Source organism: Pseudophryne corroboree, chromosome 7, assembly GCF_028390025.1.
Source record: "Pseudophryne corroboree isolate aPseCor3 chromosome 7, aPseCor3.hap2, whole genome shotgun sequence".
NCBI lineage: Eukaryota > Metazoa > Chordata > Amphibia > Anura > Myobatrachidae > Pseudophryne > Pseudophryne corroboree.
Genome location: NC_086450.1, coordinates 323961148 through 324105326, shown reverse-complemented (window position 1 = coordinate 324105326; position 144179 = coordinate 323961148).

Here is a 144179-nt window from a genome sequence, read left to right as displayed (position 1 = left end):
CCACCTGGACATTAGTGGATTGGCCCATATGTCTATTTGTATAAATATATTGCCTGCCCCTAGGTGGTCTCAGCTCAACGTATGTGCAATCTATGGCACCCAGCACATTGGGCATGCCAGCAAGCTCATAGAAAGCTACCCTGACTGCATGCCACTGCGACTCCTGGGTAGGGAAGCAGATAGAGGCATCTATGTGGGGTTCCAAGACATCCAAAACCTGAGTGGACATCACAAAATATAAGGTGAGTGTCATGATCTGTAAGCAATACAATACTGTGTTATATTACATAACAGAAGCAACACTTAGACATAGACGTGTATGTATGTTTAAACTCACCTGATTTAAATATTTTGAAACGGTGGGCTGGGAGATACCAATTACATCGCCAGTCACAGCCTGGAAGCTCCCAGTGGCCATAAAGTGCAACACAGCCAGGAGTTTGTGCAGGCCTGAGACAGAGCGAGAGCGTGCTGTCTCAGGGTCTAGGTCCAGTTTGACAAGGTCATACAGACGGAAAATGTTGTTTCTATTTTGCCGAAACATCTGTATGACCCTATCATCGGACAATGCGTTCAAGTTTAAACGCCCCCTAAAAAAACGAGGCCTGCGCAGCCTCTGCGGCACCTGTACAACCTGCTGACCATGTTCACTTACCTGGCCCTGGTTTATTGTAGCCTCATGGAGCAGTCTCAGGTATCCCCCAGCAAACAAGAAATCTGTACTACACACGGCAGCAGCCATTTCAGAGTGAGAGTTGCTCAAAATGTGCTTGGGTCCCTTTTAAAGGGCCAAAAATTCAGGTGTGACTAATGTATAATTGAAAACACATGTAAACACGCTTATCAAAAGCAGGTCTACTTTTTTTTAGGACTTTTTTACGATTTGTATTTTTTCACGGCCGCAAATGCTTTTTCACGGTAGAGATTTCAAATACGAATGGTTAGTAAATGACCGTGATCCATACCTAAACAGCCGCGTTTGACCGATGGTGTAATCATTCGTATTTTTATTCGAGGACTTCCAAAAAAATACGAATGCCCTCATCACTGCCGTGATTAGAGTTTAGTAAATTCCCAAGATGACATTTTGAAGAAAAAACACCATCTCGTCAAAATCGGGAGCTTAGTAAATATACCCCCAGGTGTCAAGCCATGTGTTGCCTTTGTCAATCCAAAATATGTAGGGGTCAGGATGTTAATCACCTAGAAACATCCTCCCTTATACGTCACCTGCAGCGCATTCATCATAAGTCATTGTCAAGTTCAGAAACTTTGGGTAATAGCGTAAGCAGTCCACTGACACCTAAATCCCTTTCTCCTGTTGTATCCAAGCTCCTTCATTCCACACCACCAACTCCCTCAATGTAATTTTCCTCAGTCAGGAATGGAAGTAGTCCTGCAGGCCATGTCACAGGCATGACTGATGAGTCCTCTCCTATCCGGGATTCCTCCGGAGGATCCTTGAGTGCTACGCCTACTGCTGCCACTGCTGTTGTTGCTGCTGGGAGTTGATTGTCATCCCAGAGAGGAAGTCGGAAGACCACTTGTACTATTTCAACTATGCAATTGACTGTCCAACAGTCCTTTGCGAGGAGGATGAAATATGACAACAGTCACCCTGTTGCAAGGCGGATTACTAAGGCCATAAAAACTATGCTGGTGTCCAGTATCCGCCATTAGTGCAGTGGCATTTAGACAGTTGATGGACATAGTGTGACCCCGGTACCAAAACCCGTCTAGATTCCACTTCACCAGGCAAGTGATTCCTGGACTGTACAGGGACATTAAGAAAAGTCCTCAGTGTCCTCAAAAATGCAGTTGTACCCAGTGTCCACTTAACCACGGACATGTGTACAAGTGGAGTAGTGCAAACTAAGAACTACATGACTGTGACAGCCCACTGGGTAGATGTATTGCCTTTTGCAGCAACAACAGCAGCGGCACCAGCATCTCACAAATGCCAACTCGTTCCTAGGCAGGCTACGCTGTGTATCACCGGTTTCTGTAAGAGGCACATCACTGACAACCTCTGACAGAAACTGAGGGACATCATCGCACAATGGCTTACCCCACTCAGACTCTCCTGGGGATTTGTGATATCTGACAATGCCGCCAATATTGTGTGTGCATTACATCTGGGCAAATTCCAGCTTGTCCCCTGTTTTTCACACACAATTAATTTGGTGGTGCAGTGATGCAGGGCAGTCAGGAGCAAGTGTTGACATCTAGTGCGGACTGAAGGAGCTGCCATCAATTACTGACATGTCTACTGTCACTGTATATGATGCTGTCACCATTGAAAGAATGGTGGAGGATTATATGAGTGACAGCATCCAAGTAGGCATGTCAGACAGTCCGTATGTATACTGGCAGGAAAAAGCGGTAATTTGGATGCCCTTGCACAAACTGGCTTTACTTTACCTAAGTTTCCCCCCCTCCAGTGTGTACTCTGAAAGAGTGTTTAGTGCAGCCGGTAACCTTGTCAGCGATCTGTGTAGGAGGTTACTTCCACAAAATGTAGAGAAGATGATGTTCATCAAAATTAATTATTAATTCCTCCAGGAAGACTTTTACCAGCGATTGCCTCCAGAAAGTATACAGGTACCTGTGGTGGTGGATTCCAGTGGGGACGAATTAATATTCTGTGAGGATGTAAACATTGAAAGGGGTGTGGAATCGGAGGATGAGGACGACATCTTCCTTCTGTAGATCCACTTTGTGCAAGGAGTGATTAATTGCTTATTTTTTGGTGGGGTCTAAACAAAGCAATCATTTCAGCCACAGTCGTGTGGCAGACCCTGTCGCTGAAATGATTAGTTTGTTAAAGTGTGCATGCCCTTTTTATACAACATAAGAGTGGATGGGAGGGCCCGAGAACAATTCCATCTTGCACCTCTTTTTTTTCTTTGCATTATGTGCTCTTTGGGGCCTAGCTTTTAAAACTGCCATCCTGTCTGCCACTGCAGTGCCACTCCTAGATGGGCCACGTGTTTGTGCCGCCCACTTGTGTCGCTTAGCTTAGTCATCCAGTTACCTTGGTGCAACCATTTGGCCTAAAAACAATATTGTGAGGTGTGAGGTGTTCAGAATAGACTGGAAATGAGTGGAAATTAATGTTATTGAGGTTAATAATAGTGATGAGCACCGGAAATTTTTCGGGTTTTGTGTTTTGGTTTTGGGTTCGGTTCCGCGGCCGTGTTTTGGGTTCGAACGCGTTTTGGCAAAACCTCACCGAATTTTTTTTGTCGGATTCGGGTGTGTTTTGGATTCGGGTGTTTTTTTCAAAAAACCCTAAAAAACAGCTTAAATCATAGAATTTGGGGGTCATTTTGATCCCAAAGTATTATTAACCTCAATAACCATAATTTCCACTCATTTTCAGTCTATTCTGAACACCTCACACCTCACAATATTATTTTTAGTCCTAAAATTTGCACTGAGGTCGCTGGATGACTAAGCTCAGCGACCCAAGTGGCCGACACAAACACCTGGCCCATCTAGGAGTGGCACTGCAGTGTCACGCAGGATGGCCCTTCAAAAAACTACTCCCCAAACAGCACATGACGCAAAGAAGAAAAAAAAGAGGCGCAATGAGGTAGCTGTGTGAGTAAGCTAAGCGACCCTAGTGGCCGACACAAACACCTGGCCCATCTAGGAGTGGCACTGCAGTGTCACGCAGGATGGCCCTTCCAAAAAACACCCCCCAAACAGCACATGACGCAAAGAAAAAAAGAGGCGCAATGAGGTAGCTGTGTGACTAAGCTAAGCGACCCTAGTGGCCGACACAAACACCTGGCCCATCTAGGAGTGGCACTGCAGTGTCACGCAGGATGGCCCTTCAAAAAACTACTCCCCAAACAGCACATGACGCAAAGAAGAAAAAAAAGATGCGCAATGAGGTAGCTGTGTGACTAAGATAAGCGACCCTAGTGGCCGACACAAACACCTGGCCCATCTAGGAGTGGCACTGCAGTGTCACGCAGGATGGCCCTTCCAAAAAACACCCCCCAAACAGCACATGACGCAAAGAAAAAAAGAGGCGCAATGAGGTAGCTGTGTGACTAAGATAAGCGACCCAAGTGGCCGACACAAACACCTGGCCCATCTAAGAGTGGCACTGCAGTGTCACGCAGGATGGCCCTTCCAAAAAACACCCCCCAAACAGCACATGACGCAAAGAAAAAAAGAGGCGCAATGAGGTAGCTGTGTGACTAAGATAAGCGACCCAAGTGGCCGACACAAATACCTGGCCCATCTAGGAGTGGCACTGCAGTGTCACGCAGGATGGCCCTTCCAAAAAACACCCCCCAAACAGCACATGACGCAAAGAAAAAAAGAGGCGCAATGAGGTAGCTGTGTGACTAAGATAAGCGACCCAAGTGGCCGACACAAACACCTGGCCCATCTAGGAGTGGCACTGCAGTGTCACGCAGGATGGCCCTTCCAAAAACTACTCCCCAAACAGCACATGACGCAAAGAAAAATGAAAGAAAAAAGAGGTGCAAGATGGAATTGTCCTTGGGCCCTCCCACCCACCCTTATGTTGTATAAACAGGACATGCACACTTTAACCAACCCATCATTTCAGTGACAGGGTCTGCCACACGACTGTGACTGAAATGACGGGTTGGTTTGGACCCCCACCAAAAAAGAAGCAATTCATCTCTCCTTGCACAAACTGGCTCTACAGAGGCAAGATGTCCACCTCATCATCATCCTCCGATATATCACCGTGTACATCCCCCTCCTCACAGATTATCAATTCGTCCCCACTGGAATCGACCATCTCAGCTCCCTGTGTACTTTGTGGAGGCAATTGCTGCTGGTGAATGTCTCCACGGAGGAATTGATTATAATTCATTTTAATGAACATCATCTTCTCCACATTTTCTGGATGTAACCTCGTACGCCGATTGCTGACAAGGTGAGCGGCGGCACTAAACACTCTTTTGGAGTACACACTTGTGGGAGGGCAACTTAGGTAGAATAAAGCCAGTTTGTGCAAGGGCCTCCAAATTGCCTCTTTTTCCTGCCAGTATAAGTACGGACTGTCTGACGTGCCTACTTGGATGCGGTCACTCATATAATCCTCCACCATTCTTTCAATGGGGAGAGAATCATATGCAGTGACAGTAGACGACATGTCCGTAATCGTTGTCAGGTCCTTCAGTCCGGACCAGATGTCAGCATCAGCAGTCGCTCCAGACTGCCCTGCATCACCGCCAGCGGGTGGGCTCGGAATTCTGAGCCTTTTCCTCGCACCCCCAGTTGCGGGAGAATGTGAAGGAGGAGATGTTGACAGGTCGCGTTCCGCTTGACTTGACAATTTTCTCACCAGCAGTTCTTTGAACCCCTGCAGACTTGTGTCTGCCGGAAAGAGAGATCCAAGGTAGGTTTTAAATCTAGGATCGAGCACGGTGGCCAAAATGTAGTGCTCTGATTTCAACAGATTGACCACCCGTGAATCCTTGTTAAGCGAATTAAGGGCTCCATCCACAAGTCCCACATGCCTAGCGGAATCGCTCTGTGTTAGCTCCTCCTTCAATGTCTCCAGCTTCTTCTGCAAAAGCCTGATGAGGGGAATGACCTGACTCAGGCTGGTAGTGTCTGAACTGACTTCACGTGTGGCAAGTTCAAAAGGTTGCAGAACCTTGCACAACGTTGAAATCATTCTCCACTGCGCTTGAGACAGGTGCATTCCACCTCTTATATCGTGCTCAGTTGTATAGGCTTGAATGGCCTTTTGCTGCTCCTCCAACCTCTGAAGCATATAGAGGGTTGAATTCCACCTCGTTACCACTTCTTGCTTCAGATGATGGCAGGGCAGGTTCAGGCGTTTTTGGTGTTGCTCCAGTCTTCTGTACGTGGTGCCTGTACGCCGAAAGTGTCCCGCAATTCTTCTGGCCACCGACAGCATCTCTTGCACGCCCCTGTCGTTTTTTAAATAATTCTGCACCACCAAATTCAAGGTATGTGCAAAACATGGGACGTGCTGGAATTTGCCCAGATTTAATGCACACACACAATATTGCTGGCGTTGTCCGATGCCACAAATCCACAGGAGAGTCCAATTGGGGTAAGCCATTCCGCGATGATCTTCCTCAGTTGCCGTAAGAGGTTTTCAGCTGTGTGCGTATTCTGGAAAGCGGTGATACAAAGCGTAGCCTGCCTAGGAAAGAGTTGGCGTTTGCGAGATGCTGCTACTGGTGCCGCCGCTGCTGTTCTTGCGGCGGGAGTCCATACATCTACCCAGTGAGCTGTCACAGTCATATAGTCCTGAGCCTGCCCTGCTCCACTTGTCCACATGTCCGTGGTTAAGTGGACATTGGGTACAACTGCATTTTTTAGGACACTGGTGAGTCTTTTTCTGAGGTCTGTGTACATTTTCGGTATCGCCTGCCTAGAGAAATGGAACCTAGATGGTATTTGGTACCGGGGACACAGTACCTCCAACAAGTCTCTAGTTGGCTCTGCAGTAATGATGGATACCGGAACCACGTTTCTCACCGCACAGGATGCCAAGGCCTCAGTTATCCGCTTTGCAGCAGGATGACTGCTGTGATATTTTATCTTCCTCGCAAAGGACTGTTGGACAGTCAATTGCTTGGTGGAAGTAGTAAAAGTGGTCTTACGACTTCCCCTCTGGGATGACCATCGACTCCCAGCAGCAACAACAGCAGCGCCAGCAGCAGTAGGCGTTACACGCAAGGATGCATCGGAGGAATCCCAGGCAGGAGAGGACTCGTCAGAATTGCCAGTGACATGGCCTGCAGGACTATTGGCATTCCTGGGGAAGGAGGAAATTGACACTGAGGGAGTTGGTGGGGTGGTTTGCGTGAGCTTGGTTACAAGAGGAAGGGATTTACTGGTCAGTGGACTGCTTCCGCTGTCGCCCAAAGTTTTTGAACTTGTCACTGACTTATGATGAATGCGCTGCAGGTGACGTATAAGGGAGGATGTTCCGAGGTGGTTAACGTCCTTACCCCTACTTATTACAGCTTGACAAAGGCAACACACGGCTTGACAAATGTTGTCTGCATTTCTGTTGAAATACTTCCACACCGAAGAGCTGATTTTTTTGGTATTTTCACCAGGCATGTCAATGGCCATATTCCTCCCACGGACAACAGGTGTCTCCCCGGGTGCCTGACTTAAACAAACCACCTCACCATCAGAATCCTCCTGGTCAATTTCCTCCCCAGCGCCAGGAACACCCATATCCTCCTCATCCTGGTGTACTTCAACACTGACATCTTCAATCTGACTATCAGGAACTGGACTGCGGGTGCTCCTTCCAGCACTTGCAGGGGGCGTGCAAATGGTGGAAGGCGCATGCTCTTCACGTCCAGTGTTGGGAAGGTCAGGCATCGCAAACGACACAATTGGACTCTCCTTGTGGATTTGTGATTTCGAAGAACGCACAGTTCTTTGCTGTGCTTTTGCCAGCTTGAGTCTTTTCATTTTTCTAGCGAGAGGCTGAGTGCTTCCATCCTCATGTGAAGCTGAACCACTAGCCATGAACATAGGCCAGGGCCTCAGCCGTTCCTTGCCACTCCGTGTGGTAAATGGCATATTGGCAAGTTTACGCTTCTCCTCCGACAATTTTATTTTAGATTTTTGAGTCCTTTTTTTACTGATATTTGGTGTTTTGGATTTTACATGCTCTGTACTATGACATTGGGCATCGGCCTTGGCAGACGACGTTGATGGCATTTCATCGTCTCGGCCATGACTAGTGGCAGCAGCTTCAGCACGAGGTGGAAGTGGATCTTGATCTTTCCCTATTTTTGGAACCTCAACATTTTTGTTCTCCATATTTTAATAGGCACAACTAAAAGGCACCTCAGGTAAACAATGGAGATGGATGGATACTAGTATACTTATGGATGACGAGCGACTGCCGACACAGAGGTAGCTACAGCCGTGGACTACCGTACTGCGTCTGCTGCTAGTATAGACTGGATGATAATGATATAAAAAATATATATATATCACTACTGCAGGACAGGTATATATTATATAATGATGGACCTGCTGGACACTGTCAGCACTGCAGACTCCTAAAGTAAACTACTAGTATGAAGAAGATAGAAAAAAAAACAAAACACCACAGGTAGGTATACAATTATGGATGGACGAGCGACTGCCGACACAGAGGTAGCTACAGCCGTGGACTACCGTACTGCGTCTGCTGCTAGTATAGACTGGATGATAATGATATAAAAAATATATATATATCACTACTGCAGGACAGGTATATATTATATAATGACGGACCTGCTGGACACTGTCAGCACTGCAGACTCCTAAAGTAAACTACTAGTATGAAGAAGATAGAAAAAAAAAAAAAACACCACAGGTAGGTATACAATTATGGATGGACGAGCGACTGCCGACACAGAGGTAGCTACAGCCGTGGACTACCATACTGCGTCTGCTGCTAGTATAGACTGGATGATAATGATAAAAAATATATATATATATATCACCTCTGCAGGACAGGTATATATTATATAATGACGGACCTGCTGGACACTGTCAGCACTGCAGACTCCTAAAGTAAACTACTAGTATGAAGAAGATAGAAAAAAAACAAAACACCACAGGTAGGTATACAATTATGGATGGACGAGCGACTGCCGACACAGAGGTAGCTACAGCCGTGGACTACCGTACTGCATCTGCTGCTAGTATAGACTGGATGATAATGATATAAAAAATATATATATATCACTACTGCAGGACAGGTATATATAATATAATGACGGACCTGCTGGACACTGTCAGCACTGCAGACTCCTAAAGTAAACTACTAGTATGAAGAAGATAGAAAAAAAAAAAAAACACCACAGGTAGGTATACAATTATGGATGGACGAGCGACTGCCAACACAGAGGTAGCTACAGCCGTGGACTACCGTACTGCGTCTGCTGCTAGTATAGACTGGATGATAATGATATAAAAAATATATATATATATATCACTACTGCAGGACAGGTATATATTATATAATGACGGACCTGCTGGACACTGTCAGCACTGCAGACTCCTAAAGTAAACTACTAGTATGAAGAAGATAGGAAAAAAAAAAAAACACCACAGGTAGGTATACAATTATGGATGGACGAGCGACTGCCGACACAGAGGTAGCTACAGCCGTGGACTACCGTACTGCGTCTGCTGCTAGTATAGACTGGATGATAATGATATAAAAAATATATATATATCACTACTGCAGGACAGGTATATATTATATAATGACGGACCTGCTGGACACTGTCAGCAGAATGCGTTTATAGAATAAAAACACCACACGACGAGTGTTTAACTTTTTCAGGCAGACAATCACAATATACTAGTGGTTAGTGGTCACTGGTCAGTCACACTGGCAGTGGCACTCTGGCAGCAAAAGTGTGCACTGTTAAATATGTACTCCTGCTATAACTGCTCCCCAGTCTCCCCCACAATTAAGCTGTGTGAGCAGTGAGCACTCAGCACAGTCAGATATACATAGATGATGCAGCACACTGAGGCTGAGCACAGATATGGTATGTGACTGTGTATCGTTTTTTTTCAGGCAGAGAACGGATTATATTAAATAATAAAAATAAATAAAACTGCACTGGTGGTCAGTCACTAGTATAACTATCAGCAAAACTCTGCACTCTCTGAGTACTCCTCCGAATGCTCCAGTAAATCAAGTGTCTCACTCTCTATCTATTCTAAACGGAGAGGACGCCAGCCACGTCCTCTCCCTATCAATCTCAATGCACGTGTGAAAATGGCGGCGACGCGCGGCTCCTTATATAGAATCCGAGTCTCGCGATAGAATCCGAGCCTCGCGAGAATCCGACAGCGGGATGATGACGTTCGGGCGCGCTCGGGTTAACCGAGCAAGGCGGGAGGATCCGAGTCGCTCGGACCCGTGTAAAAAAAGGTGAAGTTCGGGCGGGTTCGGATTCCGAGGAACCGAACCCGCTCATCACTAGTTAATAATACTGTTTTTTTTAAGAAAAATCAATATCCAAAGCCAAAGCAAAAACCAAAACCCGAAAGCGTGGTTTTGGCAAACTCAATCCACATCCAAAACTCAAACGGAGCTCCATATCCAAACCCAAAACCCAAAAACTGTCCGGTGCACATCTCTAGTAAGTAATTAGTCACAAACTTTCAATTCCATAAAAAAATGTTTTTATACTTTACTATTTTAAGTTGTAATCTATCTTTCTCTAACGTCCTAAGTGGATGCTGGGGACTCCGTAAGGACCATGGGGATTAGCGGCTCCGCAGGAGACTGGGCACAACTATAAAGAAAGCTTTTAGACTACTGGTGTGCACTGGCTCCTCCCACTAAGACCCTCCTCCAGACCTCAGTTAGATTCTTCTGCCCGGCTGAGCTGGATGCACACTAGGGGCTCTCCTGAGCACCTAGAAAGAAAGTATATTTAGGTTTTTTATTTTCAGTGAGATCTGCTGGCAACAGACTCACTGCAGCGAGGGACTAAGGGGAGAAGAAGCGAACCTACCTAACAGGTGGTAGTTTGGGCTTCTTAGGCTACTGGACACCATTAGCTCCAGAGGGATCGACCGCAGGACCCGACCTTGGTGTTCGTTCCCGGAGCCGCGCCGCCGTCCCCCTTACAGAGCCAGAAGCACGAAGAAGGTCCGGAAAATCGGCGGCAGAAGACTTCGGTCTTCACCAAGGTAGCGCACAGCACTGCAGCTGTGCGCCATTGCTCCTCATGTACACCTCACACTTCGGTCACTGATGGGTGCAGGGCGCTGGGGGGGTGCGCCCTGAGGGCAATAACTAACACCTTGGCTGGCAAAATATACATCATATATAGTCCCAGAGGCTATATAAATGTAAAATTACCCCTGCCAGTATTACAGAAAAAGCGGGAGAAAGTCAGCCGAAAAGGGGGCGGTGCTTCTCCCTCAGCACACTGGCGCCATTTTTCCCTCACAGCTCCGCTGGAAGGAAGCTCCCTGGCTCTCCCCTGCAGTCTAAGAATACTACAGAAGGGTAAAAAAGAGAGGGGGGGCACTAAATTTAGGCGCAGTATAGATATTATATATATGTAATATATATAAAAAAGCAGCTATAGGGAAACACTCATTGATAGTGGATCCCAGTGTTATATAGCGCTCTGGTGTGTGCTGGCATACTCTTTCTCTGTCTCCCCAAAGGGCTTTGTGGGGTCCTGTCCTCTGTCAGAGCATTCCCTGTGTGTTTGCGGTGTGTCGGTACGGCTGTGTCGACATGTTTGATGAGGAGGCTTATTTGGAGGCGGAGCAGATGCCTGTAAATGTGATGTCACCCCCTGCGGGGTCGACACCTGAGTGGATGGTGCTGTGGAAGGAATTACGTGATAGTGTCGACTCCTTACATAAAAGGTTTGAAGACATACCTAATGTGGGACAGCCGGCTTCTCAGCCTGTGCCTGCCCAGGCGTCTCAAAAACCATCAGGGGCTCTAAAACGCCCGCTACCTCAGATGGTTGACACAGATGTCGACACGGATACTGACTCCAGTGTCGACGACGAAGAGACTAATGTAACTTCCAGTAGGGCCACACGTTACATGATTGAGGCAATGAAAAATGTGTTGCACATTTCTGATGTTACCCCCGGTACCACAAAAAAGGGTATAATGTTTGGAGAGAAAAAACTACCAGTAGCTTTTTCTCCATCTGAAGAATTAAATGAAGTGTGTGAAGAAGCGTTGGCTTCCCCTGATAAAAAGATGGTAATTTCTAAGAGGTTACTAATGGCGTACCCTTTCCCGCCAGAGGATAGGTCACGCTGGGAAACATCCCCTAGGGTGGATAAAGCGCTAACACGCTTGTCTAAGAAGGTGGCACTACCGTCTCCGGATACGGCCGCCCTGAAGGAATCTGCTGATAGAAAGCAGGAGGCTATCCTGAAATCTATATATACACACACAGGTGTGATACTGAGACCGGCTATAGCTTCAGCCTGGATGTGCAGCACTGCTGCTGCGTGGTCAGATTCCCTGTCAGAAAATATAGATACCCTAGACAGGGACACTATTTTGCTAAACGTAGAGCATATAAAAGACGCACTTTTATACATGAGGGATGCACAGAGGGATATTTGCCGGCTGGCATCAAAAATTTGTGCAATGTCCATTTCTGCCAGGAGAGGGTTATGGACTCAGCAGTGGACAGGTGATGCAGATTCCAAACGACACATGGAAGTTCTGCCTTATAAGGGTGAGGAATTGTTCGGGGATGGTCTCTCGGACCTCGTTTCCACAGCAACAGCTGGGAAGTCTACATTTTTACCCCATGTTCCCTCACAACCAAAGAAAGCACCGTATTATCAGGTACAGTCCTTTCGGCCCAATAGGGGTAAGCGGATTAAAGGCGCGTCCTTTCTGCCCAGAGTCAGATGTAGAGGGAAAAGCTGCAGCATACAGCCAGTTCCCAGGAGCAAAAGTCCTCCCCCGCTTCCTCTAAGTCCACAGCATGACGCTGGGGCTCCACAGGCAGAGCCAGGTACGGTGGGGGCCCGTCTCAAAAATTTCAGCAATCAGTGGGCTCGCTCACGGGTGGATCCCTGGATCCTTCAAGTAGTATCTCAGGGGTACAAACTGGAATTCGAGACGTCTCCCCCCCGCCGTTTCCTCAAATCTGCCTTGCCAACCACTCCCTCAGGCAGGGAGGCAGTGTTACAGGCAATTCAAAAGCTGTATTCACAACAAGTGATAGTAAAGGTGCCCCTACTTCAACAAGGAAGGGGTTACTATTCCACAATGTTTGTGGTACCGAAACCGGACGGTTCGGTGAGACCCATTTTAAATTTGAAATCCTTGAACACATATATAAAAATATTCAAGTTCAAGATGGAATCGCTCAGGGCGGTTATTGCAAGCCTGGACGAGGGAGATTACATGGTATCGCTGGACATCAAGGATGCTTACCTACATGTCCCCATTTACCATCCTCACCAGGAGTACCTCTGGTTTGTGGTACAAGATTGTCATTACCAATTCCAGACGTTGCCGTTCGGTCTTTCCACGGCTCCAAGGGTCTTTACCAAGGTAATGGCGGAAATGATGATACTCCTTCGAAGGAAGGGAGTTTTAATTATCCCGTACTTGGACGATCTCCTGATAAAGGTGAGGTCCAGAGAGCAGTTGTTGGTAGGGGTAGCACTATCTCGGGAAGTGCTACAACAGCACGGCTGGATTCTAAACATTCCAAAGTCACAGCTGGTCCCTACGACACGCCTGCTGTTCCTAGGGATGGTTCTGGACACAGAACAGAGAAAAGTGTTTCTCCCGGAGGAGAAGGCCAAGGAGCTGTCATCTCTAGTCAGAGGCCTCCTAAAACCAAAACAGGTGTCGGTGCATCACTGCACGCGGATCCTGGGAAAAATGGTAGCTTCCTACGAAGCGATTCCATTCGGCAGGTTTCATGCAAGAACCTTTCAGTGGGACCTGTTGGACAAGTGGTCCGGGTCGCATCTTCAGATGCATCGTCTGATAACCCTGTCTCCAAGGACAAGGGTGTCTCTCCTGTGGTGGCTGCAGGGTGCTCATCTTCAAGAGGGCCGCAGATTCGGCATACAGGACTGGGTCCTGGTGACCACGGATGCCAGCCTTCGAGGCTGGGGAGCAGTCACACAGGGAAGAAACTTCCAAGGACTATGGTCAAGTCAGGAGACTTCCCTGCACATAAATATTCTGGAACTAAGGGCCATTTACAATGCCCTAAGTCAGGCAAAACTCCTGCTTCAAAACCAGCCGGTACTGATCCAGTCACAACATCACGGCGGTCGCCCATGTAAATCGACAGGGCGGCACGAGAAGCAGGACGGCGATGGCAGAAGCCACAAGGATTCTCCGATGGGCGGAAAATCACGTGTTAGCACTGTCAGCAGTGTTCATTCCGGGAGTGGACAACTGGGAAGCAGACTTCCTCAGCAGGCACGACCTCCACCCGGGAGAGTGGGGACTTCATCCAGAAGTCTTTCAAATGATTGTAAACCAGTGGGAAAGGCCACAGGTGGACATGATGGCGTCCCGCCTAAACAAAAAGCTAGAAAAATATTGCGCCAGGTCGAGAGACCCGCAGGCGATAGCTGTGGACGCTCTGGTAACACCGTGGGTGTACCGATCGGTTTATGTGTTCCCTCCTCTTCCTCTCATACCAAAGGTACTGAGGATAATAAGGAGAAGAGGAGTAAGAACTATACTCATTGTTCCGGATTGGCCAAGAAGAGCGTGGTATCCGGAACTTCAAGAAATTATGTCAGAGGACCCATGGCCTCTACCGCTCAGACAAGACCTGCTGCAGCAGGGGCCCTGTCTGTTCCAAGACTTACCGCGGCTGCGTTTGACGGCATGGCAGTTGAACACCGGATCCTGAAGGAAAAGGGCATTCCGGAGGAAGTCATTCCTACGCTGTTTAAAGCTAGGAAAGAAGTAACCGCAAACCATTATCACCGCATATGGCGAAAATATATTGCGTGGTGTGAGGCCAGGAAGGCCCCAATGGAAGAATTTCAGCTGGGCCGGTTCCTGCACTTCCTACAGTCAGGGGTGACTATGGGCCTAAAATTGGGTTCCATTAAGGTCCAGATTTCGGCTCTATCGATTTTCTTCCAGAGAGAATTGGCTTCACTACCTGAAGTTCAGACTTTTGTTAAGGGAGTGCTGCATATTCAGCCCCCTTTTGTGCCTCCAGTGGCACCTTGGGATCTCAACGTGGTGTTGGATTTCCTAAAGTCACATTGGTTTGAGCCACTGAAAACCGTGGATTTGAAATATCTCACGTGGAAAGTGGTCATGTTATTGGCTTTGGCTTCGGCCAGGCGTGTTTCAGAATTGGCGGCTTTGTCATGTAAAAGCCCTTATCTGATTTTCCATATGGATAGGGCAGAATTGAGGACTCGTCCCCAGTTTCTCCCCAAAGTGGTATCAGCTTTTCATCTGAACCAACCTATCGTGGTGCCTGCGGCTACAAATGACTTGGAGGCTTCCAAGTTGTTGGATGTAGTCAGGGCCCTGAAAATTTATGTTTCCAGGACAGCTGGAGTCAGAAAGACTGACTGGCTCTTTATCCTGTATGCGCCCAACAAGTTGGGTGCACCTGCTTCAAAGCAGACTATTGCTCGCTGGATCTGTAGTATGATTCAGCTTGCACATTCTGCGGCTGGACTGCCGCATCCTAAATCAGTAAAAGCCCATTCCACTAGGAAGGTGGGCTCTTCTTGGGCGGCTGCCCGAGGGATCTCGGCTCTTCAACTTTGCCGAGCTGCAGCTTGGTCAGGGGCAAACACGTTTGCAAAATTCTACAAATTTGATACCCTGGCTGAGGAGGACCTTGAGTTCTCTCATTCGGTGCTGCAGAGTCATCCGCACTCTCCCGCCCGTTTGGGAGCTTTGGTATAATCCCCATGGTCCTTACGGAGTCCCCAGCATCCACTTAGGACGTTAGAGAAAATAAGAATTTACTCACCGGTAATTCTATTTATCATAGTCCGTAGTGGATGCTGGGCGCCCATCCCAAGTGCGGATTGTCTGCAATACTTGTATATAGTTATTGCTTAACTAAAGGGTTATTGTTGAGCTATCTGTTGAGAGGCTCAGTTGTTATCATGCTGTTAACTGGGTATTGTATCACGAGTTATACGGTGTGATTGGTGTGGCTGGTATGAGTCTTACCCGGGATTCAAAATCCTTCCTAATTGTGTCGGCTCTTCCGGGCACAGTATCCTAACTGAGGTCTGGAGGAGGGTCTTAGTGGGAGGAGCCAGTGCACACCAGTAGTCTAAAAGCTTTCTTTATAGTTGTGCCCAGTCTCCTGCGGAGCCGCTAATCCCCATGGTCCTTACGGAGTCCCCAGCATCCACTACGGACTATGAGAAATAGAATTACCGGTGAGTAAATTCTTATTTTAAACAATCTTTAGTTTTCAAGCCTTTTGTATTTTATTTATATTATAGCTGTAAAGAGAATAAAATATGACTTGTAAAAAGCAGAGTGTATTTTATTGGGTGCAGTATGGTTTGCCGGTGGCCGGGTTCCAGGCGGACAGCACACCAGCGTCGGGATCCCGACCGCCGGCATGCCGACAGCGGGGCAAGTGCAAATGAGCCACTGGCAGGCACGGTGGAGCACTACGCGCGGCACGCTATTTATTCTCCCTCCAGGGGGGTCGTGGACCCCCAAGAGGGAGAATAGTTGTCGGTATGCCGGGTGTTGGGATTCCGGCACCGGTATACTGAGCGTCGGGAACCCAACAGGCAGCAAACTAAATACCACCCCTTTTATTGTATGTTTTCTAAAGAGTAGCTGACCTTCAGGCAAACTCAGATAATACTGAAATTTTACTAAGCGTGACTATGGTTACCATCCAAGCATAAGCCTTTCTTAACTACAGCAAGGCCAAATAGAAATATATTTTAGCGGCAACTACAAATGAAATCATTCACCCATGACACATCTTTCTTGCTTTTCTGCTTCCTTTCAATGTAGTTCAGTGTTAATGATGGAGAGTCTACATTATTATGCTAGACTGTCTGTTTTAAGCTGTTAATTGCATGTAATGAGGTTTTATTTCAGTGTAGTATGCAAATGGAAGAGACATGCCCTTTGCAGTGAGAGAATCCCCTATCCCAATACTAGCAGGGAGGCGTTTGATTGGCTCCAAATTTATTCTGCAGCAGGACAACAACCCCAAGCATACAGCCAATGTCATTAAGAACTATCTTCAGCATAAAGAAGAACAAGGAACCCTAGAAGTGATGACAAAGCCCCCACAAGTCCTGATTTAACAACATCGAGTCTGTCTAGGATTACATGAAGAGACAGAAGGATTTGATCAAGACTAGAGATGAGCGCCTGAAATTTTTCGGGTTTTGTGTTTTGGTTTTGGGTTCGGTTCCGCGGCCGTGTTTTGGGTTCGAACGCGTTTTGGCAAAACCTCACCGAATTATTTTTGTCGGATTCGGGTGTGTTTTGGATTCGGGTGTTTTTTTCCAAAAACACTAAAAAACAGCTTAAATCATAGAATTTGGGGGTCATTTTGATCCCAAAGTATTATTAACCTCAAAAACCATAATTTACACTCATTTTCAGTCTATTCTGAATACCTCACACCTCACAATATTATTTTTAGTCCTAAAATTTGCACCGAGGTCGCTGTGTGAGTAAGATAAGCGACCCTAGTGGCCGACACAAACACCGGGCCCATCTAGGAGTGGCACTGCAGTGTCACGCAGGATGTCCCTTCCAAAAAACCCTCCCCAAACAGCACATGACGCAAAGAAAAAAAGAGGCGCAATGAGGTAGCTGTGTGAGTAAGATTAGCGACCCTAGTGGCCGACACAAACACCGGGCCCATCTAGGAGTGGCACTGCAGTGTCACGCAGGATGGCCCTTCCAAAAAACCCTCCCCAAACAGCACATGACGCAAAGAAAAAAAGAGGCGCAATGAGGTAGCTGACTGTGTGAGTAAGATTAGCGACCCTAGTGGCCGACACAAACACCGGGCACATCTAGGAGTGGCACTGCAGTGTCACGCAGGATGTCCCTTCCAAAAAAACCTCCCCAAACAGCACATGACGCAAAGAAAAAAAGAGGCGCAATGAGGTAGCTGTGTGAGTAAGATTAGCGACCCTAGTGGCCGACACAAACACCGGGCACATCTAGGAGTGGCACTGCAGTGTCACGCAGGATGTCCCTTCCAAAAAACCCTCCCCAAACAGCACATGACGCAAAGAAAAAAAGAGGCGCAATGAGGTAGCTGTGTGAGTAAGATTAGCGACCCTAGTGGCCGACACAAACACCGGGCCCATCTAGGAGTGGCACTGCAGTGTCACGCAGGATGTCCCTTCCAAAAAACCCTCCCCAATCAGCACATGATGCAAAGAAAAAGAAAAGAAAAAAGAGGTGCAAGATGGAATTATCCTTGGGCCCTCCCACCCACCCTTATGTTGTATAAAAAGAAAAGAAAAAAGAGGTGCAAGATGGAATTATCCTTGGGCCCTCCCACCCACCCTTATGTTGTATAAACAAAACAGGACATGCACACTTTAACCAACCCATCATTTCAGTGACAGGGTCTGCCACACGACTGTGACTGATATGACGGGTTGGTTTGGACCCCCCCCAAAAAAGAAGCAATTAATCTCTCCTTGCACAAACTGGCTCTACAGAGGCAAGATGTCCACCTCATCTTCACCCTCCGATATATCACCGTGTACATCCCCCTCCTCACAGATTATCAATTCGTCCCCACTGGAATCCACCATCTCAGCTCCCTGTGTACTTTGTGGAGGCAATTGCTGCTGGTCAATGTCTCCGCGGAGGAATTGATTATAATTCATTTTAATGAACATCATCTTCTCCACATTTTCTGGATGTAACCTCGTACGCCGATTGCTGACAAGGTGAGCGGCGGCACTAAACACTCTTTCGGAGTACACACTTGTGGGAGGGCAACTTAGGTAGAATAAAGCCAGTTTGTGCAAGGGCCTCCAAATTGCCTCTTTTTCCTGCCAGTATAAGTACGGACTGTGTGACGTGCCTACTTGGATGCGATCACTCATATAATCCTCCACCATTCTATCAATGTTGAGAGAATCATATGCAGTGACAGTAGACGACATGTCCGTAATCGTTGTCAGGTCCTTCAGTCCGGACCAGATGTCAGCATCAGCAGTCGCTCCAGACTGCCCTGCATCACCGCCAGCGGGTGGGCTCGGAATTCTGAGCCTTTTCCTCGCACCCCCAGTTGCGGGAGAATGTGAAGGAGGAGATGTTGACAGGTCGCGTTCCGCTTGACTTGACAATTTTGTCACCAGCAGGTCTTTCAACCCCAGCAGACCTGTGTCTGCCGGAAAGAGAGATCCAAGGTAGGCTTTAAATCTAGGATCGAGCACGGTGGCCAAAATGTAGTGCTCTGATTTCAACAGATTGACCACCCGTGAATCCTTGTTAAGCGAATTAAGGGCTGCATCCACAAGTCCCACATGCCTAGCGGAATCGCTCCGTGTTAGCTCCTTCTTCAATGCCTCCAGCTTCTTCTGCAAAAGCCTGATGAGGGGAATGACCTGACTCAGGCTGGCAGTGTCTGAACTGACTTCACGTGTGGCAAGTTCAAAGGGCATCAGAACCTTGCACAACGTTGAAATCATTCTCCACTGCACTTGAGACAGGTGCATTCCATCTCCTATATCGTGCTCAATTGTATAGGCTTGAATGGCCTTTTGCTGCTCCTCCAACCTCTGAAGCATATAGAGGGTTGAATTCCACCTCGTTACCACTTCTTGCTTCAGATGATGGCAGGGCAGGTTCAGTAGTTTTTGGTGGTGCTCCAGTCTTCTGTACGTGGTGCCTGTACGCCGAAAGTGTCCCGCAATTTTTCTGGCCACCGACAGCATCTCTTGCACGCCCCTGTCGTTTTTTAAAAAATTCTGCACCACCAAATTCAAGGTATGTGCAAAACATGGGACGTGCTGGAATTTGCCCATATTTAATGCACACACAATATTGCTGGCGTTGTCCGATGCCACAAATCCACAGGAGAGTCCAATTGGGGTAAGCCATTCCGCGATGATCTTCCTCAGTTGCCGTAAGAGGTTTTCAGCTGTGTGCGTATTCTGGAAAGCGGTGATACAAAGCGTAGCCTGCCTAGGAAAGAGTTGGCGTTTGCGAGATGCTGCTACTGGTGCCGCCGCTGCTGTTCTTGCGGCGGGAGTCCATACATCTACCCAGTGGGCTGTCACAGTCATATAGTCCTGACCCTGCCCTGCTCCACTTGTCCACATGTCCGTGGTTAAGTGGACATTGGGTACAACTGCATTTTTTAGGACACTGGTGAGTCTTTTTCTGACGTCCGTGTACATTCTCGGTATCGCCTGCCTAGAGAAGTGGAACCTAGATGGTATTTGGTAACGGGGGCACACTGCCTCAATAAATTGTCTAGTTCCCTGTGAACTAACGGCGGATACCGGACGCACGTCTAACACCAACATAGTTGTCAAGGACTCAGTTATCCGCTTTGCAGTAGGATGACTGCTGTGATATTTCATCTTCCTCGCAAAGGACTGTTGAACAGTCAATTGCTTACTGGAAGTAGTACAAGTGGGCTTACGACTTCCCCTCTGGGATGACCATCGACTCCCAGCGGCAACAACAGCAGCGCCAGCAGCAGTAGGCGTTACACGCAAGGATGCATCGGAGGAATCCCAGGCAGGAGAGGACTCGTCAGACTTGCCAGTGACATGGCCTGCAGGACTATTGGCATTCCTGGGGAAGGAGGAAATTGACACTGAGGGAGTTGGTGGGGTGGTTTGCGTGAGCTTGGTTACAAGAGGAAGGGATTTACTGGTCAGTGGACTGCTTCCGCTGTCACCCAAAGTTTTTGAACTTGTCACTGACTTATTATGAATGCGCTGCAGGTGACGTATAAGGGAGGATGTTCCGAGGTGGTTAACGTCCTTACCCCTACTTATTACAGCTTGACAAAGGGAACACACGGCTTGACACCTGTTGTCCGCATTTCTGGTGAAATACCTCCACACCGAAGAGCTGATTTTTTTGGTATTTTCACCTGGCATGTCAACGGCCATATTCCTCCCACGGACAACAGGTGTCTCCCCGGGTGCCTGACTTAAACAAACCACCTCACCATCAGAATCCTCCTGGTCAATTTCCTCCCCAGCGCCAGCAACACCCATATCCTCCTCATCCTGGTGTACTTCAACACTGACATCTTCAATCTGACTATCAGGAACTGGACTGCGGGTGCTCCTTCCAGCACTTGCAGGGGGCGTGCAAATGGTGGAAGGCGCATGCTCTTCACGTCCAGTGTTGGGAAGGTCAGGCATCGCAACCGACACAATTGGACTCTCCTTGTGGATTTGGGATTTCAAAGAACGCACAGTTCTTTGCGGTGCTTTTGCCAGCTTGAGTCTTTTCAGTTTTCTAGCGAGAGGCTGAGTGCTTCCATCCTCATGTGAAGCTGAACCACTAGCCATGAACATAGGCCAGGGCCTCAGCCGTTCCTTGCCACTCCGTGTGGTAAATGGCATATTGGCAAGTTTACGCTTCTCCTCCGACAATTTTATTTTAGGTTTTGGAGTCCTTTTTTTTCTGATATTTGGTGTTTTGGATTTGACATGCTCTGTACTATGACATTGGGCATCGGCCTTGGCAGACGACGTTGCTGGCATTTCATCGTCTCGGCCATGACTAGTGGCAGCAGCTTCAGCACGAGGTGGAAGTGGATCTTGATCTTTCCCTAATTTTGGAACCTCAACTTTTTTGTTCTCCATATTTTATAGGCAGAACTAAAAGGCACCTCAGGTAAACAATGGAGATGGATGGATTGGATACTAGTATACAATTATGGACGGACTGCCACGGTTAGGTGGTATAAAAAAACCACGGTTAGGTGGTATATAATACAATTATGGATGGACGGACTGCCTGCCGAGTGCCGACACAGAGGTAGCCACAGCCGTGAACTACCGCACTGTACACTGGTTGATAAAGAGATAGTAGTATACTCGTAACAACTAGTATGACGACGGTATAAAGAATGAAAAAAAAACCACGGTTAGGTGGTATATATTATAATACAATTATGGTTGGACGGACTGCCTGCCGAGTGCCGACACAGAGGTAGCCACAGCCGTGAACTACCGCACTGTACACTGGTTGATAAAGAGATAGTAGTATACTCGTAACAACTAGTATGACGACGGTATAAAGAATGAAAAAAAAACCACGGTTAGGTGGTATATATTATAATACAATTATGGTTGGACGGACTGCCTGCCGAGTGCCGACACAGAGGTAGCCACAGCCGTGAACTACCGCACTGTACACTGGTTGATAAAGAGATAGTAGTATACTCGTAACAACTAGTATGACGACGGTATAAAGAATGAAAAAAAAACCACGGTTAGGTGGTATATATTATAATACAATTATGGATGGACGGACTGCCTGCCGAGTGCCGACACAGAGGTAGCCACAGCCGTGAACTACCGCACTGTACACTGGTTGATAAAGAGATAGTAGTATACTCGTAACAACTAGTATGACGACGGTATAAAGAATGAAAAAAAAACCACGGTTAGGTGGTATATATTATAATACAATTATGGTTGGACGGACTGCCTGCCGAGTGCCGACACAGAGGTAGCCACAGCCGTGAACTACCGCACTGTACACTGGTTGATAAAGAGATAGTAGTATACTCGTAACAACTAGTATGACGACGGTATAAAGAATGAAAAAAAAACCACGGTTAGGTGGTATATAATACAATTATGGTTGGACGGACTGCCTGCCGAGTGCCGACACAGAGGTAGCCACAGCCGTGAACTACCGCACTGTACACTGGTTGATAAAGAGATAGTAGTATACTCGTAACAACTAGTATGACGACGGTATAAAGAATGAAAAAAAAACCACGGTTAGGTGGTATATATTATAATACAATTATGGTTGGACGGACTGCCTGCCGAGTGCCGACACAGAGGTAGCCACAGCCGTGAACTACCGCACTGTACACTGGTTGATAAAGAGATAGTAGTATACTCGTAACAACTAGTATGACGACGGTATAAAGAATGAAAAAAAAACCACGGTTAGGTGGTATATATTATAATACAATTATGGATTGACGGACTGCCTGCCGAGTGCCGACACAGAGGTAGCCACAGCCGTGAACTACCGCACTGTACACTGGTTGATAAAGAGATAGTAGTATACTCGTAACAACTAGTATGACGACGGTATAAAGAATGAAAAAAAAACCACGGTTAGGTGGTATATAATACAATTATGGTTGGACGGACTGCCTGCCGAGTGCCGACACAGAGGTAGCCACAGCCGTGAACTACCGCACTGTACACTGGTTGATAAAGAGATAGTAGTATACTCGTAACAACTAGTATGACGACGGTATAAAGAATGAAAAAAAAACCACGGTTAGGTGGTATATATTATAATACAATTATGGATGGACGGACTGCCTACCGAGTGCCGACACAGAGGTAGCCACAGCCGTGAACTACCGCACTGTACTGTGTCTGCTGCTAATATAGACTGGTTGATAAAGAGATAGTATACAATACTACTAATATACTGGTGGTCAGGCACTGGTCACCACTAGTCACACTGGCAGTGGCACTCCTGCAGCAAAAGTGTGCACTGTTTAATTTTAATATAATATTATTTATCATGTACTCCTGGCTCCTGCTATAACAACCTGCAGTGCTCCCCAGTCTCCCCCACAATTATAAGCTTTATATACAATACATTGATGTGCAGCACACTGGGCTGAGCAGTGCACACAGACTGAGTCACTGTGTGACTGTGTATCGTTTTTTTCAGGCAGAGAACGGATATATTAAATAAAACAAACAACTGCACTGTCTCTGGTGGTCACTGGTCACTGTGGTCGTCAGTCACTAAACTCTGTCTGCACTCTCTTCTAATCTACACTACAGTATCACAGCAATCTCTCTCTCTCTCTCTCTTCTAAATCTAATCTAAATGGAGAGGACGCCAGCCACGTCCTCTCCCTATCAATCTCAATGCACGTGTGAAAATGGCGGCGACGCGCGGCTCCTTATATAGAATCCGAGTCTCGCGAGAATCCGACAGCGTCATGATGACGTTCGGGCGCGCTCGGGTTAACCGAGCAAGGCGGGAAGATCCGAGTCGCTCGGACCCGTGAAAAAAAAAGTGAAGTTCGTGCGGGTTCGGATTCAAAGAAACCGAACCCGCTCATCTCTAATCAAGACTACATCAACAGAAGATCTGTCTTTAGATCTCCAAGATGTTTGGAACAACCTCCCTGCCAAGTTCTCTCAAAAAACTGTGTGCAAGCTCACCTATAAAAATTGATGCTGAAGGCAAAGGGTGGCCACACCAAATATTGATTTGATTTAGACTTATCTTCTGTTCATTCACTTTGCATTTTGTTAATTGGCAAAAATAAACTATCAACACCTCTATATTTTTAAAGCATTCTTACCTTACAGCATTTTTTCCAAGCCTGCCTAAAACTTTTGCACAGTACTGTGTGTGTGTGTGTGTGTGTGTGTGTGTGTGTGTGTGTGTGTGTGTGTGTATACATATATTGTAGTTTTGCAGGCACTCCTGCAAACATAAATTACAGCCTCAGTGCCTTCCTATCCACTTAGTACACTTATATATATACATGTCCGTGCGTTCACAGATGTGGCGGCTCTCCATCGGTTTTCATATTGAAGAAAAGTTTAATGCTCGATGGCCAGTGTTTCAAGGACCTCGAAACATTGGCTACTGAGCATTAAACTTTTCTTCAAAATTAAGACCGATGGAGTGCTGCCTCGTCTGTATGCACGGACATTATGCCCCACACATTAATGCCCTTGACACAGTAATATGCCTTACCTGCTCGTTGTCAGGGGTTTTGCTCTTTGTCATGGGTTCTGCTAGTTGTCAAGGGTTCATCTCATTGTCAGGTGTTCTGCTCATTGTCAGGGGATTCCCACCACCCAGCCACAGCACCCACGGCAGCAGACTGTTCCGCTGCTTCAAGTAAAAAAACTATTGAAAATGTCCCTCCCAAAATGGCCACCACCTTTGAGGAAACAGTTATTAAAGATAGTATCTTTAATAACTGTCTCCTCTGAGGTGGCAGCCATCTTGAAAGGTATAGTTTCAATAGAGACTGCTGACGGACGGGGATGGACAGCAGCAGCATAAGCAGCCCAGGCCCTCCCCCTGTTAGAGAGGCCGATCCAGTACAGCTGTGCCCGCCTGCAGCACCCCCCTTATGGCGGGCCTGCGTGTGTGTATATATATATATATATATATAAAAAGTAGCTATACAAGTATTGCTTGCACTTATCTCCATACCCACCTGTTAGAATTCTTAAACATAAAGCATATGTTTTACCACAAATGACTAAGTGTCCAATATTTTAGTGAAACCACTCAAGGACAACACCTGATGTGGATGCTCCAGAGTCCAATTATATATATCAGGACTGCTGCTCCCCTCTCAAGAATGAAGCTTGGAATTACTCAGGTGGCTAGTTCTGTGAACAAAGGAAAGAGAAGGGGCACTCCATAGTGCATAAACGTTTTATTTTTAAAAACATTCAAGGTACTGCTATTAAAATGATAATGAGAAAGTCCGTACCAAATTGTAACAAGTGTGGGCTGGCTACCACATGATATATTACAAATTCCCACTGGCAAACCGGGATCTTCGCTCTACGAGAAAACGGAACCCAAACCTCCTGATCACACAAAGGAATCGCTGCAAGCCGGGTCATGAACACCGCTGAAGCAGGGACACTCGGAAGCCAGGGATAGGAGCATCCCAGAACTCTGCCCTGACCGGTTTCATCAATGGACTTCGTCAGAGGGCTGAGTTCTGTGACGTTTGAGATGGTATAAATCAGTCAGTCCAGCCAATCAGCGCACGCCGCATGGACTTCAACAAATAGTATCACATTGTCTTAATTTATTTTTGTTGCAGCAATTAATTTTTCATATGCTGCTCACAATCTATAAATATACAATGATACATACTGCAAAATACTGTATAACACCAATAAAACAGTAACAATGATAAAATGTGCAGACACCACCTCTAAACATTGTATACCTCTCATATATCATACACAGGTTATAGAGAGAGATAAAGTTAATATGTGAAGTCAGTGTATTTGTTACTCAGACATACAAACAATGGCCCTCATTCCGAGTTGTTCGCTCGCAAGGCGATTTTAGCAGTATTGCACATGCTAAGCCGCCACCTACTGGGAGTGAATCTTAGCTTCTTAAAATTGCGAACGAAAGATTCGCAATTTTGCGATTACACATCTCGTAGCAGTTTCAGAGTAGCTTCAGACTTACTCGGCATCTGCGATCAGTTCAGTGCTTATCGTTCCTGGTTTGACGTCACAAACACACCCAGCGTTCGCCCAGACACTCCTCCGTTTCTCCAGCCACTCCCGCGTTTTTTCCGGAAACGGTAGCGTTTTTTCCCACACGCCCATAAAACGGCCTGTTTCCGCCCAGTAACACCCATTTCCTGTCAATCACACTACGATCGCCTGAGCGAAGAAAAAGCCGTGAGTAAAAATCCAAACTTCATAGCAAATTTACTTGGCGCAGTCGCAGTGCGGACATTGCGCATGCGCACTAAGCGGAAAAACGCTGCGATGCGAAGAAATTTTCAGAGCGAACGACTCGGAATGACCTCCAATATACAGTACAAGACCTTCAATAAGCAGGGACTTCATAGAAAAGGAGCGATCTCTACACCTTCATTAAACCCTTTTGGTGTCAGAGTATTTAATGTTAGAATCCAATGTGTTTCCCTTTTAATTAATGCTTTTTCACGATCACCCTTTTTCCCCCACTCCAACATGCTCAATACCTTTACATTTTAAAAGGTTAGGATCTCTATCACAATATTCCTGACAGTGGCGTGGTATACTATGATTTTGAACGTGGTTATTGATATTACGTAAATGTTCTAAAATACAAATTTTTAATGATCTCTTTGTCTTACCTATATATAAATAACCGCAGGGACAAGTAAGTTGATAAACAATAAACATGGAATTACAATTAATAGAGCTATTGATGTTGAAAAACTTTTTACCATCACTACCAGAAAACGTCTTATTATTATCTACCTGTTTACAGATTTTACAGCTACACACATGCAAAACTACCTTTAATCTCACTTAATACATTTCTAGTAGTATATTCTTTCCCTACAATTGTTTCTAATTTACTTCTTGCAACATATGATTTGATGTTCCTAGCCTTCCTAAATATATTATCATGATGTTCTGGTTATTGGTCCACTAAAATGAGATCCATTCGCAAAAGATGACAGTTTTTATGCAAGATCTTGCGAATAACTGAAGCATCACTGTTATAATTAGATCTTGCATAAAAACTGGCATCTTTTGCAAATGGATCCCATTATAGTGGACCAATTACCAGAACATCCTGATACTATATTTAGGAAGGCTACGAACATCAAATCATATATTGTAAGAAGTAAATTAGATTTACACGGCAGTACTACTGGACATATACAGCAGTATCACTGGAATGGACTTATACGCCAGTACCACTGGATTTATACGGCAGTACCACTGGACATATACGGCAGGACCACTGGATTTATACGGCAGTATCAATGGACATATACGGCAGTATCACTGGAATTATATGGCAGTACTGTACAACTGGACATATATATGGCAGAATCACTGGACTGGATTTATACGCCAGTACCACTGGATTTATACGGCAGTACCACTGGACATATACGGCAGTATCACTGGACTGGATTTATACACCAGTACCTCTGGATTTATACAGCAGTACCACTGGATATATGGCAGTATCACTGGACTTATACGGCAGTATCACTGGACTGGATTTATACGCCAGTACCACTGGATTTATACGGCAGTACCACTGGACATATTTGGCATTATCACTGGAATTACATGGCAGTACCACTGGACATATATGGCAGAATCACTGGACCAGACTTACACGCCAGTACCACTGGATTTATATGGCAGTGCCACTAGACATATACGGCAGTATCACTGGATTTATGCGGCAGTACCACTGGGCATATACGGCAGTACCACTGGATTTATACGACTGTACCACTGGACATATACGCCAGTATCACTGTAATTATACGGCAGTACCACTGGACATATACAGCAGTATCACTGGACTGAATTTATACGCCAGTACCACTGGAATTATACGGCAGTATCAGTGGAATTATACGGCAGTACCACTGGAAATATACGGCAGTACCACAGGACATATATACGGTAGTATCACTGGACATATACAGCAGTATCACTGGACTGGATTTACACGCCAGTACCACTGGAATTATATGGCAGTACCACTGGACATATACGGCAGTATCACTGGAATTATTCAGCAGTACCACTGGACATATACGGCAATATCACTGGACATATACGGCAGTATCACTGGACATATATGACAGTACCACTGGACATATACAGCAGCACAGGGACACCACTACTGGACTGATGTAGGACAATACAGCACCACTGCAATGGACTGGATTTATATAGCAGCACTGGACATATGGCACCAGAGGACACCACCACTGTGACTGGACTGATGCAGCACAAGACACTACCACTTTACTGATGCAGGACAACACAGCACCACTGGACTGGACTTATACAGCAGCAGTGGACATATGGCAGCAGAGGACACCACCACTGTGACTGGACTAATGCAGCACAAGACACTACCACTGAACTGATTGATGCAGGACACTGAGGATGGAGACATGTCCTCTCTCTACACTCTCCAATGCTGGAGTGAAAATGGCAGTGCCACGCCGCTCCTTATATGGAATCCAAACCCCGCGAGACTCCGACAGCTGGATGATGATGTTTTGCCTCATTTTGGTTTCCGCATCAGGCGGTAAAACCTGAGCCTGACTCCGATCCGGGCTCGGGAAGTGAACTTCGGGGGGGGGGGGGGGGGGGGGGTTTGGTCCTCAGGGAACCGAACCCGCTCATCTCTAATTTTAATTCTTGAAGTCCATGCGCTGATTGGCTGGACTGACTGATTTATACCATCTCAAACGTCACAGAGCTCAATCCATTGACGAAACTGGTCAGGGCAGAGTTCTGGGAGGCTACTATCCCTGGCTTTCGAGTGTCCCGGCTTCAGCGGTGTTCATGACCCGGCTTGCAGGGATTCCTTTGTGTGATCAGCGGCAGGAGGTTTGGAGTCCGTTTTCTCGTAGAGTGAAGGTCCCGGTTTGCCAGTGGGAATTTGTAATATATCATGTGGTAGCCAGCCCACATTGGTTACAATTTGGTACGGGCATTCTCATTATCATTTTAATAGCAGTACCTTGAATGTTTTTAAAAATAAAACGTTTACGCACTATGGAGTGCCCCTTCTCTTTCCTTTGTTCGCAGATAGATATTTAAAACATGAATTCACTGCACTCACCATTCAAAGGATTGGGGTGCGCAGTGGCATGTGACCATATTATATAAATAAAATCACAGGGCTCAGACCAGGATGCATTTTTCACCTACAACCCATTGCAATAAGGTGGATATGATAGTGGCACGAGGGCTTATGTAAAATAGGCCAAAGAACAGAATGAAATATTCGCAAAATACAAACTGATAATGATGGCATTCGGCGGATGAACAAATTTGAACCCCTCCCAATAATAATATAGTGATGTTGGTGCTGCAAACTATTTTTTTTATTAAATTGATATTAGCAACTGGTCTGAGGAAATATAGCTTATTTCCATTTTATAATTTAAAGGGAAAGGCGGGTCTGTGTATTTAATAGAACTTAATAAAAACTTAATTTTTTCTTTACGTCTTTGTCATCTTTAAAATTTGAATTGAATAATTGTATACTATATACCACATATTGTATATACAGCTGGCTCTGCATACTAAACAAAATGTGTCTTTTTCCAGGGCTCATTTGGTGCTTGCAAGGAACTTTCAAATTATGACCAACTCAGGATGATCAACAAAAAAGCCCAACGAAAAATAAAAATTTTTAGTTGTCAAGGATATTTCAACAAATTTAGGGTATTTTGGGATTGCTGAATTAAGCAATGTAAGTTCTTTATATGAATTAGCTCTAGTTCTTGAGATAATGTATACCTCCAATTAATAAGGAACTTCGCCATTAGGCGTGCTTATGGGAATCTATTGGAACATTCCAGAAGGTGAGACTTGTGAATATTCTAGGTGTTCACTCTGCGATCATTCTAGAATGTTCCCCATCCATATATACAGTAAGAGATCTGCCACTGTCAGTTAACAGTTGGCTGCTGGGCATTTAAAGGTTATCTATTGTGTTATTTTTAATTTTTGTTCACGTATCTCGAAAATTAGAGCCAAATGTAGCAAAACTGATACCATATTCAGAATCAGAACCACAAAGTTACCCCCAAATCACTCTAATAGGATTAATATAATAAAATTAGTTTGATCAGTGCTATGTCTTACTGCAAGGGGTCGATTTGATAAAGAATCCCAGACCATAAGTTCGGCTCTATTTAACATCACTACTATTTATCAAAAATGCACCAGAGATATTTTCAATGTTCATTACAGAATCTATGGCAACAGCTATCCCTATCGTTTTTCATGGAGAAATTCAGCTGCTTTGCGCATCTACCGTAGCATGCTTACCAACGGTCCTGGGATGTCTAGGCAAGTCACACATTTTTGTTAGCAGTCTAAAAGCCATTTATCGGCCAATGCTCTTGCAATGAGACAGCACACACCTATACAATTGTCGGCCCGTTCACTCGATATCGGGTGATCGAGCTATGGATTGTATAGGTGTGTACCCAGCTTAAGACTGATTAACTTTAGAGAGCACAATACTGTATGTATACATTGTATTATTGTTTTGTATCGTTTAAAGAGACATGATGCTAATACTATTTTATTTTGTACTTCCTTCCTTGGAATAAAGGTATGATACATCCACGTTAGTGTTTTAATAAAACCTAAGAAGTTCTGCTGCCGTGGGTGTTTCTTCACAATTCATGTGTATGATAAACAATGTATACACCCTCTATAAGCTTATATATTATCATTCTCAGAATAATAATTTTACTTTCTAAAACTGGGTACAGACCTATACAATACATGGCTCGATCACCCAATATTAGATGAACTGGCCAACGATTATATGCAGTAGGTGTGTATGATGCAGGAGCTTCAGCCTATAATTGAATTTTAACGCTCCTGCTATGGCCAGGATTGGGAGGTTACATTTTATGTACTGTTTAATATTTGTGGGGCTGACCTACCGATCTCATACGAAGCCCAAACACACTGAGCTATTTCAGTACAGTGAGTACACGGCTTGCAGGGGACTGGCAACAGGTCAAGCTGTGGACACACTGCTTGGCTGATCGAGAACATTAAACCCGATCAGCCGGGGCTCGAGTAGGTGTGTACCCAGCTTAAGTTTGCCTTCTTTTAAAGATCATAAAAAATAAGTTTTATTGAAGCTCTTTTAAATGTTTATTCTAAATTGAAACAATATCATGTATACTAAATGCTAATTACTACAGCTGACTGCACTCATTTAATTTGAAAAATACTTTTCAGCAACCTCCATCACTTTGCCATTACACCTTTGACAAAGTCATTGACACACTGAAGTGTGTCAGGAATACAGTGATCTTATAGACAACGCCCCACCCCTCCCCCAAATGGAGAATTTATAGCTGTTTCTAGGCGTGATTCTGAGGTGGGAGTAAAGTAATATGTAGAGAGATTTATATTTGAGGGGTTGGGGGAGGCATGTCCAAACTCTAAATCGCTGTGTACAAATAAAGCGGTCCACCTTTTGTGGGCTACATGCAGAAGCGCTATATGATGCAGCAGTTGATACTATAAATAGAACTTGATTGAATAGTCAATGATTTTATTATCCATATACCATGTTATATCTAAGGTACCTATTATCTGGGGGGTATACATTATCTCATGAACTAGAGCCATTTTTTTATTCAGCACCCCCAAAATACCCTAAATTCATTCAAATATCCTTGGCAACTAAACACTTTTTTTTGTGAAAACCTCGCTTGTCCAGTGAATGAGCCAGGACAGAACCCGCCAGTATAGTGAAAGTGATAGTTATACTATACCATACTTGCATAAACTCCTGGAATAGCTGGGAGGCTCCAAAAAAATTACGTGGCACTCCCGGCCACCTGGAAAAGTAGTCAGGTCTCCCGGAGCTGGCTTACACTTGCCACCTTCCCCCGAAGGTGCCCACACCGTCCCCCTTGATTACCCACTCACCAGCACAGCCGCTGCATGTGGAGGAGAAGTGAGTGGGGGGATGACGTGATTTGCGCTGAATTGCACCATCATAGCCCCACCCACCATTTTTCAATGTCGGTAATGTGGGCATTGTATATCAGATGGTGGGCCGTGATCGCGTCTCCATGCCCCTGGACCGTCCTCCTGTTGTGCCGACCTGCTGCTGTGTTATACTCTTAGCGGAGGCACTGTCCCGATATGAGTTTATTGCTAAATTGTATAGTTTCTTATTGCTGATATATTGCTGATAGTGATAATAATAATAATAATAATAATAATAATAATAATTTTAATTATATAGCGTTCTTTCTCCAACAGGGCTCAAGGTGCTTATGATACTTAACACGCCAATGTGTGAATGTATATAAATATGGGCCAATATATATTTATTTTATATGCAGTGATCGCTTGTGTAAGGCCAAAAAAGTATAGAACCATTGACTTAGCATAGCAGCATAGGGTGTTATTATTCAAATATGGGTAGCCAGCATGCCCTAAAACCATCCCTGCCCTTTAAAGCTTTCAAGTGACTCAACACTATGGGGATAATTCTGAGTTGATCGCAGCAGCAACTTTGTTAGCAATTGGGCAAAACCATGTGTACTGCAGGGGGGGGGGGGGGCAGATATAATATTTGCAGAGAGAGCTAGATTTGGGTGGGTTATTTTGTTTCTGTGCAGGGTAAATACTGGCTGCTTTACTTTTACAGTGCAATTTAGATTTCAGTTTGAATACACCCCACCCAAATCTAACTCTCTCTGCACATGTTATATCTGCCCCCCCCCCCCCCCTGCAGTGCACATGGTTTTGCCCAACTGCTAATTTGCTGATTTGCTACTGCGATCAACTCAGAATTAGGCCCTATATTTGTACAGATTTAAAGGTAAGAAATGCAGCTTAAAGATATAAAACCATTTCCCCCACAAAACACAGTTACTGTACCTTGAAGATAGTTATCTTTGATAGCTTCCTGAAATGTTTATACAGGGCTTTATACGTTATTTGCACCGTAACTCTTTTATAAAGAGTAATTTGCTTTTTATTTATTTTGTCCCTTTCATTCCCATCTCCCTGCACTAATCATTGGAGAGCAGCCCAGAAGTTGTGTGAGAGGACGGTCCACACTATAGACCTACTGGACAATGCCTCAGCTACAGAGCTAAGTACTGATTACTGGCTTACTATGCAACTGTATAAACACAACTGCTGACCTTCCATGATGTTGCCACAGAGAAGACCTTTGTGTTCATCTGCATTGGACACGCTTCAATTCACGCCTTGTGCGAACTATTGTTGAATCCTGTTGTGTTCTAGTAAGAAAACACTATCCACTTTTTGTCTGCTCGCTGGATTATGCTAGCAGGAAATATGTGGTCGATCCAAAGCAGACAATTGTCTGAGAGGAATGTTCAAAGCTTGATGGAAACATAATGTGTGTTCTATGTTTACAAAGAGGTTTTTTTTTCTCAAGATAATCCAATGTCTAGATACTGTAGAAGCACTAGAAAGTAGGAGCAAGTCCAATGTACATTATGGCATGACTCAGTCAGAGACTTCTGGAGCTTGCATCACCATGTTGTGAAATGGAAAATGAATTTAACAAATGCAAAACATTTGTGTGCATTTACTCATCTCACACATAAATGGGCCATGTGTCAATTTATAAGTCAAAATCACATCATGCTAATGAGAAAGACCTTTGGTACTGCTCTCTGCTAGATGTTTTCCAAACTTTTCTCCATGTAAAGTGATCCTTCAAACACTGGCAGAAGCTTAATACACTCTGACCCTACAGTAGTGAGACATGACTAGTTCTCTTACCTCTGCCATGAATCTCCTTCAAGTTGACTGGAGACCAGGTATCAACTATCAACACAGAGCAAGTATAAATAAGTATTTATTCTTCAGATGGCTTCAGATGGGGGCCAGAAGATTGTTTGAACATAGAAAGTGAATAAATATAAATTGTGTATGAAGTTTGCATGTTGGTGAGAATTGGATAAAAGAGTTGAAGGTGGTTTGAACATTTGATAAGTTTGTTTAAAGAGGTGCATTTCAGGCAATGAAGGTTTTCAGGCAAGGGAAAGCCTTGTTTTATAAGGAAGGTAATTCCACAGAGTGGGAGCAATCCATTCAATAAGAGCAGGTAATGAGTGTAGATGAGAAACACAGGTCTTTGAAGAATGGAAATGTCGAGTTGGGCGATATCTCTGGACAAGGAAACAGACATATTTTGATGTTGTTTAATTAATGACTTTGTGTGATAATAGAAATTTAAAATTCTATTTTATAATGTACGATCAACCTATGTATGAACTGGCAGGACGTAACAGTAGAAGAACATTGCAATGAAAATTAGTCTAGCTTCGGAGTTCAGAAGAGATTGTAGGAGTGAGAGACTGGATAAGACTAGACCAGTAAGAATGCTGGAGATTATTATTGCAGGAATTAAGCTTTTACAGTGCCTTATGTGAGATACATGTGTACTGTATATTCCAGATGTTTCTTAGATGCATTTAACATGATTTTGATACAGATTGGTTGTGGAGAACAAATAACATGGTTTAATGGGGGTAATTCCAAGTTGATCGCAGCAGGAATTTTGTTAGCAGTTGGGCAAAACCATGTGCACTGCAGGGGAGGCAGATTTAACATGTGCAGAGAGAGTTAGATTTGGGTGTGGTGTGTTCAATCTGCAATCTAATTTGCAGTGTAAAAATAAAGCAGCCAGTATTTACCCTGCACAGAAACAAAATAACCCACCCAAATCTAACTCTTTCTGCACATGTTATATCTGCCTCCAGGGTCGGACTGGCCCACAGGGGTACCAGGGAAACCACCGGTAGGCCCCACTGCCTGAGGGCCCACTCCTTCCTCTAGAGATCAGGTTCCAGACTGTGCACTTGTATTATACATGGTAGATATGAACTATTGTGCATTTCAAGCCTCTGTGGAGTCTGGACACACACTTTTTAGGCTAGCCACATCCCTAAGTATGGGCCCCTATCTCTGCATCCCCCCGGTGGGCCCTTCATGCCTCAGTCCGACACTGTCTGCCTCCCCTGCAGTGCACATGGTTTTGCCCAACTGCTAACAAAATTCCTGCTGCGATCAACTTGGAATTACCCCCAATGTGTTGTAAACAGAAATATACTTTACAGGTAAGTAATATGTGTTGTGTGATTTTAATGATTGAGATTGTGGTGGGGTAAGGATGTCCAAGAGCAAATGGCAGAGACATTCAGTAGAGGACTGAGCATGAACTCTACATTATACACATAGAGGTAATGCTGAAATTTAAGGAAGCATATTAGTTTTCCAAGAGAAGAGGAAAAGAGAAGACCTACTACTGAGCCTATTGTGGTACTCCAACTGATAGACGAAGAGCAGAGTAGTTGGGTCAATCAGAGGCAGAACTCTGGGAGGCAACGGAGTCAGCTGCCGCCGGGCTCCTGCTTTGAAGGGCGGCACCTCTCCTCCTGTTCCGTGTGTTCAGCGACATTAATCAATTAAGTTAAGTGACAGCAGCCGGTATCTCTTCCGTAGCCGACTTCCCCACTAGTCACTACACCTTACAAATCACACCCTCTTTATTATAGATACACTGCAGAAGATACCTTACTGATGAAGCTATTTGCCCCAATAAAGGAAGCATGAACATTCTAACTATATGAAGTTATTTCTCAGACAATTACAATTAACTTCATATACTGTAGTCAGAATTCTCATACTTCCTATGCAAGAGTAGATATCTCCATCAGTAAGGTGCATGTTTCCAGTGTAATAGGTTGTGTCACGATCCGGGTATCTGGACGCCATTATTTGCCATTTAGATGTCTCCTGAGGCTGGCTTAGCGTTCCAGGGCCGGATCTCACCTGTGTTACTGATGTCCATGCTCTACATCTCCCTCCTGTCACTCTGAGACGCTGTCACAGCGGCATCACGTATGGCATCTCCAGCCTCTGTGGCCTCCGCCGCCGCTCCTGTGTTTCCGGATTACTGATTGTCAGTGTGGCGTTTCATGTCTGCCGCGATCCCCGCTGTCATCCATGTGGTTCCAGTATGCAGGTTGCCAGTGTGACGTCTCCTGCCCTCTGCGGTCTGCGCCGCCATTACTGCCGAATCTCCACAAGGTTTCTCAAACTAACTTTCCCTCCAAGTGCTAGCATGGGCGCAGCCATGTTGGTTTCAATCACATGCCTCAATTTCCACCAATCCGCTGCTTCTGGAATCTGCATAATTGCCCAGCCAATGCCTGCCTTGCTGCAGGTATAAGTATCCTGTGCCTGGGCCAGGAAGTGGTCAGTGCTTTGGTTGTCAAACCTTGTTCCAGTCTCTCTCTCCTGTGATTGTTTCTCCAGGTTTTCAGCTCCTGTTACCAGCAGCCACTAAGAGACCCGCACCTGCTTTCCATCTTGCGGTGCAGCCTGACTCTGCAGTCCTCCGTGACTACTCCAGCTTCCAGCTACAAACCATCTGCTTCCAGCGATCAGCTTCCAGCAGTATCCAGCTTCCTTAAAGTGCCGGTGTTGTTCCAACGGATACCTCCATACCAGCAGTATCCACAAACCATCGGTTACCACTTCTCATCTTTCCAGTATCCACGCTCCCTAGCTTCATCATATCACCTGGCTGGTTCCATCCAGCATCCAGTCCGTGTTTCCATCATCTGGCTGGTTCCATCCAGCATTCACAGCAGTCCTTTCAGCTACAGTGATCCAGCTCCAAGAATTACATCTGCTGACGTGTTCCTCGGCTATCCTCACTACTACAGACAGGCCTGGTAAGGACAATCCATCTATGGGACTGTAACATCTGATCCATATCCTACCAGTGCTCTGTGGCTCCAGCCAAGATCTTAGTGATCCAGGAACTGTACCATTTTATCACTGCTTATTCTTTACTTACTGCTGTGCAAAATACGGAGTTTGTTAATAAAACTTTTATTGACTTTTAAACCCTGGTTGTCATGGTCACACCTTCGGGTGATCCTTCTCCACTACACTTACATGTCCAGAGGTCTGATTAAACCTTCTAAGTTTAAGTTCATCCCAGCCCCTACAACTGAGGCTTCCTACTGTCAGCCCAGACCCTCAGTTGTGACAGTAAGCACTGACCATATGAATCCAGCCGGAGACCAGGATCAAGCGGCCAGGCCGATGCAAGAACTGGCAGCCAGACTTGAACATCAGGAGGCTGCACAAGGCCACATTATCCGCTGTCTCCAGGATCTCTCTACTCGGCTGGATGGGATCCAAACGACCCTCCGTGGATCTGGCGCATCCGGTGCGTCCACCACAGTGACACCAGCTGTAACCCCACCCACCTTACCCATTTCTGCTCCACGTCTTCATCTTCCAACGCCAGCAAAATTTGATGGATCTCCAAGATTCTGCAGGGGATTTCTCAATCAATGTGAAATTCACTTTGAGCTACAACCCGGCAGTTTTCCCAGTGACCGTACTAAAATTGCCTATATTATTTCCCTTCTTAGTGGCTCAGCCCTTGACTGGGCATCACCTTTATGGGAGAAGTCCGATACCCTGCTGTCCTCCTATACTGACTTTGTAACAACATTCAGGCGCATCTTCGACGAGCCAGGCCGAATAACTTCAGCTTCTTCTGAGATTCTCCGTTTACGCCAAGGAACGCGTACTGTGGGACAGTATCTTATACAGTTCAAGATCCTGGCATCCGAACTGGCATGGAACGACGAAGCCCTGTATGCTGCATTCTGGCATGGCTTATCAGAACGCATCAAGGATGAGTTAGCTACCAGAGACTTGCCCTCTAAGTTGGATGAGCTAATCTCTTTATGTACAAAAGTTGATCTACGGTTCAGAGAAAGAGCAACTGAGCAGGGAAGGTCTTCTACTCCAAAATCTTCTGCTCCTCCTCCTCATCAACCGTCTCCATCCAAAGATGAACCCATGCAAATTGGTCGTTCCCGTCTATCTCCTGCTGAGCGCCGAAGACGTCTTTCCGAGTCCCTCTGTCTTTACTGTGCAGCTCCGTCTCACACAATCAATGCTTGTCCCAAACGTCCGGGAAACTTCAAGTCCTAGCTCGCCAAGGAGAGGGCCGGCTAGGAGTAATGCTCTCCTCTCCATCTCCTCATGATTGTAATCTCCCAGTCTCGCTTCAAATTGCTCAACGTTATAGGAACGTCATTGCCCTCCTAGATTCCGGAGCAGCTGGGAATTTCATAACTGAAGCATATGTTAAACGGTGGTCCCTACCCACCGAGAGACTTTCCTCATCCATTTCCTTGACTGCCGTGGATAGCAGTAAGATTTTTGATGCAGTTATTTCTCTAAGGACTCTACCAGTTCGTCTGAAAGTAGGAGTTCTTCTTTCAGAATTTATTTCTTTTTTAGTGATTCTAAGAGCCACACATCCAGTGGTTTTGGGCCTTCCATGGCTTCGTCTCCACAATCCATCGATTGACTGGAAGACTACGCAAATACTAGCATGGGGTCCCTCCTGTGCTGAGACCTGTTTGTCCAAAGTGCTTCCTGTTTGTTCTTCCTTCTCTAGGTCGTCTGATGTTCCACCTCCTCCATATCAAGACTACACGGACGTGTTCAGTAAAGCTTCTGCTGACATCCTTCCTCCTCATAGGGAATGGGACTGTCCAATTGATCTCATCCCAGGGAAGGTTCCACCTCGAGGCCGAACTTACCCGTTGTCCATACCAGAGACGTATTCTATGGAAGAATACATTAAGGAGAATCTGGCGAAGGGTTTCATCCGACCTTCTTCTTCCCCAGCAGGTGCAGGTTTCTTCTTCGCGAAGAAGAAAGACGGTGGCCTGCGGCCGTGCATCGACTACAGAGGCTTGAACGACATTACCGTTAAGAACCGATATCCTTTACCCTTGATTACAGAACTCTTCGATAGAGTTAGCGGAGCAACCATCTTTACAAAGTTGGATTTGAGGGGTGCCTACAATCTCATCCGGATCCGAGAGGGTGACGAGTGGAAGACCGCCTTTAACACCCGTGATGGACATTATGAGTACCTCGTCATGCCCTTCGGATTAAGTAATGCTCCAGCTGTCCTCCAGCATTTCGTGAATGAGATATTCAGAGACATCTTATATCGCCATGTCGTGGTTTATCTAGATGATATACTCATCTTTGCCAATAATCTAGAGGAACATCGTTTCTGGGTAAAGGAGGTTCTGTCCCGTCTCCGAGTCAATCATCTCTATTGCAAATTAGAGAAGTGTGTTTTTGAAGTCAAATCCATTCCGTTTCTAGGCTACATTGTGTCCGGTTCCGGACTAGAGATGGATCCTGAGAAACTACAAGCAATCCAGAATTGGCCGATCCCCTTAACCCTCAAAGGGGTCCAGAGGTTTTTAGGATTCGCCAATTACTACAGAAAGTTTATACGAGACTTTTCCACCATTGTGGCACCTATCACTGCGTTGACTAGGAAGGGTGCTAATCCGTCCAAGTGGTCTGAAGAAGCTACGCAAGCTTTTCATCTTTTAAAGCAACGATTCATCTCTGCTCCGGTTTTGAAACAGCCTGACATCGACTCTCCTTTCATCCTAGAGGTGGATGCCTCCTCCGTTGGAGTAGGAGCGGTGTTATCGCAGAGAGCTAAAGATGGTCATCTACATCCTTGCAGTTTCTTCTCCCGGAAGTTCTCCCCAGCTGAGCGCAACTATGCCATTGGCGATCAGGAGTTGCTGGCAATCAAACTCGCTCTAGAGGAGTGGAGATATCTGTTGGAGGGAGCTTCTCATTCAGTTACCATACTCACCGACCACAAGAATCTTTTATATCTGAAAGGCGCACAATGTCTTAACCCTCGTCAGGCCAGATGGGCACTTTTCTTTTCCAGGTTCGACTTTAAACTCCAGTTCTGTTTAGTGATGAGCGAGGTTCGGTTTTACTCGGTTTTACTCGGTTTTACTCGGTTCTCAAAACGGCATCTTATTGGCTCACGGATGTCACGTGTTTTGGATAGCCAATAAGATGCCGTTTTGAGAACCGAGTAAAACCGAGTAAAACCGAATCCGCTCATCACTAGTTCTGTTTGGGCTCTCAGAATCGCAAAGCCGATGCCCTTTCCCGCTCTTGGGAGCAAGAAAATGAGTCGGAGTCTTCTGACAAGCATCCTATTATTAATCCATTGGCATTCTCCACGGTAAGGATGGACTCTACGCCCCCACCAGGGAAAAGTTTTGTGAAACCGGTATTAAGGAAGAAGCTCATGCATTAGGCCCATGCTTCCCGTTTCGCCGGACATACAGGCAATCAGAAAACCCTTGAGTTTATCTCTAGGTCTTATTGGAGGCCAACTCTGAAGAAGGACGTCATGGAGTTTATTGCATCTTGCCCAAAATGTGCCCAACACAAAGTATCCCGCCAGTCACCTGCGGGGCAACTGGTTCCATTATCCGTTCCCCGTTGACCATGGACCCATTTGTCGATGGACTTTGTTACAGACCTGCCTGTGTGCAACAAGTTTAATACCATCTGGGTGGTAGTTGACCGATTCACCAAGATGGCACATTTCATTCCTCTCACCGGTCTTCCGTCAGCTTCCAAGTTGGCTCAAGTATTCATTCAAGAAATCTTCCGACTTCACGGTCTTCCTGAAGAGATCATCTCTGATAGAGGAATACAATTTGTAGCCAAGTTCTGGCGAAGTTTGTGTCAAGCCCTCCAAGTCAAATTAAAGTTTTCTACAGCTTACCATCCTCAGACCAATGGTCAAACTGAGAGGGTGAATCAGGACTTGGAGGCCTTCCTCCGCATCTAAGTATCTTCCTCTCAAGACGACTGGGTTCAACTCCTTCCCTGGGCCGAGTTCAGCCATAACAACCAATATCATTCCTCATCTTCTTCAACACCATTCTTCATTAACTTTGGATTCCACCCTAAAATTCCAGAATTCCAGCCGCTTCCAGCAACTTCGGTACCAGCAGTGGATATCACCTTACGTCAGTTTTCAAATAACTGGAAAAATGTGCGAGCGGCTCTGCTCAAAGCATCATTTAGATACAAGAAGTTTGCGGATAGGAAGCGTAGGGCAGTTCCTGCTCTCAAGGTGGGTGATCGTGTGTGGTTGTCTACGAAGAATCTGAGGTTAAGAGTTCCCAGCATGAAGTTTGCACCTCGTTACATCGGTCCTTTTCGAGTAGAACAAGTCATCAATCCTGTTGCTTACAGACTCCAGTTACCCCCATTCTTGAAAATACCTAGGACATTCCATGTTTCCCTTCTGAAACCACTGATTCTGAATCGCTTTCATTCTGCACTACCTCCGGCTCCTAAAGTCCAGACTCAACGGGGAGTTGAGTATGAAGTTGCCAAGATTCTGGATTCACGTTACGGTCAGTTGCAATATCTTATCGACTGGAAGGGCTATGGTCCTGAAGAACGCTCTTGGACCAATGCTTCGGATGTCCATGCTCCTGCCTTGATCTGGAATTTCCACTCTAAATTTCCTCAGAAGCCTAAAAAGTGTCCTGGGGCTACTTCTAAAGGGGGGAGTGCTGTCACGATCCGGGTATCTGGACGCCATTATTTGCCATTTAGATTTCTCCTGAGGCTGGCTTAGCGTTCCAGGGCCGGATCTCACCTGTGTTACTGATGTCCATGCTCTACATCTCCCTCCTGTCACTCTGAGACGCTGTCACAGCGGCATCACGTTTGGCATCTCCAGCCTCTGTGGCCTCCGCCGCCGCTCCTGTGTTTCCGGATTACTGATTGTCAGTGTGGCGTTTCATGTCTGCCGCGATCCCCGCTGTCATCCATGTGGTTCCAGTATGCAGGTTGCCAGTGTGACGTCTCCTGCCCTCTGCGGTCTGCGCCGCCATTACTGCCGAATCTCCACAAGGTTTCTCAAACTAACTTTCCCTCCAAGTGCTAGCATGGGCGCAGCCATGTTGGTTTCAATCACATGCCTCAATTTCCACCAATCCGCTGCTTCTGGAATCTGCATAATTGCCCAGCCAATGCCTGCCTTGCTGCAGGTATAAGTATCCTGTGCCTGGGCCAGGAAGTGGTCAGTGCTTTGGTTGTCAAACCTTGTTCCAGTCTCTCTCTCCTGTGATTGTTTCTCCAGGTTTTCAGCTCCTGTTACCAGCAGCCACTAAGAGACCCGCACCTGCTTTCCATCTTGCGGTGCAGCCTGACTCTGCAGTCCTCCGTGACTACTCCAGCTTCCAGCGATCAGCTTCCAGCAGTATCCAGCTTCCTTAAAGTGCCGGTGTTGTTCCAACGGATACCTCGATACTAGCAGTATCCACAAACCATCGGTAACCACCTCTCATCTTTCCAGTATCCACGCTCCCTAGCTTCATCATATCACCTGGCTGGTTCCATCCAGCATCCACTCCGTGTTTCCATCATCTGGCTGGTTCCATCCAGCATTCACAGCAGTCCTTTCAGCTACAGTGATCCAGCTCCAAGAATTACATCTGCTGACGTGTTCCTCGGCTATCCTCACTACTACAGACAGGCCTGGTAAGGACAATCCATCTATGGGACTTTAACATCTGATCCATATCCTACCAGTGCTCTGTGGCTCCAGCCAAGATCTTAGTGATCCAGGAACTGTACCATTTTATCACTGCTTATTCTTTATTTACTGCTGTGCAAAATACGAAGTTTGTTAATAAAACTTTTATTGACTTTTAAACCCTGGTTGTCATGGTCACACCTTCGGGTGATCCTTCTCCACTACACTTACATGTCCAGGGGTCTGATTTAACCTTCTAAGTTTAAGTTCATCCCAGCCCCTATAACTGAGGCTTCCTCCTGTCAGACCAGACCCTCAGTTGTGACAGGTTGTGGGTTCTAATCCTGGATATGACACTTGCAAACTAATTGTCAGAGAAATAATCAGCATTGTGAGTGACTGAGCAGATCTATATAGTGTGTGGCTGGACCCCTGCATAGATCCGTCTAGTTGCAATGGTTTTGTAGTAGCTTCATATAGTTAGAATCTGCAGGCTTGCTATGCAGGAGCAAATATATATATATATATATATATGTATATATATATATATATACACACACACACACACTATATATATATATATATATATATATATATATATATATACACACACAGTATATATATATATATATATATATATATATAGGGGGGCACCAATATTTTTCTTGCCTCCGGGCGACTGGGACAAACTTCCGCCACTGGGGTCAATATATAAAGGTTGAACTCATTGGACAACTTGTCTTTTTTTAACCTTATTTACTATGTTACTATGTTATTAATCCAGAGAAATGAACACTTAAATATAGTAGCAGCTTGAAAAACAAGATGAGAACCAGGATAGGACAGTGGACCTTATTCAGAGATGGACGCAGATCTCTGCATACGCAGCCAGATCTGGGTCCATCTCCTCCCATGCTGTGGGCCACCCAGCACAGGGCAAGGGGGCAAGGACGCCCAGCATGTGTGACGGGCTGCCTACCAATGTGTCCACAATTATACTGCGGGCGCATCGAATTGAGGATGACCCCTGGCAGCGCAGCCTGGCTGCGCTGTCAAGTGATCTACCACCATTTTTTTAATCGGAGCTGCTACATGTGACGTCACGCAGCTGCCCATTCATTTATTGTCCCCAATGTCCATGTTTGTTTTAGATATGAGCGACAACTTACTATCTTGAAATGTGTACAAAAATTGTGAATGTGTTTGCGATGGCTGCAGGGGTATCTCTTTTCATTTCTGGGCGGTAGTATCACTTGCTAACACAGTCTAGACAATAGCAATTGCATTTGCCAACAAACATGAATTAGGCCCCAAAAAATGTCTGAGAAATGCCTAGGTCAGTGGCTCTGAGTTCTGCGGTGCCTCAGGACACTTGCAGGGGTGCCTCGGGTTGGTGGTTAAACACCAAATCAAATTACCGGTATTTATGGTCAATGTAATAGGCATAACCAGTGCTGGAGGCTGTCAATCATAACCTATGTGGACAAACAGAAGCAAATCTTGTCTCCTACCACAAAAATTAACCTAAGGATGACATATAAACAAACTTTACTTAATTTAATATTTCTCTCTAAATATCTCAATAAGAAACTTTTGGCATAGGGGTGCTGTGAAAAAAATTCTGATACTCTAGGGTGCCGTGATTCAAGAAAGTTTGGGAACCACTGGTCTAGGTTGAAGTGAAGGTGAGGGGCTATTAGGGGTCTATTTACTAAGCCTTGGATGGACATAAAGTGGATGGAGATAAAGTCCCAGCCAATTAGCTCCTAACTGCCATGTCACAGGATGTGTTTGAAAAATGACTGATAGGAGCTGGATGGCTGGGACTTTATCTCCATCCCCTTTATCTCCATCCAAGGCTTAGTAAATAGACCCCCTAATGTAATAGCCTGCAAGCTGCCGGTTGTGTGGGATTTTGTGTTGCCTTTCATCAATAAGGACCAAATTTAAGAAATATTAGTATATTAGTATATAGATTAGTTATTGTTAGAGATGAGCGGGTTTGGTTCCCTGAGAAACAAACCTGCCCCCCGAACTTCACAACCCGAGACCGGATTCACACGGGGTTTGAATTCCATATAAGAAGCTGCGCGTTGTCGCCATTTTCACTTCAGCATTGGAGAGTGTAGCAAGAAGACATGTCTCCATAATCAGTGTCCTGCATCAGTCCAGTGGTAGTGTCTTGTGCTGCATCAGTCCATTCACAGTGGTGGTTTCCTCTGCTGCCATATGTCCAGTGCTGCTGTATAAGTCCAGTCCATTGCAGAACAAGGCAAAACATCATCATTCCGCTGTCGGAGTCTTGCGGGGTTTGGATTCCATATAAGGAGCCGTACATCGCCGCCATTTTCACTCCAGCATTGGAGAGTGTTCAGTGGTAGTGTCTTGTGCTGCATCAGTCCAGTCACAGTGGTGGTGTCCTCTGCTGCCATATGTCCAGTGCTGCTGTATAAATCCAGTCCATTGCAGTGGTGCTGTGTTGTCCTACATCAGTCCAGTGGTGGTGTTCCTGTGCTGCTGTATATGTCCAGTGGTACTGCCATATATGTCCAGTGATACTGCCGTATATGTCCAGTGATACTGCCGTATATGTCCAGCGGTACTGCTGTATAATTCCAGTGATACTGCCGTGTATGTCCAGTGGTACTGCCGTATAAATCCAGTGATACTGCCGTATATGTCCAGTGGTACAGCCGTATAAATCCAGTAGTACTGGCGTATAAATCCAGTGGTACTGCTGTATAATTCCAGTGATCCTGCGGTATAATTCCAGTGGTACTGGCGTAAAAGTCCAGTGATACTGCCAAATAAATCCAGTCCAGTGGTACTGCCGTATAATTCCAGTGGTACTGCCGTATAATTCCAGTGATACTGACATATAATTCCAGTGATACTGCTGTATAATTCCAGTGATACTGCCATATAATTCCAGTGTTACTGGCATATAATTCCAGTAATACTGACGTATAAATCCAGTCCAGCGGTACTGCCATATAAATCCAGTGGTACTGCTGTATAATTCCAGTGATACTGCCGTATAATTCCAGTGGTACTGCCATATAAATCCAGTGGTACTGCCGTATAATTCCAGTGATACTGCCGTATAAATCCAGTGATACTGGCATATAAATCAGTGATACTGCCATATAATCCAGTCCAGTGGTACTGCAACATAACTCCAGTGGTACATCTGTATAATTCCAGTGATACTGCCATATAATTCCAGTGATACTGCCATATAATCCAAATGGTACTGGCGTATAAACCCAGTGATACTGCCATATAAATCCAGTCCAGTGGTACGGCCATATAAATCCAGTGGTACTGCCGTATAATTCCAGTGATACTGCCGTATAATTCCAGTGGTACTGGCGTATAAATCCAGTGATACTGCCGTATAAATCCAGTCCAGTGGTACTGCCGTATAATTCCAGTGATACTGCCGTATAATTCCAGTGATACTGCCATATAATTCCAGTGGTACTGGCGTATAAATCCAGTGATACTGCCATATAATTCCAGTGATACTGCCGTATAATCCCAGTGGTACTGGCGTATAAATCCAGTGATACTGCCATATAAATCCAGTCCAGTGGTACTGCCATATTTATCCAGTGGTACTGCCGTATAATTCCAGTGATACTGCCGTATAATTCCAGTGACACTGCCATATAATTCCAGTGGTACTGGCGTATAAATCCAGTGATACTGCAGTATAATTCCACTGATACTACCATATAATTCCAGTGATACTGCCGTATAATTCCAGTAGTACTGGCATATAAATCCAGTGATACTGCCATATAAATCCAGTCCAGTGGTACTGCTGTGTAAGTCCTGTGGTACTGCCGTATAATTCCATTGATACTGCCATATAATTCCAGTGGTACTGCCGTATAAATCCAATCCAGCGGTGCTGCGTTATAAATTCAGTGGTGCTGTTCTGTGCTGTATATTATTTACTCCAAATAAAGTTTTTTTTAATACTTATGCCAAATAATTTTAACAGGGTTTGCCCTGTGTGGTGTAGAGGTACCGCATATTGGGGGCCATTCTGACCCGTTCGCACGCAGCGTTTCTTCGCTGAGGTGTGAACAGGTTGGAACTGCTCATGCACGGCATGCACATTGCGCACGCACATCGTTGCCCAGCAGCGAACGTCGTCAGGCAACGGAGCACCCAGCAAAAAAAAAAAAAAAAGACGCAGCACTGGACAGAAGAAGATCGACAGCGGAGAGGCGTTCTGGGGCAGATACTCACCATTGGAGGCCATTTTCAGGGAGTGGTAAGAAGAACACAGGCATGTCCAGGCGAATGGAGGGTGGATGTCTGACATCAGTACCGGGACCTTCATCGCTGGATCCGTCGCACAGGGTAAGTAGCTGCAGGGCTGGTCTTGTTTTGCAGGAAACTTTTTAAGCATAGCAGGGCTGCACAAGTGGTCGCAGCCCTGCTATGCTAAAATACACTCCCCCATAGGCGGGGATTAGTTGATCGTAGCAGCAGCAAAAAGTTGCTGGCTGTGATCAACTCGGAATGACCCCCATTGTTATATAACTCCAGAAAAATAATGGAGAACAAAAATTTGGAGGATAAAATAGGGAAAGATCAAGAACCACTTCCTCCTAGTGCTGAAGCTGCTGCCACTAGTCATGGCATAGATGATGAAATGCCATCAACGTCATCTGTTAAGGCTGATGCCCAATGTGATAGTAAAGGGCATGTAAAATCCAAAAATCCAAAATTCAGTAAAAAGACCCCAAAAAAATAATTTAAATGGTCTGAGGAGAAACATAAACTAGCCAATATGCCATTTACGACACGGAGTGGCAAGGAACGGCTAAGGCCCTGACCTATGTTCATGACTAGTGGTTCAGCTTCACATGATGATGGAAGCCCTCATCCTCCAGCTAGAAAAATGATGAGTTAAGCTGGCAAAAGCACAGCAAAGAACTGTGCGTTCTAAGACAGTATCACAAATCCCCAAGGAGAGTCCAAGTGTGTCGGCGGTTGCGATGCCTGACCTTCCAAACACTGGACGGAAAGAGGTGGCTCCTTCCACCATGTACATGCCCTCTGCAAGTGCTGGAAGTAGCACCCACAGTCCAATTTCTGATATTCAAATTGAAGATGTCACTTTTGAAGTACACCAGGATGAGGATATGCTTTTTGCTGATACTGAGGAGGAAGTTAACGATGAGGATTCTGATGGTGATGTGGTTTGTTTAAATCAGGCATCGGGGGAGACACCTGTTGTCTGTGGGATGAATAAGCCTATTGTGATGCCTGGGCAAAATACCAAAACAGCTACCTCTTCGGTGTGGAATTATTTCTCCACAAATCCGGACAACAGGTGTCAAGCCATGTGTTGCCTCTGTCAATCTGTAATAAGTAGGGGTAAGGATGTTTACCCCCTAGGAACATCCTCCCTTATACATCACCTGCTGCACATTCATCAGAAGTCAGTGTCAAGTTGTTGAACTTTGGGTAAGAGTGTAAGCAATCCACTGACACCTAAATCCCTTTTTCCTCTTGTACCCAAGCTCCTGCAAGCCACACCACCAACTCCCTCAACGTCAACTTCCTCCTCAGTCAGGAACGTCACTAGTCCTGCAGGCCATGTCACTGGCAAGACTGAGGAGTCCTCTCCTAACTGGGATTCCTCCGGAGGATCCTAGAGTGGTACACCTACTGCTGCTGTTGCTGCCGCTGCTGTTGTTGCTGCTGGGAGTCGATTGTCATCCTAGAGGGGAAGTCGGAAGACCACTTGTACTACTTCAACTAAGCAATTGACTGTCCAACAGTCCTTTGTGAGGAAGATGAAATATGACAGCAGTCATCCTGTTGCAAAGCGGATAACTGAGGCCTTGAGAACTATGTTGGTGTTAGATGTGCGTCCGGTATCTGCTATTAGTTCAGTGGGACTTAGAGAATTGATGGAGGTAGTGTGTCCCCAGGAACAAATCCCATCTAGGTTCCACTTCACTAGGCAGGCAATACCAAGAATGTACAGAGACGTCAGAAAAAGTGTCCTCAGTGTCCTAAAAAATGCAGTTGTACCCAATGTCCACTTAACCACGGACATGTGGACAAGTGGAACAGGACAGACTAAGGACTGTATGACTGTGACAGCCCACTGGGTAGATGTATTGCCTTCCACAGCAACAACAGCAGCGGCACCAGTAGCAGCATCTCGCAAACGCCAACTCATTCCTAGGCAGGCTACGTTGTGTATCACTGCTTTCCGTAAGAGGCACACCACTGACAACCTCTTACGGAAACTGAGGGACATCATCGCACAATGGCTTACCCCACTTAGACTCTCCTTGGGATTTGTGATATCGGACAACGGCACCAATATTGTGCGTGCATTACATCTGACCAAATTCCAGCATGTTCCATGTTTTGCACATACAATTAATTTGGTGGTGCAGAATTTTTTTTTTAAAATGCAAAGGGGCTTGCAGGAGATGCTGTTGTTGGCCCAAAAAATTGTGGGCCACTTTCAACATTCAGCGACTGCGTGCCAATGACTGGAGAACCAGCAAACACTCCTGAACCTGCCCTGCCATCACCTGAAACTAGAGGGGGTAATGAGGTGGAGTTCAACCCTCTATATGCTTCAGAGGATGGAGGAGCAGCAAAAGGTCTATCAAGCCTATACATCCACCTACGATATAGGCAAAGGAGGGGGAATGCACCTGACTCAAGCGCAGTGGAGAATGATTTCCGTGTTGTGCAAAGTTCTCCAACCCTTCGAACTTGCCACACGTGAAGTCAGTTCAGACACTGCCAGCTTGAGTCAGGTCATTCCCCTCATCAGGCTTTTGCAGAAGCAGCTGAAGAAATTGAAGGAGGAGCTAAGACAGAGCGATTCCGCAAAGTATGTGGGACTTGTGGATGGAGCTCTTCATTCGTTTAGTCAGGATTCAAGGGTGGTCAATCTGTTGAAATCAGATCACTACATTTTGGCCACCATCTATCCTAGGTTTAAAGCCTACATTGTATCTCTTTTTCCAGCAGACACAAGTCTGCAGAGGTTCAAAGACCTGTGGTGAGAAAATTGTCAACTCAAGCGGAACGTGACCCGTCAACAGCTCATCCTTAATTTTCTTCCGTAACTGGGGCTGTGAGGAAAAGGTTAAGATTTCCTAGCCCACCCGCTGGCGGTGATGCAGGGCAGTTAGGAGTGAGTGCTGACATCTGGCCCAGACTGAAGGACCTGCCAATGATTACTGACATGTCTGCTGTCACTGCATATGATTCTGTCACCATTGAAAGAATGGGGGAGGATTATATGAGTGACAGCATCCAAGTAGGCATGTCAGACAGTCCGTATGTATACTGGCAGGAAAAAGAGGCAATTTGGATGCCCTTGCACAAACTGGCTTTATTTTACCTAAGTTGCCCCTCCCTCCAGTGTGTACTCTGAAAGAGTGTTTAGTGCAGCCGGTAACCTTGTCAGCGATCGGTGTGGGAGGTTACTTCCACAAAATGTGAAGAAGATGATGTTCATCAAAATTAATTATAAATTCCTCCAGGATGAACTTTACCAGTAATTCCCTCCAGAAAGTACACAGGGACCTGTGATGGTGGATTCCAATGGGGACGAATTAAATGGGTGTGGAATCGGAGGATGAGGTCGACATCTTGCCTCTGTAGAGCCAGTTTGTGAGATATTGATTGCTTATTTTTTGGTGGTGGCCCAAACAAACCAGTCATTTCAGCCACAGTCGTGTGGCAGACCCTGACACTGAAATGATTGGTTTGTTAAAGTGTGCATGTCCTGTTTATACAACATAAGGGTGGGTGGGAGGGCCCAAGGACAATTTAATTTTGCACCTCTTTTTCTTCTTTGCATCATATGTTGTTTGGGGACTGGTTTTTTAAAGTGCCATCCTGTCTGACACTGCCGTACAAGTCCAGGGGCACTGCCGTATAAGTTTAGGTGTACTGCCATATAAGTCCAGTCCAGTGGTGCTGTCTTGTGCTGAATCAGTCCAGTGGTGGTGTCTTGTGCTGCCATAAGTCCAATGGTGGTGTCCTGTGCTGTATATCATTTACTCCAAATAAAAGGGTTATATACCCTACTTATATTATTATATAGCTCCAAATATAAGGGTTATTATTAACCAAATTAATTTTAACAGCCTTTGCTGTGTGTGTGTGTGGTTTAGGGGTACGCTCTTCTGTGCCACCAATATTGTGCATATATTACATCTGGACAAATTCCAGCACATCCCATGTTGTTTGTGCTGCACACTTGTGTCGCTTAGCTTAGTCATGCAGCTACCTCATTGCACCTCTTTTTTTTCTTTGCATGATGTGCTGTTTGGGGCCTAGTTTTTTTAGTGCCATCCTGTCTGCAACTGCAGTGCCACTCCTAGATGGGCCAGGTGTTTGTGCCGCACACTTGTGTCACTTAGCTTAGTCATACAGCTACCTCATTGCAACTCTTTTTCTTCTTTGCATGATGTGCTGTTTGTGTCTAGTTTTCTTAAGTGCCATCCTGTCTGCCATTGCAGTGCCACTCCGATATGGGCCAGGTGTTTGTGCTGCACACCTGTGTCTCTTAGCTTAGCCATCCAGCTACCTAATTGCACCTCTTTTTATTCTTTGTATTATGTGCTGTTTGGGGCCTATTATTTAAATCTACCATCCTGTCTGCCACTGCAGTGCCACTCCTAGATGGGCCAGGTGTTTGTGCCGCACACTTGTGTCGCTTAGCTTAGTCATGCAGCCACCTCGGTGCAACCTTTTAGCCTAAAAACAATATTGTGAGGTGTGAGGTGTTCAGAATAGACTGGAAATGAGTGGAAATGAATGTTATTGTGTTTAATAATACTGTAGGATCAAAATTACACCCAAAATTCTGTGATTTTAGCTGTTTTTATTAAAAATCATCCAGATCCAAAACCAAAACACGAAAGAGTGGTTTTGGCAAAACCAATCCAGATCCAAAACACAAGCATGGAACCAGAACCAAGACCAAAACACAAAATATGAAAAGTGCCGGCAGCACATCTCTAGTTATTGTAAGTATACTGGGGATGGTTACGGTTAGGCTGCATAAGGAGGGGGGTTAGGTTTAGGCACTGGGGGGGGGGGGGGTAGTTAGGGTGCAGGTAGGAAGGGTTAGGGAAGTAGGGGAGAGGGTTAGTATACTTATCCACTGGGTTGGGATCCTGAACATCAGTATGCTGCTGTCGTTCTTCTAACCGCCGGTATGGTAAGCACCAGGATCCCATACCCAACCTATTACGACGGAACATCATAATGATGATTCATTTGTCAATTATTTTTATGTTATTGTGCATAAGTACTTGTATACTTGTACTTATAATATACTTGTAATATGTCAGCCCTGTTTACACCCTACCATAAAAAAATCATCCTACACTGTATGTAAATAAGAAAAAGGGGTGGGGGTAGGCCTGTCTGCTGGTTTAAATGCCTATATGACTTTCTAATCCCTAGCATTCTTTCAGACCAGGCTTGTGTTTCATACATATGGATTAACGTGGAGAGGGGCCCCCTGCCTTTATTGTACAAAGAAGGAAAAACAGAAAAACAGGGTTAGGGTTATTTTAGGGGTTTGGGTTAAGGTATTATGTATAGGGTATTATGGTTGGTGTAGCGGTTAGGGTATTAGGTTTAGTTTAGCATTTTGGGTTAGCAATAGGGTATTGAGGTTGTGTAGGGTTTAGTGGATTGGGTTCAGGATTAGGGTTAGAAGTTATGGTTAGGGTGAGGTTTGGGATTAGGGATGAGTTAGGGTCAGGATTACTGTAGGGATGCTAGGTGTCCTGGATTTATAGATCTAAATATCTTTGTGTAGATTCTGGCCCAGGCCCAGAATATACAGCTTTCAACTGCTGTGTATGGTGGAATTGCAGTCTCCTTTACACAATCATCCATACACCTAGATCCTGTCCAGTGTAAGAAATACAAGGTCCTGATCCAATAATCCTGAGAATGCAGCCTATCTCCTTACTAGGGACTAGTGACAATGTTGTTAAATGATGTTCTTTGATAGGATGAGAAATGTTTGGACACACAAAATAGTTTCATCCATGGCCCGTTTTCATTAAATGTGACAGGTTTTAAGTCTACTTCCAAAAGACCTAGGGCCTGATTCAGATTTGTATGCAATTCTGATATTCACGCAACTGAACGATTATCGGTAGACTGCTCATGCGCAAGGTTCTCTGCTGTCCTGCTCTTAAAGAGAATTACTGTACAACGTAGAGTGGTTGATAAGAAGAGACCATTTGGGGGAGCTAACAGGGAGTGGCGAGCAATAATGCAGGCGAAGCGTGTCATCGACTTTTTTTGGCGTGTTTCTGTCTTCAGCTGCGATCAAGTACATAGAGAAACATGGCACCAGCGCCGCTACTGCCGCAGCTAAACTGCGTGACAGATAATGCAAGGGGCATGAATCAGGAACGAAAATATAGTGCTATAGATTGTTTGAGGGAGAGGGCCCCATACCAGTATCTTGCCTAAGGCCCCATGAGGTCTGAATCCGCCTCTGCAGGTAGGTCATTTTCCATGCTGTCAGCGCCTTTTGTCTAAACCAGCTGTAGAATGTTTTAGTGGTGTGGTCCATAATCTTTGTGCAGTCTGCACTTTTGTTCAGAAGATAGAACACACCGCTTTTCAAAACCACAAACATAAAATTGTTGCTAAGAGCTAACAGTTTTTCCATTGACAGTTACAAGTCACATAACACCTGCCTTTTAAAAAAGAAAATATTACTGCGATGCAGTAACTGGAAAGAAAACAATGTTTCCTTTTAAATAAACCTCTAATTTATTAACATGATTGTGATTGTTTAATAATACAAATATAAATCATTTAAGGGTAAAGCTGTGTACACAGCTATGCAATTATCTGGCCAAATACCCAAAATTGGCTGATCTGCCTGATAATTGCACAGCATTAGCCAATAAATGGTTTCAAATGTTCCTGCAATGGTCAAATTGGGAGGTCGCATCTTATGCCTGACCTCCCAATCCCATTGAACTACCTACAGTACATAAGGAGCGAAAAATAGCTCATAGGCCCTCATTCCGAGTTGATCGCTCGCAAGGCGAATTTAGCAGAGTTGCTCATGCTAAGCCTACGCCTCCTGGGAGTGTATCTTAGCTTCTTAAAATTGCGACCGATGTATTCGCAATATTGCGATTACAAACTACTTAGCAGTTTCAGAGTAGCTTCAGACTTACTCTGCATCTGCGATCAGTTCAGTGCTTGTCGTTCCTGGTTTGACGTCATAAACACACCCAGCGTTTGCCCAGACACTCCCCCGTTTCTCCGGCCACTCCTGCGTTTTTTCCGGAAACGGTAGCGTTTTTATCCACACGCCCCTAAAACGCCGTGTTTCCGCCCAGTAACACCCATTTCCTGTCAATCACACTACGATCGCCGGAGCGAAGAAATAGCCGTGAGTAAAAATACTATCTGCATTGTAAAATTACTTGGCGCAGTCGCAGTGCGAATATTGCGCATGCGTACTAAGCGGAATTTCACTGCGATGCGATGAAAATTACCGAGCGAACGACTCGGAATGAGGGCCATTGTGTACACACTGATCAGATAATCGCTCAGAGGCTTGGAGGGTTTATCCGATCTGCAGAGTGATCCATACAGTGTTTACCAGGCTTAACGGAAGCAAAATGCAGGTAGCTCAATCAGCGACAAAATAACATGTTGACAACCTTGCTCATTACCATAATACATGTTGTGATGACAAGAGGTAATAAGTTCGGTAGAGGGATGAATCTGTGCAGTGTCTAGGTGCTCAAACAGGATCCAACATTGCTTTTTAGTTAAATGAACGGAATGGTGTGCGTTACAGAAAATAACAAACGCCTACCTATTCAGGGCCCTGACTCACTGCTTCACCCCTGACTAACCTTGGGCAGCTAGTCTGAAAACACAAAGGGCCTAATTCAGCATGGATCGTAGATGTGCGTTTCATTACACTGACATGCGGGGGCATTCCTCCCCCCCCCCCCTCGCATACATGTGAAAGCATCGCACAGCGGCAGTGCTTTTACATGTTTAGGGTATCCCTCCGCCTACATGGCCTAGCTGCTAAGGCAGATGGCTGTCCACATATTTTGGATCGCAGGGCATCAGCATGTGAATGCTGCCATAGCAGCGTTCCATGCTGAATTAGGCCCAAAGTCCCTTAAATGAAAGTCTCAGTCTTGTCTCTCACAGGGTATAGTCAGCCTTGCATGGCTTCTCACATGCACAGTCTCAATCCTGCTTCCTGCAGAGTAGCCCAGGCTACTGCCTGGTCTTTGGATCCACAGTTTCACAAGGACAGTGTCAGAGAAATCCACCTGAATCCTCCAGATCTGACCCTGGCCACTCGGCCTGTTCCGCTCTGACCGTACCACTTACATCTGGGATCTGTCTCACAAGGGTTGCACACACAATCCAACTTGGACTGGATACACAGGCAGCAGCCTCACTTGACTGCACAGTCTCACCTGGTCTGTTTCCGCTCTGCAACCATTAGGTGTGATAACACCTCTTATTTCTCCCGCCAGCCACACTCTGATCACATGTGTCAGTAATGCAATTTACCTTTATACTGTGACAATATGTTCAGTTCAGTTAATAGCCTGTGGAATAATTTAGAGGTCTGAAGGTGTCACAATAATAATTTGTCATACTGTATGTTACTGATATTAACTAGTTGTTCTACTCGTTCTTCACACGGGAGTTTCTGATTTTCACGGTTGGAAATATAACTGAGTGTTAAAAATTTGGTAAATCTATAGAGTTGTAAATTTGAGATGCCATAATGTAAGTACAAATTAATCCATGGTTCTTGGCGTTACCTGAGGAGAACCCATAGCAGATACGGTAAAAAGTGACAGTGACCATTTTTGTAGTTTACTAAATTCTACATACTGGAGGTGCAATCCAAATTTTGATCTGATTGTCCATTTGGGCGTTATCGTTCAAGCCATGCATCGGTAATGACGTCATTATGTCAACCCCCTTTGTATCCCCTTAGGGGTGGTTTATTAGAATTCTAATTACATAGTTTTCCTATTTCTCACCTGCAGAATACCTATGTTAAATTTCATCTTACTAACATATTGTGATATAAGAGAATTTTTGATGAGTTAGTCAGTGAGTGAGTGAGTGAGTGAGTGAGTGAGTGAGTGAGTAAGTGAGTGAGGACTTTCGCATTTTTGTGCTTTATTAAATTCTACACTCTGGACGTGCAATCCAAATTTTGATCCGATTGTCCATTTGAGCGTTATCATTCCCGCAATGCAAGCCACGCATCAGTAATGACCTCATTATGTCAACTCCCTTTTCATCCTCTTAGGGGAGGTTTAGTAAAATTCTAATTATGTAGTTTTCCTATTTCCCACCTAAAGAATACCTATGTTAAATTTGAGCTTCCTAACATATCTGAAAGTAAGAAAACTAGGGGTCTATTCATAAAAAAAGACGAAAAATTAATTGATACTTATCAGTATACATCGCATCGGTTCGTTGCGATATATAGCTGTTATAAGTAGCAATTCATGTATACTTACCCTTCTGGCAAAGCGATGCGGTGTCCTGGGCTCCAGCGATGCTCTCTTCTCCAGTGGTGCTTCTCTGCAGTGCTTGGAGTCAGCCGGCGGGTCCTTCTGCACATGCGCTACTGGCTGACCTCCTGGAAGGCTGATGCCAGTGGGGCCAGTGCCGGGTGCGGACAGAGGGCAGGGAAGCATTGAGATTCCCTGCAGTTACTGCACCACAGTTCAAGTTGCGCCATCCTGACATGTCGACCCTAAATTCCATGGAGCTTCATGAATTGCACTCACCATACTAAAGTACTGTATGGAGATGCGATTAAGCCGTGGAGCAGAGGGGCCGCTGGAGAAGTTAGGAACTTATCCACGGTAACTTGCTCCATGAATAGCATGAAGCAGCGAAAAGCCCTGTTTTCTGCAAAATAGGGCTTTTCTCTGCTTTATGAATAGACCCCTTAGTGATGAGTGAGTGAGTGAGTGAGTGAGTGAGTGAGTGAGTGAGTGAGAGCTTTCACATCTATGTATATTGGTGGTCATTCCGAGTTGATCGCAGCCAGCAACTTTTTGCTGCTGCTGCGATCAACTAGTACACGCCTATGGGGGAGTGTAATTTAGCTTAGCAGGGCTGTGATCGCTTGTGCAGTCCTGCTAAGCTAAAAAAAATTTCAAGCAGAAGAAGACCAGCCCTATACCTACTTACCCTGTGCGACGATCTCTGCGATGCTGGAGCCGACTTTGACGTCAGACATCCGCCCTCCGTTTTGCTGGACACGCCTGCGTTTTCCTTACCACTCCCCGAAAACGGTCTCCAACGGTCAGGATCCGTCCAGGTACACCTTCTTCTTGTCAATCTTCTTTGTGGTCGGCTCTGCGACCGCTTCTATCGTAGGATGCGAAGTAACCGCCGGGCTACCTCGCGCATGCCATTGCGGCCACCGCGCATGTGCATTCCAGACCCGTTCGCACAGCAGCGATAAACTGCTGCGTGCGAACGGGTCGGAATGACCCCCATAGACTTGATATACTGTTATCAAGGGAAATATAAAAATATAAAGTAATTTCACAGAAAATTAAGGAAGTCCTTTAGAAATACCTTTATTTTAGGTAATTGTTACCTTAATAAGTCTTAAAATATTGTAAAGGGTTATAGCATTTTATAGGTAAACGCTTAAAGGGATATATTTAAAGTGATTTTCTCCACTGCCCATTGCAGAGAAAGGTTTAATATCACTCAATGTGTCAGTGCTGTAAACTGATTTTAATCCCAATAATAGAGAAACGTACTGAAACCTGCTGCAGTCAGTTGATAACAGGATTATTCATCATTTTAGTGACTTGGACTTTAAAGCTGCTGAATCTCATATTCTACATTAAAAGCTTACTATGTGTAAATCAGCATTCAAAAATAATGTGACTATACTAAGACACAACTTTATTCTGAGTTGAATGGCCATAAAAAGAATATTAAAATGCCTCTAAAAAAAATCATATAGAATAAAATGTGCATGCAATAAGCAGCTCCTAGGGACTGCGGGCAGAGCTGGCCCCAACCAATATGATGCCCTAGGCAAGATTGTGGCTGGTGCCCCCTAGCACCCTAGCACCGCCGCTAGTGCCGCCTCTGGCCCTGCACCCCTTTACCAGCACCATCACCCCTCACCTATAGCAGTTCTCATTTTGGTGCTCCTACCCCCTATATTTTAAATAGGAACAATGGGCACATTCAGCGCACAGCTCAAAAAGGGGCATGTTCTTGCTGGGAAGGGGCATTGCCACACAATAGTATCCCCAATTCAAATTACGCCACACAGTAGTGCAACTTTATTCACATTTTATCATGCGATAGTTTCCCTTATTCACGTTATATCACACAGTAGTACCACCTTACCTTATATACGTTATTCCTCACAGTAGTGCCCCTTATTAACATTACATCACACTGAATTGCTCCTTATTCACATTACACCACACCCATTATATTGCTTTTTATTCACATTAGACACACACAGTAGTGCCCTTTCTATATGTTACACCACACAGTAGAGCACCTTACACACATAATACTACACATTAGTAATGCATTTATAAACATAATACCACACAGTAATGCTCCTTACACATGTGACACACATTATTAATGTCCTGAGAAACATAATGCCTCGAGCCAAGCTTTAGCACTTCTGCTCCACGGGAGGTTTCTGTCCTCCCTGAGCTCGCCTTACACATTATGCCAACCCTTATTAACACCCTTATAAACATAATGCCCCTTACACATATACCGAACACTACTGCACAACCAACCCACCCGCAAACTCACTAACACTGTGACCTCTGCCTCTGCTTGGATACAGATGTGTCCTCATACACCTTACCTCAATATACCATGCAGTAAGAGATGCACCTTTTTTGATGTAAATGTATGTTATTTGCATTACTGGCTAGGATGCACAAGAATTTTCTGCTGATTAAAATGATATGCAGCATGCTTATGTTCTGTGTGCGACTGTGGCTGAATATGAAATGCTACATTACAGTGATTTCCAGGAATACTCTAACGTAGCATTTCGTATGCAGATACAGACACAGTCACACACAGAATATAGGCGTTCCACATATAATTTTAATCAGCAGAAGCTGCTTGTGCACCTAGGCATACCAAATGTCCTAGGCATTTGCCTAATTTGCCTATGCCTATGGCTGGCTATGATTGCGGGGTCTATTTACTAAGCCTTGGATGGAGATAAAGTCAACGGAGATAAAGTACCAGCCAATCAGCTCCGAACTGCCATGCCACAGGCTCTGTTTGAAAAATGATAGGAGCTGATTGTCTGGTACTTTATCTTTGCTGACTTTATCTCCATCTAAGTCTTAGTATACAGACCCCTGCATCTGCTGCAACCCCTAAACACTATGTAATTCTTCCGTAATAAAGTCAAAAGTCGTTTCCCATTGGAAGAGTATGCAGTCCCAGGATGAAGGGGGGGCACAGCTCCCCCTGGAACGGACAGTCATGCATACTACTAGCAGAGAGCGCTTCCGATATGGGAGTGGTGGATCTTACTGAGAGGGCTGGAGTCCTGCAGTCCCTAGGTAAGATTTGCCACTGGTAAACCCAGACCTGAAGAATTCCTTATTTTATTTTTATGCTTCATGACTCACAATTTAATCTTTCTTGAGGTTTGTCTCCTAAATACATCAGCAACCGGCAACCAAGATTCCCTATAAAAGGAGCTAATAGAGCACCAAGTTGCTGCCAGTTTTCTGCTTGCTTCTCTAAACCTGCATTCCTGGTTACACTTCATTGGACTGTAACTTTATTCAAGTTGTGTCTAAAGAGTTTTATGTGTAATCCAGTATTAAATTCTACTGGCTATATTATTATCAGATTAATACTCAAAGAATACAAGGTAAGCTGGTGCCATACATGGAATCCGCAGGAGCTAAAACTACTAAGCCAACGTTAATAAAATTACACAGCAAATGCAGGTGCAGATGATACTTGCGCTAGATAACTTACTTTCTCAGTTCCTTGGAACAGGAACCACAGCTATCAATGCATGAAAATTTGGCAGTGGTCAATATTCCCAATTTACAGCCTAATGTCAGTTGCCATTATTTTATTCATAAAGTTACTCAATTGCTCAGCTGACCCTCTGAAAGTGTGAATGCAGATCCTCTGAAATATAGTAACATGAAAAGTCATCGTATCATCTTTCAAAGGATCTGCAGTCACACTTCCAGTGGGTCAGCCAAGTAATTCAGTAAGTTCATTTAGCTAACTAAGGGGGTAATTCCAAATTGATCGCAGCAGGAAATTTTTTAGCAGTTGGGCAAAACCATGGGGGTAATTCCAAGTTGATCGCAGCAGGATTTTTTTTTTTTAGCAATTGGGCAAAACCATGTGCACTGCAGGGGAGGCAGATATAACATGTGCAGAAAGAGTTAGATTTGGGTGGGTTATTTTGTTTCTGTGCAGGGTAAATACTGGCTGCTTTATTTTTACACTGCAAATTAGATTGCAGATTGAACACACCCCACCCAAATCTAACTCTCTCTGCACATGTTATATCTGCCTCCCCTGCAGTGCACATGGTTTTGCCCAATTGCTATCAAAAATCCTGCTGCGATCAACTTGGAATTACCCCCTATGTGCACTGCAGGGGAGGCAGATATAACATTTGCAGAGAGAGTTAGATTTGGGTGTGGTGAGTTCAATCTGCAATCTAAATTGCAGTGTAAAATTAAAGCAGCCAGTATTTACCCTTCACAGAAACAAAATAACCCACCCAAATCTAACTCTCTCTGCAAATGTTATATCTGCCCCCCCTGCAGTGCACATGGTTTTGCCCAACTGCTAAAAAATTTCCTGCTGCGATCAACTTGGAATTACCCCCTAAGCACTGTATTTAAATGTAAAGTCTTACTTGCAAGGTGTACACTTAAAATATAGGATCTCCAACAAAAATCCAATAGCAAGTCAGCAAAAAAAAAGAAAAGAAAGAAACCGAGGCCATCACAGAGTTTCAGCTAGGCTAGTTGAAGTCAATTAATTCATAAATACACAATATCAGCTGGAGCAGAATGACCCCCGATGCAACAGTATCGGAGTCACCTCCTTCCTCAGTTACCAGTCTCAAGACTAAAGCTAGCCATACACCAAAAGAATTATTGTCCAATCTGGCTGGTTGGAATGAATATCTGGTAATGTATGGGAGCAAATGACAATTGACCACTTGTTCCCAAACACTGAAAAACAGACAGAAACAGTCCCATACATTACTAAATTTTCATTCCAACCAGCCAGGTTGCACAATAAATCTTTAGGTGTGAGGCCAGCTTATTTGAAGCTGGGCACACACAGTAAAAATTTTAATGCATATGCGGCAACATTTCTGTTTGTCCTAGCAAGGAAAACCTTCTATAGCGAATCGCACACACTATACAATTGTTTCTATCTATCCTCCCACATATCTCTCCTATTGGTCAGAAGGAAAGATTGTGTCCCTGTATAAACTGCACAGATTATATAGTAGTCCCCAAAACAAAATAAAATTTGTCACCAGATCAGTCATCAGTGTGTAGATACTGCAAAATGTTTATGATACCGCAAACATATTTAAGATGGATAATACAAACAGATAAATAATCAGCGCTAAAAGGTCATAGATGAGATGAGTAGGTCAGTAATCATAAACATTTAATTCATATTAAAAAACAATAAAACATCCATATGGAATCAATAAAATAAATGAAGAATTAACCCTTAAAAAAGGGGGGAATATGGAATGTTACTCCCGATCACATTACTCTCAAAATTGAGGAGATAATAGGACCTGTTCCTTTGATATAGTCCCCTTCTAGGTTTGTGCGGACCAGATAGATAGCCTGAACTAGGCAATAATTACCACAAGTTTGTCCAAGGGTTTTTAAGCGGCTCAGCACTCCGCAAGATTGCAGTTCCTTGGTGAGGTGGAAGCAAGGCAATGTCCTCAGTTCAGATGGTATACCTCCAGCACAAGTCCAAGAAAAGCAGTAGTGGGGTCTTGGTTCAGGTCCTCAGGTCTCCAGATGGTGCAAATCCAAGAAGTGATTCAAGGGAGCAGCTTACACCAACGCGTTTTGTTGTGTTCACACAACTTTTTCAAGGTGCTTACTTGGCTGTAGACAAGGGTTTATATACCCAACTAATATGGCTGCTCATTAGCATAAGTGATTGACAGTAACCAACTCATCTCATAATATGACCAAGAAAGTGACAGACATAAGTATCGGGGATGAAGCCCATATTTGTAATTATGATATATATATTAAATAACTACCAAATATCCAAAACAATCTATTTATTTATATATATAATAATGGTCACATGACCATTTATAGAAACTTAACCTGGGCTGTGATATCTAAAACCCGGAGTGGCACCTGATTCATTTGTCCTCATGGACGCTGGCAGGTCTCCTGGTTAGGAGTGGAAACCCAATCCACTTCTTATGCTAAACAAGAGGGGATCAGATGACGCGATCGCGTCATCTGATCCTCCAATGCCATTAATAATGACGAGGGGGAGGGGATCCCCTCTTGTTTAGCATAAGAAGTGGATTGGGTTTCCCCTCCTAACCAGGAGACCTGCCAGCGTCCATGAGGACAAATGAATCAGATGCCACTCCGGGTTTTAGATATCACAGCCCAGGTTAAGTTTCTATAAATGGTCATGTGACCATTATTATATATATAAATAAATAGATTGTTTTGGATATTTGGTAGTTATTTAATATATATATCATAATTACAAATATTGGCTTCATCCCCGATACTTATGTCTGTCACTTTCTTGGTCATATTATGAGATGAGTTGGTTACTGTCAATCTCTTATGCTAATGACCAGCCATATTAGTTGGGTATATAAACCCTTGTCTACAGCCAAGTAAGCACCTTGAAAAAGTTGTGTGATCACAATGAAACGCGTTGGTGTAAGCTGCTCCCTTGAATCACTTCTTGGATTTGCACCATCTGGAGACCTGAGGACCTGAACTAAGACCCCACTACTGCTTTTCTTGGACTTGTGCTGGAGGTATACCATCTGAACTGAGGACATTGCCTTGCTTCCACCTCACCAAGGATCTGCAATCTTGCGGAGTGCTGAGCCGCTTAAAAACCCTTGGACAAACTTGTGGTAATTATTGCCTAGTTCAGGCTATCTATCTGGTCCGCACAAACCTAGAAGGGGACTATATCAAAGGAACAGGTCCTATTATCTCCACAATTTTGAGAGTAAAGTGATCGGGAGTAACATTCCATATTCCCCCCTTTTTTAAGGGTTAATTCTTCATTTATTTTATTGATTCCATATGGATGTTTTATTCTTTTTTAATATGAATTAAATGTTTATGATTACTGACCTACTCATCTCATCTATGACCTTTTAGCGCTGATTATTTATCTGTTTGTATTATCGTGTGAGGTCTGACCAACCTCTTCATCTAGCTGCTGTGTTGAACCTCCCCAGTCAGCGCCTGGAGAGAATTATCTTAGGGTATATTTAAGATGGATACCCACTATAAGATTATCTGTCCAAGCTTTCTGCTTGGTACAAAAATCTGGTAATTTATTTGAGCACATGACAATTGACCATTTGCTCCCAAACACTGGAAAACTGACAAAAATGGTCATTCAGACAAATTGGTTAAATCCATCTGATATAACCAATTTTGTTTTGCCAAACAACTGTTGTTTGTCCATTTTTCAGATTTGGGGAGCAAATGGTCATTTGCTCCCAGACATTAAAAGATTTGTGTTCCAGCCAGCCAAATTGGCCAGATAATCTTATAGTGTGTAATGCATTCAAACGGTTGGACTGATTTATCTCAGATAAATGGAGATGTACATATTATACAATCCTCTGTCAGATCCTGAAATTCTCAGATCATCTAGCAGATAATTGTACATTGTGTACCCAGCTCAACTCTACTGTTCATTCATTGCTTATCCAAAGACACAATGTAATTAGTATGAGCTACATACAGTACATTTCAGATTTATTCAAATTAGGTAGACCAGACCTGAAAACTCCATATTTTATGCTTCATGACTTCCAGTGTAATCTACCTTGAGGTTTGTCTACAAAATGTGTATCAATAGATTAATATTAATCTTTAGCATCCAAAAATGTGCATAACGCACATCAATTGATTTCTAGATAAATTAATAGCAAGGTTTCTAGGATGATAGCTATTCATTTGTAATAAGCAATTCCTATCAACATGCTTCACAAATAAATCAGAACTAAGCATACAGCCACTATTAATTACTTTGATATCTAAATAATTCATTTAATTACTTTCTCAATTAAATGTAAACTTAATGGTGGGATACATCCAATCAATTTTAGAAGGTGATGCTAAAACTTCACTTTCATTCCCCACCCCCCATACTACAAAAAAATCATAAATTTTGGAAAAAATAAATAAAAAGACACAACCATTTTTAATGATAATAATTTTTAATTTTTAAATAGTAGTTTAAATACTGTATAAAGCATTTGCTTAATACAGATATTGGGGTATATTTACTAAGATTCATAATGTTCAGAATTTGGTTGAAGTTTAAACTAGAGATGAGCGCCGGAAATTTTTCGGGTTTTGTGTTTTGGTTTTGGGTTCGGTTCCGCGGCCGTGTTTTGGGTTCGACCGCGTTTTGGCAAAACCTCACCGAATTTTTTTTGTCGGATTCGGGTGTGTTTTGGATTCGGGTGTTTTTTTAAAAAAACCCTAAAAAACAGCTTAAATCATAGAATTTGGGGGTAATTTTGATCCCAAAGTATTATTAACCTCAAAAAACATAATTTACACTCATTTTCAGCCTATTCTGAACACATCACACCTCACAATATTATTTTTAGTCCTAAAATTTGCACCGAGGTCGCTGTGTGAGTAAGATAAGCGACCCTAGTGGCCGACACAAACACCGGGCCCATCTAGGAGTGGCACTGCAGTGTCACGCAGGATGGCCCTTCCAAAAAACCCTCCCCAAACAGCACATGACGCAAAGAAAAAAAGAGGCGCAATGAGGTAGCTGACTGTGTGAGTAAGATTAGCGACCCTAGTGGCCGACACAAACACCGGGCACATCTAGGAGTGGCACTGCAGTGTCACGCAGGATGTCCCTTCCAAAAAACCCTCCCCAAACAGCACATGACGCAAAGAAAAAAAGAGGCGCAATGAGGTAGCTGTGTGAGTAAGATTAGCGACCCTAGTGGCCGACACAAACACCGGGCCCATCTAGGAGTGGCACTGCAGTGTCACGCAGGATGTCCCTTCCAAAAAACCCTCCCCAATCAGCACATGATGCAAAGAAAAAGAAAAGAAAAAAGAGGTGCAAGATGGAATTATCCTTGGGCCCTCCCACCCACCCTTATGTTGTATAAACAAAACAGGACATGCACACTTTAACCAACCCATCATTTCAGTGACAGGGTCTGCCACACGACTGTGACTGATATGACGGGTTGGTTTGGACCCCCCCCAAAAAAGAAGCAATTAATCTCTCCTTGCACAAACTGGCTCTACAGAGGCAAGATGTCCACCTCATCTTCACCCTCCGATATATCACCGTGTACATCCCCCTCCTCACAGATTATCAATTCGTCCCCACTGGAATCCACCATCTCAGCTCCCTGTGTACTTTGTGGAGGCAATTGCTGCTGGTCAATGTCTCCGCGGAGGAATTGATTATAATTCATTTTAATGAACATCATCTTCTCCACATTTTCTGGATGTAACCTCGTACGCCGATTGCTGACAAGGTGAGCGGCGGCACTAAACACTCTTTCGGAGTACACACTTGTGGGAGGGCAACTTAGGTAGAATAAAGCCAGTTTGTGCAAGGGCCTCCAAATTGCCTCTTTTTCCTGCCAGTATAAGTACGGACTGTGTGACGTGCCTACTTGGATGCGGTCACTCATATAATCCTCCACCATTCTATCAATGTTGAGAGAATCATATGCAGTGACAGTAGACGACATGTCCGTAATCATTGTCAGGTCCTTCAGTCCGGACCAGATGTCAGCATCAGCAGTCGCTCCAGACTGCCCTGCATCACCGCCAGCGGGTGGGCTCGGAATTCTGAGCCTTTTCCTCGCACCCCCAGTTGCGGGAGAATGTGAAGGAGGAGATGTTGACAGGTCGCGTTCCGCTTAACTTGACAATTTTGTCACCAGCAGGTCTTTCAACCCCAGCAGACCTGTGTCTGCCGGAAAGAGAGATCCAAGGTAGGCTTTAAATCTAGGATCGAGCACGGTGGCCAAAATGTAGTGCTCTGATTTCAACAGATTGACCACCCGTGAATCCTTGTTAAGCGAATTAAGGGCTGCATCCACAAGTCCCACATGCCTAGCGGAATCGCTCCGTGTTAGCTCCTTCTTCAATGCCTCCAGCTTCTTCTGCAAAAGCCTGATGAGGGGAATGACCTGACTCAGGCTGGCAGTGTCTGAACTGACTTCACGTGTGGCAAGTTCAAAGGGCATCAGAACCTTGCACAACGTTGAAATCATTCTCCACTGCACTTGAGACAGGTGCATTCCATCTCCTATATCGTGCTCAATTGTATAGGCTTGAATGGCCTTTTGCTGCTCCTCCAACCTCTGAAGCATATAGAGGGTTGAATTCCACCTCGTTACCACTTCTTGCTTCAGATGATGGCAGGGCAGGTTCAGTAGTTTTTGGTGGTGCTCCAGTCTTCTGTACGTGGTGCCTGTACGCCGAAAGTGTCCCGCAATTTTTCTGGCCACCGACAGCATCTCTTGCACGCCCCTGTCGTTTTTTAAAAAATTCTGCACCACCAAATTCAAGGTATGTGCAAAACATGGGACGTGCTGGAATTTGCCCATATTTAATGCACACACAATATTGCTGGCGTTGTCCGATGCCACAAATCCACAGGAGAGTCCAATTGGGGTAAGCCATTCCGCGATGATCTTCCTCAGTTGCCGTAAGAGGTTTTCAGCTGTGTGCGTATTCTGGAAAGCGGTGATACAAAGCGTAGCCTGCCTAGGAAAGAGTTGGCGTTTGCGAGATGCTGCTACTGGTGCCGCCGCTGCTGTTCTTGCGGCGGGAGTCCATACATCTACCCAGTGGGCTGTCACAGTCATATAGTCCTGACCCTGCCCTGCTCCACTTGTCCACATGTCCGTGGTTAAGTGGACATTGGGTACAACTGCATTTTTTAGGAGACTGGTGAGTCTTTTTCTGACGTCCGTGTACATTCTCGGTATCGCCTGCCTAGAGAAGTGGAACCTAGATGGTATTTGGTAACGGGGGCACACTGCCTCAATAAATTGTCTAGTTCCCTGTGAACTAACGGCGGATACCGGACGCACGTCTAACACCAACATAGTTGTCAAGGACTCAGTTATCCGCTTTGCAGTAGGATGACTGCTGTGATATTTCATCTTCCTCGCAAAGGACTGTTGAACAGTCAATTGCTTACTGGAAGTAGTACAAGTGGGCTTACGACTTCCCCTCTGGGATGACCATCGACTCCCAGCGGCAACAACAGCAGCGCCAGCAGCAGTAGGCGTTACACGCAAGGATGCATCGGAGGAATCCCAGGCAGGAGAGGACTCGTCAGACTTGCCAGTGACATGGCCTGCAGGACTATTGGCATTCCTGGGGAAGGAGGAAATTGACACTGAGGGAGTTGGTGGGGTGGTTTGCGTGAGCTTGGTTACAAGAGGAAGGGATTTACTGGTCAGTGGACTGCTTCCGCTGTCACCCAAAGTTTTTGAACTTGTCACTGACTTATTATGAATGCGCTGCAGGTGACGTATAAGGGAGGATGTTCCGAGGTGGTTAACGTCCTTACCCCTACTTATTACAGCTTGACAAAGGGAACACACGGCTTGACACCTGTTGTCCGCATTTCTGGTGAAATACCTCCACACCGAAGAGCTGATTTTTTTGGTATTTTCACCTGGCATGTCAACGGCCATATTCCTCCCACGGACAACAGGTGTCTCCCCGGGTGCCTGACTTAAACAAACCACCTCACCATCAGAATCCTCCTGGTCAATTTCCTCCCCAGCGCCAGCAACACCCATATCCTCCTCATCCTGGTGTACTTCAACACTGACATCTTCAATCTGACTATCAGGAACTGGACTGCGGGTGCTCCTTCCAGCACTTGCAGGGGGCATGCAAATAGTGGAAGGCGCATGCTCTTCACGTCCAGTGTTGGGAAGGTCAGGCATCGCAAACGACACAATTGGACTCTCCTTGTGGATTTGGGATTTCAAAGAACGCACAGTTCTTTGCGGTGCTTTTGCCAGCTTGAGTCTTTTCAGTTTTCTAGCGAGAGGCTGAGTGCTTCCATCCTCATGTGAAGCTGAACCACTAGCCATGAACATAGGCCAGGGCCTCAGCCGTTCCTTGCCACTCCGTGTGGTAAATGGCATATTGGCAAGTTTACGCTTCTCCTCCGACAATTTTATTTTAGGTTTTGGAGTCCTTTTTTTTCTGATATTTGGTGTTTTGGATTTGACATGCTCTGTACTATGACATTGGGCATCGGCCTTGGCAGACGACGTTGCTGGCATTTCATCGTCTCGGCCATGACTAGTGGCAGCAGCTTCAGCACGAGGTGGAAGTGGATCTTGATCTTTCCCTAATTTTGGAACCTCAACTTTTTTGTTCTCCATATTTTATAGGCAGAACTAAAAGGCACCTCAGGTAAACAATGGAGATGGATGGATTGGATACTAGTATACAATTATGGACGGACTGCCACGGTTAGGTGGTATAAAAAACCACGGTTAGGTGGTATATATTATAATAATAATACAATTATGGATGGACGGACTGCCTGCCGACTGCCGACACAGAGGTAGCCACAGCCGTGAACTACCGCACTGTACACTGGTTGATAAAGAGATAGTAGTATACTCGTAACAACTAGTATGACACTATGACGACGGTATAAAGAATGAAAAAAAAACCACGGTTAGGTGGTATATATTATAATAATAATACAATTATGGATGGACGGACTGCCTGCCGACTGCCGACACAGAGGTAGCCACAGCCGTGAACTACCGCACTGTACACTGGTTGATAAAGAGATAGTAGTATACTCGTAACAACTAGTATGACACTATGACGACGGTATAAAGAATGAAAAAAAAACCACAGTTAGGTGGTATATATTATAATAATAATACAATTATGGATGGACGGACTGCCTGCCGACTGCCGACACAGAGGTAGCCACAGCCGTGAACTACCGCACTGTACACTGGTTGATAAAGAGATAGTAGTATACTCGTAACAACTAGTATGACACTATGACGGTATAAAGAATGAAAAAAAAACCACGGTTAGGTGGTATATATTATAATAATAATACAATTATGGATGGACGGACTGCCTGCCGACTGCCGACACAGAGGTAGCCACAGCCGTGAACTACCGCACTGTACACTGGTTGATAAAGAGATAGTAGTATACTCGTAACAATTAGGATGACACTATGACGGTATAAAGAATGAAAAAAAAAACCACGGTTAGGTGGTAGGTATATAATAATAAATAATACAATTCTGGTCGGACGGACTGCCTGCCGTGTGCCGACACAGAGGTAGCCACAGCCGTGAACTACCGCACTGTACACTGGTTGATAAAGAGATAGTAGTATACTCGTAACAATTAGGATGACACTATGACGGTATAAAGAATGAAAAAAAAACCACGGTTAGGTGGTAGGTATATAATAATAAATAATACAATTCTGGTCGGACGGACTGCCTGCCGTGTGCCGACACAGAGGTAGCCACAGCCGTGAACTACCGCACTGTACACTGGTTGATAAAGAGATAGTAGTATACTCGTAACAATTAGGATGACACTATGACGGTATAAAGAATGAAAAAAAAACCACGGTTAGGTGGTAGGTATATAATAATAAATAATACAATTCTGGTCGGACGGACTGCCTGCCGTGTGCCGACACAGAGGTAGCCACAGCCGTGAACTACCGCACTGTACACTGGTTGATAAAGAGATAGTAGTATACTCGTAACAATTAGGATGACACTATGACGGTATAAAGAATGAAAAAAAAACCACGGTTAGGTGGTAGGTATATAATAATAAATAATACAATTCTGGTCGGACGGACTGCCTGCCGTGTGCCGACACAGAGGTAGCCACAGCCGTGAACTACCGCACTGTACACTGGTTGATAAAGAGATAGTAGTATACTCGTAACAATTAGGATGACACTATGACGGTATAAAGAATGAAAAAAAAACCACGGTTAGGTGGTAGGTATATAATAATAAATAATACAATTCTGGTCGGACGGACTGCCTGCCGTGTGCCGACACAGAGGTAGCCACAGCCGTGAACTACCGCACTGTACTGTGTCTGCTGCTAATATAGACTGGTTGATATTTAAAGAGATATTAGTAGTATACAACAATACTATACTGGTGGTCAGGCACTGGTCACCACTCCTGCAGCAAAAGTGTGCACTGTTAATTAATATAATTGTACTCCTGGCTCCTGCTAACAACCTGCAGTGCTCCCCAGTCTCCCCCACAATTAATTATAAGCTTTTAATTTATACATTGATGACTGTGCAGCACACTGGGCTGAGCTGAGTGCACACAGACTGAGTCACACTGTGTGACTGACTGTGCTGTGTATCGTTTTTTTTTTCAGGCAGAGAACGGATATAGCAGAGAGAAGTGAACGGATATATTATATTAAATAAAAGTTAACTAGCAACTGCACTGGTCACTGACTGTGGTAAACTAACTCTGTCTGCGACTCTGCACAATCTCTCTCTATCTAATCTATCTATCTCTATTCTAATGGAGAGGACGCCAGACACGTCCTCTCCCTATCAATCTCAATGCACGAGTGAAAATGGCGGCGACGCGCGGCTCCTTATATAGAATCCGAGTCTCGCGATAGAATCCGAGCCTCGCGAGAATCCGACAGCGTCATGATGACGTTCGGGCGCGCTCGGGTTAACCGAGCAAGGCGGGAAGATCCGAGTCGCTCGGACCCGTGGAAAAAAAAGTGAAGTTCGTGCGGGTTCGGATTCAAAGAAACCGAACCCGCTCATCTCTAGTTTAAACACGACTGACATCTGTAGTGTTATTTTGCAACTTTTTTGTTTTTTTACGACTCATTTACTAAGCTTTCGTATTTTGTGTTTTCGTATTTTTACGATGTTGATGTAATTCGTATATTTTTAAATGTGAACGCGACCGAATCTTGTATTTGCGGTCGTATTTTGGTGGATTTTTACAGATTTCTAAATTAATTTTTGCACGACAGTATTTTTATCCCTTCCCGCCCGTGTTATTTTCTAACTTTCGTTTTCGTCACTCGTCCGTGATTGGTTGTGTTTGTCATGGAGGAGTGTCTGTGCTCATTAGTATAAAAATGCCCCCAACCAGCCACACCTCGTAGGTTTAGCTAGTGGAGAGGTGAGAGGAAGTTGGTGTTTAGGAGTTGGTGATTTGTTGGTCGGTTTTGGAGGTTTCTTGCAATTGTTGAGTGCTGTATTGTGTGTGTAAGTAGTCTTGTGATAATTGTTGTGTAGTGTCTTTAAAGTTTGTCTCATTTTTAGTGTTTGTGCATTTTAGTTGCAGTCTATATTCATTGTGTGTGTGTGTGTGTGTGTGTGTGTGTGTGTGTGTGTGTGTGTGTGTGTGTGTGTTGTGTGTAGTGGTAGTGGAGGAGTGTGTTTTGTGTTTTTTTTTTATTAGTGTTATTTGTTGTTTGTCATTATTATGTCCCAGTCAGAGGTAAGTGAGAGGGAGGAGGTGAGTGAGAGGGAGGAGGTGAGTGAGGTGGGGGAGGTGAGTGGGGTAGAGGAGGTGAGTGAGGGGGAGGAGGTTAGTGAGGTGGAGGAGGGTGAGGTTGCTGCTGTGGCCTCGAGTGATAGTGACAGTGATGGTGGTGTAACTCCGCAGCCACGCACCACTACCAAAATGGGCAGAAATGTTAAATTTAGCTATGCAGAAAATATGGCTTTGGTGCATGAGTTGATGTGACATCATCGCCAGCTGTTTGGGCGTGATGCGGCCAAGGTGCCTTCGCGTAGGAAAACTGTTCTGTGGGGGAAGGTAGTAGCGGCAGTAAACAGTGAGGGTGTGGTGAAGAGGACCAAGGACACGTGTCGGAAGAGATTCTACGACATCAAGTGCCGTGTCAAGGCAAAGATGGCAAAGGAGGCTAAGTCAGCCAGGCAAACAGGGGGTTGCCATCCCTTTATAGCATCTTGACGGGAGTGGGAGGAACCTGTGAGGACCCTTATTCCGCATGAAGTTGTTGGTGCGACTAATGTGCGAGATTCGGATTGTCCTAGGCATGATGGTGAGTGTTTTTTTTTTTTTTATATTTGCATATGTGTTTGTGCCTAATTAGTTTTTTTTAAATGTTATTGTATTGTTAATATATTGTTATGTTATAAATTGATTAGCTATTTGTGTTTGATTTTTAATGATTTTGTGTTTGTATAGTGAGGTGTTAGGTAGTTATGGTTTTGCAAATAAATATTAAAAAGAGCGCTAAACACCTGCTATGTCTATAAATTAATTATATAAACCAAGAAAGATAATTATAATAGTTTTTACATTATATAAAATTTATTACACATAAAAGGTTAAATATTATAATCTTTCATAACTTTTGCATTCATCAAGTCACATAAAAATGAAAACTAGATATTGTAATCTTATCAATTTTCATATATATCACAGATTCACATTGGTGGGAACACTCAAAGCACTAGATTGTACTTGTGAATAGCTATTGGGACAGTCCTTGGTCTCCAACCCAAATAAAGTACATATGTTGCCACTCCTAGTAACGAATTTTGTTTTGTATCACATAACCATAATTGGTACTTTTCTATCGTTAATTCCAGGGTCTGATTCCAGTACTGAATTTTTGATTAGTAGAATCAGTCAATTATAGCTCATGAGGTAGTTCAATGTCCCAGAATTTCATTAAGGGGATATCGTGAAATATTGTTGCTCACCTCCCCAGCAGCAGGGTTTCAGATGTAAAGCTCCGTGAGACGCTGTTTTCTCACCCTTCTAACTGGAAGCTCTGAGGTCAGTACGTGAAGCTGCTACCACTCCGGGAATACGCGACTCCGGCAGAGATACATCGAGCGGCGTGCAGCCGCAGCCGGGCACTGCGTCTCCCGGAGCTTTACATCTGAAACCCTGCTGCTGGGGAGGTGAGCAACAATATTTCAGGATATCCCCTTAATGAAATTCTGGGACATTGAACTACCTCATGAGCTATAATTGACTGATTCTACTAATCAAAAATTCAGTACTGGAATCAGACCCTGGAATTAACGATAGAAAAGTACCAATTATGGTTATGTGATACAAAACAAAATTCGTTACTAGGAGTGGCAACATATGTACTTTATTTGGGTTGGAGACCAAGGACTGTCCCAATAGCTATTCACAAGTACCATCTAGCGCTTTGAGTGTTCCCACCAATGTGAATCTGTGATATATATGAAAATTGATAAGATTACAATATCTAGTTTTCATTTTTATGTGAACCCTTGATGAATGCAAAAGTTATGAAAGATTATAATATTTAACCTTTTATGTGTAATAAATTTTATATAATGTAAAAAATATTATAATTATCTTTCTTGGTTTATATAATTAATTTATAGACATAGCAGGTGTTTAGCGCTCTTTTTAATATTTATTTGTGATTGTTGTATGGTATACTTCTAGCCGTAAGTGGGAGCAGCTTGTTTTTTGATAAGTGGCAATTGATAAAAAAATTAGTTCCCTTTCCCTTAATTGTGATTAGGGAAATATTTAATTGAATTAGTATACTGGTGCGCCCGAGATATTGTCTGCACACAGACGCCCAGGGAGTGACATTGAGTTTACCTCCCGATACGTCAGTGTGCATACAAGGATTTTTTACTGAGTTATGGTTTTGTGTATAGTTTTTTTTTGCTTGGTCCATTTTGTAAGTAGTAAATTCTTGCATAGATGGCTTTATTTGTGAAGGGTCATTAGTTACGTGTGAGTCACGTGTTGTTTAGAATGTATTTTTTGGTGTATTATTTTTTCTTTGTTTAATGTATGTTGTTTTTTGCTTGTCTTTGTGGGCAATATGTTAGTGTAGATGGCTAAGTATTGTATGTTTAGTTTATAATCACTTTGCAAATTTTTTGTAATCAAGAATTTAAATGACATATTTTCAGATTAATGTAATACTCAAAAATATATGGTAATACATGGGTGTATATTCAGCTGTTGGCCATGGAAAATTTAACTACTTGCCTATGTTTTTGTCTTTGGAAATGGAACCTCATTAGCCTTTTCACAAACAATGAAGCAACCCATTTTTTAAAAATGTATTGCTAGAAAGTGTACTCATAATGGTAATCATATGGCCACATCACTAAATGTTGCTGCTTACAAAAGTACACACTGTAATTAATTGTCATAAACACCAACTTAACATTTTTACAGTACGAAAGCAAGCCACCACTTCCAGAACACAAGCAACACTGTCAAGAGCTGTGGATGCTGGCGATACAGGTAACGCAAAATTGTAACCACTTAATGTGCCCACCACAAAATTGCCAATCAATCTAATGTTTGCATTAATCCATAGGAACTTCAACATCGCATCACAGTCCACAGACGTCCTTCACAGGGGTCTGGCAGCCACACGAGCAGGCCTACCAAGAGACGTCGTCCTGATGTCGCACCAACACCAGCATTAAGCCCACCCCCACGTCGTATTTCAACTGTGTTGCCTCAGCAACCAGAACACATTTTGAAGAGTCCTCAGTCACCGGAACCACATTCCCCTCAGCTTTCTGGTGAGTAAACACAAAACAAAAAATAAACATAACACACTTGCACACTGTTTTTGCACACAAAATACACATCAGCAAAAAAAAAAAAAACCCCAAAAAAACACCTAGTACTTATCCACAGCAGCAAGCCCATGGCTTGCAAAATAAAAAGGACCCAATCTCCACTATACAAGTTGTGCAAATTTAGAGTGTTCTCTTGCGCCTTACAGTAGTATTGTGTTGTAATTATTTCATTGAATCGACAAAAATTGTGCTTCAGGTAGATTCACACCCTTTCACAATGGTGATAGAATTCATATTGTCATTTACTGTTTGATATTTTAATGCAAGTACGATATGGCGGATGAGAATCACTTTTTTTCATGGGGTAAACTTTGTACCTCTGTGTGTTTTTTTCGTAAGTGTGGGCTTTGTCAAACATGTGTCCACTTTTGTTTTGATGTAAATTTTGTCTTCATACAAACCTACATAATTGTCATTTTTGATGGTGTATACGAGTCTTGGTGAACATCCTAATTTTCAATTGAAAAATGCTTGACAAACAAGTCTAGAAAGTTTAACTAAATAATAAAACCAACATAAGTAAAAAAAGATCCTCAAATGTTGTCCCCTTAAACCCCATACAGAACCAGACATCATGCCCCCAGAAGCCCAGCAGGAATCTGAACATCAGGAAACATACACCCTCCATCTGCAAGCAACAGACGTTAACCAAACTACCACGCCTCAGGAAAGTACCCCGCCACCCCAAATGTCACCACACCCACAACTGAGACAAACAACCCCCCCCCCCCCCGCAACAACCTGACCCATCATTTTGGGTAACATGGAACCAACAACAGGCACAGATATTGATTGCCTACGCACACACACCCAATACCTAGCCAGTCTGCCCCATCATCTACCGAGACTGTGTAGAAACACAAGCAGGCTCAATGTCCAGCTATGCAGAGTCGCAAACAGTATGGAGCAGATGAGAGCAGATAACAGCCAACTTATTGTTACCTTTCAGCGCATTATGGATGAGCAACACCGCCATCAACAAGCCCTCATTCAGTTAATTCAAAATAATCAAATTATATCAGAAACCATGCCCCCCATCATAGACGACAACACAACAGCCACAACACAACTTACCGCAACCCTGGCTAACCTCAGTCAAAATATTAATTTGTTGGCACAGCACCAACAAGGTTCCAGCTCAGGGACCAACACACCTACCCAGACCCCAATTTCATCACCAGTTCGAAGATCAAGCCGAACCCACTCCACTGTCCAAACCAAACCCACGTCAGCCACCAAAGAACAGCCTAAGAAATAACCAACCCTGCAGCTGGAGACACATTGTTCACAATCCTAGCCCTACAAAATAGCACTTATTTGAAAAGAAAACACATGTTGTACAGTAATAAATGTGACAAATGATTGATGTGCAATGTGTTATGTGAAAATAACTGTCAATGTAACAGGATAATTCATTGAGTTATCACTCACATGTGTTGGGACTATTCTAGCATCATTACTAACATGAAGGTTTACCACATCACAGGCATAATTATGTTCAATCAATTTTGTAAGGTTGTTGTTAGGCAATGTATGTTTGGCTAATTGGCACACATTACTCAATGTCCATTATGTTGTGTAATGAGGTTACATATTTCAAACACAACTTCAGAAGAAAGTCTACACAAAACAAACACAAACAATAGGCTAAAAAAAATGGTTGTTAGAGCATACTAATTTATTATTTAGTATTGTGGCAAACATTACCTTAGAATTGGAAAAACAAACTTTTTACATTCAAAACACATAATTACTAACAAAAATCTATATACAAATAGCTAAGTAACTGATACCCAACAGTTAGACATAAACACATATAAAGCAAATTAACAACACTCAGCTGACTAGCTCGAAAGGGAGCAAGAGCCACATTACTACAGAAAATACATTGGTGTGCCTTAATTGTTCATATACAAAGCACACAGGCAAATTTACTTACCACTAAAATGTGCCAAAATCAGGTCTTGCTTTACCTGCCTCCCTATATCTGTACTCACAGTGTCGCCAGATGTTTCTAACTCCTCTGCTTGCTGACTGTTTTCTTCATCATCATCAACATGTGGCGGATATTGCTGCAAACACATGTTATGAAGAAAACAGCAGCAGAACACAATCCTAGTCACCTTTAAGGGACTATACAACAAAAGCCTTGCAGACTTATCCAGACACCGAAACCTTGATTTCAGTACACCAAAATATCGTTCTATCACATTCCGCGTAGACTTATGTGCATGATTGTAATTGTGTTCAGCAGGGGAATCAGGCACAGACAATGGAGTCAGAAGCCAAGAGTAGCAGCCATAACCCCCATCACCTGAAAAACAGAGATTGCCAACATTGAAAATTATTGAGGCACAAACACAGTGCTAACATAATGGGCAGGTTGAGGTAAACACAACATTTATGTTAAAAAAAATGTACATACCCAGCAGCCAGCCATCCGGCATTTCTCCAGCCTCAAATTTATCAAAGAGGGATGACTGACTGAGGATGAAGGAGTCATGGCAGCCGCCAGGGTAACCCGCAACAACACTCATAATTCTGAGATTTACATCACAAACCACCTGGACATTAGTGGATTGGCCAAAATGTCTATTTATATAAATACATTGCCTGCCCCTAGGTGGTCTCAGCTGAACGTGTGTGCAATCTATGGCACTGAGCACATTTGGCATGCCAGCAAGCTCATAGAAAGCTACCCTGACTGCATGCAACTGAGACTCCTGGGTAGGGAAGCCGATAGAGGCATCTATATGGGGTTCCAATGCATCCAAAACCTGAGTGTACATTCAAAAATATAAGGTGAGTGTCTGAAGCACTTTGTTCAAATATACTGTATAAATTCACATTACACAATACAAAAATGGGGCATAGAGGAGTTTGTATGGTTTGCCTCACCTGATTTAAATATTTTGAAAAGGTGGCCTGTGAGATTCCTATTATATCGCCTGTCACAGCCTGAAAGCTGTCAGTAGCCATAAAGTGCAACACAGCCAGGAGTTTGTGCAGGCCTGAGACAGAGCAAGAGCGTGCTGTCTCAGGGTCTAGGTCCAGTTTGACTAGGTCATACAGACGGAAAATGTTGTTCCTATTTAGCCAGAACATCTGTATGACCTGGTCATCGGCCAATGCATTTAAGTTTAAATGACCCCTAAAAAAATGAGGCCTGCGCAGCCTCCGCGGCACCTGTACAACCTGCTGACCATGTTCAGTTTCCTGGCCCTGGTTTCTTGTAGCCTCATGGAGCAGTCTCAGGAATCCCACAGCAAAACCAAATTCACTGCTACACACGGCAGCAGCCATTTCAGAGTGATTGATTTGACAAATGTGCTGGCCCACCTTTTAAAGGGCCAAAACTGCAGGTTTGATTAATGATGAAGTCGGAACACATGTAAACACGCTTCTCAAAAGCAGGTCTACTTTTTTTTCATGATTTTTTACGAATTGTATATTTTTACGACCGCAAATGCACTTTCACAGTGGAAATTACAAATATGAATGAATAGTAAATGACCGAGTTCTATACCTAAACAGCCGTGTTTGACCGATGGTGTATTCATTCGTATTTCTGAACTTGGGCCTCCCAAAAAATACGAATGCCCTCTTCACTCCCGAGATTTGAGTTTAGTAAATTCCTGAGATGACACTTTGAAGAAAAAACACCAACTTGGTCAAAATCGGGAGCTTAGTAAATATACCCCAATGTATATAAATAAGAGATGTGCTGCGGACACTTTTCAGGTTTTGTGTTTTGGTTTTGGATCTGGATCTCTGTTCGTGTTTTGGATCTGGATTGGATTTGCAAAAAAAAAAACACCCTTTCGTGTTTTGGTTTTGGATCTGGATTTTTTTTTTAATGTAAAAACAGCTAAAATCACAGAATTTTGGGGTATTTTTATCCTACGGTATTATTAACCTCAATAACATTAATTTCCACTCATTTCCAGTCTATTCTGAACAACTCACAATATTGTTTTTAGGCCAAAAGGTTGCACCAAGGTAGCTGGATGACTAAGCTAAGCGACACGAGTGGGCTGCACAAACACGTGACCCATCTAGGAGTGGCACTGCAGTGTCAGACAGGATGGCAGTTTTAAAAACTAGGCCCCACAGAGCACATAATGCAAAGAAAAAAAGGAGGTGCAAGATGGAATTGTCCTTGGGTCCTTCCACCAACTCTTATGTTGTATAAACAGCACACGCACACTTTATCAAACCAATCATTTCAGACACAGGGTTTGCCACACGAGTGTGGCTGAAATGATTGCTTTGTTTGGGCCCCCACCAAAAAAGAAGCAATTAATTTCTCCTTACCAAACTGGCTCTACAGAGGCAAGATGCTGTCCTCATCCTCACCCTCCGATTCCTCACCCCTTTCAGTGTTTACATCCTCGTCCTCACAGAGTATTCATTCATCCCCGCGGGAATCCACCATCACAGGTCCCTGTGTACTTTCTGGAGGCAATTGCTGGTAAAGGTCTTCCTGGAGGAATTTATAATTAATTTTGATGAACATCATCTTCTCTACATTTTGTGGAAGTAACCTTCTACGCCGATCGCTGATAAGGTTACCGGCTGCACTAAACACTCTTTCAGAGTACACACTGGAGTGGGGCAACTTAGGTAAAACAAAGCCAGTTTGTGCAAGCCTCCAAATTGCCTCTTTTTCCTGCCAGTATACATACAGACTGTCTGACATGCCTACTTGGATGCTGTCACTGATAAAATCCTCCACCATTCTGTCAATGGTGGCAGCATCATATTCAGTGACAGTAGACATGTCTTTAATAGTTGGCAGCTCCTTCGGTCCAGACCAGAGGTCAACACTTGCTCCTGACTGCCCTGCATCACTGCCATTGGGTGGGCTAGGAAATTTTATTCTTTTCCTTGCAGCCCCAGTTGCAGGAGAAAATGAAGGAGGAGCTGTTGATGGGTCACGTTACGCTTGAGGCGACAATTTTCTCACCAAGTGAGATACAACATAGGCTTTAAACCTAGGATCGAGCATGGTGGCCAAAATATAGTGTTCTCATTTCAACAGATTGACTACCCTTGAATCCTGGCTAAGCAAATAAAGGGCTCCATCCACAAGTCCCACATACTTAGCGGAATTGCTCCATCTTAGCTCCTCCTTCAATTTCTCCAGCAAAAGCCTGATAAGGGGAATGACCTGACTCAAGCTGGCAGTGTCTGAACTGACTTCACGTGTGGCAAGTTCGAAGGGTTGGAGAACCTTGCACAAGATGGAAATCATTCTCCACTGCGCTTGAGTCAGGTGCATTCCCCCTCCTTTGCATATATCATAAGTGGTTATATAGGCTTGAATGGCCTTTTGCTGCTCCTTCATCCTCTGAAGTATATAGGGTGTTGAATTCCACCTCATTACCACCTCTTGCTTCAGGTGATGGCAGGGCAGGTTCAGGAGTGTTTGCTGGCGCTCCAGTCTTCAGCACGCAGTCGCTGAATGTTGAAAGTGGCCCACAATTTTTCGGGCCACAGATAGCATCTCCTGCATGCCCCTGTCGTTTTAAAAAAAGATTCTGCACCACCAAATTAATTGTATGTGCAAAACATGGGACGTGCTGGAATTTCCACAGATGTAATGCACACAAAATATTGGTGGCATTGTCAGATATCACAAATCTCCAAGAGAGTCTAAGTGGGGTAAGCCATTGTGCGTTGATGCCCCTCAGTTTCCGTAAGAGGTTGTCAGCGGTGTGCCTCTTATGGAAACCATTGTTACACAGCATAGCCTGCCTAGGAACGAGTTGGCGTTTGTGAGATGCTGCCACTGGTGCTGCTGCTGTTGTTGCTGCAGAAGGCAATACATCTACCCAGTGGGCTGTCACAGTCAAGTAGTCACTAGTTTGCCCTGCTCCACTTGTCCACATGTTTGTGGTTAATTGGACAGTGGGTACAACCGCATTTTTCAGGACACTAAGGACTTTTTTCTTAATGTCCTTGTACAGTCCGGGAATCGTTTGCCTAGTGAAGTGGAATCTAGACAGGATTTGATACCGGGCACACAGTACGTCCATCAACTGTCTAAATACCACTGCACTAATTGCGGATACCGGACGCAAGTCTAACACCAGCATACATAGTAACATAGTAACATAGTTAATGAGGTGGAAAAGAGGCAAAATGCCCATTGAGTTCAACCTGTATTCTGTACTAAGCTGTGCACATTATAATGTACCTGCTGAAGTAATGGTTTAGTACCAATTGACAACTCCCAGATATTTAATGATAATGTATTAAATGCTATAGCCTAGGATACTTTTTTCAGTTAGAAATTTGTCCAATCCATTTTTAAATGCATTTACAGAGTCCGCCATTATTACCTGCTCTGGCAGGGAGTTCCAAATCTTTATTGCCCTTACCGTGAAGAACCCTTTCGTACGTTGTGTACAGACTTTTCTCTCCTCTAGCCTCAGTGAGTGCCCACATGTCCTAAACATAGTTCTTTTAATAAACAAATCCTCTGCTTACTCCTTGTAATGACTCTTTACATATTTGAAGATATTAATAATGTCTCCTCTTAGACGCCTCTTTTCTAGTGTATATATATTTAACCTAGTAAGCCTTTCCTCGTACTCCAGTGTCTCTAAACCTTTAATCAATTTAGTAGCGGGCCTTTGAACTCTTTCGAGTTCCCCGATATCTTTTTCATAATGTGGTGGCCAAAATTAAACACAATGGGCCTAATTCTGAGTTGATCGCAGCAGCAATTTTGTTAGCAATTGGGCAAAACCATGTGCACTGCAGGGGGGGCAGATATAACATGTGCAGAGAGCATTATATTTGGGTGGGTTATTTTGTTTCTGTGCAGGGTAAATACTGACTGCTTTATTTTTACACTGCAATTTAGATTTCAGTTTGAATACACCCCACCCAAATCTAACTTTCTCTGCACATGTTATATCTGCCCCCCTGCAGTGCACATGGTTTTGCCCAATTGCTAACAAAATTGCTGCTGCGATCAACTCAGAATTACCCCCAATATTCTAGGTGCGGACGTACATCCTCGTCCCTTGTCTCAATACCCCGTTTTATGGATGCAAGCCCCTTACTTGCCTTCTTTGCTGCATTTTGGCATTATGTACTGTAATTAAGCCTATTATCTTTGAGCACCCCCAAATCTTTTTCCACTACTGTTACCCCTATCTTTTCCCCTTTAATGTGTAGGATGCAAGTTTGTTTTTTATCCCAAAATGCACAACTTTGCATCTTTCTATATTGAACCTCATTCTCCATTTAGACGCCCAGGTTTCAAGTTTAAATAAGTCATTCTATAGAGATTCCACATCGATTTCCGAATTAATGACCTTACACAGTTTAGTATCATCTGCAAAGATTGACACTGTGCTTTCCAGGCCTATTCCTAGATTATTAATAAATATATTGAACAGTAGCGGGCCGAGTACGGACCCTTGTGGTATTCTGCTGAGTACTGGTGCCCAGCTGGAAAACATCCCATTGACCACTATTTGTTGTACCCTGTTATCCAGCCAATTACTTATCCATGTACAAATAGTATTTCCTAGGCCAAGCTCCCTTAATATGATGATCAGTCTCCTGTGAGGCACTGTATCGAAGGCTTTTGCAAAATCTACATAGACCACATCAACTGCTTTTCCCTGGTCAAGATTATCGCTTACTTCCTCGTATAAGCTAATTAAGTTAGTTAGGCATGATCTGTCCCTCACAAACCCATGCTGACTCTTGCTAATAATCGTATTATTCTGCAGATACTCCTCTATGCTATTGCTATCCCTCAACATTCCTTCCAATGTTTTAGAGGTTAAACTAACCGGTCTATTGTTACCAGGATGATTTTTAGTTCCCTTTTTAAATATTGGCACTACCTCAGCTATACGCCAATCCTTCGATACCATGCCTGATCTAATTGAACTATTGTTAATCAAGTATAGGGGTCTTGCTAGCTGTGACCTGAGCTCCATAAAAACCCTTGGGTGAAAACCATCTGGGCCTGGTGATTTATTAATCTTTATTTTGCTTAATCTCTCCAGGACTACTTCCTTGCTTAAACAAGCATCTAGCCAAGAGTCATTACCTTCACTGTCATTATGCACTACTATCACCGTCAGATCCTCCATGGTGAATACTGATGAAAAAAAATTGTTCAATATTTCCGCTTTTATTTTGTCATCGTATATCAATGCTCCCAGTTGATCTTTTAATGGGCCTACGTTCTCCTTTTTAACCTTTTACTGTTTATGTATTTATAAAACTTGTTAGGATTGGTTTTACTCTCTTTAGCGATTTGCTTTTCGCTTATAATTTTAGCTGCTCTTATTACTATTTTGCAACTTTTGTTGCATTCCTTGTAGTACCGGAATGACTCCTCCCATCCATTAGATTTAAATGCTTTGAAAGCATGCCTCTTTTTAGCCATTTCTTCTTTGACCTCTTTATTAAGCCACATTGGTTTGAGTTTAGTACTGCTGCGTTTACTGCACATGGGAATGAATTTGTGAATATTGCTATCGGGCATCCCTTTTAAAGCATCCCACATTTCCGATGTGTCTTTACCATGAAACAAGAGTTCTCAGTCAATGTCATTTAGTGCCCGTCTCAGCATATTGAAGTTAGCTTTTCTAAAATTTAATGTTTTGGTTTATCCTTTATAGCTGTGTTTCTTGAAACTGATATCGAATGTGATCATATAGTGATCACTGTTTCCCAAGGTCTCCCCACGTTTAGTGTTTGATATAATGTCCACATTATTTGTAATAATGAGGGGGGTCATTCCGAGTTCATCGTAGCCATGCAAAATTTTGCATGGCTACGATCATGACAATAGACATGCGGGGGGACACCCAGCACAGGGCTATCCCACCCTGCATGTAAGTGCCACCCCCCTCGCGCAGAAGTGCAAAAGCATCGCACAGAGGTGATGCTTTTGCACTTTAGGAGTAGCTCCCGGCCAGCGTAGCTTTAGCGTGCTGGCCGGGAGCTACTCGTTGCTACCCGGCCCGCATCGGCTGCATGTGACGTCGCGTAGCCGATGCAGCACGCCCCCCCGCACGGTCTGGCCACACCAGCGTTGGCCAAACAGCACCCACGGAACGGCAGCCAAATGCCACCATTCTGCCCCCCCCCGCCCAGCGACCGCCTCTGCCTGTCAATCAGGCAGAGGTGATCGTAGCGCAGCGACTGCTTCGGCCATCGGACATGCGCCGGCGCACTGTGGCACCGGCGCATGTGCAGTTCTGTCCTGATCACGCCGCTGCAATAAACTGCAGCATGCGATCGGTTCAGAATGGGGCTCATTTGCGCTCGCCACGTTGTCGGTATGCCGGCGGTCGGGCTACCGGCGCCGGTATGCTGGTTGCCAGGAGCCCGGCCGCCGGCATACCATACTACACCCCTTAATAAAGCCTTCCTTACTACTATCTCTGTTTGACCTATTTAGTCTTTCTAAACTGCCCCCCTGATGTAAGTATTTTCCCTTGTGCTTTGGACATCATTTTCTACACGTCGTACTGATGAACCTTGGGCAATACCTGTGTCAGTAATTCCTGTGTCAATACCCATGTAAATACCCTTGCTGGCTGATCTTTCCCTCCTCCCTTCTCCACCCCCATTATGTTCACTACCCCCATCCTTACTGTTCTCACTGTTTGACCCGTAGCTTCTAGCTAAACCCTCCACTCAGGCTCCTATTTTAAAAGCTCCTCCAACCTTCTAATTATCCTGCCCCGCAGCACCGCAGCCCCCTCCTCACTCAGGTGCAATCCATTGCGTCAAAAAAGATGGCGCCTGACTGAGAATTCTGCCCAGTGTTCCAAGAACACAAACCCCTCCTTCCTACACCAGTCTCTAAGACACACATTTACCTCCCTAATCTCCCTCCCGGGGCTAGCGCGTGGCACTGGTAATATTTCTGAGAATATTACCATAGATGTCCTTGTCTTAAGTTTCCGGCCTAATTCCCTATAGTCTTTCTTAAGGACGTCCCACCTACCACTAACTTTGTCATTGGTGCCGACATGCACCAAGACCGCCGGGTCGTTACCAGCTCCTCTCAACAATCTATCTACCTGGTACGCAATGTGCCGTACCCAAGCACCTGGGAGACAACATTCCCGGTAGCAGATTGTCTATATTTGTTACGGCCTCAGTAATCCGCTTTGTAACAGGGTGACTGCTATCATATTTCATCTAACTTGCAAAGGACTCAATTGCTTAGTTGAAGTAGTACAAGTGGTCTTCTGACTTCCTTTCTGGGATGACGATCGACTCCCAGCAGCACCAACAGCAGCGGCAGCAGTATGCATACCACCGAAGGTGCCAGTCTCATGGCCTACAGGACTACTTACTTTCCTGACTTAGGAAGAAATTGACGTTAAGGGAGTTGGTGTTGTGGATTGCAGGAGCTTGGGTACAACAGGAAGAAGGGATTTAGGTGTCAGTAGACTGCTTACGCCAGGCATGTCCAAACTGCGGCCCTCCAGCTGTTGAGAAACTACACATCCCAGCATGCCCTGACACAGCTTTAGCATTCTCTGACAGCAAAACTGTGTCAGAACATGCTGGGATATGTAGTTTCACAACAGCTGGAGGACCGCAGTTTGGACATGCCTGGCTTACGCTATTACCCAAAGTTTTTGAACTTGACAATGACTTGTGATGAATATGCTGCAGGTGACATATAAGGGACGATTTTCTTAGGTGGTTAATGTCCTTACCCCTGCATATTATGGATTGACAAAGGCAACACATGGTTTGACAACTGTTGTCCGGATTTGTGGAGAAATAATTCCACACCAAAGAGGTGGCTTATTTGGTGGTTTGCCCAGGCATAACAATGGTCTTTTTCATCCCATGGACAACAACTGTCTCCGCTGGTTCCTTATTCAAACAAACCACATCACCATCAGAAACCCTCATCGTCAACTTCCTCCTCAGTGCCAGCTACACCAATATCCTCATCATCCCCTATTGTACTTCTACAGTGACATCCTCAATCTCAATATCAACAACTGGACTGGCAGTGCTCCTTCCAGCACTTGCGGAGGGGGGGGGGTGCAAATGGTCGTAGGAGCCTCCTCTTCCCATACAGTCTTGGGAAGGTCAAGCCTAGACATCACAACCGCGGACACACTCGGACTTTCCTTGGGGATTTCTGATATCTCTGAATGCACAGTTGTATTTTCCTGTGCTTTAACACAATGAATTTTTTAAATTTTTCGAGAGGAAGGAGGACTTCCATCCTCATGAGAAGCTGAACCGCCAGTCATGAACATAGGTCAAGGCTTTAGCCTTTCCTTGCCACTTTGTGTCGTGAATGGCATATTGGCAATTTTATGTTTCTCATCAGATAATTTCTTTTTTTTCCGTGACTATTAGTTTTTACTTCTTGGATTTTACATGCCCTCTATGACATTGGGCATAGGCCTTAGCAGACGACGTTGATGGAATTGCATCATAAATGTCATGTATGGTGGCAGCAGTACCTTCAGCACTAGTACTAGGAACTTGAAGTGGTTCATGATCTTTCACTATTTTTTCCTCCAAAGTTTTGTTCTCCATTTCACAGGACAGCACCCCTTTATTATTACAGCACACAGAACAGTGCCCCTTTATTTTCACTGCACTCCTGTATTTTTACAGCATACAAGACAGGGCCAGTGTACTTTTTTTTAACAACAGCACCCCTGTACTTTTACAGAATACAGGACAGGGCCAGTGTACTTTTATTTTAACAGCACCCCTGTATTTTTACAGCATACAGGACAGGGCCACCGCCCCTGTAATCGAGCAACACAACCCTTTAATTTTACAGTATACAAGACAGGTCCAGTGTAATATTATTTTAACATCAGCACCCCTGTATTTGGGCCAGTGTACTTTTATTTTACCAACAGCACTCCTGTATTTTTACAGCATACAGGACAGGGCCAGTGTACTTTTATTTTACCAACAGCACCACTGTATTTTTTCAGCATACAAGAAAGGACCAGTGTACTTTTATTTTAACAACAGCACCCCTGCACTTTTACAGCATACAGAACAGGGCCAGTGTACTTTTATTTTAACAACAGCACCCCTGTAATTTTACAGCATATAGGTAAGGGCCAGTGTACTTTTATTTTAACAACAGCACTCCTGAATTTTTACAGCACACAAGACAGGGCCAGTGTCCCTGTAATTGAGTGACACCCCTGTATTTTTACAGTATACAAGACAAGGCAAGTGTAATTTTATTTAACAACAGCACCCCTGTACTTAGGCCAATGTACTTTTATTTTAACAATAGCACCTTTGTATTTTTACAGCATACAGGAAAGGGCCAGTGTACTTTTATTTTAACAACAGCAACCTTGTATTTGTACAGTATACAGGACAGTGCCAGTGTACTTTTATTTTAACAACAGCACCTCTGTATTTTTACAGCATACAGGACAAGTCCAGCACCCCTATTATTGAACACCCCTGTAATTTTACAGTAAACAAGATGGCCAGTGTGATTTTATCTTAACAGCAGTACCCCATTATTTGGGCCAGTGTACTTTTATTTTACCAACAGCACCTCTGTATTTTTACAACATACATGACAGGGCAAGTGTACTTTTATTTTATCAACAGCATCCCTGTATTTTTACAGTATACAGGACAGGGCCAGTGTACTTTTATTTTAACAACAGCACCCCTGTATTTTTACAGCATATAGGACAGGTGCAGCACTCCTGTATTTGAACAATATCCCTGTAATTTTACAGTATACAAGACAGGGTCAGTGTAATGTTAATTTAACAACAGCACTGCTGTATTTGGGCCAGTGTACTTTTATTTTCAGAACAGCACCCCTGTATTTTTACAGCATATAAGACAGGTGCAGCACTCCTTTATTTGAACAATACCCCTGTAATTTTACAGCATACAAGACAGGGCCAGTGTAATTTTATTTTAACAACAGCACTGCTGTATTTGGTCCAGTGTACTTTTATTTTCACAACAGCAGCCCTGTATTTTTACAGCATAGAAGACAGAGCCAGTGTACTTTTATTTTAACAACAGCACCCCTGAATTTTTACAGCATACAAGACAGGGCCAGTGTACATTTATTTTCACGGCACCCCTGAATTTTTACAGCATACAAGACAGGGCCAGTGTACATTTATTTTCACTGCACATTTGAATTTTTACAGCATACAAGACATGACCAGTGTACATTTATTTGCACTGCACCCCTGAATTTTTACAGCATATAAGACAGGGCCGGTGCACGTATATTTTCACTGCACCTTGAATTTTTACAGCATACAAGACAGGGCCAGTGTACATTTATATTCACTGCACCCATGAATTTTTACAGCATAAAAGACAGGGCCAGTGTACATTTATTTTCACAGCACCCCTGAATTTTTACAGCATAGAAGACAGGGCCAGCACCCCTTCATGTTCATAGCATACAGGAGGACAGTGCCCCTGTACAGCACAGTGACAGCCAGGACAGCAACACCCATGTACAGCTGCAGCACATGAAACACCAGTGACAGCCAGGACAGCCCTCTAACATCACATGGACACCACAGTGACAGGACAGCACCACTAGAGAGCACCCACTGACCCCACCCGACACCACCACCCATAGAGAGAGGTCTGTCTCCCTCACTCTCCAAGTCCAGAGTGAAAATGGTTGCAACGCGCAGCTCTTTATATGGAATCCAAAACCCGCGAGAATCCGACAGCGGGATGATGTTTTGCCTCGTTCTGGGATCTGAGTCTGGCAGGATGTCCCGTGCCGGACTTGGTTCCTGGCTCGGATCATGAAGTGCGGCTCTCTGAGATCCGAACCCGCTCATCCATCTCTAATGTAAATATTTGCCTATTGTATGCTGCTGCCATGGAAATAGCAATCAAGGCACCATGGAGTTGCTGATTCATTAAACTTGCATAATGTAATGTGATAACCATGAAATCTTCACTAAACTTTCTAGAAACTCTATAATTCTACTGTTTTGGTACAATCCAATAATACTGCACTCACCTTAAAATGATAGAGCTTCATCCAGTAGTGCAAGTAAGGTGGTATGGGCTACTACAGCATACCACTATGAAATTCTACTTGAACCACTGCCTACATCAGTGATAAATAGCACAGTAGTCCATATATCTAGTCCTCAAGTACCAACAAGTCATATTTTCCGTCTTCTTCTATGGTAACAAATGGGATACTTAGTGACCCAGCAAAACTATGAATTAATCTCTACTTAATTAAAGAAAGCTAAACAACATGGCCTGTTATGGGCACTTGGTGATTGGAGAAGTACTTGTATATACAGTAGTAGCTCAGTTTCTGCAACATTATCAAGATCCTTTATGCGCTTAAGAAATTCACTGAATCTTGCAAACATAATGGTAATTTGTTTACAATTGGTTGTAACTGATTAAGAATTTACATAATTTAGTTTATGTATCAAGCAGTGTATAGAGTAGAGACATTGACCAGAGGAGAAGTTGCCCATAGCAACTATTCAGCCTCTACTTATAATTTTATAGAATATACTTTATAAATGCTACAGTACCTTAAAGCTGATTGTTTGCTATGGGCAGCTTTTCCGCTAGTCCGCTTATCTACTGTTTTCACTGCATGATACATCAAACCTTAAAGTTTCTAAATTGAAACCTATACCTGATAAGATCAGCCTATCTTCCTCAGTCATATTTATCAAAGTTCTATATTTTTTATGAGGTAAATTGAGAGGTACATTAATTGAACTCACCCTACATGTAGCTAATTTAACAATGTAATATTTAGAGATGTGCAGCGGGCACTTTTTTTAATGTTTTGTGTTTTGGTTTTGGTTCTAATTCCCTGCTCGTGTTTTGGTTTTGGTTTTGATTTTTGAAAAAAACATAAAAATGGCTAAAATCACAGAATTTGGGGGCAATTTTGATACTACGGTATTATTAACCTCAATAACATTCATTTCCACTCATTTCCAGTCTATTCTGAACACCTCACACCACACAATATTGTTTTTAGGCTAAAAGGTTGCACCAAGGTGGCTGTTTGACTAAGCTAAGTGACACAAGTGTGCAGCACAAACACCTGGCCCATCTAGGAGTGGCACTGCAGTGTCAGACAGGATGGCAGATTTAAAAAATAGGCCCCAAACAGCACATGATGCAAAGAAGAAAAAGAGGTGCACCGAGGTTGCTGTATGACTAAGCTAATCGACACAAGTGTGCTGCACAAACACCTGGCCCATCTAGGAGTGGCACTGCAGACAGGATGGCAGATTTAAAAAATAGGCCCCAAACAGCACATCATGCAAAGAAAAAAATGAAGTGCACCGAGGTTGCTGTATGACTAAGCTAAGCGGCACAACCACCTGGCCCATCTAGTAGTGGCATGCAGTGGCTGAATTTCGAAAGTGACCCGCAATTTTTCAGTCCACTGACAGCATCTCCAGCACGCCCCTGTCATTTTTTAAAAATTCTGCAATTGGTGGACTAATACGGCAATAACCCTGGACAAATACAGCAGTACCCCTGGACTTATACGGCAGTGTCAGACAGGATGGCACTTTAAAACAAACATGCCCCAAACAGCACATGATGCAAAGATGAAAAAGAGGTGCACCAAGGTTGCTGTATGACTAAGCTAAGCGACACAAGTGTGCGGCACAAACACCTGGGCCATCTAGGAGTGGCACTGCAGTGCAAACAGGAGGGCAGATATAAAAAAAGGCACCAAACAGCACATCATGCAAAGATGTAAAAGCTGTGCAATGAGGTAGCTGTATGACTAAGCTAAGCAACACAAACAATTGGCCCATCTAGGAGTGGCACTGCAGTGTCAGACATGAGGGCAGATATAAAAAGAGGCCCCAAACAGCACATCATGCAAAGAAGTAAAAGAGGTGCAATGAGGTAACTGTATGACTAAGCTAAGCAACACAAACAATTGGCCCATCTAGGAGTGGCACTGCAGTGTCAGACAGGATGGCAATTAAAAAAAAATAGTACCCAAACAGCACATCATGCCAAGAAGTAAAAGAGGGCAATGAGGTAACTGTATGACTAAGCTAAGCGACACAAGTGTGCGGCACAAACACCTGGTCCATCTAGGGTTGGCACTGCAGTCCCACTGCACTAATGACAGATACCGGACGCATGCCCAGCACCAGCATAGTTGTTATGGCCTCAGTAATCCGCTTTGCAACAGGGTATATATATATATATATATATATATACACACGGCAGTATCACTGGAATTATATGGCAGTACCACTGGACATATACGACAGTATCACTGGAATTAGGCGGCAGTATCACTGGAACTATACGACAGTACCGCTGGACATATACAGCAGTATCAATGGACATATACGGCAGTATCAATGGACATATACGGCAGTATCACTGGACATATGCGACAGTATCACTGGACTGGACTTATACGCCAGTATTACTGTAATTATACGGCAGGATCACTGGAATTATACGGCAGGATCACTGGACATATACGGCAGTAACAATGGACATATGCGGCAGTATCACTGGACATATATGGCTGTATCACTGGACTGGATTTATACGCCAGTACCACTGGAATTATACGGCAGGATCACTGGACTTATACGCCAGTACCACTGGAATTGTACGGCAGAACCGCTGGACATATAGGACAGTATCAATGGACATATATGGCAGTATCACTGGACTGGACTTATACACCAGTACCACTGAAATTATACGGCAGGATTACTGGAATTATACGGCAGTACCGCTGGACATATACGGCAGTATCAATGGACATATACGACAGTATCACTGGACATATGCGACAGTATCACTGAATTGGACTTATAAGCCAGTACCACTGGAATTATACAGCAGGATCACTGGATTTGTATGCCACTATCACTGGAATTATACGGCAGTACCGCTGGACATATAGGACAGTATCATTGGACATATACGGCAGTATCACTGGACTGGACTTATACGCCAGTACCACTGGAATTATACGGCAGGATCACTGGAATTATACGGCAGGATCACTGGAATTATACGGCAGTACCGCTGGACATATACGGCAGTATCAATGGACATATACGACAGTATCACTGGACATATACGGCAGTATCACTGGACTGGACTTATACGCCAGTACCACTGGAATTATACAGCAGGATTACTGGAATTATACGGCAGTACCGCTGGACATTTACGGCAGTATCAATAGACATATACGGCAGTATCACTGGACATATACGGCAGTATCAATGGACATATTCGGCAGTATCACTGGACATATACTGCAGTACCTCTGGACATATACAGCAGCACAGGGACACCACCACTGTACTGATGCAGGATAACAGTACCACTGCAATAGACTGGACTTATACAGCAGCACTGGACATATGGCAGCAGAGGACACCACCACTGTGACTGGACTGATGCAGCACAATACACCACTGAACTGATGCAGCACACACAGCACCACTGGACTGGATTTATACAGCAGCACTGGACATATGGCAGCAGAGGACACAACCACTGTGACTGGACTGATGCAGCACAAAACACTAACACTGAACTGATGCAGGACACTGAGGACGAAGACACATCCTCTCTCTACACTTTCCAATGCCAGAGTGAAAATGGCGGTGACGCTCGGCTCCTTATATGGAATCCAAACCCAGCGGGAATCCGACAGCGGGATGATGACGTTTTGCCTCGTTCTGGTTTCCGAGTCAGGCGGGAAAACCCGAGCTTGATTTGGATCCGGGCTCAGGTAGTGAGGTTCGGGGGGGGGGGTTTGATTCTCTGAGAACCGAACTCGCTCATCTCTAGTAATATTTAATCAAGCTCAAAATTATCCATATGAATCATTATTAAAATAAGGTACAAATTTGATGTTTCTTTTTTTATTTTTTGTTTTTATCATGAAAGTCACACAAGAAAGTAACAACAGACATGGCAGAGTATACAGCGAAGAAGACATACAAATATATAGGTATAACCCTACAAAAATAAAAATAAATTAGCAAACTTAACAAAACACCAGAAAAAGTTAGAATGAATAGGAATGTATCATAGAAAACTATACAGACTACCCCAACATAATAATTTTTTGCAGAGAGAAAGGACAATTGATATGCAAGGAGCTAATGACATAAACAGGACAAATAAGTTCAGAATGAAGGTGACCCTTTTAATATTATCTACATATTGTACCACGTTGTCATCTCTATCCCCTTTCTCACATAATCCAGTGTATGTAAAGGCAGAGTAATAAGATATGGAAGCCAAGCAGTAAAAATACTCACTAGATTCAACATCAAAGGAACTTTCAATCCAGTCCATGTGGTACAAGTATGTTAATCATGGTAACATTAAAGATATAGAGATGGAGTCCTTATTTATCCACTGAAATAATAAGTTGTGTTTTTTTTTGAGGCGACAGCTATATGGGCCAAAAGTAATCAAACACCCTTACAAATGGGTACAAATAATAGATGGGGTATAATAGTTCCAAAAAGCACAGGTCATATGGACCATAAATTGTAATCCAAGATCCCTAGTAATATAGGTTTGGACATCTTGAGTTGGCTGCAACTGAATCCTGATAAAGCAGAGGGCCTTATGATAGGATCTCAACATCAAAGGACAAGACTGCAGCATAGCCAATCAACTGGATTTACGCTTGGGGATTCAGAATTACAAACTACTGTTCATGTACGAAATCTTGACATTGTCCTGGATGGTGGCTTGACAGTTAGACATCAGATATCAGTCACAATCAAACCCTCATTCTTTCATCTGAGGAACATAGCCAGAATCAAGCACTTAATTCCCTCTGATGATCTGCCAAAAGTCAAAATGCAGTTTTATCATCTCAATTAGATTACTGCAATGCCCTCTACCTTGGTCTCCCAGCAATAGAATTGCACCATTTACATCTGGTACAAAATGCAGCTGCCAGGCTGTTAACCAACCAGCCCATTCCAGCCACATAACACTCATTTTCTATTCCTTCTGCTGGTTGCCTGTAAGAAGGCGAGTCATCTTCAATATTGGCTTACTTACTTTCTAAGCATTACATGACCAAGGCCCAAGGTACCTGAAGCAGCTCCTGATTCCATAGTGCCCTGTTCGATTACTGCAATCTGTAGATGAAGGACTTTTAGCAGTAACTACAATCTCCCGTAATTCATCTGGGGTTTAAGCTTTTAGACATCTATGGAACTCGCTTCCCCGCACAGTTTGAGAGGCCACCACTCTAGAATCCTCCAAAAACAGACTCCAGACTCTCTTATTTACTCAAGCATTTCTATAATTGTCCCATTAACATCTCCATGCTCTCTACTTTTTTTGAAAAGCTTTTCTATACTTTCTGTATTGTATTATAATAGTTATGTTAAGTCCGTTGAGTCCTATTGGAAAAAGAACACTATATAATAAAAAGTATTATTATTATTATTATTACTATTATTATTATTATTATTATTACCTTTCCAACATATCTGGACAACAACAGGACATGTCCACATATAGTGAATGATGTCCACATCAGAATCAGAAGATTTTAAACAGTCAAAGTTGTCCGAAACATCTGTTAATAGTCATAATTTAGGGGCATGATAAGTTCTATGAAGTAATTTGTAGTGCATTTCCGCATAAGATAAATATACTGTACTAACGGCTTATTTAGTTTGAAACAGAGTTCAATAATGTTGTTTAAGTCTATCCTATAGAAAGTGTCTTGCCATTTGGCCATTCCAGTGGTCTAGTGAGATCTTACTTTTGTCTAGTATGCATGTACTGTATATTAACGAGATGAGGATTCCGTATTCTTAATCCTTAAAAGTAGTTTACAGAAAGAGAAAGAAATTGGACTTAAAGTGGCGCACTACTTAGAATTAATGTGACTAATAAAATGTAACTTTTATTGATATATTATAAAAGGCCTGTAACTGTGAAATATAAAAAAACACCTACAAATAAACAAACAAAGTGCAACATAAATCTTTAAAACCACACACTGTGCTCTGTGTGTTGTGCAGTGATGTGACCTCTTGGTACACTGAATTCAATTGGATTTAAGTGTTTGGATCAATACTAGTTTATATCAAATACTAATGTGCTTGTGATTGGTCCCACAAGATTGTAGTTGGTCAATGAATAATGTTCAAATTTATTGTATGTTCCAGCATATATATATGAATGATAATTAATATTCCATCAACATGGCATCTGCTACGCCCAATCAATAGGGGCACACATTTTCAGTCAATGCTGTCAATGTTGCTCAATAATAACCATGCATTTGTAAGGTCTTTTATGTGATTATTATTACTGGCCGACTCTGCCCTTGAATGCTCCAATCGGTCCTATGGTGGGGCACAAACGTTCTCAGTCACTGCTGTCAACGCTGCCTCAATTGCCTGCATGCAGTTGTAAGAGTAGATTTTATATAGTGCTCTCCATATAATTATACAGCGTTGTGTAGATCTTAAATATAATTGCTGATGCTGGCAGAATCTGCCTTATATTACTTCCATATATCCTATGACAAGGCGCAAACGTTCTCAGTCACTGCTGTCAACGCTGCCTTGATTTCCTGCATCTAATTATTAGGATGGATTCTATACAGTAATATCCATTTATTGCTGATATAGGTCTAGTATTATATGCTTAAGTCCTTGTAATTAATTGTGGAGATAGCACCTCCTATAGCAGATGTCAATTTTAATTTTGCTGGAAAATCTTTGTTTTGCTAATTAATTAGTGAGCAAATTAGCTTCAATTTATTTTTCAAATTCACTCAAATGACCCTATCACTTGTAACATTATTGAACATTGCAGTATTGTGGCTGAAACCTATCTCATATGCAACAACAATATTGGTCATAGGTTTAATGCTTTTAGTACATTAATATCTATATGAGGTAAGCACTTTTAGTAGTATCATATGCTACTTCATAAGTTGCAGTGTGTAGCTATAACGATACTTTGTTACATGTGCTCAGCATCTAATCTCTGATCAGTGAAGTGGTTACTTTCCCACATTCACTGTTACTTTTTTGCTGTATTGTTGCTGACACTGTAACATGTGCAGCTGTGTAACAAGTCTGCCAGTCCTTCCAAGGTTATATAAAGAAATTCTACAAATATAATTTTCAATATACACTCAACGTTACTTGAGTGTATATGAATATTTGATCGGGCGCACAAAAGCAAATATATCTACCTGTGAACACACGGAAAAAAGGTTTTATCTTTTGTCAATACATATAATAAATAGCTTCCAATAGCAGCTCCTATGGGACAACTGGATGTCAAGATAAGATAAATATATAAATCTCCGATAAACTAGAGACAAACATAAGGAGCGCTGGTTTAAAATTCAATTCATAAATTTAATATCAATTTAAACACACATAGTATAGTAAAAACTCAATTGAGTATCTATATAAGCTGACGCTTCAATAAGCTCATAAAAGTGCACATAACTGTATTTAAAAGTTCAAAGATAGATTCCAATCATGATCTACAGCAACATAAATCAGCTGGTAATTGTCGGTCAAAGCTTAATTAGCAATCCACGGTTCCTTTTATCTGCCTTTCAGTTGTAATTATGTCCTCCAAGTGCGCAGATGATTAGAGAGCATAGAATGGTTTTATGATAATTCAGATTAGAGCTCTATAGCAGTTCAATTATCCGTTTAGTATAATCACACAGACAATGCAGAAGATGGAATTACCAGACCAGGCTGTCACGGAAATTTCTCCACCAAATTGCTAGTATTTTTCAAGCTGACACTGCATGGATACTTAACGGTGTTGGACCCAGCGGTCAGGATGTCCCGGGAGGGCTTGCCGGATATGGCGGTCACGGCGTTCGGTCCTCACAACTGGTAGACGCACTGAAAGGTTTGCACACGGAGGAAACGAGTGGCAGGGAACCAGGCTGACTGTAGCATACACGGTGCACAATGGAGCGTCCTCTACGCGTTTCTCCGCTCTAGTGGTAAGCGGTTTCCTCAGGAGGTTAAACCGCTTACCACTAGAGCGGAGAAACGCAGTGTCAGCTTGAAAAATACTAGCAATTTGGTGGAGAAATTTCCGTGACAGCCTGGTCTGGTAATTCCATCTTCTGCATTGTCTGTGTGATTATACTAAACGGATAATTGAACTGCTATAGAGCTCTAATCTGAATTATCATAAAACCATTCTATGCTCTCTAATCATCTGCGCACTTGGAGGACATAATTACAACTGAAAGGCAGATAAAAGGAACCCTGGATTGCTAATTAAGCTTTGACCGACAATTACCAGCTGATTTATGTTGCTGTAGATCATGATTGGAATCTATCTTTGAACTTTTAAATACAGTTATGTGCACTTTTATGAGCTTATTGAAGCGTCAGCTTATATAGATACTCAATTGAGTTTTTACTATACTATGTGTGTTTAAATTGATATTAAATTTATGAATTGAATTTTAAACCAGCGCTCCTTATGTTTGTCTCTAGTTTATCAGAGATTTATATATTTAGTCCTTCCAAGGTAAGTCTATGTATCTATCTTGCCATGCTGTTACTAAAATGATTACCCAATAGTAAAGGGCCAGACTTGTTAAACATATGCTTAATGTTCCATCATAATTCCAATACACATCAGTAGTATTGCGCTGCGTATCAATTGCTATATATATAAAGCATCTATATTTCTTGCAATACAACTGAGTTTGGCTTTATTATGCAAACAGCTGCACGAGATTCTGTATATCCATATGAGGTCACAGTCTGTGTACTAATGAACTGATATTGTTACTGAGCTAATTCTGTTGAAAAGGGTGCCGTGGCTTATTGTATATATGGCTGGATTTGTATCTTGATTCCATTACACCTCAATAGCCTGGCTCCCTGTATCATAAGTTGTACACATTATACAATTACTACATGCACTTATTCTAAATACATGAGCACAGTGTGAACCGCCAACGCGCGTTTCACAGATCAGTTTTTTCGAGCCTCGAAAAAACTGATCTGTGAAACGCGGGTCGGCGGTTCACACTGTGCTCATGTGTTTAGAATAAGTGCATGTAGTGTCAAAGTCAGAAAAATATCACGCTGCACATTGCCATATATGCACCTCATGCGTGTGCCCGCTGGGCGCATGAGCTCTCCCGTGCGTGCATATACTCGCGGTCGCGTGCACTCGCGGACGCGCAGTATGCGCATTTACGGTAGAGTTTGTGTGCGTCTAGCGGGCGACTCAATCGTAACATATTTTAGTCATATAATGTATTTTGTAGATTATGGTCCCTTTGATAGAATCTGAAAGTTTAGTTAATGTAGTATGTTCGGGGACAAAGAGATCCCTCTTTGTTTGATACGAAGGGTCAGACAGGGGTTACACAGTGGTGTTTAGTATCCATCGGAAGAGAATATAATTAGTAATATTCCGGTGTTGGTTTGAAGCAGATTACTCGCTCGTGCGTATAGTTATGGACATAAGAAGTTTATGGACATTTACTATATTTGCACTTTATTACCCATGCGGCGGGAAACCCAGTTTCCCTCCCACCTAAGCAGTTTGAAATAGTCACAGCCCACCTGTATGAACCAACCTATGACGTTTTGTTATAATGCAGAGACGAATTCCTGCGTCCAATGAACAATAAGAATGTAGGGACCATTGTACTGTACTGTGTGTAAGTGTATATAAAGACAAGCCGATCTGGGCCAGCTCTCTACTCTCTTCAACGGTTCTCATTGCTGATAATCGGGAGCTGGATATCCAGAAAGGCGCTTGCGATTGTTTCCCCTGGTGCGTAAGTTCTCTGCAACCATATTGTCTCTTATTTAATGTTATAAGCCATTCTCTCTCTCCTTCCCCTCTTTTAAATGTAATTGTATCTTTATTGTATTTTATGTGTAGTGATTCGGTTAGGTATTCTATGTTATCTTGGTAGTGTATAACTTGTATTGTATTATTCTTTTGCGATTGAACGTTCATTCATTTCCTTAAAAGGCGTTAGACCCTTAGACCTGTATTTGAGTGTTTATTATATTGCTAAGGGGTTCTCTGAGAGTCACATACGCTCATACAGCTTTTAAACTAACAAGGTTACACTGTGTTGCATTTACACCTTATCACTGCACAAGGGTTTACAGTATAAGTACATTGTTTATGGTATAGTTATAAAGGTTTAACTCTGTGAGCGTCAGCGCCGCTTGTGATCTCCTCGTGGTCCCAAGCGTCCGCTACGCTGATAGCGTATCATTACGTTAGTCGGCAGCCTATAGCGTGCTTGCCTTTACGCTCTAAGCCGTGAGCGAACGTGCCGCTCGTGCGCCTCGTCCACGGCTAAGCGTTCATTACGCTATGTGCGTACTCTTACGGTATTCCATACGCCAATTGCGTACTGTGTTCATTAACCTTTTAGAGTGTTTTATACAAGGTATAGAATAGGCATTTACAGTAGTAATTGAATAATGTGTACAACTTATGATACATGGAGCCAGGCTATTGAGGTGTAATGGAATCAAGATACAAATCCAGCCATATATACAATAAGCCACGGCACTCTTTTCAACAGAATTAGCTCAGTAACAATATCAGTTCATTAGTACACAGACTGTGACCTCATATGGATATACAGAATCTCGTTCAGCTGTTTGCATAATAAAGCCAAACTCAGTTGTATTGCAAGAAATATAGATGCTTTATATATATAGCAATTGATACGCAGCGCAATACTACTGATGTGTATTGGAATTATGATGGAACATTAAGCATATGTTTAACAAGTCTGGCACTTTACTATTGGGTAATCATTTTAGTAACAGCATGGCAAGATAGATACATAGACTGTTACCTTGGAAGGACTGGCAGACTTGTTACACAGCTGCACATGTTACAGTGTCAGCAACAATACAGCAAAAAAGTAACAGTGAATGTGGGAAAGTAACCACTTCACTGATCAGAGATTAGATGCTGAGCACATGTAACAAAGTATCGTTATAGCTACACACTGCAACTTATGAAGTAGCATATGATACTACTAAAAGTGCTTACCTCATATAGATATTAATGTACTAAAAGCATTAAACCTATGACCAATATTGTTGTCGCATATGAGATAGGTTTCAGCCACAATACTGCAATGTTCAATAATGTTACAAGTGATAGGGTCATTTGAGTGAATTCGAAAAATAAATTGAAGCTAATTTGCTCACTAATTAATTAGCAAAACAAAGATTTTCCAACAAAAAATTAAAATTGACATCTGCTATAGGAGGTGCTATCTCCACAATTAAGTACAAGGACTTAAGCATATAATACTAGACCTATATCAGCAATAAATGGATATTACTGTATAGAATCCATCCTAATAATTAGATGCAGGAAATCAAGGCAGCGTTGACAGCAGTGACTGAGAACGTTTGCGCCTTGTCATAGGATATATGGAAGTAATATAAGGCAGATTCTACCAGCACCAGCAATTATATTTAAGATCTACACAACGCTGTATAATTATATGGAGAGCACTATGTAAAATCTACTCTTACAACTGCATGCCGGCAATTGAGGCAGCGTTGACAGCAGTGACTGAGAACGTTTGTGCCCCACCATAGGACCAATTGGAGCATTCAAGGGCAGAGTCGGCCAGTAATAATAATCACATAAAAGACCTTACAAATGCATGGTTATTATTGAGCAACATTGACAGCATTGACTGAAAATGTGTGCCCCTATTGATTGGGCGTAGCAGATGCCATGTTGATGGAATATTAATTATCATTCATATATATATGCTGGAACATACAATAAATTTGAACATTATTCATTGACCAACTACAATCTTTATCAAGCACATTAGTGTTTGATATAAACTAGTATTGATCCAAACACTTAAATCCAATTGAATTCAGTGTACCAAGAGGTCACATCACTGCACAACACACAGAGCACAGTGTGTGGTTTTAAAGATTTATGTTGCACTTTGTTTGTTTATTTGTAGGTGTTTTTTTATATTTCACAGTTACAGGCCTTTTATAATATATCAATAAAAGTTACATTTTATTAGTCACATTAATTCTAAGTAGTGCGCCACTTTAAGTCCAATTTCTTTCTCTTTCTGTAAACTAGTCTTAACATATTGGCAACAATATACTCAGTGGCAGCACCCCCATAAATAGTCAAATTTATGACACTGATACAGTACAGGGATAAAATGTAATATGTATAAGATAACACTAGTGCAATAGCAATCCCATTTCCCCTCCCTATTTCAAGTGTTAATCCTTAGAAGACCTAGTTAAATCAGCTAGAGTCAAACAAGATAATAATTGAGTAAGGTAGCTGCGGAACTAAAAATAGGCATAGAGAGGGAATTCAAGAGAAGGGCATTTCTATTTAAATTGTGACAGAGTAAGGACTAAGGAGCACTGAATATCCAAAAATTGATATGCTGAGCTAAGTCCCCGGAGATTCCAAGATCGAACCACAGTAGTGGCCTCACCATTCTGAAAGTCTGAATTTGTCATCAGAAGCATGAAAAATTAGTGAGAATAGAATAAGCCTACTGTAGTCTTTTCCTAAGTGTACCCCAGGCATAGCATGGCATAGATATAACCTGGTTGTCTTGTAAATCAGAGAGATGTTGATTGGGAAGCATGTGGGGTAAACTTACTAAGTCCACCCATGGACTAAAATTTTGTTCTAAGGTTGAATAAACATAGTTATCACCACCTCCCAGCCAGTCCAAAGCATATCTATATATAGCAGCCAGAGTAAAATCTTGAATACTAGGAAGGTCTATCTCCACGAGATTCAGTGGCTGTTGCTTAATGCTGTGTTAATAGTTTTTCGGTCATGGTTGGTACAGGTAGTATAAAAGGTAGCATTTGGAGTGGGTAAAGTACACAAGGGAAACTAATAATTTTACACAGTTAATAGCATCCCAAATAAGAGAGGGAGAGATATTCCCATTTGGCAATATCTGCCAACATTTGGTTAATAAAATGTGGAAAATTAGCAGAATAGAGGTCAGAGGGGAAAGCTGGAATCTGTATGCCTAAATACTGCAAATTAAGTTTCATTGGGCCCACTTGAAAGAGAATGGATAACCCCAGCCATCCCTGGCATCAGTATGAAACATAAAAGCCTCAGTTTTGGTGAGGTTGACAAGGAAACCCGAAATTAAATGAAAGTCACAAAACATCGCCAACAGAGAGGGTTCACTAAAATAGAGCAGGAGATCATCTGCAAATGCAGAAACTTTGATATCATGAGCACCCACAACAATCCCCTTCCATAAGGCATCACGGAGGCAATGTTCTAATCAATGAGTACAAGATGATATTAAAATGTAGTTGTGATACGGGGCAGCCCTGGAACAGTCTGCAATAAAGCAGGAAAGAGGGAGTATGAGCCCATTAATTGTGAAGAATGCAGTTGGCTGATAATAGAGCATTCGGAAAATGTGTATGAATTTTGGGTCAAATTGCTGTAGGTGTAGGACTCTCAAAATATGGGACCAGGAAACACAGTCAAAGGCCTTGGGGTATATTTACTAAGATTCAAGTTTTTGCTGATTTCAGCCAAGATCAATCTCGGCTGACATTGGCAGTTTGAGAGTGCAATTTTTTGGGGAAAAACACGGTAATTTATTAAACTACCGTGTTTTTTCAATTCGACTTCACCGATGCCAAAGTAATTCGTATTGCCAGCAGTGTTTTACGGGAGAGAATAGTAAAACACTGCCGGATTTAACACAATGAATCCTGCCTGGTCAGTGAGATCCATGTATGTGAAAGAGTTAAAAGTAAAAAAAAAATTGCGTGGCGTCCCCATACTAAGCAAAACCAGCCCGGGCTCTTTGAGCTGGTCCTGGTTGTTAAAATACCAGGGAAAAATGCGTTGGAGGTCCCAGTATTAATACAACCAGCATCAGGCTCTTGGGCTGGTCCTGGTTCCAAAAATATGGGGGACAAAAGACGTAGGGGTCCCCCATATTTTTAAACCAGCACTGGGCTCACTAGCCAGGGACATAATGTCACAGCCAGGGGACACATTTATATTGGTCCCTGCAGCCATGGCATTACCCCCCCCAAGTAGTCACCCCTGTCCAGGTTTCCCAGGGGGAGTGGGGACCCCTTAAATCAAGGGGTTCTGCCTTCCAGTCACACAAAAGCCAGAGGCGAAGCCTAAGGCTGTCCCCAGCCTGGAGGGTGTCGGGCTGATAGCCAAAAGTGTGTAAAAAAGGAATTTTGTCTTTTACTGTGGAACTACAAGTCCCAGCAAGCTTTGCCCGCATGCTGGTACTTGGAGAATCACAAGTACCAGCATGCAGGGAATTAATGGGCCTGCTGGTACCTGTAGTTCCACAACAAAATAAATACCCACCCAACAAAACACCGTAAAAGTAAAACATACTTACACACTTACCTACATCCCACGCCGCCATTCACATCCACTTGTCCACGTAGACTCCAATAGGGTACCTGTAAAAAAAATATATATATAAACTCACAAAAAATCCAGTGTAGATTGGTCCTCTTCTTTCCATGTAGGCATCCATGGGTTAAAAAAATAACAAACTGAACAACCTGAAGCATCGCACTAAAGGGGATCCATGTTCACACATGGATCCCCTTTCCCCCGAATGCCGGGACCCCCCATGACTGCTGTCACTAGAGGACCCGGCAGCCAATCAGGGAGACCCACGTCATAGCGCTTTCCTGATTGACAGGCCAGGAGCACACAGCCAATCAGGCAGAGCGCTCCGGCTATAATGGAGGATCGCGGTCCTCCATTATAGCCAATGTTGGGAAAATGCAGTCTGCGGATAACCACAAGGTTAATTGAGGTCCCAAAAGAGCTCGGGTCTGGTTATGCAACTATTTCACATACTTTTACACAGATCAGCATGCACGGATCTCACTGATCCGTGCATGACTCTCCAAACACGCCAGTCAAAAGCAGTTCTATTTGACAGTTCTATTTCTGTAAGAATTCCATGCTTTTCGGCAGTGTATGGCTATTGTCAGCAGTGATTGAGAATATGAATTCTTAGTAAATTCCCGTGTTGTATAAATTAACAGCTGCATTTGACTGATAGTCTATTGATTCGTATTTCTGTGGAAGGCCATGTATCTCAATACGAATAGCCCCAACACTGCCGAGATTTGTGTTTAGTAAATTACCGAGATGACACTTAGAAAAAAAGGACAAACTCAAATGGATTCGGGAGCTTAGTAAATTTCCTCCCGTGTCTTCTTTACAACTAACAACAATAGCATTCTTGTCACCATTACTATTTGATTTAAGCATCGCAGCGATCAACAAGCGGACACTATGCAGTGAGGTCCGACCTCAAACAAATCCAGTTTGAGAAGGGTGAAGAATTCATGGGAGAATTAGTTCTAAACGTTGTGCAATAAGTCTGGTAAATAACTTTAAATCCTGATTTAACAAAGAAATGGCTCTGCAAGATTGAACAAGAGAAAAATCCTTCCCAGGTTTGGGAAATACTATGATCTTAGCTGTATTAAAATCAGGCGGAGGAGGATTTCCCTCAACAAGTGAATTAAATAGGGCAAGCAAGCGAGGCATAACATGAGGGACCAATAATTTATAATATTCTTCTTCAAAGCCATCTATGCCAGGAGCCTTTCCATTTTGTAAGGAAAATATCAAAAGAAAGAAGCTCCTGTTCAGTAACCGATTCTATTATGGATGCTCTGTCCTCAACTGTTAAAACAGGCAAATTGGCATTCCGGAGAAACCCCATACCCAAAACAAGAGCATCAGGTGGAGCCACATACAGAGCCTGATGATATTGAAAAGAGGGTTGTTGACATCTCCAGGGATCACAAAGAGACAGTCAATAGAGTCAACAAAGAGGATGCGGCCCCACGTCCCCACTAGAACCCACTGTCATATTCAAACTGAGAATTTGCACCATGTTAAAATCACAGCCTAAAATGATTTCAACTTCTGCCCAATCCTGCAGCCAGGGCCGGTTCTAGACCTTGTGGCGCCCAGGCCGAAAGTTTCCTGTGGCACCCCTTCACAGATAAAACAGAGTTGGTGCGCGCAGAAGGTGCGTGCCCAAAAAAAGGGGCGTGGCTTCTTCATAGGGAAGGGACATAGCCACAGTTATCTCCTTGTACTTGTGCCCCCCTGTAGCTGTACCCCCAGTAGATTTGCCACCAGTAATTGTGCCCCCTGTAGCAGTGCCCCCAATATTTGTGAGCCCAGTAGCTGTGCCCCCAGTAGTTGTGACCCCTGTAGCTGTGCCCCCAGTTGATTTGCCCTCCTGTAGTTGTGCTCCTTGTAGCTGTGCCCCCTGTAGATTTGCCCCCAGTAGATTTGCCCCTAGTTGATTTGCCCCCTGTAGCTGTGCCCCCAGTAGCTGTGACCCCAGCAGTTATGACCCCAGCAGTTGTGACCCCTGTAGCTGTGCCAGTGCCCCCAGTAGCTGTGCCCCTTGTAGCTGTGCCCTTTGTAGCTGTGCCCCCAGTAGCTGTGCCCCCTGTAGCTGTGCCAGTGCCCCCAGTAGTTGTGACCCCCGTAGCTGTCCCCCTTGTAGCTGTGCCAGTGCCCCCAGTAGTTGAGCCCCCTTTAGCTGTGCCAGTGCCCTCAGTAGTTGTGCCCCCTGTAGCTGTGCCAGTGCCCCCAGTAGTTGTGACCCCTGTAGTGGTGCCCCTTGTAACTGTGCCAGTGATCCCAGTAGTTGTGCCCCCAGTAGCTGTGCCAGTGCACCCAGTAGTTGTGACCGCCATAGCTGTGTCCCTTGTAGCTGTGACAGTGCCCACAGTAGTTGCGCCCCTTGTAGCTGTGCCAGTGCCCCCAGTAGTTGTGCCCCAGTAGCTCTGCACACACACATAAAAAAACACACACAATACTTACCGCTCCTGCTGCGCTGCCCTCCATCTCCAGCCGCCAGCTCCTCTCTACTATTGGAGAGACATCATGACGTCTCTCCCATAGTAGTGCCACACAGAAACTAGGGGTCAATTAAGACCTCTAGTGTTTGTCACTGGAGCCGGCTGCAACGGGCGCTCACACAGCCCACGGCGCCCGCTGTAGCCGGGGAGCGGGGAAGTTGTGGGGGGTCGCCGAGATCAGGCAGTAGCGGCCCGTGGCAAGAGCCGCCTCTGCCTGCAGCTTAACATAAAGTTCAGTGAAAATCACTACTATTAGTGCTAGATGGGGCATAAATTGCAGCTAAAGTGAATTTTATATTTTTTACTTACAGTTTACTGCACTGTCAGCCACCATGCCATCACTAATATGACTTGTACACTGCCTAAAGGTGCAGAACATAATTAAACCCATTTTCATTAGCCCAAAACATTTAAGCTTAAGAGAGCATGGAAGAATAAAAATGGTACAATTTTAGCAACACCTTTCTCTATAGGTACAAAGGGCCTAATTTAGCATGCGTTGTAGATGTGTGAAAAATCACACATCGACAACCCATAACACTGACATGTGGGCGGACGCCCGCATGCCAGGTCCTGCCACACCCCTGCAAACATGTGAGCACTGCACATCGCACAACGGTGATGCTCTCACATGTTTAAGGTTGCCCTCCGCCTATGCAGCCTAGCTGCTAAGGCAGACAGCAACCCAACATCTTTTGGGTCGCATCAGCTGCATGTGACGTCATGCAGCCGCCATGGCCTGCCTCATAAATAGTCCAGACATGACTGCATTGTCCGGACTGCTCCCCCACATGCTGTAACACCGCCCTCTCCCGCCCCGCTAACGCCTCTGCTTGTCAATCAGGCAGAGGAATTTGCACATGCGAGGTGCCGTGCATATCACCGTGTGCACACGCGCAGTGTGGCTTCTTCCTGTGCACACACTGAGGTGGGATTCAGCATGAGAATGCTGTCGTAGTAGTGTTCCATGCTGAATCGGCCCCAAAATTCAAACCAGAATTTAACACAGAGGCTTCATACTAGTAAGTATCTTATTAGACAAGTGAATTACAAAACAAAAGCTATTTGATCTTATATTTCTGGATAGTGGCACACTTTCTTCTTTTCTTTGATTGCTCTCCCAAAAACTTTTCTCAAGGTGCCTTGGCTTACATAGAAAGCATATCTGGAAAATTAACAGAGAAAGACTGGGCTCGGTGCTTGTGTAAAATCTGTTTACAAAATGTGAATGCAGAGTCCTTTCTTCATAAATATCCATCTGTGGGAATTTCAGACTAAGGGATCAATTCAACACAGTCATGTCTATAAGTAAGTGTAGCTATATATTGCACTTACAGTATAAGTGAGAGTCCAGAGTAAGATTGGGCCGCAGGGGGGGTGAGTTGTGGGACCAGTAAGTGTTTCCAAGCAATTACAATGGCAGCTCACCCTCCTCATATCTCACTGAATTGACTCCTGAGAGTGTGAAATATTGTAATATACTTCTCATAAAGAGTCATAATCTGGGTCCTGACATCTCTACCCATTTAACCTCATTAATGGCTTCTAATTGGATACTGTGATAATGACCATAGGTCATTAATCATAATATCTGGCCATTTAGTCAACTGAATTTGTATCGGGGCTAATAGGATACCAGCCTATGGAGTACCAGCAATCCTATAACATTTTTAATATGAAAAAAGTTATAATGCTTAACATATAAAAAGATTGAATAAAGAAATGGCATACAGGTAACTTAGGTAAATAAGTTTCTATAAAATAAAAAAGAAGTTTCTGATATCAGATATAAATATGAATCTGCTTAGCAGGCAAGCATGGAAGTTTCAGGGATGAGGGATGTTGAGTAGACTGCCGGAATTGAACATAGAATTAATCTTGTCACTGCATTCTATGCTTAAAATAGGCTATCACAGACCCTGTTCCTCTTCCTTGACTTAGTGTCAACTCGTTATTTCTGTAATTATAAAGGAATAAGTACATTCAGAAGTGCCCTACTGTATATTATGAAAACAGCATTCAAGAATCTCAGCTACAATGGCATCTGATTTGACTCAGTATGATAACCTACTGTAAATAAACTATATTAAATCCCTACTAACCGAAACATAAATTGGCATATGATGGAGCAGTAGTGGCACCCATCGCTGTTCCTTGTGACTGGATGTAAAATTAACTTTTAAATATAGAGAATTTGAAGGTTAGTGCAAAATTGACAATTGTAATGTAAGATAAATCAAATCATCTAAATGTTTGATCACATTTAGAAAATAGAAGAAAGCTCTCAATGCATGTTCTGTTGTTTATAAGTTTACAAAACTGAAGGTCACATTTACTGTATTAATCACAATCTCTGAACCAAGTCATGTTTGTAAATGTTTGTAAAACACTGAGTATTTGACATTTAAAAGTAAAGGCTCACAAATTCTCACAATGCCTAATATTATGGGGTGTTCCAATGAATTGATCATATAGTTAATTTTGGGTAGAAGATTAAAAGTATTAGGTGATCAAACATTAATAAATATGTTTTGGTATAATACCTCATACGCATGCCTCATGCCAAATTAAATGCATTCTTGTTTAAAGCCAGCTAAATTATTAGGACGTTATAAGTGACAAAACATATCTTAGTTGTTTATTGAATTCATGCATAATTTAGAGCCAAACAAGGAATCTGTTACCTTTGCTCAAAGGTTCAAATTAAGCATTAGCCATCTGCTGTGTATATATATATATATATATATAGGATTGGTGATGAAGGCGGCACTCAAACAGACGTAGACAGCGGTGAAGTTTTTGTTAGAGATGAGCGCCTGAAATTTTTCGGGTTTTGTGTTTTGGTTTTGGGTTCGGTTCCGCGGCCGTGTTTTGGGTTCGAACGCGTTTTGGCAAAACCTCACCGAATTATTTTTGTCGGATTCGGGTGTGTTTTGGATTCGGGTGTTTTTTTCCAAAAACACTAAAAAACAGCTTAAATCATAGAATTTGGGGGTCATTTTGATCCCAAAGTATTATTAACCTCAAAAACCATAATTTACACTCATTTTCAGTCTATTCTGAATACCTCACACCTCACAATATTATTTTTAGTCCTAAAATTTGCACCGAGGTCGCTGTGTGAGTAAGATAAGCGACCCTAGTGGCCGACACAAACACCGGGCCCATCTAGGAGTGGCACTGCAGTGTCACGCAGGATGTCCCTTCCAAAAAACCCTCCCCAAACAGCACATGACGCAAAGAAAAAAAGAGGCGCAATGAGGTAGCTGTGTGAGTAAGATTAGCGACCCTAGTGGCCGACACAAACACCGGGCCCATCTAGGAGTGGCACTGCAGTGTCACGCAGGATGGCCCTTCCAAAAAACCCTCCCCAAACAGCACATGACGCAAAGAAAAAAAGAGGCGCAATGAGGTAGCTGACTGTGTGAGTAAGATTAGCGACCCTAGTGGCCGACACAAACACCGGGCCCATCTAGGAGTGGCACTGCAGTGTCACGCAGGATGGCCCTTCCAAAAAACCCTCCCCAAACAGCACATGACGCAAAGAAAAAAAGAGGCGCAATGAGGTAGCTGACTGTGTGAGTAAGATTAGCGACCCTAGTGGCCGACACAAACACCGGGCCCATCTAGGAGTGGCACTGCAGTGTCACGCAGGATGTCCCTTCCAAAAAACCCTCCCCAAACAGCACATGACGCAAAGAAAAAAAGAGGCGCAATGAGGTAGCTGTGTGAGTAAGATTAGCGACCCTAGTGGCCGACACAAACACCGGGCCCATCTAGGAGTGGCACTGCAGTGTCACGCAGGATGTCCCTTCCAAAAAACCCTCCCCAAACAGCACATGATGCAAAGAAAAAAAGAGGCGCAATGAGGTAGCTGACTGTGTGAGTAAGATTAGCGACCCTAGTGGCCGACACAAACACCGGGCCCATTTAGGAGTGGCACTGCAGTGTCACGCAGGATGTCCCTTCCAAAAAACCCTCCCCAATCAGCACATGATGCAAAGAAAAAGAAAAGAAAAAAGAGGTGCAAGATGGAATTATCCTTGGGCCCTCCCACCCACCCTTATGTTGTATAAACAAAACAGGACATGCACACTTTAACCAACCCATCATTTCAGTGACAGGGTCTGCCACACGACTGTGACTGATATGACGGGTTGGTTTGGACCCCCCCAAAAAAAGAAGCAATTAATCTCTCCTTGCACAAACTGGCTCTACAGAGGCAAGATGTCCACCTCATCTTCACCCTCCGATATATCACCGTGTACATCCCCCTCCTCACAGATTATCAATTCGTCCCCACTGGAATCCACCATCTCAGCTCCCTGTGTACTTTGTGGAGGCAATTGCTGCTGGTCAATGTCTCCGCGGAGGAATTGATTATAATTCATTTTAATGAACATCATCTTCTCCACATTTTCTGGATGTAACCTCGTACGCCGATTGCTGACAAGGTGAGCGGCGGCACTAAACACTCTTTCGGAGTACACACTTGTGGGAGGGCAACTTAGGTAGAATAAAGCCAGTTTGTGCAAGGGCCTCCAAATTGCCTCTTTTTCCTGCCAGTATAAGTATGGACTGTGTGACGTGCCTACTTGGATGCGGTCACTCATATAATCCTCCACCATTCTATCAATGTTGAGAGAATCATATGCAGTGACAGTAGACGACATGTCCGTAATCGTTGTCAGGTCCTTCAGTCCGGACCAGATGTCAGCATCAGCAGTCGCTCCAGACTGCCCTGCATCACCGCCAGCGGGTGGGCTCGGAATTCTGAGCCTTTTCCTCGCACCCCCAGTTGCGGGAGAATGTGAAGGAGGAGATGTTGACAGGTCGCGTTCCGCTTGACTTGACAATTTTGTCACCAGCAGGTCTTTCAACCCCAGCAGACCTGTGTCTGCCGGAAAGAGAGATCCAAGGTAGGCTTTAAATCTAGGATCGAGCACGGTGGCCAAAATGTAGTGCTCTGATTTCAACAGATTGACCACCCGTGAATCCTTGTTAAGCGAATTAAGGGCTGCATCCACAAGTCCCACATGCCTAGCGGAATCGCTCCCTTTTAGCTCCTTCTTCAATGCCTCCAGCTTCTTCTGCAAAAGCCTGATGAGGGGAATGACCTGACTCAGGCTGGCAGTGTCTGAACTGACTTCACGTGTGGCAAGTTCAAAGGGCATCAGAACCTTGCACAACGTTGAAATCATTCTCCACTGCACTTGAGACAGGTGCATTCCATCTCCTATATCGTGCTCAATTGTATAGGCTTGAATGGCCTTTTGCTGCTCCTCCAACCTCTGAAGCATATAGAGGGTTGAATTCCACCTCGTTACCACTTCTTGCTTCAGATGATGGCAGGGCAGGTTCAGTAGTTTTTGGTGGTGCTCCAGTCTTCTGTACGTGGTGCCTGTACGCCGAAAGTGTCCCGCAATTTTTCTGGCCACCGACAGCATCTCTTGCACGCCCCTGTCGTTTTTAAAAAAATTCTGCACCACCAAATTCAAGGTATGTGCAAAACATGGGACGTGCTGGAATTTGCCCATATTTAATGCACACACAATATTGCTGGCGTTGTCCGATGCCACAAATCCACAGGAGAGTCCAATTGGGGTAAGCCATTCCGCGATGATCTTCCTCAGTTGCCGTAAGAGGTTTTCAGCTGTGTGCGTATTCTGGAAAGCGGTGATACAAAGCGTAGCCTGCCTAGGAAAGAGTTGGCGTTTGCGAGATGCTGCTACTGGTGCCGCCGCTGCTGTTCTTGCGGCGGGAGTCCATACATCTACCCAGTGGGCTGTCACAGTCATATAGTCCTGACCCTGCCCTGCTCCACTTGTCCACATGTCCGTGGTTTAGTGGACATTGGGTACAACTGCATTTTTTAGGAGACTGGTGAGTCTTTTTCTGACGTCCGTGTACATTCTCGGTATCGCCTGCCTAGAGAAGTGGAACCTAGATGGTATTTGGTAACGGGGGCACACTGCCTCAATAAATTGTCTAGTTCCCTGTGAACTAACGGCGGATACCGGACGCACGTCTAACACCAACATAGTTGTCAAGGACTCAGTTATCCGCTTTGCAGTAGGATGACTGCTGTGATATTTCATCTTCCTCGCAAAGGACTGTTGAACAGTCAATTGCTTACTGGAAGTAGTACAAGTGGGCTTACGACTTCCCCTCTGGGATGACCATCGACTCCCAGCGGCAACAACAGCAGCGCCAGCAGCAGTAGGCGTTACACGCAAGGATGCATCGGAGGAATCCCAGGCAGGAGAGGACTCGTCAGACTTGCCAGTGACATGGCCTGCAGGACTATTGGCATTCCTGGGGAAGGAGGAAATTGACACTGAGGGAGTTGGTGGGGTGGTTTGCGTGAGCTTGGTTACAAGAGGAAGGGATTCACTGGTCAGTGGACTGCTTCCGCTGTCACCCAAAGTTTTTGAACTTGTCACTGACTTATTATGAATGCGCTGCAGGTGACGTATAAGGGAGGATGTTCCGAGGTGGTTAACGTCCTTACCCCTACTTATTACAGCTTGACAAAGGGAACACACGGCTTGACACCTGTTGTCCGCATTTCTGGTGAAATACCTCCACACCGAAGAGCTGATTTTTTTGGTATTTTCACCTGGCATGTCAACGGCCATATTCCTCCCACGGACAACAGGTGTCTCCCCGGGTGCCTGACTTAAACAAACCACCTCACCATCAGAATCCTCCTGGTCAATTTCCTCCCCAGCGCCAGCAACACCCATATCCTCCTCATCCTGGTGTACTTCAACACTGACATCTTCAATCTGACTATCAGGAACTGGACTGCGGGTGCTCCTTCCAGCACTTGCAGGGGGCGTGCAAATGGTGGAAGGCGCATGCTCTTCACGTCCAGTGTTGGGAAGGTCAGGCATCGCAACCGACACAATTGGACTCTCCTTGTGGATTTGGGATTTCAAAGAACGCACAGTTCTTTGCGGTGCTTTTGCCAGCTTGAGTCTTTTCAGTTTTCTAGCGAGAGGCTGAGTGCTTCCATCCTCATGTGAAGCTGAACCACTAGCCATGAACATAGGCCAGGGCCTCAGCCGTTCCTTGCCACTCCGTGTGGTAAATGGCATATTGGCAAGTTTACGCTTCTCCTCCGACAATTTTATTTTAGGTTTTGGAGTCCTTTTTTTACTGATATTTGGTGTTTTGGTTTTGACATGCTCTGTACTATGCCATTGGGCATCGGCCTTGGCAGACGACGTTGCTGGCATTTCATCGTCTCGGCCATGACTAGTGGCAGCAGCTTCAGCACGAGGTGGAAGTGGATCTTGATCTTTCCCTAATTTTGGAACCTCAACATTTTTGTTCTCCATATTTTAATAGGCACAACTAAAAGGCACCTCAGGTAAACAATGCAGATGGATGGATTGGATACTAGTATACAATTATGGACGGGCTGCCGAGTGCCGACACAGAGGTAGCCACAGCCGTGAACTACCGCACTGTACTGTGTCTGCTGCTAATATATAGACTGGTTGATAAAGAGATAGTATACTCGTAACTAGTATGTATGTATAAAGAAAGAAAAAAAAACCACGGTTAGGTCACTGGTATATACAATTATGGACGGGCTGCCGAGTGCCGACACAGAGGTAGCCACAGCCGTGAACTACCGCACTGTACTGTGTCTGCTGCTAATATATAGACTGGTTGATAAAGAGATAGTATACTCGTAACTAGTATGTATGTATAAAGAAAGAAAAAAAAACCACGGTTAGGTGGTATATACAATTATGGACGGGCTGCCGAGTGCCGACACAGAGGTAGCCACAGCCGTGAACTACCGCACTGTACTGTGTCTGCTGCTAATATATAGACTGGTTGATAAAGAGATAGTATACTCGTAACTAGTATGTATGTATAAAGAAAGAAAAAAAAACCACGGTTAGGTCACTGGTATATACAATTATGGACGGGCTGCCGAGTGCCGACACAGAGGTAGCCACAGCCGTGAACTACCGCACTGTACTGTGTCTGCTGCTAATATATAGACTGGTTGATAAAGAGATAGTATACTCGTAACTAGTATGTATGTATAAAGAAAGAAAAAAAAACCACGGTTAGGTCACTGGTATATACAATTATGGACGGGCTGCCGAGTGCCGACACAGAGGTAGCCACAGCCGTGAACTACCGCACTGTACTGTGTCTGCTGCTAATATATAGACTGGTTGATAAAGAGATAGTATACTCGTAACTAGTATGTATGTATAAAGAAAGAAAAAAAAACCACGGTTAGGTCACTGGTATATACAATTATGGACGGGCTGCCGAGTGCCGACACAGAGGTAGCCACAGCCGTGAACTACCGCACTGTACTGTGTCTGCTGCTAATATATAGACTGGTTGATAAAGAGATAGTATACTCGTAACTAGTATGTATGTATAAAGAAAGAAAAAAAAACCACGGTTAGGTGGTATATACAATTATGGACGGGCTGCCGAGTGCCGACACAGAGGTAGCCACAGCCGTGAACTACCGCACTGTACTGTGTCTGCTGCTAATATATAGACTGGTTGATAAAGAGATAGTATACTCGTAACTAGTATGTATGTATAAAGAAAGAAAAAAAAACCACGGTTAGGTCACTGGTATATACAATTATGGACGGGCTGCCGAGTGCCGACACAGAGGTAGCCACAGCCGTGAACTACCGCACTGTACACTGGTTGATAAAGAGATAGTAGTATACTCGTAACAACTAGTATGACGACGGTATAAAGAATGAAAAAAAAAACCACGGTTAGGTGGTATATAATACAATTATGGTTGGACGGACTGCCTGCCGAGTGCCGACACAGAGGTAGCCACAGCCGTGAACTACCGCACTGTACACTGGTTGATAAAGAGATAGTAGTATACTCGTAACAACTAGTATGACGACGGTATAAAGAATGAAAAAAAAACCACGGTTAGGTGGTATATAATACAATTATGGTTGGACGGACTGCCTGCCGAGTGCCGACACAGAGGTAGCCACAGCCGTGAACTACCGCACTGTACACTGGTTGATAAAGAGATAGTAGTATACTCGTAACAACTAGTATGACGACGGTATAAAGAACGAAAAAAAAACCACGGTTAGGTGGTATATATTATAATACAATTATGGATGGACGGACTGCCTGCCGAGTTCCGACACAGAGGTAGCCACAGCCGTGAACTACCGCACTGTACACTGGTTGATAAAGAGATAGTAGTATACTCGTAACAACTAGTATGACGACGGTATAAAGAACGAAAAAAAAACCACGGTTAGGTGGTATATATTATAATACAATTATGGATGGACGGACTGCCTGCCGAGTTCCGACACAGAGGTAGCCACAGCCGTGAACTACCGCACTGTACACTGGTTGATAAAGAGATAGTAGTATACTCGTAACAACTAGTATGACTATGACGACGGTATAAAGAAAGAAAAAAAAAACCACGGTTAGGTGGTATATAATACAATTATGGATGGACGGACTGCCTGCCGAGTGCCGACACAGAGGTAGCCACAGCCGTGAACTACCGCACTGTACTGTGTCTGCTGCTAATATAGACTGGTTGATAAAGAGATAGTATACAATACTACTAATATACTGGTGGTCAGGCACTGGTCACCACTAGTCACACTGGCAGTGGCACTCCTGCAGCAAAAGTGTGCACTGTTTAATTTTAATATAATATTATTTATCATGTACTCCTGGCTCCTGCTATAACAACCTGCAGTGCTCCCCAGTCTCCCCCACAATTATAAGCTTTATATACAATACATTGATGTGCAGCACACTGGGCTGAGCAGTGCACACAGACTGAGTCACTGTGTGACTGTGTATCGTTTTTTTCAGGCAGAGAACGGATATATTAAATAAAACAAACAACTGCACTGTCTCTGGTGGTCACTGGTCACTGTGGTCGTCAGTCACTAAACTCTGTCTGCACTCTGCACTCTCTTCTAATCTACAGTATCACAGCAATCTCTCTCTCTCTCTCTCTTCTAAATCTAATCTAAATGGAGAGGACGCCAGCCACGTCCTCTCCCTATCAATCTCAATGCACGTGTGAAAATGGCGGCGACGCGCGGCTCCTTATATAGAATCCGAGTCTCGCGAGAATCCGACAGCGTCATGATGACGTTCGGGCGCGCTCGGGTTAACCGAGCAAGGCGGGAAGATCCGAGTCGCTCGGACCCGTGAAAAAAAAAGTGAAGTTCGTGCGGGTTCGGATTCAAAGAAACCGAACCCGCTCATCTCTAGTTTTTGTCAGTTTATTCCGACATGTTTCGGGGTAAATCCCCTGTCCTCAGGGTCATCATAACCAAACTGAACAAAATACCATACATTTATACCCCCATAACAATTACCATTAAGGCTCAAATCCTACTCACCTGTCACACGCCGCTCTGTCCCGCCGGACGCTCAGCAGCACTTCCTAGTTGCTCAGCGGTGACGTCATTAAAACGCGCCCCCGTCCTGTAACCATGGGAACCGCCGGGCACGATCTCTGTACACTGGTGATCTAGCTAGGGACTCCACGCTGCCGGCCCGTGACGCTGTCAGGCGGCGATGGTGCAGGGAGGTGTCTAAGCAGTAAAAAATCAAAACAAAACATGAAAAACATTAACACATGTAGTGCTAAATCAAAACCAAAAATTATCCCACCCCCACCTGTCAGTGGTTAAATAACATACTAATAGCAATACTGATAACAATTCTGAATAAATAGTATATGTCAAAAATTACACATGATTAACAAAATAGTAACAAAATAATGAAATAACCAAATAGCCAATACGTAACCTCTGCCAGAGCTCAAAACTATGTTACTGATGATTCAAGTTAAAATTGCCATATAGTTACCATTTAACGTTATTAGTGCCTCACATAAAGCAGTTTAACCCCAGATTTTCATTAAGGCCACGCGGTGATAGCGTGCCTAATTTGAAAATCCACCTAGACTCCCTCTGTAGGAGGACTCTATCACGGTCACCCCCTCTAAGATTTTTGGGAACATGGTCAATCAATATGGCCCTGATACTAGGTATCCCATGTTTGTGCAGCAGACAATGTCGTGCAAACGGTTGGTCACTACTACCCTTTTCAAAAGCTTTTTTTATTGCGCTTCTGTGTAGTGCCATGCGCTCGCGAAACTGGCGAATCTGAAACACCCAAGTTTGGTTCTTAAAAAATGAGTTTCCTGTGTACCTGTCATCTTAGGTACACAGGAAACTCATTTTTTAAGAACCAAACTTGGGTGTTTCAGATGTTTGGGGTGTGCTACATGTAACACCCTTATGACAGGTAGCACCTTCAATCATCCCCATACGGGCAAGAAGTTGCCTATTCGTCATCGCCTAACCTGCACATCTACCCATGTAGTGTATGTATTAACCTGCCCATGTGGCTTAGCTTATGTAGGCAAAACTATTCGCCAGTTTCGCGAGCGCATGGCACTACACAGAAGCGCAATAAAAAAAGCTTTTGAAAAGGGTAGTAGTGACCAACCGTTTGCACGACATTGTCTGCTGCACAAACATGGGATACCTAGTATCAGGGCCATATTGATTGACCATGTTCCCAAAAATCTTAGAGGGGGTGACCATGATAGAGTCCTCCTACAGAGGGAGTCTAGGTGGATTTTCCAATTAGGCACGCTATCACCGCGTAGCCTTAATGAAAATCTGGGGTTAAACTGCTTTATGTGAGGCACTAATAACGTTAAATGGTAACTATATGGCAATTTTAACTTGAATCATCAGTAACATAGTTTTGAGCTCTGGCAGAGGTTACGTATTGGCTATTTGGTTATTTCATTATTTTGTTACTATTTTGTTAATCATGTGTAATTTTTGACATATACTATTTATTCAGAATTGTTATCAGTATTGCTATTAGTATGTTATTTAACCACTGACAGGTGGGGGTGGGATAATTTTTTGGTTTTGATTTAGCACTACATGTGTTAATGTTTTTCATGTTTTGTTTTGATTTTTTACTGCTTAGACACCTCCCTGCACCATCGCCGCCTGACAGCGTCACGGGCCGGCAGCGTGGAGTCCCTAGCTAGATCACCAGTGTACAGAGATCGTGCCCGGCGGTTCCCATGGTTACAGGACGGGGGCGCGTTTCAATGACGTCACCGCTGAGCAACTAGGAAGTGCTGCTGAGCGTCCGGCGGGACAGAGCGGCGTGTGACAGGTGAGTAGGATTTGAGCCTTAATGGTAATTGTTATGGGGGTATAAATGTATGGTATTTTGTTCAGTTTGGTTATGATGACCCTGAGGACGGGGGATTTACCCCGAAACATGTCGGAATAAACTGACAAAAACTTCACCGCTGTCTACGTCTGTTTGAGTGCCGCCTTCATCACCAATCCTACATCAGAGGTCTTCGCCTCCAGGAGGGCACCGCAGCACCTTTCAACATATGCGTGAGTGCCGAGTACACAGCAATCTCTCTCTCTATATATATATATATATATATATATATTTATATATATTTTTTTTTATTATTATTTTTTTTCTTTAAGAGTTTATTTAGTGGATGGAACAGTCACACATTAAATACAAAAACATAAGAAAGGTGAAAACAATACATACAGGTATACAGGTAGGTTTAAAACAAAGACACAAAAGAATATTAGTGCAATAGAACTAGTTGATCTAAAATCGAGTGTGATACAATTGAGATATCAGTGCACAAGCAAAAGTGTACCAGATTTTACAATAGGAATAGTGAATGCGGGGTGGGGTAGCAATCCACAGGGAAGAAAAAGGGGAAAGAGGTGAGGGGGTTGGGGCATAGGCCAAGACGGGACTGCTGTATAATTATTAAGGACTGTCTTTCAATGTGTAAGAGGTGGTTAGATACTTTTCTGATACATGAGTAAAAATACCCTAAAGGGCTATCCTCCTGTTTTTCCAGTAAGCAAACAGTAAGTAACTTCCTTGAATCCACACCCCTATTTAAATAAGGAGTAATCTCACTATTTTTAGTTTTCTTATATATAGTTTTATTTCCCAGCAAACAATGGAAATCTTTTCTTGTCCTGTAATAAACTTAGCTTTAAATTAAAATGAAAAATAATTTTCAATCAAACAAATCTACAGTAGATATCAAAAAAAGGTTGCAAACCCCCCCAACTATTACTGGCTTCTGTTTATTTTTTACATAGACATGTCTATTCCTCACACAGAATGAGAATGCATATTTTTTTCAAGTCCCAACTACAGGTATATTTCACTAGTATTGATTATGATATCTTAAGATATTAAGATTTACCTCCTCTACCGCCATGCAGTTGCTCTCCCAAAGCTTCACCTGATTGGTCTGTTTACTTAGCTTGGTTATTAAATCTTATGTTTTGTCCAAAAACTCAGCCATGAATTATTCCCATAACTCTCAGTTACTAGTGATTACTCAAATTGAATAAAATATAGAAGAATATTTTTAAAATAGTGACGACATTATTTGAGACCAAACTTTTTTACCTTTTCCGAATGGAGTGGGTGAGAGTGGTACTGGAAAGAGATAAGAAAGGGGAACAATTTTTTTGGAGTATGAGAGAGCTACATTGCAACTTTAACTAATGCTAGTAGATCACAAATTCACAGCTCACTATCCAGTACTGCGTGATATATGTTCAGAATGATAGTGGGTGATCCTCTTATTGTCTTATAATTCTAACCTTCCCGACTTGGTGTGTGTGTGTGGAGGGGGGGGGGGGAGATAGTAGGGGGTGAGCAAGCACAATTTCTTTTCTTTTTCTATTTTGTTGTTTCAATTAATAAATATTTATGCATTTCGAGCCTACAGTGCCCCATATCATGCTTCCTGTTCTTTGTGAAATTTCATGGAACAAATATCTATGAATTGTTTTGTTTCTACAGGTCATACTATAACAAAAGACTCTTGAGATGTTGACATTGCGTGATAACTTCTGTTTTATTGTTCAAACATAAGGTGACACATATGTCTTATCTTTGTACAATGATACTGTTATGCTTCAATAAAAATACAATTGAAAAAAAAAATACTGACGACAATGTGTAATTGTCTCCTTGGGGAAGTAAATTTTTTTCTATTTGTTATGTTTTCTATCAAAATATCTCTAGAATGTATTTCATATTATTTAATATAAATAAGTTAAATGATTCATCATGCACATGTACTGTACGCATTCATTTTCTTTTAAGGTCATCTAGGTGTTTTTATTCTGAACACTTAAAGTGGAAGCAAACTTTCTTGACGTCCAAGGAGAATAAATGTCACAAGGGCCCAACAAAGGCAGCTTAAGCAACATTGGCATGGTTGTAAGGTTCTGGGGAAAACCTTAACCTGACTTAATTAGGCCCTGACTTAATTAAACCTGAGGTAAAGGCTCTTTCTTAATCAAGAGAAACAAAATCTCAGATGCCAATGTTGTCATGTTAAACTAAATGCCAGCTATTAATAACTTTCGTTCGACCTGGCATAAAACAAAAGTGGCATCATCTGACTAACATCTTAAAGTTGTAGTAATTACAGTTAAAGCCTTGACATACTAGTTATATAAGCGCCCATATGATTAACACATTTGAGTCTCAGTGAATATCCGGCATAAGCAATATTAATACCACCTCTCTAACATAACCTATCCTTGAATGCTGTGGAAGCAAGTATTTATTGTCTGGCTTCCATCTAAAGTCTGCAGATGCCACTTGTGAATGCAGAGAGGAAAGGAGAAGAGGAGAGGAATGGAGAGGAGAGGACAGGAAGGAGCAGGGACAGGGTGGGGCGGAAGGGGAGTGACAGTTTGCTTATCTACTGTGCAGTAATGAGTGGCTAAACCTGGTACAACCAAGTCAGAGTCAAATCTTGAAACCTCCTTAAAAAGAGTGTATTCTTATAAACTTGCCTGTTATTATGACTACCTCCTCTAATTCTGGCGTACTAATGGGCTTAATGGCATTTCTAACAGTGACTTCACTGTCTTGTATATCATGGATAGAATACAAAGAATATACAATTTATACAATATAAAGACTCAAGATATATTTTTACATTTAAGAAGTTCAATTAGGACATGTGTGGGATGATATTCAAGAGATGTAAGAATTTAGAATTATGGGTATTTTATTAGTGATGCTTGAGATTATTTCAAAGTGTTTATTGAGCTGACTCTGCAATACAGTCTTAAACTATAGGTAGACTAAACATTCAAGGAAAATGTGTGCATGGCGGACAGGGTTAACTATACTTGATGCTTATATATTGTTTAGTGCTTTTTTTTACATATTTCCAGGCAATGTAAACATTGAAAAAAAACTCCCTTCTCCCTCAGTTAAGCAATGCTGGCATATCTGCCATACCCATATTGTAGCATTCTCCCTAACTCCCTACAATTAATGATTGGTTTCAAAAACTAGATTATTTTATGTCCACTGAACAATTATATTTTTACTTCCATCAGGTTTCCTTGGTTGGATTATAAACATTCAGGAAGGGCTGCTTCTAGACAATTTGGCTCCCAGTGTGTGAAGTGAAAAAATGCCCGCCCCCCCTCCCCCCCTTCACACACACAAAGACATTAAAAAATGACACACACACGCACTCCCAGTGAGGGGGCGTGGCCTCATTAAAATGGGTATGGTCTCACTAAAATGGGCGTGGTCTAGGAGGAAAAGGCTACCTTACACCCCAGTTTTGACCTTGCAGCAACAGACCCGGCCACCACAGGATAAAAAAAACACATCATATTAAGTCCCACACAGTAATGCCCCTTGCTTCATATTATGCCCCCTGCACCATATTTGCCACACACCGCAATGCCCGTGATACATTGTGCCCTACAGTAAAGCTTCAAATTACTTTTAAATACCTGCTCGTTGCCAGGGGTTTCATGCGCTAGGTGTCACGCTCATTGCCAGTGGTTTCATTCACTGGGCGTCATGCTTGTTGCCAGGTGTTTCATGTGCTGGGTGTCATGCTCGTTGCCAGGAGTTTCATGCACTGGGAGTCATGCTTGTTGCCAGGAGTTTCATGTTCTGGGATCCATGCTTGTTTTAAAGGGTAATGCTCACTGTCAAGGGTATATAGGTAATGCTTGTTGCCAAGGGGAATACTCATTGCCAAGGGGGATTTCCCCCCACTTCCGCCCATAGTACTCCACTCAGGGGGGCGGCGTTTCATGGAATGACGCAGTTGTGTTGTGATGTCACGGCACAACTGTCCCTCAATTGCAGTACTGTGGAAGAGGGAGGAGGTGGAGCAGAAGGAGCCACAAAGTGCCGTGGTCGCATGGCTCGTCCGCCGCTAGAAATGGCACTGCCTTCAAGAGGCTTACAAAATTTACATGTCTCCTGTCTTACAAGGACCAAATGCCTGTTGCAGCTCAAATCAAATGTACTGGGTTAAGGGAAGTTTAGTGTTGTCACTCTTCAAGGTAATGATCTAGTCTTGTTAAGAGTCTAATACTGTGATCAACCCCCTTTCCTTTTCTCCCTTCCTCATTTTTCCTTCTACCTCACTTTTATATCTAATGATTTCTTACAGTAGCCTTGTGTTATTGTTTTATTTTCCTAAATATTTTTATGATGTCACTATGCTCTCTGACACTTTATTATTTAGAAACATAGAAACATAGAATTTGTCGGCAGATAAGAACCACTTGGCCCATCTAGTCTGCCCCCTTTTTTTTTTTTATATTATTTTTTATCTCTAACCTTATTTGATCCTTATTTCTTTGTAAGGATATCCTTATGTCTATCCCATGCATGTTTAAATTGCTCTACTGTCTTAGCCTCTACCACCTCTGATGGGAGGCTATTCCACTTGTCCACTACCCTTTCTGTGAAATTATTTTTCCGCAAATTTCCCCTGAACCTCCCCCCCTCCAGTCTCAGTGCATGTCCTCGTGTCCTTTTGCTTCTCTTCATTTGGAGAATGTTTCCCTCCTGGACTTTGTTAAAACCCTTGATATATTTGAAAGTTTCTATCATGTCCCCCCTTTCCCTTCTCTGCTCCAAACTATACATATTGAGATTTCTTAGTCTTTCTGGGTATGTTTTGTGATGTAGGCCATGCACCATTTTAGTTGCCCTCCTTTGTACAGTTTCTAATGTATTAATATCCTTTTGAAGATATGGCCTCCAGAACTGAATACAGTATGCTAGATGAGGCCGTACCAATGACCTATACAGTGGCATTATTACTTCTTTCTTTCTGCTGCTGATTCCTCTCCCAATGCAGCCAAGCATCTGACTAGCCTTCCTCATTGCCTTGTTACATTGCTTACCTGCCTTTAAGTCATCTGAAATAGTAACTCCTAGATCCCTTTCCTCCTCAGTAGTTTCCAGTATAGTGCCATTAATACTGTATTTAGCTTTAGGATTTTTGAGACCCAAGTGCATGATTTTGCATTTTTTGGCATTAAACTGTAATTGCCAGACTCTTGACCATTCCTCTAGTCTACCTAGATCCTCAATCATTTGTTTTACCCCACCTGGTGTGTCTACCCTGTTGCATACCTTTGTGTCATCTGCAAAAAGGCATACTTTCCCTTTAATGCCATTTGCAATGTCACCAATAAAGATATTAAAAAGCACTGGTCCAAGTACAGATCCCTGGGGTACTCCACTGGTAACATTTCCCTCCTGTGAATGCACTCCATTTACCACAACTCTCTGTTTTCTATCCTTCAACCAAGATCTTATCCATTCAATAACCCTAGTATCCAATCCCAAACTTTCAAGTTTATTTAGCAGTCTGCGATGTGGAACTGTGTCAAAAGCCTTACTAAAGTCTAAATAAGCTATATCCATGGCTCCACCTTTATCCATCACTTTAGTCACACAATCAAAAAAGTCAATAAGATTTGTTTGACATGATCTCCCCCCAGTGAATCCATGCTGTTTGGGATCCAGTAAATTGCCGGATTTGAGATAATCTACAACTCTTTCTTTTAAGAGTGTTTCCATCAATTTCCCTACTACTGATGTAAGACTCACTGGTCTGTAGTTGTTTGCCTCTTCCTTGCTTCCACTTTTGTGCAGTGGGACTACGTTTGCTCTTTTCCAATCCCCTGGAATTACCCCTGTAGCTAATGACTGGTTGAATAATTCTGTCAATGGTGCTACCAGCACCTCTTTAAGTTCTTTTAGTATCCTTGGATGTATCCCATCTGGCCCCATAGATTTGTCCACTTTCAGCTTTGAGAGTTCTGTTAGGACCTTCTCCTCTGTAAATGTACTTGTTTCATTTTCCTGAATATCCCTGCAACTTAACTGTGGCCCCTTCCCCTCTCTTTCAGTAGTAAATACTGAGCAAAAATAATCATTAAGATGATCTGCTATTAAATTGTCTCCTTCAACAAGACTCCCAGTGTCCGTCTTTAGTTTTATAATTCCGCCTTTTGTTTTTCTCTTTTCGCTTATATACCTAAAAAAAGTTTTGCCTCCTTTACCCACTGACTGGGCCATTTTCTCCTCAGCTTGTGCCTTTGCACATCTGATTACCTTCTTTGTCTCCTTCTGTCTAACAAGATATATCTTTTTGTCTTCATTATTTTGTGTCTGCTTATATTTCCTAAAAGCCATCTTTTTTGCTCTCACAATATTTGCTACTTCTTTTGCAAACCACACTGGCTTCCTTTTCCTTGTGTTTTTCCTAACAGTTTTGATACAAAGGTCTGTTGCCTTCAATATTGCACATTTGAATGTTTCCCACCTCTCCTGCACTGTTTCCAAGTTCCTCCACTCTGCCAAAGAATCGCTTACACATTTTCCCATCCCTACAAAATCAGCCTTCCTAAAATCCAACACCTTTGTTTTTGTATGGGACTAGTCAGTCTCTGTCTTAATGCTGAACCATACTGCTTGATGATCACTGGATCCCAGGTTTTCACCCACTTTTACGTCCGATAATCTGTCTCCATTTGTAAGTATTAAGTCTAATATTGCGTCTTTCCGAGTGGGCTCCCTCACCAATTGGTGGAGGGATGCTCCCTGAAGAGAATTTAAAATGTTCCTACTTCTAGTGGATCTAGCAACAGACACCTCCCAGTTTACATCAGGAAGATTAAAGTCTCCCATGATTATTACCTCTCCTTTTAATGCCATTTTAGTTATGTCCTGCAATAGGTTCTTGTCAAGTTCCTCTTCCTGACCTGGTGGCCTGTATATCACGCCAATACGAAAAATCAACTTTTCCCCTGTTTCTATGGTCACCCAAAGGGCCTCAGTTTTTTCTTCAATACTTTGTATTAATGTAGTATTTATGGTATTTTTTACATACATTGCTACCCCTCCTCCGATTTTTCCAATTCTGTCCTTCCTAAATAAAGTATATCCCGGTATAGCTATGTCCCAGTCATGATTTTCATTGTACCATGACTCTGTAATTGCCACAATGTCTAGATCATCCCTTGTCATTATTGCAGTTAGTTCTGGGATTTTATTTCCTAAGCTCCTAGCATTTGCACACATAGCTTTTAGAGTTTTGTTTGTGCTTTTTCTGTTCCTAGCTATGTTCTTCTCTCTGCCTATTTTTATTTGGTTTTGATCTGAATTATCTCCTGTTGCTGTGGATATGCTTCCTATTCCCTTTGCCTGCAGAAACAATACCTCTGTGTTGGGGGAGCAGATTTCTTTATTCCTGTTTGGTCTCTCCTCATTGCACCATGTCCTTAGCCAAACATTGAAGTTTCTGATGCAATGAGTTCTGTCTTCCCCTCTGTGTACTGGCAATACTTCTGAAAAAGATACAGTGGTTGCCACCTGCTTCAGAGCAGTCCCTAACTTCCTAAATGCATCTTTTACAGCCATGAGTTCAGCATTTGCCAGGTCATTTGTCCCTAGGTGGACAATGACATCCACCTCCCCATCTTTTCTTGCTGCCTTCACAATTCTTAGCATGCGCTCTTTATCCCTTGGAGCTGTGGCTCCAGGTAAGCACCTTACTTGTTTCTCTACTTCATTTGCATTTCCCAGATGTATTCCTCTAATAATGGAATCTCCCAAGAGAAGTGCAGTCCTTTTTGGAGATGCAATTTTCCTGTTCCATTTCCTGTTCCTATAGTTGGTAGATGTCCCCATATCCTCCTGTTCTGTGCTGCCTCTATTTGTTGTATCTTCCAGCCCTGCAAGAGTAGCATACGAGTTTTGCAGTGTCTGTGTCCCTCTGGAAATCTCTGCCCTTGAGAGCCCACAGTAGTCCAGGCAGAATGTCTTCTGGTGGCTCTCTGAGGCAGTGGAGGCTTCAAAGACACAGACATCCTACAAATCTCAGCATGCACTTTTGCTATCTCCTCCTTCAGCAGAGAAAATTGCTCACAGATTGGACAGCAGCTGAGTCTCCACGCTGCCTCTTTCCAAACAAATGCTTTACATCCATTGCACTGCACAAGGCCAAACATTGTATCAGATGTTAATGGTATTGCAAATTTGTGTGTCACTTGGTGTATTTTAAAACTCACCTATTGCTGTATTCTAACTCACCTGCTGCTGTTTTCAAACTCACTTAATAAGCCAAGCCTCACTTTATAATGCACGCCTCTCACAAATTTATTATTACATACTTATTGTATAAGCTCTTCTTATTTGTATTTTGTAAAATCTCTATTTGATACCACCTTGTTATTTCTTGAAATTTCTTAAAATAAAAACAGACTCTACATATAAATACAAACAATTAATAAAAATAAGCTATATATAAAATAAACCATGGTGGTGTATCCAAAACAGAACAAGGAGTACATTGGGAAAATGACATAAAACATACTGTAAGTCTATAAACTTGGGATAACATCAATTTAGCACAACATCATATTTAGACCCTTCTATCCTACAGATGAACCCAGACCCAAAGTCTTCTTCTTGTCAGCCTCCTTTCAACCGTGGAGTTCTTAGGTGCTATCATGTTGATGTCTTCCGGAATAGGCATCAAGTAACAAAGTAAGCTGGTTTGTTTTCCTCTTGGTGTACCCTTTAACTGTCATTGAGGGTAAGGAAAATAGGAGCATGAATTATTGTGCTAAGTACATTTTTATATGCTGTTTCTGCACAACAATTTACAATGCGGCATTATAAGGTACAGCAACAGGTGAAGCTCTCGGGTAGCAGGGCAAATTTTGATTTTGGTTATATCTTGCATGGTACATAGGTCTATGTGCTTTGCTCAACAGGCAATGGTCCTTATACCTAATGGTGACTGAAATCGGGCTTACTGAGTTATTACATGCAATTCTTCTACATTTTGTCAGCACTTACAGGCTGTGCCGCCTGGGCATATTTCATATGTGACAGCAACCATTGAACATGGTAAATAATGGCCCTGGTCATTTCCAGCAGTGAGTATAACACCTAAGAAAAACACCCAGCTAGACACAGCTCCTCTGAGCTTGTGGATTACCGGAGGAGTACCTGCATAGCTGGAAAGTAAAAGTCTTCTCTAAAACCAGAAGGAGACTCAAGATGGTTGATAAAGGACAGTTATGTTTATCAGCAGCTTTCTGTTTGCACAAGCAGTAGCTTCTCAGAAATGCCAGTCGCCAATATTTGCTTTATCATTGTTGGGTGATAATGCTGCTACCTTACATTAGCCACGTACACTTCCCTATCCACCAGGTGCCATTGTTATTTCCTATCTTATGTAACAATTTCCCCACATTTTTAGACTGTAAGCTACTGTATCTATTTTGTTTTTGTCATGCTCAACGCAATGTAAAGTGTTTTGTGATAAACCAGCTCCTAATAAATAGAAAAAATAAAAAAAATTATAAATGCAGCAATTAATAAAGTTTCATAGAACTTACAAAAAAAAACTTTGTGTTGGGAAAGCTACATATTTAACCCCTTAACAGTGGAAGATGAATGGGGTCTGTCCTCTGGGTATACAGTAAGACTGCGGGGGACAAGTCTCACTTGTCCTCTGCAGGGGGAGTCTCCTCTTTCAATGTGCCCCCTAAGTAGCTGTTGTCTAAAACAGTACAAAAAAAATATTTTGACAAGATGGTGGTGGGTTCTAGAGGCCATATATCCCCCATCTTGTGTCAAATACAAAACAAGTATCCCTCATTTAATGTACTTCTGATGAAGCTAGGTGGCCTTGCCTAGAGAAACGCGTTAAGATCATTCAACTGCCGCTGCCCTTTTCCACCTGTGCAAAAGGATCCAGATATGGACTATTAAAAGACTCCCTGGACTTAATATCTACCTATTGGACCGACTGCAACACAGCATTACTTGGAACACCCAGTGGACTGCATTTCTACAGTTGCTTGCTGAACAATCAAAGTGTTTGGATATCACCATCACCACGGGTAATACCAGCTGTCCTTATTCGGTTCCTATTGGGAGCAATTGCCAATATTTGTCCGGGATCCAATTGTGGATTATAAGGAGGGCAGTTATATATAATCAATGTATACTTCTCAGCACTTTATTCATGTTTTTAAATTATGGTTCTTAAATTAATTTATATTAATGGTAAATAAATATTCCTTATTTTATCCATTCATTTACATTATTGGAGACACAATTTAGCGCCAGTTCCTTTGTATATTTTTTTTGGTATCCCTCATTTAATGCAGTAGAATCAGTGTTGGACTGGGGTATAAAGGGCCCACCAGGGAAATGCAGTGGTAGGGGACATTGCTTAGGGGTGTGGCCAGCCTTCAGAGGGGGGTATGGCCAGTCAACACATAGGCTTAGCTAACCATTTGAGCATGCATGCTCTGGGTCCCTGATACTACATATAATCCATGCATGATAATGTGCCAGATTAATAACAGCAATGCACTGAAGATAATACAGTACACCATAGTCATGTGCATTATAACAAAACATACAGTATGTATAATGTATAATTCAAGTGCACAGTCTTGACCCGATCTCCAGAGGAGGGGGGCGGTCCTCAACCAAAGGGGCCCACTGTTGTTTCCCCTGTGGGCCAGTCCAACCTTTGGTAGAACTCCTAGTTTTTAAAATGGTAGGCTTTGTTGGGCTACCATACTATTCCTACACATAGGGGTATATTTACTAAGGTCCCGATTTTGACCGAGATGCCGTTTTTTCATCAAAGTGTCATCTCGGTAATTTACTAAGCAAAAATCACGGCAGTGATGAGGGCATTCGTAATATTTTGGAAGTCCTAGGAAAAAATCACGAATCAATACACCATCGGTCAAATACGCCTGCAATTTGCTAGAAATCGGGAATTTACTAAAAAGTGCAAAACACAAACACTGCCGACAATAGCCAAACACTGCCGTGATAAAATACAAATCGTGAAAAAGTGCTAAAAAAAAACAGACCTGCTTTTTTATCCCGTGTTTGTATAGGCATGCACGGATCCATGAGATCCGTGCATGTTTTTCAGTGGGAACGGGGGGGGGGGGAAATGTTATAAATTTTCAGAAAAAAAATTGCGTGGGGTCCCCCCTTCCTAAGGCAAACCAGCCTCGGGCTCTTTGAGCCGATCCTGGTTGCAGAAATATGGGGAAAAAAATGGACAGGGGTTCCCCCATATTTAAGCAACCAGCATCGGGCTCTGCGCCTGGTCCTGGTTCCAAAAATACGGGGGACAAAAAGAGTAGGGGTCCCCCGTATTTTTGAAACCAGCACCGGGCTCCACTAGCTGGACAGATAATACCACAGCCGGGGGTCACTTTTATACAGTGCCTTGCGGCCGTGGCATCAAATATCCAACTAGTCACCCCTGGCCGGGGTACCCTGGGGGAGTGGGGACCCTTTCAATCAAGGGGTCCCCCCCCAGCCTTCCAAGGGCCAGGGGTGAAGCCCGAGGCTGTCCCCCCCCATCCAATAGGCTGCGGATGGGGGGCTGATAGCCTTTGTGAAAAGTGATTGATATTGTTTTTAGTAGCAGTACTACAAGGCCCAGCAAGCCTCCCCCGCAAGCTGGTACTTGGAGAACCACAAGTACCAGCATGCGGCGGAAAAACGGGCCTGCTGGTACCTGTAGTACTACTACTAAAAAAATATCCCAATAAAGACAACACACACACACCTTGAAAGTATAACTTTAATACATCCATCCACACCTCCATATACACATACTTACCTTATGTTCCCACGCAGGTCGGTCCTCTTCTCCAGTAGAATCCATGGTGTACCTGTAGAAAAAATTATACTCACATAATCCAGTGTTTTCGGCTCCTCGGTAAATCCTTTTGTAATCCACGTACTTGAAAAAGTAAAAAAACGGATACCCGACCACGAACTGAAAGGGGACCCATGTTTTCACATGGGCCCCCTTTCCCCGAATGCCAGAAACCCACTCTGACTGATGTCTAAGTGGGTTTCTTCAGCCAATCAGGGAGCGCCACGTTGTGGCACCCTCCTGATCGGCTGTGTGCTCCTGTACTGTATGACAGGCGGCACACGGCAGTGTTACAATGTAGCGCCTATGCGCTCCATTGTAACCAATGGTGGGAACTTTCAGGTCAGCGGTTGACCGAAAGTGACCTCACCGCTGACCTGAAAGTTCCCACCATTGGTTACAATGGAGCGCATAGGCGCTACATTGTATCACTGCCGTGTGCCGCCTGTCAGACAGTACAGGAGCACACAGCCGATCAGGAGGGTGCCACAACGTGGCGCTCCCTGATTGGCTGAAGAAACCCACTTAGACATCAGTCAGAGTGGGTTTCTGGCATTCGGGGAAAGGGGGCCCATGTGAAAACATGGGTCCCCTTTCAGTTCGTGGTCGGGTATCCGTTTTTTTATTTTTTCAAGTACGTGGATTGCAAAAGGATTTACCGAGGAGCCGAAAACACTGGATTATGTGAGTATAATTTTTTTCTACAGGTACACCATGGATTCTACTGGAGAAGAGGACCGACCTGCGTGGGAACATAAGGTAAGTATGTGTATATGGAGGTGTGGATGGATGTATTAAAGTTATACTTTCAAGGTGTGTGTGTGTTGTCTTTATTGGGGTATTTTTTTAGTAGTAGTACTACAGGTACCAGCAGGCCCGTTTTTCCGCCGCATGCTGGTACTTGTGGTTCTCCAAGTACCAGCTTGCGGGGGAGGCTTGCTGGGCCTTGTAGTACTGCTACTAAAAACAATATCAATCACTTTTCACAAAGGCTATCAGCCCCCCATCCGCAGCCTATTGGATGGGAGGGACAGCCTCGGGCTTCACCCCTGGCCCTTGGGTGGCTGGGGGGGCGGGACCCCTTGATTGAAGGGGTCCCCACTCCCCCAGGGTACCCCGGCCAGGGGTGACTAGTTGGATATTTGATGCCACGGCCGCAAGGCACTGTATAAAAGTGACCCCCGGCTGTGGCATTATCTGTCCAGCTAGTGGAGCCCGGTGCTGGTTTCAAAAATACGGGGGACCCCTACTCTTTTTGTCCCCCGTATTTTTGGAACCAGGACCAGGCGCAGAGCCCGATGCTGGTTGCTTAAATATGGGGGAACCCCTGTCCATTTTTTTCCCATATTTCTGCAACCAGGATCGGCTCAAAGAGCCCGAGGCTGGTTTGCCTTAGGAGGGGGGACCCCACGCAATTTTTTTTTTACATTTAAACTTTTTTTTTTTATTTTAACAAAGTGCACAATGAAGCCCAGCACGGATCTCTCAGATCCGGCCGAGATTCATTGTATTAAAGTCGGCAGTGTTTTACAAGTCACTCACGTTAAACACTGCCAAAAAAAACGAATGACATCGACATCGGAAAACCCGAAAATGCAGAATACGGCAGCTTAGTAAATTAGTCGTAATCACTTCAAAAAGTTGCATATTTACACTTTCGATGTCATTCGTGATTGAACTTTGACCTCAAACGGGAAAACACGAATCTTAGTAAATTTACCCCACTGTGTTTAAATTGAGACAGCTAATACTTGAAAAAAATATATGCATTTTTATTTCAAGTGCAGATTTCTTTGTCAAAACCAATACATAGAATCCTACTTTTCCCTATTTTAGAAAGGTGGATTATTCACAAAAGAAGCACACAGTGTATTTATTTGTGGTGCTTACAGTATAAGACCCTTTCTTTAAACTTCAATTAAAAACACTTTTTTGGGCCATTTGGGTTAAAAAATGTGACATGGTAGCATAGTAAAAAGACTGAAAATACAGAGACTTCTGAAAAAAACATGGTATAATTTGTGTATGTGTTTGATAAGACGAGCACTACTAAATGAAAAGATATGTATAGATACTGACACTTCTTTGGTGTAGATTGAAATAACATACTACACAACGACAATGATACATATGAAGACACCTCCATATACAAAGTCAGGAACTAAAGCAAAAATTCTCAGAACAGGGCTACCAGGAAACAACATATTAGGAACAAATTGATAAAGTAACTAAAATGGACAGGGTGGAACTTATCCAGTATGAATAAAAACATATGCAGAACGAAGAATCCGAAGTTGCATTCATCACTCAATGTTATGGTAGTTATAATGTGATAGAACAAATCCTTGGAAAACACTGGCACATCCTTCAACTTAATGAAGATTTAAAAACTGTTATTACACGCAAACGCAGAATTATCTGCAAAAAGTGAAAACTAAAAAACAAGAAGTAATCGTGAGTTACATTCCCATAAAAGATGAAGAAGAAACAATAAATAAACAATATTACTATAGCTTGGACTGCAAAGGTTGTAGGAATCCGATAGAACAAAAGTCATTGGAACAATTTCAATTAAATCAAACAAAAAATAAATATTCAAAGAACAAATAAGTGCCACACGGAAGGGGCAATTTTACCTTTTGGAATGCCCATATGGGCAACAATATGTTGGACAGGCAAAAAGAAAACTCAGAACAAGAGTTAAAGAACATAGTCATAACATTAAGAAAGGGTTAAAAACTCTTAGGGCGATATACACGCGAACCCCCGATTTTGCCATTTTATTGCGCATATGATTAAACTGTACTGTACATTTATCTGTATACATGCATGATGGGATGAGAGCCAAAAGATGACAATCGAACCTAAAATATAACAAAGAGAAGGATCAGTAATATTACATGTGTGAGTTAACGATATGTCAGTTAATATGATAGGACTATTTCTTTATTTTTTTCAGATTTATATAGAGGTTTGAAAACTTTGATGACGAGGAAAAGGGAGTTAAGATTATGAGGGTTATTCAGACCTGATCATGTTGTGCGATTCGCAAGCCAGGTTATTATCGATCGACTGCGCATGCGTACGGATCATAGTATGCATGTGCAAGGACAAACAACTAAAAAAATCCAGCAATTTATTTTAGTCTCTAGGCGTAAGCAAGTTGATTAACAGGAAGCTGGGGTTTGGAGCTGGTAACTGGCTATTTTCTGGGAGTGTCAGGAAAAACGCAGGCATAACCAAGTGTTTTCAGGGAGTGTGTGTGACGTCAGCTCCATCCCCGATCAGCCTATTGCACTGTAGGAGTATATCATTGGTGTTTCTATAATGGGTGCAGTGTGTGCGAGGCACACGGGCCCCCAGGTCCAGGGGGGCCCACCCCTCACACACTGCACCCATTTGCTTAATACTTACCTCTCTGAAGTCCCCCGTCGGAGCCATCCCTTTTTCGGCAGCGCAATAGAGTTTGAACACTAGGGGGAACAAACTCTATTGCGCCTGCTGAAAACTCCAGAAAGATGGCATGGTGGCCATTTTTCCGGAGTTTTGCGCATGCGCAGTAGCAAAATCTTCAGGAAAATGGCCGCAACGCAGTGTTCCTGGAGGTTTGCGCATGCGCAATAGAGTCTGGTCTCAGACTCTATTGCCGCTGCGGAGAAGGATGGCACCGCCAGGGGACCCTGGAGAGGTAAGTATTAAATGCTGTGCCTCGGTCAGAGAGGAGGGGGCCCCTGAAGCAGAAGGCTGCACACGGGCCTCCTCCTCTCTTAAAACGCCCCTGGAGTATGTCCTGGGCTATGCACAGACTAGATAAATCATTAGATGGTGAGTGAGGTGCGAACGGATTTGCAGGTGACCAGTGAACATCGAGATTTTTTCAAGGCATATGCAGACTTGCCCAGGGCGGGCTTTCACTCTGTCTGGGCAGCGGCTATCTGATTGCAGACCTCTGCAAATTCGCAGAGCATTGATCAGGTCTACATAACCCACTATGACTGACAATATACAAACTTATATGGTAGGAGGTAACATATAGGGTAAGATTTACTAAACTACAAGTTTTGAAATCTGCCGATTAATAGGCTTTTTTGTCCCCGAAAATAAAAATACAATAATATTAATTACAAAAACCAGGATAGTTTTGGTTTTACTATTATTGCTGTTTTAAATGTCATGATCAAAACAGTTGAGAATCGTTGGCTTGCTCAATACATTCAGTCCGTGGAGTGATTCTGTCCATCAGAATAAGCTTAATTTTAGATTAGATTCATTTTGGTAAAACTCAGTAACAAAATGAGAACAGTATTGGACTGCTCGTCTTCTGTAATTATAAATTCATCAAGATTGTTCCACTTTTGCTAAATATTGTTTAAATGGGTGAAAGGTAATTCAGAGGTCATATTAGCATTGTGTTCCCCATGTAGTCTGTATACTACGTATGGACTACTATTCGTTGCGAAAATGAAGTTTAACAATTGTATTGATTAGCTGTATTATTATTGAAGAAATCCATTATTTCAAATAGTGCTATGCTTTTCTACTGCTATAGTGTTAAAGTTCAATTTAGCCTACTATTTTGAGTAATTTTAAAATAATTTGGATTCTTGCCTTCAAAAATTAAGGTAGTCAACCGTGTTGGCAGGTTTGCTGTGCAGAACCGAAGCTCCTACACATATGTGAATATGTTGAAAATGTGGTAGAAATGTATCTCTAATATGTTCAGCGGGTACTATTATATGAGACAAACCTTTAATTCCATGATGTGGTACCATTTATGATGACATGAAATAATTCTTGTCCCCATCATAAATAAAATAATATTGTCCCCAATAATGAAATTATTGAATTACTAGTCAACCGTTGCTCAAAATCAAGCAAAAAAAAAAAAAAACGAGCACCCCTCACTCGATGGTTTTTCTATGGTAAAAAAATCACAACTTTAACATGTTATTCCTCAACAACCTGACCACTCACAATTCTGCGACCTTATTGCACATCTACAGTACATCACACACCCTATCGAATGACACCTGATCCATTAAAATTTGTGTTGTCATTTCAGAGTAATTGCTCTCACAAAAAAAGTGGCCATTAATGTTGTGCCTAGGGGTGCCCTTACCTCTAAATCTGCAGTGGTTGGAGGTCAAAATAGACTGTGATTCACAGTGGTTTGAAACCACTGCAAAAAACAATTATTAGTAAATTTCCCATCTGTAGTCCAGGAGAACATTTGACTGCTTTCTGTATATTAATAGTGTACTTCCTGACAAACCATTTCTTTTAATAATGGTCACTGACTGGCAGCTTGAATAAAGTTTGATGCATTACGCATGCGCCCAACTTGTGTCTGTATTTTGAGCTGACCATGGGCCTAATTCAGATTTGATCGTAGCCGTGCAAAATTTTGCACGGCTACAATCAGTTACTCAGACATGCGGGGGGTTGCCCATCACAGGGCTAGTTCACCCCGCACATCTGGCTCTGCCCCGCAACACAAGTACAAAAGCATCACACAGCTGTGATGCTTTTGCACTTGACAAGTAGCTCCCTACCAGCGCAGCTCCTGCGCGCTGGCAGGGAGCTACTCGTCGCTGTCTGGGTCGCAGTGGCTGCATGTGATGTCACGAAGCCACCGCGGCACACCCACGCACGGTCCTGGCATGCCTGCGTTGCCCAGACCGCGCCCCTTAAAAGGCAGCTGAACACCACCGGCCTGCCCTTTCCCACCCAGCGACAGCCTCTGCCTGTCAATCAGGCAGAGGCGATCGCAGGGCTGAGACGGTCGTCGGCTGTCTGGCATGCGCCTGTGCACTGTGGCGCCAGCGCATGCACAGTCCAGACCTGATCGGCTGCTGTGCGAAAACGCACAGCAGCAATCAGGTCTTAATTAGGCCCCATATCTTGTGAATGCAACCAACTTGCATCCATATATTAAGATGAATGTTATTGTGCATGCGTTCAATTGTCTCCCATATTTTGAGTTAAACGTATTTGGCACCTCTGGCTCTTTTTAGTTTGTAGAGGCGTTCATGTATAAGTTAAGCACAGTAGAGGCATACAGCTGCTTATAGACAGAAATCTACTGTACCTCATCCACTTGCAAGTTGAGGATTTTTGTGCCAGATATATTTATATGTTAGCTTTAATGTCACATGTACTCTGGGGATCATTCCAACCTGATCGCACGCTAGGTTTTTTTTGCTGTGCTGCGATCAGGTCAGAACTGCGCATGTGTATGCACCTCAATGCGTAGGTGCGTCGTACAGCTACAAAGCGGATCGTTGCTGGGCGATGGATTGTACGAAGAATCCATTCACACAGTCGATCACAAGGAGATTGACAGGAAGAAGGCATTTGTGGGTGTCAACTGACCGTTTTCTGGCAGTGTTTGTAAAAAGACTAGGAGCAGAAGCAGATAGTATGGGCATGGCACAGGCAGGGGTGCATACCTCCCAGCTTTCTTCAGGAGCTTTCTTCAGGCAGAAGGAGGGACACACACTCAGCAAAAAGAAGGCGTGGCTTCATGGGAGGGCCCCCGTTTTCGTCAGTGAGGGGGCATGCCCAGCGCTCTGTGAACTGCTGGCATGCCCCCAGGGTCTGATTATGAGTCCGGGGGGCCCAGGGCACTTGAGACAGGGGAGCCCAGTGGCGCACCCAGGGGGGGTTTCCGAGTACCCAGAATTTTTTTTTTTTTTTTTTTTAGCTGCATGAGTATTATTAATGACTGTCTAGCGTCCTCTGCAGCCTGCTGTCTTCCTGGTGGCACTTGCAAGTGCAATAAAAGTTTACTTTATTTTAATTATAGTACATATATATCCATGTGCCTACATATATACACATGTATATACATACATACATACATACATATAAACACACACACACACACACACACATATGATATATATATATATATACATGTGTATATATATGTGTACTGTATGTGTGTGTGTATATATATATATATATATGTATGAATATGCTATGTATATGTGTATATGGAGAAAAGATGTGTGTAGACTGGTGCGCTTCTTCTAGAGTCGACCGCACGGTTAAAACTTTTTCCGTGTATATAAAGTCGGTGGTATAATAGCCTCAAAAATGGATAGTAGCAAAGTTTCATAGGTTTATGTAAGTCCTAGCAAAGTCTCGTGAGCTTCAAATCAGTTATATTAGGCACCTTCCGCTCTTCAGGGCGGCAGCTCAGTTCCTCAGTATACCAGAGGTATATGGCATGGATTCTGTAGCAAAAAAGAGGAGAAGAACAAGCGCCTATGGTGCAGTAAGTTTTGTATGTGTTGGACAACACTGTAGCGATATATATAAATGCGTACCAGATAATTTCTTTAAACCACGTCAAAATAGATAGATGTCAATCAGGATATTTCTTGCAAGCAACACCATCTAGAAGTCAAAGAAGACGAAATCGCCACATGGCGCAGTATTGCAGGGTAAAAGATAATTTTCCCCAAAATAATTAATCTGCGTACCAGATAATTTCTTTAAACCACGTCAAAATAGATAGATGTCAGTCAGGATATTTCTTACTAGCAACACCATCAGATTTAGATGTATAATCAGCATGAACATCTATTAATTGTGTGTCCAGAGATATCCCATTCAGTCCAGTACACGGGGAAGTTGTAAAATCAGTCGAAGGATGAAGCCTTGTTTGGCGAAACGCGTTGAGACCTGAGCAGATTATCAAACTGCCACTAAGCTAAGCATTACTTTATTTCACTTTTAAAACTTATCTATATTTGATTGATGTTTTATAGCCATTTAATTTAAATAAATTTTCCAGTCCTTCGACTGATTTTACAACTTCCCCGTGTACTGGACTGAATGGGATATCTCTGGACACACAATTAATAGATGTTCATGCTGATTATACATCTAAATCTGATGGTGTTGCTAGTAAGAAATATCCTGACTGACATCTATCTATTTTGATGTGGTTTAAAGAAATTATCTGGTACGCAGATTAATTATTTTGGGGAAAATTATCTTTTACCCTGCAATACTGCGCCATGTGGCGATTTCGTCTTCTTTGACTTCTAGATGGTGTTGCTTGCAAGAAATATCCTGATTGACATCTATCTATTTTGACGTGGTTTAAAGAAATTATCTGGTACGCATTTATATATATCGCTACAGTGTTGTCCAACACATACAAAACTTACTGCACCATAGGCGCTTGTTCTTCTCCTCTTTTTTGCTATATGTGTATATGGGTTCACTATGATCTCCCGGCGGCCGGCCTCCCGGCAACCAGCATACCAGCGCCGGGAGGCCGGCCGCCGGCTTACCAACAGTGTGGCGAGCGCAAATGAGCCCCTTGCGGGCTCGCTGTGCTCGCCACGCTACGTGCGCCACACTATTCTATTCTCCCTCCAGGGGGGTCGTGGACCCCCACGAGGGAGAATAAGTGTCGGTATGCCGGCGGTCAGGCTCCCGGCGCCGGTATGCTGGTCGCCGGGAGCCCGACCGCCGGCATACTGAAGACCACCCGTGTATATGTATGTGTGTGTGTATGTATATATATATATAAATATATATATATATGTGTGTGTGTAGATATATGTATATGTGTATATATATATATATATATATATATACACACACACACACAGACACACTAGTTTTACGGACCCAGCATATACTGGGTCACCTCAGTCCCCACCCCCGTGATTGGCTCCGCCCAGTTCTGGAAACCCCCCCATGCAAATCCTGCGTTTGCCACTGGAGCCCTATCTCATTGCTGTGCCTGCTGTGGGGTTGGGGGCGTGGCCTAATCGGGCCCGCGAGGCCACGCCCCCTTATGCAAATTCCGGTATTATTATTTTTTATGGAATTTTGGCCCCTCAGCTAGGGCTAAATCCAGAGGAGGTGGTCGCTCCCCCCTACACACCCGCACAGGCAGAAGAAAGCAGGGAGACTGCTGCCTCCCTGCAACACCACAGACCTGCCAATACGCAGCAGCGTGTGCTGACTGTAGCACAATGCTGCCGTTGTTGCTGGCAGGACGGGGGAGCTTCTGAGCTGGGACAGAGCTACTCGAGCCGGGGGGCCCCCTAAAACTGTGGGGCCAACGGTACGTACCCCCTGCCCCCCCCTTAATCCGGCTCTGCTGCTGGAACCCCCCCTTAATCCATACCCCCTGATGCCCCCTCTCCCTCTGTCTCCACTATTCACCGCTGCTCTGCTAAGCAGAACAGCGAGTACAGGAGCTTTCCAACTGCCCCCCCCCCACCGCGGGACACTGCGACCCGCGGGTGGGACAGACCCAAAAAAATGGGACTGTCCCGCAAAAATCGGGACATTTGGGAGGTATGGGGGTGTGTGAGGGGGTATGCCGTACAGACAGACGGGCACCGGCTCACTGTGTGCTTGACCCCCCCACATCAGCATACTCAGCAGGGTCTCTCTGGTGTGGAGGAGCGTCACTTTCTGGCACACTCCACGCTTCTTAGCTGCAGTTTCTTTTGTGGGGCACCAGCCGCTGTGCACTATCCGTACTGCCTCTGTTATCTCCAGCCCCGGCAACCCCACCGCTAGCTGCAGCGCTGCCACCCGCAGTGAGGTGCGCCCAGCTCCTTCACACACTTTAGCCGGCGGGTAGCGCTGCAGAAGTCCGAGCTGTTTGCAGGCTCCGACCCCCTCATCCCTCCAGCCGCAGCGTCTCCTGGGAGCTAACCAGTCACTCCCAGTCTCCCCTTACCACAGTGCCCAGCAGCCGCAAGGTCCACGCCACGTGCATGCTATGACCCCCTCCTCCCTTCAGCCGCAGCATCTCCTGGGGGCTAACCAGTCACTCCCAGTCTCCCCTTACCACAGTGCCTGGCAGCTGCGCGAGGTCTGCGGTGTGTGACTGAGGAGGGGGGGAGGGATGCGGTCGGGCATAGGAAGCAGGACTCCAGCCGAAGAGAGTCAGCCATGCCAAGTCTCCACCAGCAGCAGATCCCAACAGGTTGGAGTGGAACAGCAGCAGCCAGCAGCAGTGACTCCGGTAAGACACATCTGTCTGTCACCACTGTTTTGTCCCTAATACCAATTTCTCCCGTGCCCTGTGTTCTGTCATGTCCCTTTCACCCCTGGCCTTGCCCTGCCACCCTTATCCTGGCCCTTTCACCCTTATCCTGACCCTTTCACCCTTATCCTGGCCCTGTCACCCTTATGCTGGCCCTGTTACCGTTATCCTGGCCCTGTCACCCCTGTGCTTGCCCTGACAACCCTATACTGGCCCTGTCACCCCTGTCCTGGTCCTGACGGCCCTACCCTGGCCCTGTCACCCCTATCCTGTCCCTGTCATTTCTGTCCTGGCCCCGTCGCCCCTGTCCTGGCCCCGTCACCCCTGTCCTGGCCCCGTCACCCCTGTCCTGGCCCCGTCACCCCTGTTCTGACCCTGTCACCCCTGTCCTGGCCACGTCAACCCTGTTCTGACCCTGTCACCCCTGTCCTGGCCCTGTTACTGCATACCCTCCAACTACCTTTTTGGCAGGTACAGTACCCGCAGCGCCTCCAGACCTCTCCCCAATGCACCACACCTCCGCACCTTCCCCTCCACCACATGCGGCACTCCACCCCTCCCCCACACGCTGTGCCTCCAGACACCCTTCACCACCCGCGGCTCCCACTCCTCCGCCCCTTCACCACCCACAGCACCTCCAGGCCCCCATTCACCCCCCTTATATGTCTCCCCCCACACCTGCCCCCCTCCACCCGCAGCATCTGCAGACACCCTCCTCCATCCGTGGTCCCCCCCTCCCCCACCCCTCCCCCACCAATGGCACCCCTGCACCTGCCCCTCCACCACCTGCAGCACCTCCGGACTTCCTTCCCCATCCGCCGCACCACCCGTACCTGCCCCTCCCCTACCCATGGCGCCTGCAGACCCCTACCCCAACCCCGGCACTCCCGCCCCTTCCCATCCCACAGCACATCCAGAACCCTTCACCCATCCACAACATCCCCACACCTGCCCCTCTCCCACCCGTGGCACCCCTGCCCCTCCCCCACCTGCAGTGCCTCCAGACCCCTCCCCCATCTGCATCCCCCACTCCTCTGCCCCTCCCCCACCCGCAGCACCTTCCGACCCTTCCCCATCCGGGCCCCACCCCAACTTCCACCCCCCCTCCACCCGCAGCATCTACAGACACCATCCGCAGTCCCCATCCGCACCCGCTACATTCTGTACATCGTGCCCTGCAGGTGCTGTTCACGCCGTCGCAAGGGGCTGCGCCTCCTTCACCATCGCATGCCCTTTCATTGTGCAATATTTAACCACTAGCAAAGGAATGCAGGTAATACTCCATATAATACAAATATTGAACCCCAGAAAGGCATGCAAGGGTTATGGGGGCGTAGCCCCTTGCGACGGTGTGAAGCGCGTCCGTAGGGCGCGATGAAGCACCTAGTTTACTATACTTACCCAAATGTACATATTGTAGTCTGTAAGCAATAAAAGCGTCTTCCAATACAATCACAGTGTAAGTGCAATTTTAAAATATACACTAACAAAAAGAATAATACATTTTTTTAAAGAATATTTTCAAGCATTTCAATTATACTTCATTTTACATACTGCCACTTTCCACATAATCTATTTAAAAAAATATTGTTATTTACATCACAAGCAGCAAGAACTTCATCCCAAATATTTTATATTGTTTTTCTGTAATAGTTGTCCTTAAAATAAAAATCCTATAAGAAAAGGTCTGTTTTTAGACTTAAGGTTTGAAATACATTTTTACATTACCAATATTATTCTGGGTACATTCTCAGGATTTACAATAAGAAACCTTTCCAGCAGTCACTTAAAAGTAAAACAGTGAACAAATGAGTTATATTTTTACTGAAAGCTCCACTGCGATTCTGTTAGGAACATTTAACAGGTACATTGTGAATAAGTGGAGAAGTTCACAGCCCATAACAATAAGATTAATCTTTCTCTGCACATGTTTTGTTCTGTGCTGAGGTCATCATAAATAATTAGATGAATTCACCTTACATTTGTATACATACTGACATGCATGCACACACATGTACGTGTGTGCACGTGCATGTACAGTACGTGTGTGTTGTTTTTCACTAGATTTTGGACCATGGCTGCCACAAGAACATTAGTGAAGTCAAGAAATAAGGTTTGGAATCACAGGGGGTCATTCCGAGTTGATCGCTAGCTGCTTTCGGTCGCTGCACAGCGACCGGGGGGAAAAATCGGCACTTCTGTGCATGCGCAAGCGCGTCGTACTATTACAACGAACTATGTCGTTTCACACATGCTCTAGCGAAGTATTTCAGTCGCACTGCTGGCCGCAGAGTGATTGACGTGAAGGGGGCATTTCTGGGTGTCAACTGACCGTTTTCAGGGAGTGTTCGAAAAAACGCAGGCGTGCCAGGGAAAATGAAGGCGTGGCTGGGCGAACGCAGGGCGTGTTCGTGACATCAAAACAGTAACTGAATAGGCTGAAGTGATCGCAAGCGCTGAGTAGGTCTGAAGCTACTCTAAAACTGCACAAATTTATTTTGTAGCCGCACTGCAATCCTTTAGTTCGCACGTCTGCTAAGCTAAAATACACTCCCAGTGGGAGGCGGCATAGCGTTTGCATGGCTGCTAAAATCTGCTAGCGAGCGAACAACTCGAAATGACCATCACAGTTATCATTTCAACTAATCCCAAAGGTGTTTATTTGGGTTGAGGTCAGGGCTCTGTGTACTGTAGGTCAATCAGGTTCTTCCACTCCAAACCAATTTTTGATATACTTCACCTTGTGCATTAGGCGCATTAACACGCTGAAACCTATTACACTGTATCCTGTCATTTGTAGTCAGTATAAGTTTAAATGATAGGAAAATACATGTTGTGAGCTTTTCTGAGAGAACCATGAAACATGAGAACCCACATGGCCAATCCACTATAGACAACAATGGTCTGCATTTCCCAGTGTCACATCATGTAATGAATGTATTATTAAATACAGAAGCTGTAGTAATGAATGAATTATTAAATACAGGGGCTGTCAGGGTAGGTGGATGCAATGGGCCTAGAGATGACAGGTACCAGCAATGCAAGTTCTTTATTTGGAAGCCTGGATCTGCTCATTTGTGGCCTCACTGCTCATGCAGCAAAAGAGCAGCGACCTTGGTATAATGTTTAGGCATTGCCAAAGCCTCCACTTAAAATTTTGCTGTGAAGCCCAACAATGCTGCGTTTCAGCCCAATATCCCTGATTAGCTAACACTAACAATAGCATTTGTACCCATAGAGATAAAATAATGTATGCTCACTTTATCCCATCACTGTAACATACTGCAAAATATATTAAGTTGAAATTAACGTTATAGAATCTCAGTCCTCTTTTACATTTCCTAATTTTATAGCTGCAGACATTTTTAAATTATTTCTAGAGGTACCCAAATAAGTAAGTAAACGTAAGCTTCTTATGGTATAGTGTTGGTGGACTAATTGTCAGGTCAGGGAAATCTAGTGGACCTGGGTTGGACTCTGTCGGTGGTACAGCAGGTGGTGCTAGATGCATAACGCTTGGGGCTATATGTAGGACTTACGCATTAGGCACTAGAGATCTGGACAGAACATGGCAGGCTAGATAGGAGCCTCTAGCAGAGATGAATGCTTAGTGCAACTTGACTAAATAATGCCTGATGGTACCAGTGGAGCAAGTAGAAAAAAATTCTGTGCCAGGTACACATTAGAGATGAGCGGGTTCGGTTTCTCTGAATCCGAACCCGCCCGAACTTCATGTTTTTTTACACGGGTCCGAGCGACTCGGATCTTCCCGCCTTGCTCGGTTAACCCGAGCGCGCCCGAACGTCATCATCACGCTGTCGGATTCTCGCGAGGCTCGGATTCTATCGCGAGACTCGGATTCTATATAAGGAGCCGCGCGTCGCGGCCATTTTCACACGTGCATTGAGATTGATAGGGAGAGGACGTGGCTGGCGTCCTCTCCATTTAGATTATAAGAGAGAGAGATTTACTGGAGCTTAGGACTAGGAGGAGTACTGTAGAAGTGTAGAGAGTGCAGAGAGTTTACTAGTGAGTGACCACCAGACAGTGCAGTTTATTTAATATATCCGTTCTCTGCCTGAAAAAAGCGATACACACAGTGACTCAGTCACATACCATATCTGTGTGCACTGCTCAGGCTCAGCCCAGTGTGCTGCATCATCTATATATATTATATATCTGTCTGACTGCTCAGCTCACACAGCTTATAATTGTGGGGGAGACTGGGGAGCACTGCAGTGCCAGTTATAGGTTATAGCAGGAGCCAGGAGTACATAATATTATATAGTGAGTGACCACCAGACAGTGCAGTTTATTTAATATATCCGTTCTCTGCCTGAAAAAAGCGATACACACAGTGACTCAGTCACATACCATATCTGTGTGCACTGCTCAGGCTCAGCCCAGTGTGCTGCATCATCTATATATATTATATATCTGTCTGACTGCTCAGCTCACACAGCTTATAATTGTGGGGGAGACTGGGGAGCACTGCAGTGCCAGTTATAGGTTATAGCAGGAGCCAGGAGTACATAATATTATATTAAAATTAAACAGTGCACACTTTTGCTGCAGGAGTGCCACTGCCAGTGTGACTGACCAGTGACCTGACCACACTGACCACCAGTATAGTTAGTAGTATACTTATATTGTGATTGCCTGAAAAAGTTAAACACTCGTCGTGTG